The sequence below is a fragment of the Callorhinchus milii genome, unplaced genomic scaffold, assembly GCF_018977255.1.
Source record: "Callorhinchus milii isolate IMCB2004 unplaced genomic scaffold, IMCB_Cmil_1.0 Scaffold81, whole genome shotgun sequence".
NCBI lineage: Eukaryota > Metazoa > Chordata > Chondrichthyes > Chimaeriformes > Callorhinchidae > Callorhinchus > Callorhinchus milii.
Window position 1 is genome coordinate 20,369 of NW_024704822.1, and position 111,601 is coordinate 131,969.

A 111,601-nucleotide genomic window follows, 5' to 3' on the forward strand; every position below is an offset into this window, starting at 1 on the left:
CTTCAAATAATAATACTAATAATTTGGTCACTTCAATCCATGACTGTTTGTGGGACACTGCTGTGCGCATTTGGCTGCCGTGTTTCGTCCACAATATATTCAGTCACTACACTTTACAGTATATTCTGTGAAGCGCTTTGAGACGTCTCGAAGACGTGATAAGGCACTGTATCAAATACAAGGATGATTATAGTATCATGATCTGTTTGCCACATACCCAAGGACTGACACAGCGGACCTTTATCAGGAGAATTCTAACCCCATCAGAAGGCATTGCTGGAGTCCATAACACTGTAATCTGCCTCATAGCGCAGTGTGATCAGCAGTGGCTGCTCGTCAGTGATGACATGACGGTGACTGCTTGGATTCCTGAACCACAAACAGCCCAACTTCAGGGTCACCACTTCAGTTTGCATCAGCTGCTGTACATGTTTGTTATGTGCGAAGCCTTCCTTTCTTGTGCTGAAGAAAATCCATATCTTGGAAGTAAATTCTACATTATAACAGGACCCCCTTAAAGAGAGTTCCATGTTTCCGTGTCATGTTTTCCTTCATTGGTATCAGTCCTTTTCACTTTGCTGTAATAATCAATAACCACATTCAGCGAACTGACCGTCCCGAATACTGATCCAAGAATAATACTGAAGGAACTAATAGTGACTCAACCCTTAGACTAATAATAATAATCAGTGCATTTGATATAGAGCTTTTCACATCTTCCAGACATCTCAAAGCTCTTCACAGAATACACTGTAAAGTGAATTGACTGTATATTTGTGGGCGAAACGAGGCAACCAGTATATTCTGTGAAGCGCTTTTAGACATCTCAAAGACATGATAAGGCACTATATCAAATGCAATGATTATTATTATTATGTCTCAGAACATTACAGAGGAGAGGTCAGACACTGAGCAGAGAGGATGTTTATCATTTATTGCCAACTCTCTTTTGATCAAATAAAATCATTGATATTGATATCAATTCCAGCTCTGAAGTGGTCAAAGCAGTTAAATGTCTAATGTGAGCACATGTCTTTCACACAAGATGGAAAATTGAGCTTCTTTTATGCAAATCAGTTAACCAGGGTTGGTAATAAATAATAATTAGCAACAAAGAAAATGGAAGCTGTTAATCAGCACTTACAGTTAAAATTGAATAAGAATCACTTGTCTTTCCATTCATTACGTTGAACCCAAAACACATATATTCTCCTGTGTCAGACCTTAAAATTCCAGGTATAGTGAGAGTTCTATTGCCATCACTTAGCGCAATCCTTGTGTCAACATAGATACCATCATTGTCCTTAAACCACAGATATGAGACGGCAGTGCCCACTGCAGTGCAGGTCAGAGCCACACTGTCATTATGTTCTACCGGAATAGTGACATTGGAGGTAACAACAGCTTCGAAAACGATCCATCAAAACACAGGAGATTGGTTTAACATGAAATATAATAATAGTCCCTACACTGTGACAGGACCTTTCATGTCAGGACGACGTCTCCCAACGTGAAAGGTGCAACACAAATGTAATTTTGTATTGTACAGTGGGATCTTTATGGTCCACCTGAACAGGCAGATGGGACCTTGTTTTAACATCTCATCTGAAGGAGAACCGTACAGTACACCTCCAGCACTTCACTGGAATGTCGGCATAAAGTATATAAGTTCCAAGTCCTGATATGGGGCTTAAATCTACAATCTTCTGATTCATGGGTGAGAGTGACAGTGCTACTGATTGAGGCAGAATATTGACACACTATATTGTTCAGGGACACAAACAAATTCAGTGAGCATGTAATACAAGTTGTCGTTGGCATTATCTTTCTGTAGGTTTTGTATAGAACAAGTCTGTTCAGAGAAATTAATGCTTCAACACACTCGCTCACTGAATCACCAAAATGCCAATGTACAAATCCAGTTTTCGGTCATCTTTCCCCCTTCCCCCCCTCCTCAGTTCCATGTTCAGCCAGTTTTTGGGACATCCTTCTGACGTGAAAGTAACTGTATAAGTGTAAATTGTATTGTAAATTGTACTATGATTGTAAATTGGCAATTTGGTAATTTAGTGAGTCCTGTAGCTGAGTGGTTAGAGCACTCGCCTCGCAAGCGATAGACCTGGGTTTGATTCCCGGGCAGTGTGAAACGTTGGGCAAGTCTCCTTGCTCCACATGTCTCTGTTTACTCAGCAGTAAATAGGAACCCGGTTGTTAGCCGATAGGCAGATCGGTTTTCCGGGGGTAATAATTCCTTAAAAAAATCATAAATTGGTCACATCAATCCACGACTGCTTGTGGGACATTGTTGTGTGCTATTGTCTGCCACATTTCACCCACAAATTATACATTCAATTCACTTCACAGTGTATCCTGTGAAGTACTTTGAGTTGTCTCGAAGACGTGATATGGCGATATATCAAATACAAGGATTAATATTATTATTAAATCCCAACGAGCGCTATCATGGGATCCAGTCACTAGTCAGTGCTTATTCATTGTGTATTGTGCATTCATTGCACATGAACACAGAAGAGAAAATGACAGTTAGTTTGTGGCGAAGCAAAACTGCCTACTTCTGGGTCTCAGTCAATGTCACTTCTTGCATTCGCTCCCCTCACCCTCACCATTTCCCCCAATGCTCGGGTCCTGACCCAACTGTCCAGCGCTTTGGGACGTCCTCTCGACGTGAAAGGCGCTCTATAAATGGAATCTTGTTGTTGTTGTTGTTGTTACCCACCACTGTTGGATCCTCTCAAGCGCTGATGGAGCTTTGGTTTCCACATTCCTTCTCATTTTATCTCAGATTGCAATCTTTGTCATCTTGTTTCAGTCGTACAGCACACGCCAGGCCACTTACAGATGTTTTTAGTTAAAAGATAAAGTATAGAAAGGCTTTTACGTCAGGTAACAATACTATTTTACGTACCTATGACAAGGATTCTGATGTTTGCTGCACTATCCCTTTGGGTTACACTGTTAAAGGCTGACACGTGTAATTCCCAACGTTCTTTAGGGTAATATTGGGAATGAGAAGGTCCGAGTCGTTTTGTAGAAAAGAGGAAGTGTTGAAATACCATTGAAATTCACAAGGTGGGTTTGATTCCGCAGAACACGAGAGATTAACAGTTGATGCTGAACTAATTAATTGTAAATGTGGATTGATTGATACGTTGGGATATTCTGGTCCATCTAAAATAGATTCACAGGTTGGTTCAAACACAATCTCTACAGCGTTTTATACAACATCAACGGAGCCGATCACCATGGATCTAAAACTACCCATTGTAAACAGTCAGTGCTACGGGTGGAGGTATCTGTTGGGAGAAACTAAGGTTAAAAGTAAATAAGTATAAAACGTTTGCTTCAATAGAAAGGCCACTATTCTTGTAATTATCAACTTGGCATAACAGAACCCAAAGTGTTGAACATTGTAACGTATTAAATCGAGAAGCGATATGAATCTATCGTTTTATGTGTTACTGAATTTCGAATTGGCCGAATGCTTTCATAATTTGTAACAAACTTCCCCCCCGGCAAGTTTACTCCAGAAAGGGATTTCTCCATATGTTTCTGTTGTAGATATGGAATAAAATAAGAAGCTGATATCCGAAAATGTGATTTCTATACTTATTACTTTAAGACCTCATTAATATCAACCACAAACAGACTGAGAAGATTATAATAAAGAGTTGTCCGTGTGCACCCACTCACCCTATAAAAGATTGATGCTAAGACCAGGTGCCCATTTAACACCACTTGACAAAAGGTCACTTTGTGCTGTTGCCTATGGGCTCCAGTGTTACAACACGTCAAAGTGACCATTAGTCAAGTATCAATGTATTGCCACCTCTATCTCAATCAAAGTACAAGTCGTGATGGTAATATCTATTTTAAACATTGACTGCACAGCAAAGCAGCTAAAGTGCCAATCGTATTCAGCGTATGTGTGTGTGAGCAGAACTTTTTCACAATTTAGTCAGGCGGGTTGGCAATTAATTGATGAAGATTAGAAACCACAAATAGTGTTTGATCGGGTCACTTACAGTTAACATTGAGTAGATAAGAATCACTTGTCTTTCCATTCATTACGTTGTACGCAAAACACGTATATTTTCCTGTGTCAGACCTTAAAATTCCAGGTATAGTGAGAGTTCTATTGCCATCACTTAGCGCAATCCTTGTGTCAACATAGATACCATCATTGTCCTTATACCACAGATATGAGACGGCAGTGCCCACTGCAGTGCAGGTCAGAGCCACACTGTCATTATGTTCTACCGGAATAGTGACATTGGATGAAATAGTGGGCTTGGAAATTGGATCTAACGAAACAGGACATTTATTTAGTGTGTAATATATTTGTTAGAGGACACAAACCACAGTGACCAAGAATCAGGCGAAATTGGACTATTCATTCATTCAACAACAACAACTTGGATTTATATAGCGCCCTCCACGCCGGACGGCGACTCAGAGTGCTTTACAGTGGCGGAGCCTGACTCCAAGCCGGGGGGAGAGAGGGTTTATAATTCATTCATTATTCAAACTGTAGTTTCCATTACCTTCATGTTAATAAAACACATATTTAATTGTTGCTCACAGTTGCACTGAGGCTCCGATTCAGTTCCTCACTCTCTTTGTTCCTGAATAAATCTTGAGCCACCAGCACAAAAATGTCAGGTCCTTTTGGGTTTGGTCGCCTGGTGGTTGAGTATCCAAACCAAACTGAGAACTCCGTGCATCCCACCTAACACATGGGAATTCCCTGTGTCTGGAATGGAATGCGCTCTCTCCCTGGAGCGCTGCACTCTGCTCACCTCATTCCGCAGAGTATTGGTGCAGACTGGGCTGAGACCTGGAGACCCAGAGTGTGTGTTGGGGTATTTCCTGGAGTTTAATGAGCTAAAACCGCTGCCACGTTTATACTATCTCGGTGGGTCTTGGGGCAAAGACTCACCTCTGTGGGACCCCATGAAATACCTCTCTCAGTTAATAATTAAGGTCCATGACTGGCTCTAGTAAGAAGGTTATGATTTTAGTGAGTTATATAAAACACTGGTTAGGCCTCAGCTCGAGAACCGAGTTCAATTCTGGGCAACAATCTTTAGAGAGGATGGTACCAGGAATGGGGGACTTCAGTTATGAGGAGAGGTAGAGAAGCTAAGATTATTCTCCTTAGAGCAGAGAAGGTTAAGGGGAGATTTAATAGCGGTGTTCAAAATTATGAGGGGATTTGACAGAATGACCAGAGAGAAACTGTTTCCACTGGCGGGTGGGTCAGTAATCAGAGGACATAGATTTAAGATAGTTATCAAAAGAATCAGAGGGGAGACGGGGAGAAATGTTCTCACACAGTGAGCTGTTCAGATCTGGAATACACTGCCTGAAAAGAGAGAAGTGTTGATTCTTTCAAACACAGATTAGATGTTTTTAAGAAATAACATGGGATATAGTACGTAGGTAGTTCGGGACATATGTGCAAGCGAACACCAGGAAGATGGAAGGCAAACTGGATGGACCTCTGTCTTTTTTCATCCACCATTTCTCATGTTCTTATGTTCTTAAGTGGATACGTATATGGAGAGGAAAAATTTCCAGGGCTATCGGGAGAGAGTGGGGGAGTGTGACTGATTGGGCAGCTCTTCCAAAGAGCTGTCACAGGCACGAGAGCCGAATGGCCTCATTCTGTACTGTAATATTCTATGATTCTATGACTTCACATATTAGTCGTTCTATGCGATTGGGTTCCTAAAAGGTCTTATTTAGCAATAGATTATTTCTGTTCTCAGTTGCCTTTATCCTACAGCAGTGTAACAGTTATTATTAAGTTATATCTCAATTTCATTTGTGAACATTTAAATGTCTCAATTTTGTACACATACAAACACGGTTTCAATTATTAAAGTGCTAAGAATTAGACCAACTTTTTTGAAGTTGTTGAAAGTAACACCAACAAATGACATTTACACAGAGCCTTTGACATGAGTCGACTATCCCAAGGCCACGGACTGTCAAAGGTGTGCACCCGAACTGGGGTTGGGATCAGGAGGGGTGGAGGGCAAGTGGGGGGGGGGTAGGAGGGTGACTGAAGGCGCGGTCGAAGGGGAGGGTCTTGAGACGTGTTTTGAAGGAGGTAAGGGAGGGGATAGGGCGGAGGGATTTGGGGATGGAGGTTCACAAGGTGGGGGCAGAGAGGCTGAAGGCCTAACTGCAGATGGTGGGGAGGGCAGGGCCGGGGAACATGGATATATTCATGATCTGAGGAGTTCTATCTACGTTCACCTGCAAACATTGATTGGACTTTGCGGTAACAATATCATAATGACATTACTTTTACAGATGGTGGTAAACCGTAAGCGTTTCCGGTACATCATGTCAGCACTTTGCTTTAGAAGTTCTAAGAGAATAGTTTTGTAATTCAAAGTTTGCCCATCACAGCAAACAATTACCGGCTACTGAAACCCATGGATAAAGTCATATCATTCACATAAAATAATATATATGTTAGCTGTTCAATTTCTGAAAAGAAAACACAGTTTTACCTTTCAAAATTAGGAGTGAAAATGATATAAAAAGTAATTACTATTTAATAAATTATCGTTACATACCTATAACTTGGATTTCCCTGCTTGCTTCATTGTACCTTAGTGTTATATTGTTATGTGCCTGACAAGTGTAATTTCCAGTGGCGTTCATAGAAATATTATTAATGATTATTTGTTGACCGTTTTGTTGAAGAGAGGCACCATTGTGAAACCACTGAAATTCAGAGGCTGGATTTGAGTCCGCGGAGCACAAGAACTTAACAGTTGTTCCTGAACTGTACAATGTTTTATCCGGGATGATGGACACATTGGGTAATCCTGGTCCATCTCGAACAAATGCACATCATTTGTAACATCATATAAATCACAAGTCTAAAACTATCTAACGTACAGCCCATCACCAGCACTAAAGGTCACGATGAGCCTGAACACCAAAACTGTGCAAACAAAAGGAGACAGTTATTAATAAAACCTGTCTGTTATAATGTGTAATAATAATAATAGTTGTTTAATATATAAAATCAATTCTGTCCCCTGAAATTCCACTGAGGTATTATTTAGCATTTCAGAGCCAGCAGAAACTTTCCCAGTTTCTGTAGTTCAATGGACACAATTTAAGAATTTAATTCTATTTGCTGTGAAATAATATTACAATAGACAAGTCCAGACCCAAGGGGGGATTTCTACTCCTATATTTTAATTGAGTACCAATTTAGTAGGACTTTTTTCATTGTTCATCAATTCAATTATTATGGTATTTATTTCAGGAGTGGACCAGTGCTTTCACCTGTTGGTACAAATGAAAGTTTGTAGTGATTCAAACAGAATTCAAATCTAATACTTTTATAATGGTTTAGATTGAAATTCGTAATAAAAATAGTTTCATTTCAGAGTTTAATGCTGGATATTCTTTTACATTTTGGTGCTTTTATAAATTTTTGTTAAATCTGATCAAATTCAGTGTTTGTTAAAGGAATTGATTATTTGGTGTCCAAAATGGATACGGAGCGTATAATGTTTGCGGAAACAAATATTGCATAACATTAACTAAGATTATAAAAATCATTTACAAAAATATAACATTGAAGCTGCTTTTACTGTGACACTTACAGTTGACATTGAGATAAAATGGATGGCTTGTGTCGTTACTAACGGTGTTGTAGGCCCAGTGCGTGTAATTCCCACTGTCAGCCCTCAGTACTCCAGCTATAGTCAGGGGTTTGTTATCCAGACTTAGGACAGTCCTGTTGTCAGAGCTGATAGTTTTATTGTCTTTCAACCATTGATATGACACGTCTGTCCCTGATGCAGTGCACGTCAGCCCCACAGTGTCATTATATTCTACTGACTGCGTGACATTGGGGTAACAGCAATATTGGAAACAGATTCTGTCAAAACACAGGAGAGTATTTACATTCTGTGCATCACATTCTGTGTAAAATACAACAGTTTGTTGGAAACTCCAATCACTTAAAACATCAGCAACAACAACTTGCATTTATACAGAGACTTTCCTGTGGGGCAGTGTCTCAGCGTTGGCAGAGTTTGGGCTGAGACGGGGAGAAAGGGGAGTGGACCGTAGGCACCGTCAAAGAGGAAAGCCTTCAGGTGGGATTTGAAGACGATTAACAACAACAACAACTTGCATTGATACAGCGCTCCTCACGTGGGGAAGCGTCCCGGAGCGCTTGGTGTAAAGAGGAAAGAGGAACAAGGGGCGGAGAGGGTGAGGCCGGGAGTTCCAGGGGCTCAGGGCAAAGTGGCTGAAGGTGGAGCAGAGGGTCAGGGGATGTGCACAAGGCCTGAGCAAACCAAGCGAAAGGGCTGGGAAGAGGTGTGAGGTGTGAGCAAGTTGGAGAGGTCTCAGGCCATCAAGTGATTTGGCCATGAAACCTCAGTGATCGGTGTGTTCCTGTCGGCAACAACACGGCTCATCCGAGAGAAAATAGATCTGCTTTTCATCCCAACCAAATGTGTACTTTCTGCATTTACAGCATTTACAATATGATTCTGGTGTCAATCTAAAATATTCCAAAACAGTATTTGTAACTAAATCATAACTGTCCATATTATCTTTATTAATCAGCAAGATCACGAGCAATAACTTTCCTGCTGTGTTCACCAACAAATAATCACAACAACAACAAATTGCATTAAACAGCGCCCTTCCCACAGGATAGCGTTCGGAGTGCTGAACAGCCTGACAAAGCACTTCATGGTCATTTCTAAATGGTTTTCAGTGATGGTCGGCCAGACCAATAACACTGCCATTGATGTTACTTTTGTTTGATGTTTCAACTTCCTAAATTAACTCCCTTTTGCAGCGTTGCTGATATTTTGTTCATCAGGTGCTGTGTTGAGCTATTTTTGAATAGTCTTATTAGTGCTCCAAGTTGCACCGACGATTATAAGAACTATATTTATTTTACATTGTCCCACACATCTGCATTCAATTAGTAGATTGATATATTCCCTAATTTTTTCTAGTTCCTAATCTCTTAGGTTGTATTAATAATAATAATCCTCGCATTTGATATAGCGCTTTTCACGTCGGGAGGACGTCCCAAAGCGCTTCACAGAACACACTGTAAAGTGAATTGACTGTATATTTGTGGGCGAACGCGGCAGCCAATTGCGCACAGCAATGTCCCACAAACAGTCGTGGATTGAAAATGACCAATTTATTATTGTTTTTGGTTTTGGAGGATTATTATTAGGCTCTGTGTGGAGTAAGGAAACTTGCCCGAGGTTTCGCCCTCTGCCGGGAATTGAACTTAGGTCTCTCACTTGCAAAGCGAGTGCTCTAACCACTGAGCTACAGGACTCCACTTGTAATCACTTGGGCTAAACACATCAATAATACTACATTATTAGGTATTATATTATTATTGATAAGTATTGGCACAGTCTTCGTGCATGTACTCGTTTTGATCTTTAGAGTATTTTGAAAGTTTTTCGAAATGGGTCTGACATTACCATCTCAGATCATCTTAAACACGGTGATGGGTTTCCACATGTGTCAGACCCATTCCGTGCAAACTCTGTGCCATGTGGGATCTCCAGGATGGTTCATGTGTTCTGGACAAACACGTGTAGTAAGTGCCTCCGGCTGCTTGAGCTTGAACTCAGGGTCACTGAGCTTAAGGAGAGGCTACAGTCACTACATAGAAAACAGATGGGTATTTGGGGAGGACAGGATTGCGGGGCTATGGAGAGAAAGTGGGCCAGTGGGGTTGAGCTGGATTGCTCTTTTAGGAGCCGGCACAGATGCGATGGGCCGAATGGCTTCTTTCTGTGCTGTATGATTCTATGATACTGTGATAATCAACTCTTGCTCAAGTCCTGTAGCTCAGTGGTTAGAGCATTCGTCTCGCAAGCGAGAGGACCGGGGTTTGATTCTCGGTCAGGACGAAACCGTAGGCAAGTTTCCTTACTCCACACACACACACACACACACACACACGACTCTGTTTATCAGCAGTGAGTAGGAACCCGGTTGTTAGTCGATTGGTGGATCGCTTTTCTGGGGGTAATAATCCCTTCAAAAAATAAATAATAATAATATAGTCACTCAATCCACAAATGTTTGTGGGATGTCGCTCTGCACAATTTTCTGCCGCTTTTCGCCTACAAAACACACAGTCACTACACTTCACAGTATATTCTATAAAGCACTTTGAAATGTCTTGAAGGCATGATAAGGCGCTGTATCAAATGCAAGGATCTTTTTTTATAATAATTTATTCCACATTCATTCCAAATTCATGTCTGTTGAAGTTGATTCTCATAAATTATAACCATAGTTTACGGAAAAACTAAACCCATCAGCAACGATACACTCCACCTGAGTGTAAATGAACATTCTTGGCTCTCGTATTCTTGGTGATGATTCACGATATGAACAAATTGTTGTCCCTCAAAGAGCCCAACATCAGCTCATGGTGTGGGCTGACACTCCACTCCAGTCTGCTCTGTCTGTACAGATGGATGTTAAAGATCCCGTAGCATTGTTTGAAAAGAGAAGGGAATTTCTCCTGATATCGCAGCCAACAAACCTCCAAAAAAATTGGTCACTTGATTCACACTGTTTGTGATGTTACTGTGTCCAAAGTGGCAGCACATGGCCTACAAATACACTTTACAATAATTCCTATGTAGCACTATTTGTTGAGACAACAGCACAGATGTATTTAAGGGGAAGCAAATTGGTATATGAGGGAGAAAGGAATAGAAGGTTCTGCTTGAAGGCTTAGCTGAGGAAGGGCAGAAGAGGCTCATTTGGAGCATAAACACCGGCAAAGACCAGTCCGGCCGAATGGCCTGTTCCTGTGCTGTATATTCTAATGTATTCTAAGCGCTTTGAAATCTCTTAATGATGTGGTAAGACATTATATCAAATGCAAGGATTATTATTATTTAATGTAACATGAGGGCAATGTGGGCCGAATGGTCTCCTGTGCTGTAATATTCTATGATTCCATACTATTCTATGAGCAATAGATTGGGGTCGACAAATACTGTCCTTTGTTTTACCATTTTGCTCATAATAATAATAATAAACCTTGCATTTGATACAGCACCTCATCACATGGTTATGACATCTCAAAGCGCTTCACAGAATATACTGTAAAGTAAATATACTGCGTATTTTGTGGGTTAAACACAGCAGCCAATTGCACGCAACAGTGTCCTACAAACAGTCGTGGATTGAGTGTACAATTTTATTTGGAAAGGGACGGATTATTATTCCTGAAAAGCGATCCACCAATCGACCAACAAGCGGGTTCCTACTTATTGCCAATTAAACAGAGGTGTGTATGTGTGTGGAGTAAGGAAATTTACCTAAGATTTTGCCTCGTATGGAAATCGAACCCAAGTGCTCTCACTTGCGAGTCGAGCGCGCTATGAAATCACGAATAATAGCTACTTATGCGAGTTACAAGTGGCCACGTGTGCCAAAAAACTATATTTCAGTGAATGGTTAAGTGAATTTTAGAGAGAAGAAACAAAAATAGAAATTGAACCATTAGATCAGGAGCACCTCATCCATTTGTCCGGATATAAAACATTTTGCGCGAAGATATTCATTTTAATTGTCTTCTGAAGCTTAGTGACAATAACTGGGGACATGAAAGGTACATAGATAGTTTATTGTTAAATGTACTGTTACTTACCCACCACCTTCAGTGTGATTGTGGCTGTTGCCTGAGTGTCAGAGGGTGAGAACATGGACACAGTGTAATCTCCAGCGTCAGTATAATTCACAGAGTTCAGCTGCAGAGACCCAGAGGTCTTTGTGAACACAATCCGGTCTTTGTAACCAGGGTCGATGCTTTCTCCTCCTGGAAACCAAGTAACAAAAACCACACGGCCGAAACTCCAGCTCCCGGTCTTCACCTCACCAGACGGTTTCACTGTAAACACAGCCGTACCTCCGGCTGCTGCTGTAATGGGATTGTCTGGTACAGTGATGGTGAACTGTGCTGTAACTGGAGAGAGAGAAAATCCCATTAAGGACAGCGAGACATCGGCTGAATACACATCGACACAGTCCGTCCTGACTGACGGCATCTCTTGTAGGGACGCGGTGAGCAAGTTCTCCTGTCTCTATCGTTAGATCATCTTAAATAAACTCCCAACTGAGAGCGAGTGAGAAAGTGAGACTCACCCACACACACACAGCAGCAAAGAGCAACTACCCCGAGTCGTGCTGTCTGCATCCTGACCTCAGCCTATGTCCTGGTCACTCAGTCACTGAGCAGCCTGTGTCCTGGTCACTCAGTCACTGAGCAGCCTGTGTCCTGGTCACTCAGTCACTGAGCAGCCGGTGTCCTGGTCACTCAGTCACTGAGCAGCCGGTGTCCTGGTCACTCAGTCACTGTGCACCCGGTCACTCAGTCACGGAGCAGCCTGTGTCCTGGTCAATCACACTCCTGGTCACTCAGTCACTGAGCAGCCGGTGTCCTGGTCACTCAGTCACTGAGCAGCCGGTGTCCTGGTCACTCAGTCACTGAGCAGCCGGTGCTGGTTACACTCGGTCACTGAGCAGCCGGTGCTGGTTACACTCCGTCAGTCAGTAGAGCTTTCTCTTCTCTCAGCTCTGCACGTATTGAGCAAATAGGAAGTAGGGAGTGGTCGGGAGTCACTGCAGTGTGGTTCCTGGTCGGTGATATGAAATGGTTTGGGCATTTCAAGTCAGAACAGGGTTTGCCCAAAGCCCAGGAGCCGGGACATTGTGAGCTGCCGGACAGCAACACCGCAGCCGTTTGGATCTTTGTTCATTTCATTTTAAAATTAGTTTCCAAAATGCTTATGATAATAATAATTGTAATAATTCTGGCATTTGATACAGCGCTCTCGAGACGTCTCAAAGTACTTCACTGAATATAATGTAAAGTGACTGTTTTGTGGGTGAAACGCTGGAGCCAATTGGGCAAATCAGTGTCTCACAAACAGTGGTGGATAATGTGATCATAAACCTTGCACTTGGCAGCGCCTCTTTCACATGAGGAGAACATCTCAAAGTGCTTCAGAGGATTTGTTACTGTAAAGTGTAGTGACTGTGTATTTAGTAGGCGAACGTGGGAGCTGATTGAGGCTCAGCGACGTCCCACAAACAGCCGTGAAGTGAAGGACCAACACCATGAGGTGAATGACAGCCGCCTGACTGCCCAACAAAGGGCTTCATGTCATTAATCGACATAGAAACTCCGGGTTAGAAATCAAATGTGAATTACTGTTTCCCTGTGATTCCCAATGACACCACTCAATTATTCCATCAACGTTACAGTGAGCAACAGCCCCACCGTCTGTCAGAGCAGCGCTGTTACACAGTGACAATCAGCTGCTTCAAGAGGGAATATTGAAGGGGTAAAAGTCTAAACATTTTGTGCCGATCACAAGATCACAAGATCACAAGATTAGTTTGGATCAACAAAGGCCTTTTGGCCGTCTGATCTCATCCCTTCAGCTCAGGCGCCCAACCAACACTTTGGGATGTCCTCCTGACGTGAAAGGCTCTATATAGACACCAGAGACCCAGAGACATTTTCAGTCACACTGGGCAGAATATGATCACAGCTCAGCCAGAGATTGGCAAATAAAACAGCATCAAGTAAGGCTGTAAGAAGACTGTGCCAGTCCTGCTCGTCACTGGGCGTACAGTGTGGTGGGATATAGGGATTCCCCTTTAATCATTTAGAATAGAACAAGATTTTTAATTAAACATATATGACACGCAGCCTGTCACGTACACACACACACACACGCACACCATCTCTCACGCTCTCGTCCTCTCTTTCTCACCCACTCGCTCTCATAGTGTAGTCCTGTAGCTCAGTGGTTAGAGCACTCGCTTTGCAAGTGAGAGACCTGAGTTCAATTCCAGGCAGAGGGCGAAACCTCGGGCAAGTTTCCTTACTCCACACAGAGCCTAATAATAATCCCTTCAAAACCAAAAACAATAATAAATTGGTCATTTTCAATCGACGACTGTTTGTGGGACATTGCTGTGCGCAATTGGCTGCCGCGTTCACCCACAAACATACAGTCAATTCACTTTACAGTGTGTTCTGTGAAGCGCTTTGGGACGTCCTCCCGACGTGAAAAGCGCTATATCAAATGCAAGGATTATTATTATTATTATTATTATTATCTGAAAAGAATGGATCCGAAATTCTTGTTCTATTCTTAATGATTATAGGGGAATCCCCTGTGGTGGGCACTGCCCAGCCCTGGGCTAACAGTGTGGTGGGCACTCTCCAGCCCTGGGCTAACAGTGTGGTGGGCACTGCCCATCCCTGGGCTAACAGTGTGGTGGGCACTGCCCAGCCCTGGGCTAACTGTGTGGCGGGCACTGCCCAGCCCTGGGCTAACAGTGTGGTGGGCACTGCCCAGCCCTGGGCTAACAGTGTGGCGGGCACTGCCCAGCCCTGGGCTAACAGTGTGGTGGGCACTGCCCAGCCCTGGGCTAACAGTGTGTGGGCACTGCCCAGCCCTGGGCTAACAGTGTGGTGGGCACTGCCCAGCCCTGGGCTAACAGTGTGGTGGGCACTGCCCAGCCCTGGGCTAACAGTGTGGTGGGCACTGCCCAGCCCTGGGCTAACAGTGTGGTGGGCACTGCCCAGCCCTGGGCTAACAGTGTGGTGGGCACTGCCCAGCCCTGGGCTAACAGTGTCCTTTTGCCCTGAGGCTGACAAGCCATTGGCGCTGGGGCTGCAGTAACCTCTCTTGGGGAGCAGCTAAAATTGCCCTTTGTCCTTTCTGATGAAAAGTTCCTTTGCACTGAGCCCAGTGAGTGGCTTTGTTATTTATTCCTTATTTAATGAACTTTGTTCTCAGCCCAAACCAAACTTGACTTGGACCTTTGACACAGGGAGTGAATCTGGGCCCCATATGGACTGTGCAATGCTACGCAGTGGGGGTGGGGGGAGCTGGAGCCAACCCACAGCGGAGTGTGGGGCTACAGGAAGAGTGTGTGGTGTTGGACCAGTGAGATCCCAGTCCTGAGCTCGTAATCTATTTGTTGTGCTTACAACCCATTACCCCACTGGGAGTGTTGCTGGTGTACTTGGAGCAAACTGGGAACACCCTGGGGTGCCAGGAACGCCCTGGGGTGCCGGGAACACCCTGGGGTGCCGGGAACGCCCTGGGGTGCCGGGAACACCCTGGGGTGCCGGGAACACCCTGGGGTGCCGGGAACACCCTGGGTACTGGGAACACCCTGGGGTGCTGGGAACGCGCTGGGGTGCAGGGTACGCGCTGGGGTGCAGGGAACGCGCTGGGGTGCTGGGAACGCGCTGGGGTGCAGGGAACGCGCTGGGGTGCTGGGATCGCGCTGGGGTGCCGGGAACGCCCTGGGGTGCCGGGAACACCCTGGGGTGCCGGGAACACCCTGGGGCGCCGGGAACACCCTGGGGCGCCGGGAACACCCTGGGGTGCCGGGAACACCCTGGGGTGCCGGGAACACCCTGGGGTGCCGGGAACACCCTGGGGTGCCGGGAACACCCTGGGGCACTGGGACATATCCTTTGTGTTTTGCCGTCTTCAACCTTGAGCCCTGTAGCTCAGTGGTGAGAGCGCTCACCTCACACGGGAGAGGACCAGGGTTTGAATCCCGGGCCGGGCAAACACTGTGCAAGTTTCCTTACTCCACAGACCTCTGTTTATCAGCAGTAAGTATGAAGCCGGTCCTTAGTCCATTGGCGGATCACTTTTCTGGGGTTAATAATTTCTTCAAAAAAACAATAACTTTGGTCATTTAAACTACGACTGTTTGCTGAGAGGCTGAAGGCCACCGATGGTCGGGCGGTTGGGGCGGGGGATGTGGAGCAGACCGGAGCCAGAGGGACGGAGGGTATGGGCAGGTACATCAGGGGATAGTAGGTCGGAGAGATAATAATAATAATAATAATCCTTGCATTTGATATAGCGCTTTTCACGTCGGGAGGACGTCCCAAAGCGCTTCACAGAACACACTGTAAAGTGAATTGACTGTATATTTGTGGGAGAACGCGGCAGCCAATTGCGCACAGCAATGTCCCACAAACAGTCGTAGATTGAAAATGACCAATTTTGGTTTTGGAGGGTTTATTATTAGGCTCTATGTGGAGTAAGGAAACTTGCCCGAGGTTTCGCCCTCTGCCTCAGTGGTTAGAGCACTCGCTTTGCCCTCACTTGCAAAGCGAGTGCTCTAACCACTGAGCTACAGGACTCCACGAAGGAGGGAGCGAGGCCGGGAATGGCCTTGTAGGTGAGGATGAGGATCTTGAATTCGATCCTCTGGGGGATGGGGAGCAGTGGAGGCGAGCGAGGGCGAGGGTGGGAGTGAGGGTGGGAGTGAGGGTGAGGGCGAGGGCGAGGGTGAGGGTGGGAGTGAGGGTGAGGGCGAGGGCGAGGGTGAGGGTGAGGGCGAGGGCGAGGGTGAGGGCGAGGGCGAGGGCGAGGGCGAGGGTGGGAGTGAGGGTGAGGGCGAGGGCGAGGGCGAGGGTGAGGGTGAGGGTGGGAGTGATGTGGTCGCGGTGTCTGGTGTGGGACAGTACAGGAGCTGCAGAGTTCTGAATGACCTGCAGTGTGGAGGGAGGGCCGGGAAGGCCGGAGAGGAGAGAGTTCCCATAGTCCGGCCTTGAGGTGACAAAGGTGTGGACCAGAGTTTCAGTCGCGTGAGGGGTGAGGTAGTGGCCATTTTCCGGAGGTGATGGAAGGCGGTGCCGGTTGTGGTGCGGATATGAGGGAGAATGGACAGCTCAGGGTCGAGGGGAACCCCGAGGTTCCTGATGGCTTTGAGAGGTGGAGAGTGCAGCCTTCGATGCTGATGCTGTCAGCGCCTGAGGTGCGGAGGCGCTGACGTGAGCCAATCAGGAGGGCCTCAGTTTTTCGCACGTTGAGCTGAAGAAAGTTGTCTCTCGTCCGGGACTCGATGTCGGACAGACAGCTGTCAGGACATCGGGGGTCGTGGAGTTGAGGGTAGAGGAGGAACGGTAGAGTTGGGTGTCATCCGCACACATGTGGGAGTGAACCCCATGTCTGCGGATGATGTCACCACAGGGGGAGCATATAGAGGGTGAAGAGGAGGGGACCGAGGACAGAGCCCTGAGGGACACCGCACGAGACAGTGCGGGGGGTGGAGGAGAAGCCATTCGTGGAAACATAGTGAAGATAGTGGGAGAGGTACGACCTAAACCACTCAAGGACAGGGCCTTGAAGGTTGAGGTGGGAGGACAAGCGGTGGAGGAGGATAGTGTGGTCGACCGTATCGAATGCGGCCGATAGGTCGAGGAGGACGAGGAGGCAGAGGGAGCCCTGGTCACAGATGGTCAGGATGTCATTGGTGACCTTGACCAGGGCAGTTTCTGTGCTATGGGCAGCACCGAAACCCGACTGAAGGGTTTTATTATTGATAATAATGATTGCCTTTGATGTAGCGCCTTAACGGCATTCATCCACCTTTAATAATAACAATAACATTTAATATAGTGCCTCATCACGTTGCAAAGCACTACAAAAGTTATGCACAGTGAAGTGGATTAACTGTGTGTTTTGTGGGCGCACCTTAGGCTCCCACCCAGCTTGGGGGCCCAGACAACAGTGTTAAGAGTTTTTCTTAAGAAATTTTGTTGACCTGGAATTCACTGTGTACATATGAATGATATTGTGCTGTCCATTAAATCACTGGATAAGTGAACACTGTTGTTCTTTTGCTTTACTTACAATTGATCGCATTGGTTCTTTGTCGACTCTTTTGCAACCATCCAAGTTCATCGGTGGCCTTCAGCCTCTCAGCCCCGAGGCTCTGGAACTCCATCCCCAGTGCCTTCGCCGCTTCCTCCCTTTCCTCCTTCAAGGCCGGTCTCAAGGCCTTTCTCTTTGACCATACATTCAGCTCCACTCTCGACTCTCTACCCCCTCCTCGCTCCCTCCCTTCCCTCCCCTCACCCTGACCATTTCCCCCCCTCCTCGCTCCCTCCCTTCCCTCCCCTCACCCTGACCATCTCCCCCCTCCTCGCTCCCTCCCTCCCTCCCCTCACCCTGACCATTTCCCCCCTCCTCGCTCCCTCCCTTCCCTCCCCTCACGTTTAAGAAAGAGCAAACATTAATTCAAGCTCTGTATGTGAATAAGATTCTCCTCAGCTCCCCATTTGCTCATTTGATGCCATTGAGTCACCAGTAGAAAACATTCCTTCCTATCAAACTGTATCAAACTCCTGATACTTTTAAAGAACTTTTATCAGATCATAGAATAATATGGAACTGAAAAAAGAAAGATTATTTACATACTGTATTAATAATACAGTGCATATAAGCCTATTTCATAGCAGATTAAGAACATAAGTGACAGGAGCCGGAATAGGCCATTCGGCACCTCGAGCGTGTCCCGATCTTAATAAGGTCTTTAATAAGATCTTTAATAAGATCACGGCTGATCAGATTGCCAAATGGGGAGATCGAAGATCATAAATGGAACCATGTGCTTCTGCTGAATCGTCTCTGTTGTCGGCTGCTTTGTAATAGTGGCTTTGATGACCTCTAACACGGTTCCTCCATGAGACTCAGATCTCACTGCCGAAGGAGTTGTACAGGTGCTCAATCATTCCAATTCCAGACCAAAATGCAGTGGTCTTGGCATTTATCTATCATCAGGGTTCATATCGTCAAAGCTGAGATGTTGAACTCATGGATTTCAGCTGTGTGTTTGCCTCCTCAATGGGTTGTGAAGGTCCGTTCAGCCAATACATCCAACATTTTCTCAGTGAGTGAGAATGTTGCCCATTGTTACAGAGAAGAGTCACATTACATTTGCTGCAGAGAATATAGATTCTCTGTCTCCATTACCAGCAAAAGGTTGTCCTCAAGCCATGTTGGTACAGTACGAGTCAATTCATATTGAGTTGTGGCCACTTAAGCCATTCAAAAGAAGTGTATTAAAGTGCTTAAAGGAAATAGTCTATCTGCTCTATCATGTCCTTTGATGATCTTATAGGTTTCTGTGAGATCCCCTCTAATTCTTCTATATTCTAGAGAATATAGGCTCAAATTGGTCAGCCTCTCCTCGTAACACATCCCCTTCATCCCTGGTACTAACCGAGTAAATCTACGCTGCACCCCCTCCAAAGTAAGTACATCCTTCCTTAAATAAGGAGACCAAAACTGCACACAGTATTCCAGGGCCCTATACGGTTGCAGCAAGACTTCCCTACTCTAATCCTTTCATAATGAACACTAACATACCGTTCACCTTCCTAATTGGTTGCTGCACCTACAGACTAACTTTCTGTGATTGGTGTACAAGGACACTCAAGTCCTTCTGGACACTAACACATTCCAATTTCTTCCTGGTTTATTATCCTCTGCTCCTGGATGGCTGCTCTCCTCGCTGTGGCTTTATCCCCACTCCGCCCCTCGCTCTCGTGCCGCTGACTGACTGCTCTCCATCTGTGGCTGTGTGCGAAAGACCAGTCACTGGGGGCAGGGAAACCTCCCACTCAGCTCCTGTTAACCCTACAGCCAAAGCCCTAACTAACAGGTAGGGTGGTCCTCGCTGGGCAAGCAGTGGGAAAGTTGCCAGACAGCGCTCTCAATGGCAAGCTATGTTTTTTTAGCAGCTTAGATTCCAACAGTTACCTCAGTGTACACTGGGGGTCCCCAAGCCTTGGCTCTCATCAACCTGCGCTTAATGTTCTCCATAATGAGGTAAGCAGTTGCTTCCCTCCAGGGAGAGAGGGGACATTCCATTCCAATAAATGTCTCAGGAATTTCCATGTTTTGATGGGATGTATGAAACTAAACTCAGTTTTGTTTGGATGCTCTCAAACCAGTGATGGGTTTCCTCATGTGTCAGACAACCGTGTGATGAAAATAAAATAAATGCATCTATACTGTCTACTTTAACCATTCATAGAATCGTACAACACAAAAAGAGGCCATTCGGCCCATCGAGTCTGTGCAGCTCTTTAAATAGAGCAATTAATGTCAGTCCCACTCTCGGCCCTTTCCCCATAACCTGCAAACCTGTCCTCCTCAAATACCCGTCCACCGCGTTTTTAAAAGTAGTTATCGAATCGGCCTCGACCGCCCTTTCAGGCAATGCGTTACAGATTCGAACAACTCGCTGCGTGAAAACACTTCTTCTCACCTCCCCTCGGCTTCTTTTAGAGACTATTTTGAATCTGTGAGTCACCGACACACCCACCAGTGGAAACAGTTTTTCCCTTTCTAACCTATCAAATCCCCTCATGATTTTGAAGACCTCTATTAGGTCCTCTAACCTTCTCTGCTCCAATGAGAATAATCCTCACCTCTCCAGCCTTTCCTCATAATCCGGGTCCTCATTCCTGGTACCATCCTCATCAATCTCCTCTGCACTTTTCCAATGCCTTAACATCCTTCCTACAGTGCGGTGCCCAGAACTGGGGCAGTATTCTCACTGAGGCCTAACCAGTGTTTTATATCGGTTAATCATTACCTCCTGACTCTTGTACTCTATCCCCTATTTATAAAGCCTGGTATCCCATTTGCCCCTTTTACAGCTTTATCTGCCTTTCCTGCCACCTTCAAGGATTCATTTACCTGCACTCCCATATCTCTGTGTTCCTTTACTCCCCTTAAGATTGTATTACCAGTATATTGCTCCTCTCATTCTTTCTACCAAAATACATTACCTCACATTTCTCCACATTGAAACTCATCTGCCGTGTGTCGCCCACTTTACCATTCTGTCTATGTCTTCCTTCTCACTGTTTACCCTCTCCCTAACTTTGTGTCGTCCGCAAACTTGGAAATGGTGTTTGCTGTACCCAAGTCCAGATCATTTATGTATATTAAGAAGAGCAGTGGTCCTAATACCGATCCCTGGGGGACACCACTGTACACTTCGCTCCAGTCAGAAAAGCAGCCGTTCACCACAACTCTCTGCTCTCTGTCTCCCAGTGAGTTCTGGATCCACTGCCACTGTCCCTTTTATACCAACGGCTTCTATCTTTCTTACAAGTCTTTCATGTGGCACTTTGTCAAATGCCTTTTGAAAGTCCATATGACCTACATCAACTGCACTGCCTTTTTCCACCCTCTCCGTTACCTCATCGAACAATTCTATTAGATTTGTTAGACAAGATTTGCCTTTAACAAATCCGTGTTGGCTGTCCCTAATTAACCCATATTCTATAAATGAAGATTTATTCTGTCCCGGATTATAGTCTCCAGGAGTTTCCCCACTACTGATGTCAGGCACTGGCCTGGAGTTCCCAGGTTTGTCCTTCTGCCCCTTTTTGTACAGGGAGTCACATTGGCCACTCTTCAGTCCTCGGGCACCACTCCTGTGTCCAACGAAGAATGAACAATTGTAGCCAAAGCCTCCGCTGTTTGTACCCGTCCCTCCCATAGTAACCTCGGCTGCATCCCGTCCGGACCGGGCGACTTATCACCTTCAGCCCAGTCAACCTTTTCAGTACTTCCTCTCTGTTTATACTTATCCTATCCATTTCCTCTGCCCTCTCCTCCGATACTGCGGCATTTGGTGCATCCACTTCAAAGTACTCATTCAGAACATCAGCCGTGCCCTCTGCCTCCACAATAAGATTTCCCCCTGAGTTGTTAATTGGCCCCACCCTTCCTTTGACGAGCCTTTTTTTCTTGATATGTTTGTAAAATATTTTAGAATTCCCTTTAATGTTACCCACTAACCTTTTTTCGCATAATCTTTTTGCCTCTTATTTCCTTTTTCAAACCTCTTCTGCACTTCCTATATTCTATTTGGTTGTCTTCTGTATCTTGGGTTTGACATTTGTCATACGCCTCCTTTTTCTGCTTCATTCTAGATACAATTACCTTGGTCATCCAGGGAGGTTTTCCCTTTTGTGGAAATGTATTTATTCATTTATTCTGTCCCCGAGTATCTCATCCTTGAAGACTTCCCACAGCTCTTTAGTTGTTTTACCCGCCAATCTTTCTTTCCAGTCCACCTTGGCCAAGTCCCTTTTTAACTCACTGAAATTTGCCCTCTTCCAGTTGAATATCTTCAGCTTAGATGGTTCCTTGTCTCTTTCCATATGCACTCTGTATCTAATGATGTTATGATCAATGATGTTATGATTGTTGTTGAAAGATTCTATATAGACACCAGAGACAGCACAGAAGGAGGCCATTCAGTCAATCTATCTCTGGGAATTTCTATGTGTAGGTGGCCTTGCGCACCTCCCTATGGAGATAGTTGGTACCCAAGGAAAACCTGCCATCGCTCACGGAGATCTGAAATCTAAAAACATTCTGGTAAAGAAGAACGAAACCTGCAGCATTGCGGATTTAGGGCTGGGAGTAAGGCCCGATTCAGCCACAGATACTATCGATATTGCTCCAAACCACAGAGTGGGAACAAAAAGATATGTGGCTCCAGAAGTCCTCGATGATTCCATTAACATGAAACCTTTTGAATCTTTTAAAAGAGCAGATATCTATGCTATGGGTTTGGTATTCTGGAAAATTGGACGGAGGTGTTCAATAGGTGGTATTCATGAAGATTATCAGCTGGATTCTTGTTCTACCTCATCGAGGGGCAGAAGATGGATGACACTGGCTGTACTGCCTGATGAAAACTGCACCATATTTTATACACTGCATAGGAAATGTCCACCATGAGGGCTCCATAATGGACATGATGCTGAGATGGGCTGTGGGCTCCACTCTGGGCCCTGAACACCTCCTTCCCAGGACATTGGTAAGATGTGACGTAGCTCAGTTTTTTTTAACATTTAACCCGATAAAGAAAGTTTTATGATCGGTCTTCACATTAGAAAAGCTGGAACATTTCAGCCTTTACTCTCACCAACCCAGTGTGTTGGAGATATCGAATGGGTGACATTTTAGTGCAAGATACAGTATTACACAATTAAAGGGACTGTTCATCCAAAGGGTTGGTACCAGTTTTACTGCTTGGAAATTCAACTTTGTCAGGTTTTAATTGTGATGCCTCTGTCTCCACTTTGTGTGTTATGACATGGCTTTGAGTCTTAAGCATTTTACTCCAATTGGTGTGAAGGATCTCTGCAAATTGGCCATTTTGACTTGTGGCAACAAACATAACTCTTGTGAGCAAACCCTGAGGCACAGTTGCACATTGGGGTGTAAATGACAGAGATGGCAGCAGTGTTCCTTACGGAAACCGGATGTACATCACAGCAATCTGTGGGAGCTCCCTGTGACTTGGAGTGCTTTCAGAGCTATAGGTCAGTCTGATATACTTCCAATTACCGGCCGGAGCTCCCGAATTAGAATTCCTAATTTAAGGAATTGTTTTTAAAATTGCTGCACTTTAGGCTCCATCGCTGCTAATTTCTGCTTTTGTTGAGAAGGTAATTCTTGTTGTCAGTTCCTCAGACTGGTCCACACGGCTGCCAGTGATTGTCAGCGCCTCTTTAAGGACACATGAGGGAGCTCTGCCTTAGAAATGAGATGAGGGTCAGGGATTGGAGTTAATTGCTGGGTATGACTTCAGTTTTCAGGATTATTCATCTTATTTGCAGTTGTCAGGTTTTTTGTATATCAAATCTCACGATTGGGTTATGCTAAGGAACTACATCATTATTTTGGGGTTGTGCTTACAAACCACTGTAAAGATTTTCCTCCATATAATGCAACATATAATGTTCAGCAGAATAATGAATGTGATGCTGATAAATAACCCTGATGTCCGGAGATAACATTATATGTAGCAACTGGGAGCAATTTCAACATAAGCCATTTTCTTCTCAGTTTTATGTGTAATGTAACATTAATATCCTGATGCATCAATATGGTTCGTGTATTAAGAACATAAGAAGATAAGAACTCTTCCAGATTCTTCCAGGTCATCTTTCAGCCAAATCAAAATACTTCAGTTCCTAAGCCGGTTATGAAGCTATGAATTTAGATTTGGAACAGTAGTTACTGAAACACTTGTGTGTTGAGTCATTAGTTAATTCATTTTAATAGCTTTGAAAAAGATGAGCTAAACGTTGCCTTCAGAAAAATGTTTTATGGGATCAAAATCTCCTAAATATAGACGTCATCAAGTTAAATGTCTTGAGACATCTTTAAAATCATTTATCTGCTTCAGATGGTCGCTGTTCCATTTTTATTCAGCAAAAGTTTCCATGTTCTTTTCTCATTGGCTCTGAGCCTCAGTGCGTTGTTGAGTTGTTGTGTGTGTGTGTGTGTGTGGGGAGAAGATCACGTCAGACAAGACTTGTCAATATTTTCAAAGTGACGATTCGAGTTGAAGGTTTTTATAGATAACTTATTGTGAATTTAATGTTGTAGCTCATTACTGAATCCCAATAGCTTTGTACACTGCGATATTGACCGGCGCTCTTGTTTTATTACCCCAAATTCTGCAGTGTAGACTGTTGCCTCATTTTAATTTGCACAAAAGCCTTGTATTGTAAGAGCTCTAACCCCATTCCCTGCTCTCTCTCTCTCTCTCTCTCTCCCCCCACCGTGTCCGTGTCAATGCTCGCTCCCCCACACTGTCACTTTCAACTCCAACCCCATTCCCTGCTCTCTCTCTCTCTCTCTCTCCCCCCACGAGTCAGTGCTGGTGTTCGCTCAAATAATTATCAAGTTCTCGCTTAACAGTTGTTCTCAAATCGGCTTCCACCACCCCTTCAGGCAATGCATTCCAGGATATTCTATCAAGTGCTTTGAAATGTCCTGTAGCTCAGTGGTTAGAGCACTCGCCTCGTAAGCGAGAGACCTGAGCTCAATTCCAGGCCGGGGGCGAAACCTCGGGCAAGTTTCCTTACTCCATACGCCTGATAATAATCCCTCCAAAACAAAGCAATAATAAATTGGTCATTTTCAATCCACGACTGTTTGTGGGACACACTGTGTGCAATTGGCTGCCGTGTTTCGCCCACAAATATACGGTCAATTCACGATACAGTCTATTCTGTAAAGCGCTTTGAGACGTCGAGAAGACGTGAAAAGCGCTATATCAAATGCGAGGATTATTATTATTATTATCATAGGTGGGATACACGGAATCCTCAGCCTAACACAGAGCCTGGCGAGGGCGGGGGTGATGGGGTACAGGGTTTAGTGTGTGATAGGGACCCAGTGGGGCCTGGCGAGGGCGGGGGTGATGGGGTACAGGGTTTAGTGTGTGATAGGGACCCAGTGGGGCCTGGCGAGGGCGAGGGCGAGGGCGAGGGCCGGGGTGGGTGATGGGGTACAGGGTTTAGTGTGTGATAGAGAGACAGTTTCCTGACTGTGTAAATGAGTGCAGATAAATCTACCAAATGAGGAATCCAAGAAAGCTCCAGCAGTGATCTTTCAGCAGAGAAGCCATGATAGTGATGATCCTGTAGCTCAGTGGGTAGACCCCTCGCCCGGCAAACGAGAGGATCTGGGTTCGATTCCCGGGTGGGACAGAGAGAAACGTTGGGCAAGTTTCCTTACTCCACACGTCACTGTTTGCCTTGTAGTGAGTAGGATCCGGTTGGTAGTCGATTGGCTTTTCCGGGAGTAATAATTCCTTCAAACAAAAATGAATCGGTCACTTCAATCCACGACTGTTTGTGGTGACGTCACTGAGCACAATTGGCTGCCGCGTTTCGCCCACAAAACACATAGTCACTACATTTTACAGTATATTCTGTGAAGCAATCAATATTGCTCAACATTGGGTAAGTTCCCTGGAGGAGGTGTGGGGGGGGAGAGGGGAAGTGTCCTCACAGCTGATGGTAAGTTGCTGGCAATGGGGTGTGGCAATCAATCCCCCCCCCCCCGCCCCCCCCAGTCAGCGGTTAGCACCTCGCTTTGCAATCTGAAACGTTGGGTAAGTTTCCTTACTCCACACATACACACACACAGCAGTAAGTAAGAAGCCGCTTGTTAATAATAATAATAATAATTTGGTCACTCAACCCACGGCTGTTTGTGGGGACGTCGCTGGGCGCGATTGGCTGCCGCGTTTAGCCCCAAAACACACAGTCTCTACACTTTAAGGTGTATCCCGTGAAGCGCTTTGAGACGTGACATGTGTTGTATCAACAATTCTTGTGGATGTATTATTAATGTGACATTCACTTCCTGACTGGGAAATTGCTTTCACAATACCAACTGACAAGGTTATTGGTGTTATAAAAAATTTCCTGTGTGCAATTAGCTGTCGCGTTTCTCGCACAAAACGTAGTCAATTCACTTTATAGCGTATCCTGTGAAGCGCTTTGTGACGTCTCAAAGACCTGATAAGACACTCGGTCAAAGGCAATGTTTTTTATTTTTTATTGAGATGGTGGAAGCAAAAATGTTAATTTTTTCAAAAACAAATAAGATAAATTTCTGTGAGGAATTAATATGTGGAAATATAGTACATAGACCAACACACAGACACACACACACACACACAGAGACACACACAAACACACACAGACACACACAAACACACACAGACACACACAGACAAACAGAGACACACACAAACAAACACACACAGACTCAGAAACACACACACACAAAGACAGAGATACACACACAAACACACACACATAGAGACACACACAGACAAACACACACACATAGAGACACACACAGACACACACAAACAGACTCAGAAACACACACCCACAAAGGCGCACATGCAGACACACACAGACAAAGACACACACACACAGACAAAGACACACACACACAGAGATACACACAGTCAGAGAGAGACACACAGTATACAGTTTGGGACACGACATGTCAAGCGACTGCCGGGATAGTGGAAGCTGAACTGGATGGACCTTTGTCTTCTTTCGTTGAGCAAATTCTTATGTTATAATATTAATAATCCTAACAACAACAACTTGCACTGACACAGCGCCCTCCGCACAGGGCAGCGTCTCAGAGCGATTCATAAACTATCATAAAAATATAAAAATAATACTTATATTTGATAATATATTTAACTCTATTAAAAATTACTTGTGGATATATTATATGTTGGCCATTTGCTGCATTTGTGTGTGTGTCCTCATGTCTCTGTGTGTGAAAGTGTGTGCGGTGTATGTCTGTGCGTGTGTGAATGTGTGTGTATAAGCATGTGTGTGTGTGTAAGCATGTGTGTAACTGCGAGTGTGTGTGTAAGAGTGTGTATGTAAGCGTGTGTGTAAGCATGTGTGTGTGTGTAACCATGTGCGAGTGTGCGTGTGTGTAAGCATGTGTGTGTGTAAGTGTATGTGTGTGTAAGCATGTGTGTTAGCGTGTGTGTAAGTGTGTGTGTGTAAGCATGTGTGTAAGCGTGTGTGCAGTTGATGACTGAAGGCACGATTGAGAAGGCAGCTCTTGAGGCCGGTGGCCAAGGAGGCAGGTGAGGGGCTGAGGTGGAGGGGCTCCTGGATGCAGATCCAGAGGGCGGGGGCCGTGGAGCAGGTCAGTGTGTGCAGAGCAGAGGGAGAGGACATGTTGGTGAAGCTTTAACAGGTGCAGAGCGAGTGAGGAGCGAGGCCATGGAGGGAGGGAGGGGTTAAAGGGAGTGAGAGAGTCACGCCTGGATTTAATGATTGAGTGAATAAGGGCTCAGCAGCCTGAGGGAGAGAGAGTGGTGGAGGCGGCAGTGTTGCGGAGGTGGGACAAGGCCGAATGGGTCATGGCACGGATGTGGGGTTTAAAGGACAGTTGAGGTTGAACAAGACACCGGGTTCTGTACGGCTCGGTGATGGGGAGAGGGCATCCATGGACACTGATGCTGTCAGCGCCTGAGGTCAGGAGGTGCTGACGGGAGCCAAGCAGGAGAGCCTCGGTCTTGTCGACGTTCAACTGGAGAAACTCAGCTCTCATCCAGGACTTGATGCCGGACAGACAATCCGTCAGGACAGCAGTGGGTCCTGGAGTCCAGGGTGGAGGCAGAGAGATAGAGTTTACCCCACACCTGTGGATGATATCACTGAGTGGGACCATGTGAGCACCACATGAGAATTACGCTCCAGAGTTCTTGAACACAGAGAAACAAACTGTGGGTGATACAAACCGCCAGACTCCAGTCCAGCAACTGCACAAAGAGAAGGTGCTGGGAACGGGAGGGGGAGGAGATGGTTTGCTGATCCCGGCCGTGTTGGGGTTGAATAAGCCGCACATCAGCACTTCACGGCTCCAGTCCCCGTCTGTTCAGACAGTTATCCAACCATTTTGCCTCTCAGGTCACTGTACAGGGACTGATCATGTGGCTGTAAAGTCTGGCCAGAGAAGACAGGAAGAGAATGTCACTAATGTCACAGGTGTAACAGTCAGCGGTGCAAATAATAATAATAATAAATAGGAATCCGAGCATTTCATACAGCGCCTGATCACGCCATTAAAACACAAGGAAACCTGTCTAAGGTTTCTCCCTGACCCGCCCGGGAATCGTACTCAGTTCCTCTCGCTTGTGAGGCGAGGGGTCCAACCCCTGAGCTACAGGTCTCCCCTCGTGTCACAAGGTGTGGCAGGTCGCTGGGGGGGAACAGGAATCAGGGAGCCTGGGGTAGAGAGTGTGACGGGGTGACTGTCAGCAGCACGTACACAGTGAGCTGCACTGAGGAGACAGGTGCTGACACACCATGGACACACAGCTGACCACCGCCCCCCACCCACCCACCCACCCACCCCGTGGGCAGCAGCTCTCAGCAGAGGGTTGGCAGAGGTCTGGAGGAGGGTATGTTGCCCTCATGGCCACTGGCACATGGTGCAGGGCTCAGGGCAGAGGCTACAAGAGGACGTTTGGATCCCACACAATGAAATATGAATCATCTCTCACCGTGTAGGTGGCATTGGGATCAGAGGCCTCAGCGAGTTCCTGCAGTAAGAAAGTCAGAGTGAATATAAACAGTCAGGAGATGGGAAGAGTTGTGCTGAAGGGACAGAGAGCAACGGAAACCTGTCTTTGTGTTTCACATCTGATTAACAATATCATCATAGATTGTGTTTACAGCACAGAACGATGTCTGTGTCTGTGCTCGAGCTCTCTCCCCCACTGGGGCTCTCTACTCTAACCCCATTCCCTGCTCTCTCTCTCTCTCTCTCTCTCTCCCCATCGTGTCTGTGCTGGGGCTCACTCCCCCACTGGGGCTCTCTCCTCTAACCCCATTCCCTGCTCTCTCTCTCTCTCTCTCTCCCCATCGTGTCTGTGCTGGGGCTCACTCCCCCACTGGGGCTCTCTCTTCTCACCCCATCCCCTGCTGTGTTCTGTCATGTCTGTGCTGGTGGTCTCCGAGACCGTATCTTAGTGAAAGGCTCTGTGTAAGTTCACCTTATTGTTGCACAGTGTTTGAAACTGGACTGACACATCCACAGAGTATGTGGAGTCGGGGAAAATAGCAGAATGGATAGCAATCTGCTGCAAAACAGACAGCAGAGAGTAGGGGTAAAGGGCAGCGGCTCAGACTGGCAGGGGTGGGCAGTGGGGTTCCACAAGGATGGGGATTGGGACCCACTGTTGTTCACAATATACATTAATGATTTGGACTCGGGACTCAGAAGGACAATTTCAATATTTGTGGACGAGACCAGATCGGGGGGAATAGTATCCAGAGGAGGACGGTCACACATTACAGCAAAACATTAATAAACTTGCTGAGTGGGCACTTAAATGGCAAATGCATTTCAATGCATCATCGAGACGTCTCAAAGCTTCACAGAATATACTGTAAAGCCAATTGACTATATTTTGGGGCGAAACACGGCGCCAATTGCACCAGCGACGTCCCACAAACAGTCTGGATTGATGGACCAAATTATTATTTTAAAAAAGTCATTATTATCCCAGAAAAGCGATCCGCCAATCGACTAACAGCCGGGTTCCTACTTACTGCTGATAAACAATGTGTGTGTGTGGTGTGTGTGTGTGTGTGTAGGTGGTGTCAGGAAAAATTTTCTCCTCGCCCAGGAATCGAACCCGGGTCCTCTCACAGGCAAAGCAAGTGCTCTAACCACTGAGCAACAGGACCATAGACAGATGGTAAATGAGATGAGGAGGAACTGCTGTACACAGAGGGCAGTGGGAATGAGGAAGCTGTGGTCTCGCCCTAACCTCAGGTCTCTGGCTTGCGAGGCGAGTGCTCTAACCACTGAGCTACAAAATAATCCTTGCATTTGATATATCACCTTATCACATCATCGAGACGTCTCAAAGCCCTTCACAGAATATACTGCAAAGTGAATTGACTGTATATTTTGTGGGCGACACACAGCAGCCAATTGCGCACAGTGACGTCCCCACAAACAGCCTGGACTGAGTGACACATTTTTTATTTCTTTTTGAAGGAATTACTTCCCCCAGAAAAGCAATTTGCCAATCGACTAACAGCCGGGTTCCTACTAACTGCTGGTTAAACAGAGGCGCGTGTGTGGAGGAAGGAAACTTGCCCAACATTTAGTCCTACCAGGAATCAAACCCTACTCTAACCGCTGAGCTACAGGACTCCACAGTCCATATACCAGCGATGGAAAGATAACAGCGAAGGTTTACTATGACTGTACCAGTGCTGGTTGGCTACTGGTATTAGGGCAGACGGGAGAGGTTGGGCTGTTTTTTGCCAGAGAAGAATCACTCAAGAGAGGGCCTAATGGAGGTGTTTACAATTATAAAAGGGTTTGATAAAGTCAGCATAAATAGGCAACTGCAACTTGTTGGGGAGTCTGTAACCAGGAGACGGACACAAGTGTATATTAGCGCCAAAGGGATGTCAACCAGAATAGGAGGAACTCCTTCACCCAGAGAACGGTGACAATCTGGAGCACTGCCTGAGTCAGAGGGAGAAGTGGGAGGATTGTGTGTCTACTGTGGGGTATAAACACTGGCACAGACTCGTTGGGCTGAAGGCCCATCTCCACACCGTACAGTCCAGGTAAATCTATGTAAATAACCATTTACTTAACCTTCTGTTTAACTCTCCCCAGTTTATGCCCCCGTTGGGTTCTATTCTATAGTGCAATGAGCTTTTATTATCATTACCGTAGAGTCCTGAAGCTCAGTGGTTAGAGCACTTGTCTCGCAAGCGAGAGACCTGGGTTTGATTCCCAGCAGAGAGAAATGTTGGTCAAGTTTCCTCACTGCACACGTCTCTGTTTACTGAACAGTAAGTAGGAACCCGGTTGTTTGTCGATTGTCGGATCTCCTTTCAGGGGTTAATAAAAACAATCGTTCACTTCAAACCACAATTGTTTGTGGGGACGATGCTGTACGCAATGGGCTGCCACGTTTCGCCCACAGATTATACTGTCAATTCACTTTACCGTATATTCTGTGAAGCGCTTTGGGACGTCCTCCCGACGTGAAAAGCGCTATATCAAATGCAAGGATTATTATTATTATTACTCTGTGAAGCGTTTTGAGATGTTTTCTACGATGTGATGAGGCGCTGTGTCAAATGCAATGATTATTATTATTGCTATCTATCTCAGAGGCCTTTTTTTTAAGATAATTAAAAGTAATCAAAACTGATTTAATGCACATTGTCTGTGGACAGGACTCCGGCCTTAGGGAAGGTCAGAATCGAGCCCCACCTCTATGACGGTCTCTGGTCCGGTTCCTGAGCCAGGAGGGTCCACAGTATCCCAGGGAACCGGTGATGACAGCACAGCCCGGCCTGGCTCATCAGCAGGACCTGGGGCAGACCAGTCACTGGGGGCAGGGAATCCTCCCCCTCAGCTCCTGTTAACACAGCAGCCAAAGCCCTGACTAACGGGGAGGGTGGTCCTCGCTGGACAAGCAGCGGGAAAGCGAGTCAATGGCAAACTATGTGGGTTTAGCTGGTTAGCCTCCAGCAGTTACCCCAACGCACACTCTGGGGTCCACAATGATTATGGAATACAATTAATTTCAGGCATTTGATTATGTAGAATCATAGAATATTACAGCACAGAAGGAGGCCATTCAGCCCATCGGGCCTGTGCCGGCTCTTTGGAAGAGCTTCTCAATCTTTTCCCAACTATCTTAAATCCATGTCCCCTGGTTACTGACCCACCCGCCATGGAAGCACTTTCTCTCTGTTCATCCTATCGAATCCCTTCATTATTTTGATCACCTCTATTAAATCTCTCCTTAACCTTCTCTGCTCCGAGGAGAACAATCCCAGTGACCACCATACAACAACAACAACAACATCATACATGTGTAAAGCGCCTTTCACAAAAGAGGACGTTCCAAGGCGCTGGACAGTCAGTGTTTCAGACCCGAGCTGGGGTCGGGATCGGGGTGGATTGAGGGCGGGGGGGGATCAGGGTGAGGGAAAGCACGATCGAAGACTCGGGTCTTGAGATGGGTCTTGAAGTAGGTGAGGGAGGGGGGGAGGCGGAGGGACTGTGGGATGGAGTTGCAGAGGGTGGGGCAGAGTGGCAGAAGGCAGAGCGCCCGCCAATAGTGGGCAGGAAATCAGGCCATCTATTATATAGAATCATGGAGGCGGGGAACGAGAAGCAGACCACAGCGCACTGAGCGGAGGGAGTGGACAGGATGGTGGGGGATTAGGAGGTGGCAGAGGTCGGGGGGAGCAAGACCATGGGGGGCTGTGAAAGTGAGGACCAGGATCTTCAACTGTCTCCTCTGGGGGAGGGGAAGCCGGTGGGGTCAGTGGATTACAAGTTAATTGGTGAGTTTCAGGAGAGAAAACAGTGTTTCCATCACATGACAAACAGTGAGATCAAAGCTCGAACATTAATAATAATAATAATAATAATAATAATCCTTGCATTTGATATAGCGCTTTTCACGTCGGGAGGACGTCCCAAAGCGCTTCACAGAACATACTGCAAAGTGAATTGACTGTATATTTGTGGGCGAACGCGGCAGCCAATTGCGCACAGCAATGTCCCACAAACAGTCGTAGATTGAAAATGACCAATTAATTATTGTTTTGGGTTTTTGAAGGGATTATTATTAGGCTCTGTGTGGAGTAAGGAAACTTGCCCGAGGTTTGGCCCTCTGCCTGGAATTGAACTCAGGTCTCTCACTTGCAAAGCGAGTGCTCTAACCACTGAGCTACAGGACTCCACGCTCTCCAACAATTGTTTTACTCACTTTGTTCTTTGCTCTTCGCACATTGTTGATGTTCTCATACACGTTGGGAGCAGTAACTGTAAGAATAGGTGTCAAGTCATCCAAACTCTGCAGCTCATGTCCTCCCCCGGACCAGGCTCCGTGACCCCATCACCCCCACCATCGTCCGGCTCCATTGGATCCCCATCACCAAGAGGACAGAGATCAACATCCTCATCCTCACCTTCAAAGCCCTCTATGGCCTTCCCTCTTGCTACCTCTGCCCTGCTAACCCCTTACCAACCTGTCCCCTCCCTCCGCTCAGTGGGCTCCGACCTGCTTCACATCCTCCGCTGACCACCCCACCATCGACGGTCGGGCTCCAGCCTCTCTGCCCCCACCTTCTGGAACTCCATCCCACAGTCCCTCTGTCTCACCCCCTCACTTGCCTCCTTCATGGCCCATCTCAAGTCCCTCTTCTTCAGCCAACCATGACTTTGGGCCGTCCTCCCACCCTCCCTTACCCCAACCCCCACCCACTCCCTGAGCCCAAATCCCTGACTGTCCCGAGTCCTGGGAGGTCCTCGCGATGTGAAATGCCATCGTGTCTAAAAGTCGTGTTGTATGTATCGGGTGGAACAGGAAGCAGTCTCTCTCGTCAGGAAGGGGGTTAGGACTCGGGCTCAGGGATTGGAGAGACAGGACGGTGATCTGATCACAGTGGTTTATCTCACACAGAGCAAAGCTGAACCAGACATCCGTAACACACAGAGAGCTGTGCTTTGTGTTGGGTTGAATGGAGATGCTATTTGCTTTGGGAAATGGATGTTGACTTGAATCAATAGACACTTTTGTTACAAAAGACGGAATTTCTGTCTGTGAATCTTGGCTTTGACCAACAATTATACACCACTTTCTCTCTTCAGTGAGTTCTGGAGAATATTCCTCAAACATACCTGTCAGGTTGCTGTACTCTGAAGATTGTGGTCCTATTCTCTGTTAAAGTCAAGAGAGAACTTGTTTCAATTGCCTTTTCTTAGTAAAAGCTCAGAATCATAGAAAGTACAGCACAGACAATGGGGTACATTGAGGTTTTGTTGGTAATTTTGCCAGTTTTCTGTCCTCATTTCGTGGCCAACAATCCCCCAAATAGAATTGGCTATCTTTACAAATGTAATTTTGTTGTTGTGTCAGTCTGGTTCAGTTTCTAGGTCTTTTGCCTCTGAGTTACGAGATTGTGGATTCAAGCTCCAATCTGGGACTTGTGACCTATATAGTCAAGGACATAATAATAATAATAATATTAATAATATTAATAATAATGATAGACATGCCAGTCCAGTGCCGGGCGTGTGCTGTCCTTTGGATAACAACACAAATGACATTTCCAAGGTGCTGGACAGTCAGGGATCTGCACTCAAGCTGGTTGTTGGGATCAGGAGGGGGAGAGGGTGGGGGTAGGAGGGTGACCGAAGGCGCGGTTGGATGGTCTTGAGACAGGTCTTGAAGGAGCGAGAGAGGGGCGCGGCAGAAGACTGTGGGATGGAGTTCAGGAGGGTGGGGGTAGAGAGGCTGAACCGACTGAGCTAACTATTAAGCAGCTTATCAGAATAATGGGTAAAAAGAAAGAGAATTCATGTGTCTTACCGCTGTGGCTGTATTGGCTCCACTGTTAGATTGATGCGGTGCTGTAAGACAAAAAATACATATTATTGGACAAAGCGGCATTCACAGGAAAGTGTGGGTTAGAGTGAGGACCTGTTTCTTTCAGACGGACATTCTATTTTCTCACAAGAACTAAAGGGTTCATATCACAGAGATTTTCACAGTCAACATTGAGTAAATGACAGACAAACTGTGCTCATGGAGTTCATCTGTGTAAACAAATTGTTTAATGTAGAGTCCAGGCACAGACGATCGGTTGACTACAAACTGGAAACTTCTGTTCTTAGTCCCTCAGTTTCCGATAAAGGGAACATATTAACGGTGAAGGGTAACAGAATATGTGTGAAGATTAAACCAGAAGTCCTATTTTTAAATGGGAGTTAAAATAATCTGAATGTCTGTACCCACTTCAATTTTAAACAATAAGAATAATGTTCTCAATAAAATAGTGCACATAAACATAATTTTTAGTGGACATATAGTAATTATTCCTTATTGTAGACTGGTTATTCCATTTAGCAACCATTGCCCTATTTTGCAGGTCAGATGGTGTCTTAAATCTGTAACGGAGAACAACAGGACCTGCTGGAATCTGTCTTCTCCATGACCAATGTCAACATTACTCCTCGGCAGCTGGTAGGTACAGTTATCCCAGTGAGAGATCTTTTTCTCATTCCCTCCTAAAAATAATGGATTGTTTTTGTGTTTGTATTTTTTTCTGTTGAAATTAGGGGATCGTATTTGAAGTAGTTACAGTTGTTTAGCTGGAAGCACAGCTGGAGGCAAGAGGCATGTGCTGTGGCAGATGATAGCGAGAGATCAATTGTTTGAAACTCTCAATGTGATAAAGAAGAATAGCAACAACACAAAAACATATATGTACAGTAACACCTAAAAGAGAATATACTTCACATTCCTCCGAATGAATGAATGATTTCTTAATTTATAAAAGTTTGACTGAAGGTGCCATTCCCACATCCTTTTTCCAATCTGTTGAAATCATGTAAGTCAGTCACAGTCATTCTGAAGTTGGCTTAGGAAATGCATGAATGTGCAGGAGGATAACAGCGAGGGGAAACATGAGCAAAGTAGAAAGTGATGTTCAGAAACTTTAATTGAGGTCTAATTACATTGAAGGTTCTGCTCTTTCCTTTGCACTGTGGCATATTCTGTTTGTGATGGAGGGACTGTGTCGAAAAATATGATAGAACTTAGACCTACGCACTTTGGGGTGTCTGATTTCTAAAGGGAGGCTCAAGCTTCGTCTTGTTCTCGTAGTAAGTATGCAAGGAGCTTAATTGCAAAGCATGATATGAGGATTACATTAGTTTTGTTAATTCAAAGCTACAGTGGGGTGTAGCAATATATTAAATGGTAAATTAGAGCATTTCAATTAAGCCAAATTACTGAAATGTTGCGTTGGCATAGCAGCTTGTTATACGCTACAACTAGTTTACTTACTGTTTCCTGTTGCAGCCATTGTGACACCATTTTGATGATGTGATCCACTTTTCGCCCTAAATGAATGTTACACAACAGATCGGTTTGTAGATTTCTCAACAAGAGTATTTTACATAGATTTACATATAGATTTACATAGACTGTACAGCAGGGAAAGAGGCCATTTGGCCCACTGTGACCTTGCCGTTTATACTTCCACATGAGGGTCCACCCACTCCTTACTCCCTCCCACAGCCTTCTATTCCCTTCTCCCTCATGTGTATACCCGTCTTCCTTTTAAATGCATTTTAATCCGCGCAGTAAGTTCCTGGTACTTATTAATCAAACTACAAGTGAGGCCCAAAACCCACGCTTGTCAGATGACAACTGGTCACTATCCTCCTGGGGGGGTGGGGTGTTAGGGGATGGGGGAAGGTTGGCTAAACTGGCTCCAAGATGAGATTTTTGGCAATCTAAGTCGTCCAGTTCCTGAGCCAGGGGGGTCCGCAGTACTCCAGGGCACTGCTGATGACAGCACAGCCCACCCTGGCTCATCAACAGGACATGGAAGGAAAGACCAGTCACTGGGGGCAGGGAAACCTCCCACTCAGCTCCTGTTAACCCTGCAGCCAAAGCCCTAACTAACAGGTAGGGTGGTCCTCGCTGGGCAAGCAGTGGGAAAGTTGCCAGACAGCGCTCTCAATGGCCAAGCTATGTTTTTTTAGCAGCTTAGATTCCAACAGTTACCTCAGTGTACACTGGGGGTCCCCAAGCCTTGGCTCTCGCCAACCTGCGCTTAATGCAGTAATGAGGTAAGCAGTTGCTTCCCTCCAGGGAGGGAGTGGACATTCCATTCCAATAAATTTGTCAGGAATTTCGATGGGCTGTAAGAAACTAAACTCTCAGTTTTGTTTGGATGCTCTCAAACCAGTGATGGGTTTCCTCATGTGTCAGACACCCGGCTGACAAAATATAATAAATGCATCTATACTATCAATTTTAACCACTGCTTCAGACAACAAGTTCCATATTCTCTGTGGGAAGAAGTTCCTCCTAAATTCTCTTTTAGATCCCCTTAAAGTGGGAACAGCCAATTTATGAGAACCTTATTGAGTCCTTTTATCATTTTAAACATCTCCTTTAGGTTCCCTGTTAAACGTGTCTTCTCTAGTGATAACCATCTTTCTTCTATTTTGTGAAGGTTGTAGTTTTCTTACTCCTGTTGCAGGCTACAGCATGTACTCGCAAATCCCAAGAGTGCTTTCCATCTGCACACCAGACTGCATTGTCATAATGATAATAATCATTGCATTTGATACAGTGCCTTATCATGTCTTTGAGACGTCTCAAAATGCTTCGCAGAATATACTGTAGAATGAATTGACTGTATATTTTGTGTTCGAAACGGAGCAGCGAATTGCGCTACAGAAGGTCCCATAAAGAGTCATGGATTGAAGTGACCAACTTATTATATTTTTTTGAAGGAATTATTAACCCGGAAAAGTGATGTGCCAATCGACTAACAACCGGGTTCCTACTTACTTTTTAGTAAATGGAGGCATGTGTGTGGAGTAAGGAAACTCCACCCTTCCAGATCTGTCGCTTCTGAGGTGAGTGCTCTGACCAATAAGCTACAGGTCTCCATAGAGCGATGTTGCTATCTTATATTTGTATTCCTGGTGAAATTTGTATTTCGATGATGGGAGAAGATCCAAGATCAAATGGAAGAGTACTATTATAACCCACACTAAACTCTACCCCATCACACCAATCCGCGCCAGGCTCCACTATCACAGAATGGATCGATTTCAAGATCTTCTCACCCGTCTACAAATCCCTTCAGGCCCTGACACCTCCCTACCTCCCCGACCTACTTTCTCCCCAACCCATTACCCACTGCCTCGCTCGGTTGGCTCCGGCTTTCAGACACTACACCCCGAAGCTTTGAAACTCTCTCCCCCTATCCCTCTGCTTTGCCACCTCCTTTCCCTCTTTTAGATCACGCCTGAAGACTTTGTTCTTCGACCACGCTCACGGTCACCTCCTCCCCCCGGCTCGGTGTCAGGCTCCGTCACAGCACTCCGAGACGCTACACCATGTGAGGGACGCTATATAAGCTGTTGTTGTTGAGTGAATCTCCAGTAAGAACTGGTAATCTTAAAATCTTTTATCTCTGAAATAATTTTACGCGAGAGCCACAGACTAAAAGTACTAAAAGTGAATATGCAGTTTAATATGTGTTGCTGTTGAACTACAGGCACAAGGCATCAATATAAATGTAAACAGTATGTCAGCTTCTAGTTTTTTCTCTTTCAACAAATATATCCAAATGGAAATCTTATTCCAGCAGGGCAAGAAAGCAAAATGCATTGCTTGCAATCCCTGGAAACCTAAACTTTTCTTGCAGCAAGGAAATAACATTGCTTTCATAGAATAGCCTGTCCGCGCTCTCCGCTCAGCAGGCTCCGGCCTACTTCACGTCCCCCACCCCACCCACCCCACCATCATCAGCTGGGCCTTCACCTTAGGGAACTCTAACCCACATTCCATTCCCCTCGCTCCCTCCCTTGCTTCCTTCAGGGTGCGTCTCAAAATCCTCTTTGCCTGAGCCTTCGGCCACCCTCCTACCCTCCCTGCCCTCCCCAAACCCGATCCCCAAATCGGGTCCAAGTCTCTGACGAGCAGCACCTCGGGATGTATAGCCCCTTTCCGATTTGAAAGGCTCTATACAAATGTAATATTGCCTAGAATACGAAATACAAAAAGGGAGGCAATCGGCACTATGTAATAATCCTTACATTTGATACAGTGTCTTATCCTGACGTCGAAATTTCTCAAAGCGCTTCATAGGATATGTTGTAAAGTGGTGTGACTGAGTGTGTTTTGTAGGCAAACACGGCAGCCAATTTGCACACAGCTATATCACACGATCAAGTGGTACATAAAGGATATGACATGGAGAATGTATCACAGCAAAAAGAGAGAAACTTGGATATGAAGCAGCAAACAATTATAACAAATACAGACAGTCATAAAGAATGAGGCGTTCTTTACCATCTTCACAATAAAGTAGCATTAAGATTCTTATAGAAGTATTTACCTTCCTTTTACTTTGACGACCCATACGACAAGTGCAGTAATCAGAGCAACGCCAACAATACAGGCAATCACTATTCCTGCTATCGCTCCACCGCTTAAACTGTTAGGAGGACCGCCTTTGGCTGTAAGATAATAAAATCAAATATTCCAGTCAGACGAGACAAAGTACAATTTCAGATAAATAATGTTACCCGAATACAAATATTTAAATGCCGGGGAACAGGTGTGAAATGTAGTTTGATTTCAACAGACTGAGAATTGAATCATCAATGACCTATCTACAGCTTTCCAGCAGAAAGATGAATTAATAATAGCTAATGGTATTCACATGTGTAAGAGAATGGTTCTTGCCATAATGATATGCAACATTATATTTCACTGCCTTCTTTTCCTTGTTCCTTCCTCCATTCATTTAGATCACCCAGAAATCCGTCACAACAACAACAAATTACTCTTGTATAGTGCCCTTCACATTGGAAAAATGTCTCAAAGCGCTGAACAGTCAGGGAGTTTTGGACCCGAGCTGGGCATTGGGGTCGGGAGGGGTGGAGGTGTGGGTGGGAGGGTGGCCGAAGGCACGGTCAGAGAGGAAGGTCTTTAGACGGGGCTTGAAAGAGGTAAGAGAGGCGGTGAGGCTGAGGGATTGCGGGATAGAGTTCCAGAGTGTGGGAGCAGAGATACTGAATCCCCAACCGCCAATGGTGGGGCGGGAAGTGCTGGAGACATGAAGACAGTGTCCACCAGAGGAGGGAGCGGGCAGCCTAATATGGGGTTAGAAGGTCAAAAAGGAGGAGGGAGCAATTCAGTGGAGGGCTTTGAAGGTGAGAATGAGAGTTTTGTACTCTGTTCTCTGAGGGCCAGAATGCTGAAGGGGACACAGACAGAGTTCCACATATGCATCAAAGTTTCCCTTTGTGTGGAATGAAGATAATATTCTCTCCTCAGATGAATGCCTCTCACCCTGGAAAGTATTAGGCACAGGTTGGCAGCAGTCAAGGCTTAGGAGATTGTCTTGGAAGCTTCCCGTTGCTTGTTCTGTGAAACTGTCACTGTCACTTTCACAGTGAGACCTTGGTTTAGATATGGTCAACTGGGCCCAATGTTTTAGTGACAGCGCTATAAGTGAAGTGCGCTATAACGCCCAACTTCTTAACTTCCAATCATCAGGTCTCTGCTGATGTCAATTCCTGCACAAAATGAGCAGGAAACTCCACTTTGAGTGAAGTCAAGGACACTTATTGTGCCGTTCAGTAGCTCAGTGGTTAGAGAGCTTGTATTGCAAGCGAGAGGTCCCGGGTTCAATTCCTGTTCAGGGCGAAATGTAGGCAAATTCCCTTACTCCACACACACACACACAGCTCTGTTTACTGAGCAGTAAATAGGAACCCGCCTGTTAGTCAATTGGCGGATCGCTTTCCAGGGGTAATAATCCCTTCAAAAACATTTAAAAATGAAAAAATGATAATAATTTGGTCACTCAATCCACGACTGTTTGTGGGACAGGGCTGTGCGCAATTAGCTGCCATGTTTGGCCCACAAAACACACAGTCACTGCACTTGACAGTGTATCTTTTCAAGCGCTTTGAAACGTCTCAAAGACATGATAAGACGCTATTATTATTATTAATCTTGGGACGTCCTCCCGAAGTGAAAGGCGCTTTTCAGATGTAATTTTGTTGTTGTTGCTGGTTTCTGCGTAGTGCAAGTCAAAGGCACACACAATGTGCAGGAATTGATGTTAGCATTGCAAGAGAGAGAGAGAGATCGATAGAGAGGGAGGGTGTTTCCTCCTTGTCTTCTCCAGGTCTGTGGTCTGTCTGTCTCTCTCTCTCTCTCTCTCTCAGGCTCCTCATTCTCTCTCTGCCATAGTCCCACTCTCTCTTGTCTGTCCGTCTGTCTATCTCCCCCCTTTCTCTCTGTCTCCCCCTTTCACTGTCCACTCATGAACGCTGCAGTTCATGACTATTTTTGGTAATATTTGGAGGTTATAAACATATAAGGGCACAGAAATGTTTGAGATCCCTAAACTGTTATGAGTTCAGTAGAATTTCTTTGCATTGTTGGGTCAACTTTAAACATTTGCAGTTAACTGCACTTATACAGTTAAAGGAAAAAATACCAGTAATGGTGCATTATTTTTAAGCAAGGTTCAAAATCTTACTGTCAATCACACTGTGATCTGTGAGATCCACTCAATTTTCTTAAGAGTTTAAAGGATTTTGAATCAACCCGATTCTGTAAATGTATGAAAACAGACAAAGGGGAAAACTAAAGGGATGAGAGAGAGAGAGAGAAAGAGAGCGAAAAAAAGAGATGAGAGGGAGAGAGGAAAACAGAGAGATAGACAAGAGAGAGTAAGGGAGATTATATAAGGAGGGTAATAATTCCTTCAAAAAATAATAATAAATTGGTCATTCAATCCACGACTGATTGTGGGACACTGCCATAATTCGCCCACAATATATAGTCCATTCACTTCACAGTAAATTCTGTGAAGCGCTTTGAAACGTCTGAAAGACGTGATAAGGAGCTATATCAAATGCAAGGATTATTATTATCAATTATTATTATAGACAAGAGAGAGTAAGGGAGATTAAGAGAGAGGGAGACCAAGAGGAAAATAGAGAGACAGAGAAAGGTGGTGACAGACCCAAATGGCACGTGGACAGATTTTCGGAGTTTAGCATTCTCCTCCAAGGCACACAATCATCCAACACAATAATTATTAATAATCCTTACATTGGATATAGCACCTTATCATGTTGTCGAGATGTGTCAAAGCGCTGCACAGGATGTAATGTAAAGTGCACTGATATTTTGTGGACAAATGTAGGAACTATTTTATGTTCAACAATATCACATGAACAGTTAATGACCAATTTTATTTGGGGGAAGCGCTCTGAGACGTGACCTGACAGGAGGGGTGCTATATATATGCAAGTTCTTCTTGTTGTTAGCGATGAAACTCAGAGAGAGAAACTCCATTCTGTTGTCAATAGTACTGTGGGATCTTTAATGTCTATATAGACAGTCACAGGACTCTTCAGGTTTAACGTCTCATCCGTTAGTACCTCTAACTCCTCCGGCTCCGGTCTGCTCCACATCCCCCGCCCCAACCGCCCGACCATCCACCTTCAGCCTCTCAGCCCCGAGGCTCTGGAACTCTATCCCCCAATGCCTTCGCCGCTTCCTCCCTTTCCTCCTTCAAGGCCGGTCTCAAGACCTTTCTCTTCGACCGTACCTTCAGCTCCACTCTCGACTCTCTACCCCCTCCTCGCTCCCTCCCTTCCCTCCCCTCACCCTGACCATTTCCCCCCTCCTCGCTCCCTCCCTTCCCTCCCCTCACCCTGACCATTTCCCCCCTCCTCGCTCCCTCCCTTCCCTCCCCTCACCCTGACCATCTCCCCCCTGCTCGGCTCCCGACCCAACTGTCCAGCGCCTTGGGACGTCCTCCCGACGTGAAAAGCGCTCTATAAATGAAATCTTGCTGTTGTTGTAACACATCACACCCCAGCACTGCATTGCAGTGACAGCCTCGACTATACAGGTACCAAGTTCCAATGTGGGGCCTGAACCCACAATCGTCTGATTCAGAGGCAAAAGCGCTGCTAACTGAGCCATACTGACAATGAGGCAATCAAACTCCACCACAGTTAGCAGAACATAAGCACAAGATCAACTCCTAATATTTGTTTCTTCAAGTATGTCAGTATGTTCATGTCAATCAGACAGAGCATCATTGGGCCTGGATAAAAGAGTGGCAATATAAATATAAATTTGCATACGGGGTCTTCTGTGAATCACATGGAAACTACTTTTCAACTTCCACTCTTAATTCTAGATTTTCTGATGTTGATAACTATTCATAACTTATTAAATTACAAAACATCGCTGCATTTGAAACACAAGAGTTGGTGCTGAACATCAATGCAATGCATTTGCTACCACTATACAGAAGAGTATATTGAGCTCCCAACGTAGAAAAGCTAGAAATATCATGACCACATCATGATAGCACATCACAGCACAGTACGTTCACTTACCCTGTAAAGTTACGTTTAATGTTGTCTCATTCACTCTTAAGGTAACGTTGTTACGAGCCTGACAAGTGTAACTCCCAAGGTCAGTCGGGCTTATTTGATGAATGGTGAGCTGTGGAGTTGTGTGTGACAGAACGGTGCCATTAAATATCCATTTATACTGAGCTTCTGGGTTTGACTGAGCAGAACAAGACAATGTTAGAGAGTCTCCAAGTTCTGCTGAGTGTGTCCCAGTGATTGTAAGCTCAGGGGTGTCTGGTCCATCTGCAACAGACGCAAGAACGGCTTCTTTATTACCACTGAACGTAAAGCATAAGATTGAAGCCTTATTCTGAGAGGTGACTGAGTACTTACACGCAATGCTCAGTGTGTGGCTGCCGGACTGAGAGCTAAGGCTGTTCTTTGCCTCACACCGATACGTTCCACCATCATTTCTAGTCACACTGATGATGGTCAGGGTGGCATTATCCTGGGAGATTGTGATCCTGTCATTGCTGTGGAGAGCTCTCTCATCCTTAAACCACAACCGTGACTCAACAGTGCCTTTAACATCACATGTCAGTGTCACAGTGTCATTGTATTCTATCGGGTTGGGAATGTTCTGTGTTACGGTGACGCTGGTGATTTTCTCTGTAAATAGAATGATAATAGAATCATACAATTATAAACCAGTTGTTATGCTGAACTTTTTGACAGTTATTCTTTTGGTTTCTGTTCTGTTTTAATAGTGCTGTAGCTCATTGTGCAATTCTCTTTAAGGGGGTCCTGGGTTATAAAATGTTGGGCAAGTTTCCTGACTCCACACACACTCACACACCTCTGTTTGTCTATCAGTGAGTAGAAACCCGGTTGTTAGTCGATCGGTGGATCAATTTTCCGGGGGTAATAATTCCTTCAAATAATAATACTAATAATTTGGTCACTTCAATCCATGACTGTTTGTGGGACACTGCTGTGCGCATTTGGCTGCCGTATTTCTCCCACAAAATATTCAGTCACTACACTTTATTGGATATTATGTGAAGCACTTTGAGACGTCTCGAAGACGTGATAAGGCACTGTATCAAATACAAGGATGATTATAGTATCATGATCTGTTTGCCACATACCCAAGGACTGACACAGCGGACCTTTATCAGGAGAATTCTAACCCCATCAGAAGGCATTGCTGGAGTCCATAACACTGTAATCTGCCTCATAGCGCAGTGTGATCAGCAGTGGCTGCTCGTCAGTGATGACATGACGGTGACTGCTTGGATTCCTGAACCACAAACAGCCCAACTTCAGGGTCACCACTTCAGTTTGCATCAGCTGCTGTACATGTTTGTTATGTGCGAAGCCTTCCTTTCTTGTGCTGAAGACAATCCATGTCTTGGAAGTAAATTCCATATTATAACAGGACCCCTTAAAGAGAGTTTCACAATGTCATTGGTATCAATCCTTTTCACTTTGCTGTAATAATCAATAACCACATTAAGCGAACTGACCGTCCCGAATACTGATCCAAGAATAATACTGAAGGACTAATAGTGACTCAACCCTAAAACTAATAATAACAATAATCCTTGAATTTGATATAGCGCTTTTCATGTCTTCTAGACATCTGCAGTGCTTCATAGAATATACTGTAAAGTGAATTGACTTGTGGGCGAAACGCGAAAACCAATTTTGCAACGTAGTGTCCCACAAGCAGTCGTGGATTGAGTGACCAAATAATATTTTTTTTCTTGAGGGATTATTATCAGGCATGTGTAGTCAGGAATCTTGCCCAAGGTTTCACCCTGCCAGTCATCGAACCCAGGTCTCTCACTTGCGAGGCGAGTTCTCTAATCACTGAACTCCAGGATTCCATACCGGACTAACCTAAACCTGTCTCTAATACAGACTAGCTTCCGACCCTTATACTGAGATATTGAATCCTGGCTTCTGTCCAGGTGGACATTAATAATAATAATCCTTTGCTCCTTATCATGTCTTCGAGATGTCTCAGAGCACTGGGCGAAATGTGGCAGCCAATGGCGCACAGCAGTGTCCCACAAACAGTTGTGGATTGAGTGATAAATGTATTGTTTGTTTGCGTCCTTGAACAATATAGTGTGTCAGCCCGGCTCAATTAGTGGCACTCTCATCCCCGAATCAGAAGGTTGTAGTTTCAAGCCATTGTAAGGACAATGTAAGGAATTATTACCCCCAGAAAAGCAATCCACCAATTGACTAATAACAGGTTCCTACTTACTGCGAAGGTAAATAGAGGTGTGTGGAGTAACGAAACGTTTCACCTGCCGGGAATCAAACCCCGGTCTCTCACTTGTGAGGCGAGCGCTCTAACCCCTGAGCTACAGGACCCCACTATTCGAAAATAGAATGGAGTTCCTTCTCCTGGTGTCCAGGGTGACAATCCTACAAATAAAATTAACCCCTCACTCTGAGGCAGTTGGCGGGGAGATTGCTGTTTGCAAAGTTGGCTATCATATTTGCCCAGAAAATACACCAAGCGACATCACTTCACAGTATCCTATGAAGTGCTTTGATGTGTCGGTGATGTGATAAAGTGCCATATCAAATGCAAGGATTATTCTCGTTATTATAATGAATTAAGCCCCTTGATAATTCAGAAGAATGGGTCATGGATTATATTATTTTAAACCACCTCTCTGGCTTTCCTCCACCCAATCCCATCCCTCCCCCATGCTCGCGTCCTGACCCCTGACTGTCCAGCGCCTTGGGAGATCCTCCCGACGTGAAAGACTCTCTATAAATGTAATTTTGATGTTGCTTTACTTTGAGATAGACCATCATAGCCTTTCCAGTCCTGCACATTCTTACATACATGGAATTTATAAAAAGAGTATTGAAAGGGAGATAAAGAGAGCATGTGGGGTTGATTCACTCCCTTCTGTTTTAACTTCTTGAGATTGTTAACTATTGTTAACTATCACATGATATTCTTTCTCCTTAAAAATACCTGTTGAACTCTCTAAATATTCACTTTTGACAGTAAAGTTGCAACTTAGTTGGGAAGAAAAATGGCAGAGAAGCAGCACTGCTTGTAGTTTAACTGTAAATTAAAAATGGCATAAATTATAGGTACATTTTATGACGTAAAACAACAAATTTTACGTCACAAGGTCAATCCGGTAGCCAGGAATCTCTGCTCCTGTTATTTTCTTTAAATTTTCACAAAATCAAACGCAAGACTTACCCATCAACACTCAGTACAGTTAAACGTTTGGCAAACTTTAAAATAACACATTTCTCAGCATCAAATGAACAAGTGGTAAACTTACATTTGATAGAGTCTTCATGTCAGGAGGAAGTCTCAAAGTGCTTCATAGGATTTACTGTGTATTTATAGTCAAACGCAGCAGCCAAATTGCTTCTGTCCCACAGACAGTCACAAAACAAATGACTAATTTTATTTGAGGGATTGTCGGCCAGGAATCTCCATATTAGGGTTCCTCTGTTTTCGAATCGTGCAGTGGATGAGCTTTAATGTCCTCCAGAACATGCACACGGGCTGTAGTTTAACATCTCGTCTGAAGGACGGCAGCTCTGAACATAGCAACATAGGAACAGGGATAAGGCATTCAGCCTCTCGAGCCCATCCGCAACAAGAAAATGCCACACTCCCCCGAGCACTGCTTTGGAATGTCATCTTAGACTATGATAGTTCAAGTCCCAACGTGGGCCGAACCAGAATATGGTCATTCACTCCACGGATGTTTGTAGGACATTGCTGTGGACACTGTCTGCCACAGTCACACATACACACAGTCACAGCACTTTACAGTAAATCCTATGAAGCGCTTTGAGATATCTTGACAATGTGATAGTTGCTGTGCCAAAGGCAACGAGATACCAAATGTAAGGATATGATGGATTATATATTACATACCGATGATAATGATTTCTCTTGTGGCTGACCTGTACCTTTGGGTTACACTGTTAAAGGCTGACACGTGTGATTCCCAGCGTTCTTCGGGGTAATATTGGGAATGAGAAGGTCTGAGTCATTTTGTAGAAAAGAGGAAGTATTGAAATACCATTGAAATTCACAAGGTGGGTTTGATTCCGCAGAACACGAGAGATTAGCAGTTGATGCTGAACTAATTAATTGACTGATATGTTGGGATATCCTGGTCCATCCAAAATAGATCACAGGTTGGTTCAAACACAATCTTTGTGTGAGGTAAGTATCATGAGGTGCAAACAATTCCCACGCAGCCTGGCACGTAGAACTAAAACCGCCGACTGTAAAAAGTAATCCATGGATACTGCTGGATATACCTACCACTGTGAAATGACATCTTAAGTACAAAATATTACGTAAATGATTTGTTTCTTCACACAAGTCCCTGTTATCATTTAACATGTGCAGAACAACAACAGTTTGCACGACATAGCATGTTTTAGGGTGTCAGCCTGACTGCTGACAGCTCTCACCCCCACCACCCCTGCCCTGCACCCCTCCTGACCCCAACTCCCAGCTCGGGTCCAAACCCCTGACTGTCCCGGGCACTACACAAGTGTAACTTGTTGCTGTGTGTCAGTACGTTGTGGGTTACACAATAGGACTTTGAACTCACATTATTGAGCGCCACATTTCAGCAAAAATACACACAGTCACAACCACTTTACAGTAAATCCTGTGAGGTGCTTTGAGAATTCTTTTGACACTCCAACACAGGGCTGAGGGTGTACTGGTACGCGACTCTGTGTGTTTAAGTTCCACATAGACTTCTAAATGTTGTTCTCAATCTGAATCCTGGAGTAAAAAGCTATTACCAAACCACACCAGGGTTTACAATAATGAGAAACGCTATGTGAGAAGCTAATTATAATTACTATTTTCACTACTATAACACTTCATTTAATCCACCAACATCAGAGACAGAGGAAACACAGACAACAAAAGCGTAAGGTTAGTAGAGGCGCAGGGACATATTGCACATTAGGTTAGCACTGTTACAGGGGGATCTATATTGCACAGAAGATTGCATTATACAGTGCCTTTCATGTATGATGTTCTCATGTGGAAATCTGTAGCTTAGTGTTCAGAGCACTCGCCTTGTAAGCAGAGACCTGGGTTTGATTCCCGGCCGTGCGAAACGTTGGGCAAGTTTCCTTACTCCACACATCTCTGTTTACCTCTCAGTAAATAGGAACCCGGTTGTCAGTTGATGGACAGATCGCTTTTCTGGGAGTAGTAATTCCTTCAAAAAAAAGGTCACTTTAATCCATGACTGTTTGTGGGAACCCACTGTGAGCAATTAGCTATCACGTTTCACCCACAAAATGTAGTCAATTCACTTTACAGTTTATTCTGTGAAGCGCTTTTAGACATCTCAAAGACATGATAAGGCACTATATCAAATGCAATGATTATTATTATGTCTCAGAACATTACAGAGGAGAGGTCAGACACTGAGCAGAGAGGATGTTTATCATTTATTGCCAACTCTCTTTTGATCAAATAAAATCATTGATATTGATATTAATTCCAGCTCTGAAGTGGTCAAAGCAGTTAAATGCCTAATGTGAGCACATGTCTTTCACACAAGATGGAAAATTGAGCTTCTTTTATGCAAATCAGTTATCCAGGGTTGGTAATAAATAATAATTAGCAACAAAGAAAATGGAAGCTGTTAATCAGCACTTACAGTTAACATTGAGTAGATAAGAATCACTTGTCTTTCCATTCATTATGTTGTACCCAAAACACGTAAATTCTCCAGTGTCAGACCTTAAAATTCCAGGTATAGTGAGGGTTCTATTGCCATCACTTAGCGCAATCCTTGTGTCAACATAGATACCATCATTGTCCTTATACCACAGATATGAGACGGCAGTGCCCACTGCAGTGCAGGTCAGAGCCACACTGTCATTATGTTCTACCGGAATAGTGACATTGGATGAAATAGTGGGCTTGGAAATTGGATCTAACAAAACAGGACATTTATTTAGTGTGTAATATATTTGTTAGAGGACACAAACCACAGTGACCAAGAATCAGACGCAATTGGACTATTCATTCATTCATTCATTCATTCATTCATTCATTCATTCATTCATTCATTCATTCAACAACAACTTGCACTTATATACAACAACTTGGATTTATAAAGTGCCCTCCATGCAGGGTAGCGCCTCAGAGCGTTTAACAGTAGTGGAGCCTGACTCCAGGCCAGAGGAGAGGGGGTTTATAATTCATTCATTATTCAAACTGTAGTTTCCATTACCTTCATGTTAATAAAACACATATTTAATTGTTGCTCACAGTTGCACTGAGGCTACAATTCGGTTCCTCACTCTCTCTGTTCCTGAATAAATCTTGAGCCACCAACACAAAAATGTCAGGTCCTTTTGGGTTTGGTCGCCTGGTGGTTGAGTATCCAAACCAAACTGAGAACTCCGTGCATCCCACCTAACACATGGGAATTCCCTGTGTCTGGAATGGAATGCGCTCTCTCCCTGGAGCGCTGCACTCTGCTCACCTCATTCCGCAGAGTATTGGTGCAGACTGGGCTGAGACCTGGAGACCCAGAGAGTGTGTTGGGGTATTTCCTGGAGTTTAATGAGCTAAAACCGCTGCCACATTTATACTATCTCGGTGGGTCTTGGGGCAAAGACTAACCTCTGTAGGACCCCATGAAATACCTCTCTCAGTTAATAATTAAGGTCCATGACTGTGCTCTTGATACATAATGGAATTATTTTCTAGTAAGAAGGTTATGATTTTAGCGAGTTATATAAAACACTGGTTAGGCCTCAGCTCGAGAACCGAGTTCAATTCTGGGCAACAATCTTCAGGGAGGATGGTACCAGGAATGGGGGACTTCAGTTATGAGGAGAGGTAGAGAATTATTATTAATCTACGATTATTCTCCTTAGAGCAGAGAAGGTTAAGGGGAGATTTAATAGCGGTGTTCAAAATTATGAGGGTATTTGACAGAATGACCAGAGAGAAACTGTTTCCACTGGCGGGTGGGTCAGTAATCAGAGGACATAGATTTAAGATAGTTATCAAAAGAATCAGAGGGGAGACGGGGAGAAATGTTCTCACACAGTGAGCTGTTCAGATCTGGAATACACTGCCTGAAAAGAGAGAAGTGTTGATTCTTTCAAACACAGATTAGATGTTTTTAGGAAATAACATGGGATATAGTACGTAGGTAGTTCGGGACATATGTGCAAGTGAACACCAGGAAGATGGAAGGCAAACTGGATGGACCTCTGTCTTTTTTCATCCACCATTTCTCATGTTCTAATGTTCTTAAGTGGATACGTATATGAAGAGGAAAAATTTCCAGGGAGAGAGTGGGGGAGTGTGACTGATTGGGCAGCTCTTCCAAAGAGCTGTCACAGGCACGAGAGCCGAATGGCCTCATTCTGTACTGTAGTATTCTTTGATTCTATGACTTCACATATTAGTCGTTCTATGCGATTGGGTTCCTAAAAGGTCTTATTCAGCAATAGGTTATTTCTGTTCTCAGTTGCCTTTATCCTACAGCAGTGTAACAGTTATTATTAAGTTATATCTCAATTTCATTAGTGAACATTTAAATGTCTCAATTTTGTACACATACAAACACGGTTTCAATTATTAAAGTGCTAAGAATTAGACCAACTTTTTTGAAGTTGTTGAAAGTAACACCAACAAATGACATTTACACAGAGCCTTTGACATCAGTAGACTATCCCAAGGCCACGGACTGTCAAAGGTGTGCACCCGAACTGGGGTTGGGATCAGGAGGGGTGGAGGGCAAGTGGGGGTGGGGGTAGGAGGGTGACTGAAGGCGCGGTCGAAGGGGAGGGTCTTGAGACGTGTTTTGAAGGAGGTAAGGGAGGGGATAGGGCGGAGGGATTTGGGGATGGAGGTTCACAGGTGGGGGCAGAGAGGCTGAAGGCCTAACTGCAGATGGTGGGGAGGGCAGGGCCGGGGAACATGGATATATTCATGATCTGAGGAGTTCTATCTACGTTCACCTGCAAACATTGATTGGACTTTGCGGTAACAATATCATAATGACATTACTTTTACAGATGGTGGTAAACCGTAAGCGTTTCCGGTACATCATGTCAGCACTTTGCTTTAGAAGTTCTAAGAGAATAGTTTTGTAATTCAAAGTTTGCCCATCACAGCAAACAATTACCGGCTACTGAAACCCATGGATAAAGTCATATCATTCACATAAAATAATGTATATGTTAGCTGTTCAATTTCTGAAAAGAAAACACAGTTTTACCTTTCAAAATTAGGAGTGAAAATGATATAAAAAGTAATTACTATTTCATAAATTATCGTTACATACCTATAACTTGGATTTCCCTGCTTGCTTCATTGTACCTTAGTGTTATATTGTTATGTGCCTGACAAGTGTAATTTCCAGTGGCGTTCATAGAAATATTATTAATGATTATTTGTTGACCGTTTTGTTGAAGAGAGGCACCATTGTGAAACCACTGAAATTCAGAGGCTGGATTTGAGTCCGCGGAGCACAAGAACTTAACAGTTGTTCCTGAACTGTGTAATGTTTTATCCGGGATGATGGACACATTGGGTAATCCTGGTCCATCCAGAACAAATGCACATCATTTGTAACATCATATACATCACAAGTCTAAAACTATCTAACGTACAGCCCATCACCAGCACTAAAGGTCACGATGAGCCTGAACACCAAAACTGTGCAAACAAAAGGAGACGGTTATTAATAAAACCTGTCTGTTATAATGTGTAATAATAATAATAGTTGTTTAATATATAAAATCAATTCTGTCCCCTGAAATTCCACTGAGGTATTATTTAGCATTTCAGAGCCAGCAGAAACTTTCCCAGTTTCTGTAGTTCAATGGACACAATTTAAGAATTTAATTCTATTTGCTGTGAAATAATATTACAATAGACAAGTCCAGACCCAAGGGGGGATTTCTACTCCTATATTTTAATTGAGTACCAGTTTAGTAGGACTTTTTTCATTGTTCATCAATTCAATTATTATGGTATTTATTTCAGGAGTGGACCAGTGCTTTCACCTGTTGGTACAAATGAAAGTTTGTAGTGATTCAAACAGAATTCAAATCTAATACTTTTATAATGGTTTAGATTGAGATTCGTAATAAAAATAGTTTCATTTCAGAGTTTAATGCTGGATATTCTTTTACATTTCGGTGCTTTTATAATTTTTTGTTAAATCTGATCAAATTCAGTGTTTGTTAAAGGAATTAATTATATGGTCCAAAATGGATACGGAGCGAATAATGTTTGCGGAAACAAATATTGCATAACATTAACTAAGATTATAAAAATCATTTACAAAAATATAACATTGAAGCTGCTTTTACTGTGACACTTACAGTTGACATTGAGATAAAATGGATGGCTTGTGTCGTTACTAACGGTGTTGTAGGCCCAGTGCGTGTAATTCCCACTGTCAGCCCTCAGTACTCCAGCTATAGTCAGGGGTTTGTTATCCAGACTTAGGACAGTCCTGTTGTCAGAGCTGATAGTTTTATTGTCTTTCAACCATTGATATGACACGTCTGTCCCTGATGCAGTGCACGTCAGCCCCACAGTGTCATTATATTCTACTGACTGCGTGACATTGGGGGTAACAGCAATATTGGAAACAGATTCTGTCAAAACACAGGAGAGTATTTACATTCTGTGCATCACATTCTGTGTAAAATACAACAGTTTGTTGGAAACTCAAATCACTTAAAACATCAGCAACAACAACTTGCATTTACACAGTGACTTTCCTGTGGGGCAGTGTCTCAGCGTTGGCAGAGTTTGGGGCTGAGACGGGGAGAAAGGGGAGTGGACCGTAGCGCTTGGTGTAAAGAGGAAAGAGGAGCAAGGGGCGGAGAGGGTGAGGCCGGGAGTTCCAGGGGCTCAGGGCAAAGTGGCTGAAGGTGGAGCAGAGGGTCAGGGGATGTGCACAAGGCCTGAGCAAACCAAGCGAAAGGGCTGGGAAGAGGTGTGAGGAAGTTGGAGAGGTGATTTGGCCATGAAACCTCAGTGATCGGTTTGTTCCTGAGTTCAACAACACGGCTCATCATAGAATCATAGAATCGTACAGCACAAAAAGAGGCCATTCAGCCCATCGAGTCTGTGCGGCTCTTTGAATAGAGCAATTAATGTTAATCTCACTCCCGGCCCTTTCCCCATAACCTGCAAATCTGTCCTCCTCAAATACCCGTCCACCGCGTTTTTAAAAGTAGTTATCGAATCGGCCTCGACCACTCTTTCAGGCAATGTGTTCCAGATTCGAACAACTCGATGCGTGAAAACATTTCTTCTCACCTCCCCTCGGCTTCTTTTAGACACTATTTTGAATCTGTGACGTTGAGTCACCGACACACCCACCAGTGGAAACAGTTTTTCCCTTTCTAACCTATCAAATCCCCTCATGATTTTGAAAACGTCATCCAAGAGAAAATATCCTCTTTTCATTCCAACCAAATGGGTACTTTCTGCCGTACATCATTTACAATATGATTCTGGTGTCAATCTAGAATATTCCAAAACAGTATTTGTAACTGGATCATAACTGTCCATATCATCTTTATTAATCAGCAAGAGCGCTTGCAACAACTTTCCTTCTGTGTTCACCAACAAATAGCAACGACAACTTGCATTTAAATAGGGCCCTTCACACAGGGTAGCGTTTCGGAGTGCTTAACACATACCGTCAAGACAAGTTACAGTAAATCCACTTTGAGATAAACTCCTGAAATGAGAGATGCTATATCAAATGTACAGATTATTCATTGGTCTTCTTTATTATTATTAATTATTATTCATTTGCCATCTTGGCTCACACTCGACTCTGAGTCAGAAGGTTGTGGGTTCAAGTCACATTGTCTATGATGACACTGCAGTGCAGTGCTGAGGTTCTGTTGCACTTTCACTAACTCGCACCGAACCTCAAAGACCCTTTCCCATAACTGTCTATACAGTAATCTTTGTAATTTGATATAGTACCGTATCACATCATTGAGGATCTCAAAGTGCTTTGCAGGAGTTTACTGTAAAGTGCAGTGACTGTGTATTTGTCGGCAAACATAAGCCAATTTGCACATTGCGATGTTCCACAAACAGCCATTGAAGTGAATGAGTGATTTTATTTAATGGATTGTTGGCCGGGACACCGGGAGAAACTCCCTTCTGGTTTTGAGTCATGCGATGGGATCTTTGACATCACTTAATTAAACTTGTAATTGAAGGAGAGTACCTCTGACATCACACCCACAGCATTGCATCACAGCAACAACAACTTGGATTTATATAGCACCATCCACGCCGGAAGGCGTCTCAGAGCCCTTTACAGTTTGGGATCCCGGGACCGAGCCGGGGGGCGCGGGCGGTGGGGGGGGGGAAGGTGACCAAAGGCGCGGTCGAAAAGAAAGGTCTTCAGCAGAGACCTGAAAATGTGAAGGGAGGGAGCGAGACGATGGGAGACGAAGGGAGTGAGGAAGGCAGTTCCAGATCCTCGGGGCACAGTGGCTGAAGGCACGGCCGCCGAGGGTGGAGCGGAGGAAAGGTTTTGAAGTTCGGTGATGGAACTTGTTTTAAGAAACGATGTGGGGAAGATAAAGAGCTGATATTCTGAAAGGATTAAACTGGACATTGGCACCACCTCCGTGTTTGGATAGTAAATAGTAAATCGCAGTGTCAGCCTTGACTGTAAATCCTGACGTGAGGATTAATCTCACAACCTTCTGATCACATAGAGATGTTGAATACTCTATGAAGCCATTCAGTCCATTGTTTTTATGTCAGTTTCTTTCTTCTCCAATAAGCCATCCATCCTCATCCCAGTTCTCCTCTCTAACTCTCCAATCCCCTTCCTCTGTGTGTGTTAGTGTAAATCTCTATTGTAAATGCTCCTAATCAACTCGTGCTCAAGTCCTGTAGCTCAGTGGTTAGAGCACTCGCCTCGCGAGCGGGAGGACCCGGGTGGCTGACACATACCGACAAATACACAGTCACCACACTTTACAAGAATTCCTATGAAGCATTTTGAAATGCCTCAATGACGTGATAAGATATTATATTAAATGTAGGGCTTATTATTTTTTAGTATAACATTAGGACAACGTGGGCCAAATGGTCTCCTTATGTGCTGTAATATTCTCTGAGCAGTAGCGGAGGATGGACAAATACTGTGTTTTACTGTTTTGTTCATAATAATAATCCTTGCATTTGATACAGCGCCTTATCATGTCATTGTTCTTGACAGGATACACTGTAAAGTAAATCTACGGGGTATTTTGTGGGTGAAACACAGAAGTCAATTTCCACAACAGTGTCCAACAAACAGTCGTTACCAGTTTTTTGGGAGGGAGAGGGATTAGTAATCTGGAAAGCGATTCGCCAAGCGACCAACAGGCGGGTTCCTACTTACTGCTCAGTAAACAGAGGCGTGTGTGTGTGTGTGTGTGTGTGTGTGTATATGTGGTCAAGTGACCTAAAGTTTTGCCCCGTCAAACAATCAAATCCATGTCCTCCAGTTTTGAATGGAATGTGCTATGAATTCATGAATAATGTTCTACTCGGGTGAGGTACAAGTGACTACAAGTGGTTATGAAACTGTATTCCAGTAGAATAGTTAAGTGCCTTCAGGACACGAGAGAAAATAGGAAAACAGCCCATACTGTATATCTATAGGGTAGAAACACTATTTCTCTGCTTTAAGCAGCTCAGTGACATGAAATGGAACCATCAGATCGGGAGCAGATTGTCCATTTGTCCGGATATAAAACATTTTGTGTGAAGATATTCATTTTAATTTTCTCCCCAAACTGGTGACGAGGTTAGTGGCCAATAACCCGGGACAGGAGTGGTACACAGACAGGTTATTGTTAACTGTAACTGTTACTCACCCTCCACCTTCAGGGTGACTGTCGCTGATTTTGAATCGCCAGAGACTGAGGTCAAAGTCACAGTGTAATTTCCACTGTCGGTCACTGTCACTGATTTCAGCCGAAGAGACACGTCGGGGAGAGATAACTCAGCCCGGCCTTGGTAATTAGAGTTTACAGATACGCTATCCCCGACCCACAGAAGTACTTCACTGCCGCCGAATCGCCAGGTCCCGCTCCCCACCTCACCAGACGGTTTCACTGTAAACACAGCCGTACCTCCGGCTGCTGCTGTAATGGGATTCTCTGGTACAGTGATGGTGAACTGTGCTGTAACTGGAGAGAGAGAAAATCCCATTAAGGACAGCGAGACATCGGCTGAATACACATCGACACAGTCCGTCCTGACTGACGGCATCTCTTGTAGGGACGCGGTGAGCAAGTTCTCCTGTCTCTATCGTTAGATCATCTTAAATAAACTCCCAACTGAGAGCGAGTGAGAAAGTGAGACTCACCCACACACACACAGCAGCAAAGAGCAACTACCCCGAGTCGTGCTGTCTGCATCCTGACCTCAGCCTATGTCCTGGTCACTCAGTCACTGAGCAGCCGGTGTCCTGGTCACTCAGTCACTGAGCAGCCGGTGCTGGTCACTCAGTCACTGAGCAGCCTGTGTCCTGGTCACTCAGTCACTGAGCAGCCGGTGCTGGTCACTCAGTCACTGAGCAGCCGGTGTCCTGGTCACTCAGTCACTGAGCAGCCGGTGTCCTGGTCACTCAGTCACTGAGCAGCCGGTGTCCTGGTCACTCAGTCACTGAGCAGCCTGTGTCCTGGTCACTCAGTCACTGAGCAGCCGGTGTCCTGGTCACTCAGTCACTGAGCAGCCTGTGTCCTGGTCACTCAGTCACTGAGCAGCCGGTGTCCTGGTCACTCAGTCACTGAGCAGCCGGTGCTGGTTACACTCCGTCAGTCAGTAGAGCTTTCTCTTCTCTCAGCTCTGCACTTATTGAGCAAATAGGAAGTAGGGAGTGGTCGGGAGTCACTGCAGTGTGGTTCCTGGTCGGTGATATGAAATGGTTTGAGCATTTCAAGTCAGAACAGGGTTTGCCCAAAGCCCAGGAGCCGGGACATTGTGAGCTGCCGGACAGCAACACGGCAGCCGTTTGGATCTTTGTTCGTCTCGTTTTAAAATATAAAATACACAGAATAATAACAATAATAACCTGACATTCGATACAGTGCCTTATCACGTCTTCAAGACGACTCAAAGTGCTGCAGAACCCAACCCCATGTGAAGGCGCAATCATAGAATCATAGAATCATGGCTTTATACAGCCATTCAGCCCATCGCGTCTGTGACCGTTCTTTGAAAGAGCTTCAAAGTCAACCCCACTCCCCTCTCCCCACAGCCCTGATCAACCCCACTCCCTCGCTCTCTCCCTTTCGTCCTGCAAATTTGTCCTCCCCAAATACCGATCTACTTGTCTCTTGAAAGTTGTTATCGGATCGGTTTCCATCGGCCTTTCAGGAAACGCTTTCAGATCCCAGCAACTATAGACACAAATTATCGTTGTACTGTTTTGTGGGCGAAAAACGGCAGTCAATTGGGGAACTCAGTGTCCCACAAACAGTGGTGGATAATGTGATCATAAACCTTGCATTTGGCACAGCCTTTCATGTCAGGAGAACATCTCAAAGTGTTTCACAGGATTTGTCACTGTAAAGTGTAGTGACTGTGTATTTAGTAGGCGAACGTGGGAGCTGATTGAGACTCAGCGACGTCCCACAAACAGCCGTGAAGTGAAGGACCAACACCATGAGGTGAATGACAGCCGCCTGACTGCCCAACAAAGGGCTTCATGTCATTAATCGACATAGAAACTCCGGGTTAGAAATCAAATGTGAATTACTGTTTCCCTGTGATTCCCAATGACACCACTCAATTATTCCATCAACGTTACAGTGAGCAACAGCCCCACCGTCTGTCAGAGCAGCGCTGTTACACAGTGACTATCAGCTGCTTCAAGAGGGAATATTGAGGGGTAAAAGTCTAAACATTTTGTGCCGATCACAAGATCACAAGATCACAAGATTAGTTTGGATCAACAAAGGCCTTTTGGCCGTCTGATCTCATCCCTTCAGCTCAGGCGCCCAACCAACACTTTGGGATGTCCTCCTGATGTGAAAGGCTCTATATAGACACCAGAGACCCAGAGACATTTACAGCACAGAAGGAGGCCATTCAGTCAATCTATCTCTGGGAATTTCCATGTGTAGGTGGGATGCACGGAATTCTCAGCCTGACACGGAGCCTGGAGAGGGCCGGAGTGATGGGTACAGGGTTTAGTGTGTGATAGGGACCCAGTGGGGCCTGGCGAGGGCGGGGGTGGGTGATGGGGTACAGGGTTTAGTGTGTGATAGGGAGCCACTGGGGCCTGGCGAGGGCGGGGGTGATGGGGTACAGAGTTTAGTGTGTGATAGGGAGCCAGTGGGGCCTGGCGAGGGCGGGGGTGGGTGATGGGGTACAGGGTTTAGTGTGTGATAGGGAGCCACTGGGGCCTGGCGAGGGCGAGGGCGAGGGCGAGGGCCGGGGTGGGTGATGGGGTACAGGGTTTAGTGTGTGATAGGCACCCAGTGGGGCCTCACGAGGGCGGGGGCGAGGGCCGGGGTGGGTGATGGGGTACAGACTTTAGTGTGTGATAGAGAGACAGTTTCCTGACTGTGTAAATGAGTGCAGATAAATCTACCAAATAAGGAATCCAAGAAAGCTCCAGCAGTGATCTTTCAGCAGAGAAGCCATGATAGTGATGATCCTGTAGCTCAGTGGGTAGACCCCTCGCCCGGCAAACGAGAGGATCTGGGTTCGATTCCCGGGTGGGACAGGGAGAAACGTTGGGCAAGTTTCCTTACTCCACACGTCACTGTTTGCCTTGTAGTGAGTAGGATCCGGTTGGTAGTCGATTGACGGATCACTTTTCTGGGGGTAATAGTAATAATTCCTTCAAAAAAGAATAAGAATTGGTCACTTTAATCGACGAATGTTTGTGGGGAAGTCGCTGAGCGTAATATCTGCCGCAATTCGTCCACAAAACACACAGTCATTACACTTTATAGTGTATTGTGTGAAGCGCTTTGTGATGTCTTGAAGATGTGATGATTTTCAGTCACACTGAGCAGAATATGATCACAGCTCAGCCAGAGATTGGCAAATAAAACAGCATCAAGTAAAGCTGTAAGAAGACTGTGCCAGTCCTGCTCGTCACTGGGCGTACAGTGTGGTGGGCACTGCCCAGCCCTGGGCTAACAGTGTGGTGGGCACTGCCCAGCCCTGGGCTAACAGTGTGGTGGGATATAGCGATGCCCCTATAATCATTTAGAATAGAACAAGATTTTTAATTAAACATATCTTAATTATGTTTAATTTTAATTAAACATATCCAAAACAATGGATCTGAAAATCTTGTTCTATTCTTAATGATTATAGGGGAATCCCCTGTGGTGGGCACTGCCCAGCACTGGGCTAACAGTGTGGTGGGCACTGCCCAGCACTGGGCTAACAGTGTGGTGGGCACTGCCCAGCCCTGGGCTAACAGTGTGGTGGGCACTGCCCAGCCCTGGGCTAACAGTGTGGTGGGCACTGCCCAGCCCTGGGCTAACAGTGTGGTGGGCACTGCCCAGCCCTGGGCTAACAGTGTGGTGGGCACTGCCCAGCCCTGGGCTAACAGTGTCCTTTTGCCCTGAGGCTGACAAGCCATTGGCGCTGGGGCTGCAGTAACCTCTCTTGGGGAGCAGCTAAAATTGCCCTTTGTCCTTTCTGATGAAAAGTTCCTTTGCACTGAGCCCAGTGAGTGGCTTTGTTATTTATTCCTTATTTAATGAACTTTGTTCTCAGCCCAAACCAAACTTGACTTGGACCTTTGACACAGGGAGTGAATCTGGGCCCCATATGGACTGTGCAATGCTACGCAGTGGGGGTGGGGGGAGCTGGAGCCAACCCACAGCGGAGTGTGGGGCTACAGGAAGAGTGTGTGGTGTTGGACCAGTGAGATCCCAGTCCTGAGCTCGTAATCTCTTTGTTGTGCTTACAACCCATTACCCCACTGGGAGTGTTGCTGGTGTACTTGGAGCAAACTGGGAACACCCTGGGGTGCCGGGAACACCCTGGGGTGCCGGGAACACCCTGGGGTGCCGGGAACACCCTGGGGTGCCGGGAACACCCTGGGTACTGGGAACACCCTGGGGTGCCGGGAACACCCTGGGGTGCCGGGAATACCCTGGGGTGCCGGGAACGCCCTGGGGTGCCGGGAACGCCCTGGGGTGCTGGGAACACCCTGGGTGCCGGGAACACCCTGGGGTGCCGGGAATACCCTGGGGTGCCGGGAACGCCCTGGGGTGCCGGGAACGCCCTGGGGTGCCGGGAACACCCTGGGGTGCCGGGAACACCCTGGGGTGCCGGGAACACCCTGGGGTGCCGGGAACACCCTGGGGTGCCGGGAACACCCTGGGGTGCCGGTAACGCCCTGAGGTGCTGGGACATATCCTTTGTGTTTTGCCGTCTTCAACCTTGAGCCCTGTAGCTCAGTGGTGAGAGCGCTCACCTCACACGGGAGAGGACCAGGGTTTGAATCCCGGGCCGGGCAAACACTGTGCAAGTTTCCTTACTCCACACACCTCTGTTTATCAGCAGTAAGTATGAAGCCGGTCCTTAGTCCATTGGCGGATCACTTTTCTGGGGTTAATAATTTCTTCAAAAAAACAATAGCTTTGGTCACTTAAATTACGACTGTTTGTGGGACGTCGCTGTGCGCAATTGGCTGCTGTGTTTCACCCACAAATACACTTTACAGTATATTCTGTGAAGCGCTTTGAGACATCGAGAAGACGTGATAAGGCGCTATATCAACTGCAAGGATTATTATCATTATTATTATTAACAAATGACATTTACACAGCGAGTTTCACGGCGGGAGGACGTCCCAAGGCGCTGGACAGTCAGGGATTTGGACCCGAGTGGGGGTGGGGAGGAGGGTTTGGGATCAGGAGGGGGTGGAGGTGGGGAGGGTGGGGGTAGGAGGGTGACTGAAGGTGCGGTTGGTTGAAGAGGAGGGATTTGAGCCGAGTCTTGAAGAAGGTACAGGAGAGGGTGAGGGGGAGGGACTGTGGGATGGAGTGCCATAGGGTGGCGGCAGAGGCTGAAGGCAGGTTGAAGGCCCGATGGAGGGGCGGACAGGGTGTGGACGTGAAGCACCCGGACCCCACTGAGCGGAGGGAAGGGACAGGTTGGTAGGGGGTTAGGAGGTCCCAGAGGGAGGGAGGAGCAATGCCGTGGAGGGTTTAGAAGGTGAGCTACAGCTCTTCCAAAACTGTGACACTTCAGTGCTGATCACCGGTCAATACCGGAACATCTATTGGACATTTAAATGCTGTGAAATAAGAGTTTTGTTATCTGGAGACTCAAAGTCAAGAAACCCACGACATTCACTATCAATGTTGTATTTTATGAGTCAGATTTACATCACTAACCACATGATCTGAATAAACAAAGCCAAACCTCCTCTAAATAAAGCTATTGGTGAGATTATAGTGTATTTAGCATTGCACTGGACTTTATTACTAATCACTAAGAAGTCTCAAGCGATAGAATCAATAGTCCCAAGTGAGGGGCAACAGTGTCCGTCTGTCTCAGTTGGTGACACTCTCAGCTCCGAGTCACAAGGTTGTGGGTTCAAACTCCACATCAGGATTCACTTCAAAAATTCCTTAAATTTAATAATGATAAATTGGCCATTTCAATCCACGACTGTTTGTGGGACGTCGCTGTGCACAATTGGCTGCCGTGTTTCACCACAAAATATAGTCAATTCACTTTATTCTGTGAAGCGCTTTGAGAAGTCTTGAAGATATGATACGGCGCTGTATCAAATGCAGGAATTATTATTATTATTATTATAACACACACAGTCGAGGCTGACACCCCAGTGCAGTGCTGCATTGTTGGAGGTGTTGTCCTTCAGATGAGTGTTTGTGTTTGTATTTGAGTGATCGAAAGGCAATGGAAGGTTTATTTATGGCTTTTGGATTCTCTTTCCCTGAGACATTCTGTGGACATTTGTTTGCAGGAAGAAGTGATTATTTAAGCTGTTGGTTAATGCTATTCAAGGAGCTACACATTGTACCCGAGCGACTGTTGAACCTTTTTATATCACTCGCCCTTTACTCAGCCGGCAACATGCAATCACACTGTGATAAGGTTTGGAGTTTAAATCACAATTAAAATATATCGTGGACAGTCTGCAGTCCTCACTCAGCAGCACGGCTTGTGTGACAGCCTCTGACTGGTTAGACAGACGGGATAAGCAAAGCTCTTAACGCACCGTCTTCTGTTTTTGCTCTTGTAGTTCAAGTCCACACAGAGGAACTATCTCCTCTGGTGAGTGGGGAATCCAGAACAAGAGGGACATCATCTTATAATCAGAGACAGGACATTCAGGAGTGAAATCGGGGCAGTTTTTGTCCAAAGTGGAGTGGGAATCTGGAACTCTCTCTCTCTCCCCAAAAGGCTGTGGATTACGGCTGTGGATTCGTTCACATTGTCAACACTGAGATGGAGAGATGTTTGTCAGGTCAGGAGATCAAGGGATATGGGCAAAGGCAGTTGGAGTTGAGGTACAGATCAGCCTTGAGCTTATAGAATGGTAGAACAGTCTCGAGGGGCTGAATGGCCTCCTGTGTTCCTACAATGAATATTCATTGACGTATAGCATCTGTAGAAACAACAGAAACAGTCAATTCTAAGATAAAAATCAGCATTTACAACTACTTGCATCTGTACAGCAATAGTTACATGTTACACCTACAATACACAGTCACAGTAAACTCCTGCCATTCAGCCTGGCTCAGGAACAGGACCAGAGAGCGTCACAGAGGGGGACTCCATTCCCACATTGCGTTGCCAAACACGTCCCCTTGGAGCCCGTTCAGCTCATGATAGGATATAAGATGTGAAAGAGCAGAAATCAGGGCGTGTTTCTCCTGAGACCCCACACGCAGACTGTGTGCACTGTAAATATCTTGTTGATAAGCTGGTGAGTGAGGGCAGATATCACCTCAGTGTCTGTCATTGACGTGGTCAGACGGTACAAGGTGCAAAGCCAAGAGCTGAGGGAACAGTGCGGTCCATTCACTCAATGTTGTCGCATTGACTTTTAAGGTAACGCTGTTCCGAGCCTGACAAGTGTAACTCCCACGGTCAGTCGGGCTTATTTGATCAATGGTGAGCTGTGGAGTTGTGTGTGACAGAACGGTGCCATTAAATATCCATTTATACTGAGCTTCTGGGTTTGACTGAGCAGAACAAGACAATGTTAGAGAGTCTCCAAGTTCTGCTGAGTGTGTCCCAGTGATTGTAAGCTCAGGGGTGTCTGGTCCATCTGCAACAGACGCAAGAACGGCTTTTTTATTACCACTGAACGTAAAGCATAAGATTGAAGCCTTATTCTGAGAGGTGACTGAGTACTTACACGCAATGCTCAGTGTACGGCTGCCGGACTGAGAGCTAAGGCTGTTCTTTGCCTCACACCGATACGTTCCACCATCATTTCTAGTCACACTGATGATGGTCAGGGTGGCATTATCCTGGGAGATTGTGATCCTGTCATTGCTGTGGAGAGTTCGCTCATCCTTAAACCACAACCGTGACTCAACAGTGCCTTTAACATCACATGTCAGTGTCACAGTGTCAGTGTATTCTATCGGGTTGGGAGTGTTCTGTGTTACGGTGACGCTGGTGATTTTCGCTGTAAATAGAATGATAATAGAATCATACAATTATAAACCAGTGGTTACGCTGAACTCGGGAACTCCACTCCCAGGTCACTGTGACTCGCTGCCTCCATTCCCTCTTTCGAGGTCACCTCTACACTAACTCTCTGACAAGGCTTCCCCCCTCCCAGCCTCTCAGCTCACACCCTCATCCCCAGTACCAGGCGGCTTATCCTGGGAAACTCTTTGGGACGTCCTCCTGACGTGAAAGGCGCTAAACCAAATGCAAGGATTATTATTATTCATAGTAATATTTGTGGCTGCAACGTGGCAGCCAATTGTGCACATTCGTGTCCCCCAATTTTTTTTTGGTGGGGAGGTATTATTATTACTATTCCCTCCGCTCAGCCGCTCCGGCTGCTCCACATCCGCTGACCCACCCACCCCACCATTGGCGGGAGAGCCTTCAGCCCCTCTGCTCCCAACCTCTGGAATTCCATCCCCCAGTCACTCCGCCTCGTCCCCTCCTTCAAGTCCCGCCTCAAGACCCTCCTCTTTGACCAGGCCATCGGCCACCCCTCTTCCCACCCACAGACCCCAGCTCGGGTTTGAAATGCTGTCACTGTCCAGTGCCTTGGGATGTCCTCCTGATGTGAAAGGCGCTGCTCAAATGTCATCTTGTTGTTGTATTACCCCCAGAAACCAATCAGATAATCAACAAGTGGGTTCCAACTTACTGCTGAGTAAACAGAGTGTGTGTGTTTGTGGAGTAAGGAAACCTGTAAGATTTCGCCCTGACCTGAACCGCCTGGGAATCAAACCCAGGTCCTCGCGCTTGCGAGGCGAGTGTGCTATCAAATCACGATTAATGGCTAATTATTCAAGATACAAGTGGCCACATGTGGTTATGAAACTATATTCCAGTAGAATTGTTAGATCCGCGAATTATGTGTCTGTATTTGGAGAGAAAAAATCTGATACAAGTAAACTTAAGAAACAAAGAATGGGTTTTTATTTCTACTTGTATACAGGAGCACACAATTGTTCCCGTATACAAATAGGATCTAATGTCTCCGTCAGACAAAAGGTCCTCTTCATCGGTACAATTAAGTTTTATACAGGAGTACACAAAAATACACAGAAGGGGTGTTTTTCCTTACAGACCAATCACGTTTTCCCACATTTCTTGCTTTAGTTAGTTTCAACTGCACTAATCTTACGGTTTTGCTGGAAGGCCATTTCTATGTTATCAGCGCCGTTCCTTAGACTGTGGCCTTCAGATAACGGAATTCTACAATAACAAGTCTAACCTACTTACTTATATCTGCTTAAAAGCGTTTACACAGCGATAGGCCGGGGCACAAGCTACGATATAGTTTTTTAAACATACCATAACATCTTTTTCCTCTATCAGAATGGTAAATGCCTTCAGGACACGAGAGAGAAAATAGGAAAACAGCCCATACTGTATATCTATAGGGTAGAAACACTATTTCTCTGCTTTAAGCAGCTCAGTGACATGAAATGGAACCATCAGATCGGGAGCAGATTGTCCATTTGTCCGGATATAAAACACTTTGTGTGAAGATATTCATTTTAATTTTCTCCCTAAACTGGTGACGAGGTTAGTGGCCAATAACCCGGGACAGGAGTGGTACACAGACAGGTTATTGTTAACTGTAACTGTTACTTACCCTTCACCTTCAGGGTGACTGTCGCTGATTTTGAATCGCCAGAAACTGGGGTCAGATTCACAGTGTAATTTCCACTGTCGGTCACTGTCACTGATTTTAACCGAAGAGACACGTCGGGGAGAGATACCTCAGCCCGGCCTTCGTAATGAGTGTTTACAGATACTATATCCCCGATCCACAGAAGTACAGTCTCGGTGCCAAAACGCCAACTCCCGCTCCTCACCTCACCAGACGGTTTCACTGTAAACACAGCCGTACCTCCGGCTGCTGCTGTAATGGGATTGTCTGGTACAGTGATGGTGAACTGTGCTGTAACTGGAGAGAGAGAAAATCCCATTAAGGACAGCGAGACATCGGCTGAATACACATCGACACAGTCCGTCCTGACTGACGGCATCTCTTGTAGGGACGCGGTGAGCAAGTTCTCCTGTCTCTATCGTTAGATCATCTTAAATAAACTCCCAACTGAGAGCGAGTGAGAAAGTGAGACTCACCCACACACACACAGCAGCAAAGAGCAACTACCCCGAGTCGTGCTGTCTGCATCCTGACCTCAGCCTATGTCCTGGTCACTCAGTCACTGAGCAGCCGGTGTCCTGGTCACTCAGTCACTGAGCAGCCGGTGTCCTGGTCACTCAGTCACTGAGCAGCCGGTGCTGGTCACTCAGTCACTGAGCAGCCGGTGTCCTGGTCACTCAGTCACTGAGCAGCCGGTGCTGGTTACACTCCGTCAGTCAGTAGAGCTTTCTCTTCTCTCAGCTCTGCACTTATTGAGCAAATAGGAAGTAGGGAGTGGTCGGGAGTCACTGCAGTGTGGTTCCTGGTCGGTGATATGAAATGATTTGGGCATTTTAAGGCAGAACAGGGTTTGCCCAAAGCCCAGGAGCCGGGACATTGTGAGCTGCCGGACAACAAGGCAGCAGTTTGTCTCGTTTTAAAATATAAAGTACACAGAATAATAACAAGACGACTCAAAGTGCTGCGGAACCCCACCCCACGTGATGGCGCTGTATAGAATCATACAGCACAGAAAGAGGCCATTCGGCCCATCGTGTCCGTGAAAGAGCTTCCAAATTGACCCAACTGCCCCGCCCTCTCTCCTCATAGCCCTGATCAACCCCACTCCCCCACTCTCTCCCCATAGTCCTGATTAACCCCACTCCCCCACTCTCCCCATAGTCCTGATGAGCCCCACTACCCCACTCTCTTCCCATAGCCCTGATCAACTCAACTTCCCCCGCTCTCTCCCCATAGCCCTGCAAATTTGTCTATCCCAAATATCCATCCAACACTCTCTTGAAAGTTGTGATTGAGTCGGCTTCCACCAGCCTTTCAGGCAACACATTCCAGATCCCAAAAACTATAAATATAAGTTATTGCTGTATATTTTTGTGGATAAAACACGGCAACCAATTGGGGAAATCAGTGTCCCATGAACAGTCGTGGATAACTGTAAAGTGTAGTGACTGTGTACTTAGTAGGCGAACGTGGGAGCTGATTGAGGCTCAGCGACGTCCCACAAACAGCCGTGAAGTGAAGGACCAACACCATGAGGTGAATGACAGCCGCCTGACTGCCCAACAAAGGGCTTCATGTCATTAATCGACATAGAAACTCCGGGTTAGAAATCAAATGTGAATTACTGTTTCCCTGTGATTCCCAATGACACCACTCAATTATTCCATCAACGTTACAGTGAGCAACAGCCCCACCGTCTGTCAGAGCAGCGCTGTTACACAGTGACAATCAGCTGCTTCAAGAGGGAATATTGAGGGGTAAAAGTCTAAACATTTTGTGCCGATCACAAGATCACAAGATCACAAGATCACAAGATTAGTTTGGATCAACAAAGACCTTTTGGCCGTCTGATCTCATCCCTTCAGCTCAGGCGCCCAACCAACACTTTGGGATGTCCTCCTGACGTGAAAGGCTCTATATAGACACCAGAGACCCAGAGACATTTACAGCACAGAAGGAGGCCATTCAGTCAATCTATCTCTGGGAATTTCCATGTGTAGGTGGGATGCACGGAATTCTCAGCCTAACACGGAGCCTGGAGAGGGCCGGAGTGATGGGTACAGGGTTTAGTGTGTGATAGGGACCCAGTGGGGCCTGGCGAGGGCGGGGGTGGGTGATGGGGTACAGAGTTTAGTGTGTGATAGGGACCCAGTGGGGCCTGGCGAGGGCGAGGGCGAGGGCCGGGGTGGGTGATGGGGTACAGGGTTTAGTGTGTGATAGAGAGACAGTTTCCTGACTGTGTAAATGAGTGCAGATAAATCTACCAAATAAGGAATCCAAGAAAGCTCCAGCAGTGATCTTTCAGCAGAGAAGCCATGATAGTGATGATCCTGTAGCTCAGTGGGTAGACCCCTCGCCCGGCAAACGAGAGGATCTGGGTTCGATTCCCGGGTGGGACAGAGAGAAACGTTGGGCAAGTTTCCTTACTCCACACGTCACTGTTTGCCTTGTAGTGAGTAGGATCCGGTTGGTAGTCGATTCACGGATCACTTTTCTGGGTGTAATAATAATAATTCCTTCAAAAAAGAGTAAGAATTGGTCACTTTAATCTACGAATGTTTGTGGGGAAGTCGCTGAGCGTAATATCTTCCGCATTTCGTCCACAAAACAGACAGTCATTGCACTTTATACTATATTGTGTGAAGCGCTTTGTGTCATCTTGAAGATGTGATGAGGCGCTATATCAAAGGCCAGGATTATTATTATTATTCAGGTATAAGTCTTTGCTCCTGGTCAAATTCTATAGACTTTTCAGTCACACTGACCAGAATATGATCACAGCTCAGCCAGAGATTGGCAAATAAAACACCATCAAGTAAGGCTGTAAGAAGACTGTGCCAGTCCTGCTCGTCACTGGGCGTACAGTGTGGGATATAGGGATTCCCCTTTAATCATTTAGAATAGAACAAGATTTTTAATTGAACATATATGACACGCAGCCTGTCACGTACACACACACACACACGCACACCATCTCTCACGCTCTCGTCCTCTCTTTCTCACCCACTCGCTCTCATTGTGGAGTCCTGTAGCTCAGTGGTTAGAGCACTCGCTTTGCAAGTGAGAGACCTGAGTTCAATTCCAGGCAGAGGGCGAAACCTTGGGCAAGTTTCCTTACTCCACACAGAGCCTAATAATAATCCTCCAAAACTAAAAACAATAATAAATTGGTCATTTTCAATCGACGACTGTTTGGGGGACATTGCTCTGCGCAATTGGCTGCCGCGTTCACCCACAAACATACAGTCAATTCACTTTACAGTGTGTTCTGTGAAGCGCTTTGGGACGTCCGCCCGACATGAAAAGCGCTATATCAAATGCGAGGATTATTATTATTATTATTATTATTATTATTATTATTATTATTATTATCTTAAAAGAATGGATCCGAAAATCTTGTTCTATTCTTAATGATTATATATCCCAACAAACTCCTCATACTTTTAAAGAACTCTTATCAGATCATAGAATAATATGGAACTGAAAAAAGAAAGATTATTTACATACTGTATTAATAATACAGTGCATATAAGCCTATTTCATAGCAGATTAAGAACATAAGTGACAGGAGCCGGAATAGGCCATTCGGCACCTCGAGCGTGTCCCGATCTTAATAAGGTCTTTAATAAGATCTTTAATAAGATCACGGCTGATCAGATTGCCAAATGGGGAGATCGAAGATCATAAATGGAACCATGTGCTTCTGCTGAATCGTCTCTGTTGTCGGCTGCTTTGTAATAGTGGCTTTGATGACCTCTAACACGGTTCCTCCATGAGACTCAGATCTCACTGCCGAAGGAGTTGTAGAGGTGCTCAATCATTCCAATTCCAGGCCAAAATGCAGTGGTCTTGGCATTTATCTATCATCAGGGTTCATATCGTCAAAGCTGAGATGTTTAACTCATGGATTTCAGCTGTGTGTTTGCCTCCTCAATGGGTTGTGAAGGTCCGTTCAGCCAATACATCCAACATTTTCTCAGTGAGTGAGAATGTTGCCCATTGTTACAGAGAAGAGTCACATTACATTTGCTGCAGAGAATATAGATTCTCTGTCTCCATTACCAGCAAAAGGTTGTCCTCAAGCCATGTTGGTACAGTGCGAGTCAATTCATATTGAGTTGTGGCCACTTAAGCCATTCAAAAGAAGTGTATTAAAGTGCTTAAAGGAAATAGTCTATCTACTCTATCATGTCCTTTGATGATCTTATAGGTTTCTGTGAGATCCCCTCTAATTCTTCTATATTCTAGAGAATATAGGCTCAAATTGGTCAGCCTCTCCTCGTAACACATCCCCTTCATCCCTGGTACTAACCGAGTAAATCTACGCTGCACCCCCTCCAAAGTAAGTACATCCTTCCTTAAATAAGGAGACCAAAACTGCACACAGTATTCCAGGGCCCTATACGGTAGCAGCAAGACTTCCCTACTCTAATCCTTTCATAATGAACACTAACATACCGTTCACCTTCCTAATTGGTTGCTGCACCTACAGACTAACTTTCTGTGATCGGTGTACAAGGACACTCAAGTCCTTCTGGACACTCACACATTCCAATTTCTCGCTGGTTTATTATCCTCTGCTCCTGGATGGCTGCTCTCCTCGCTGTGGCTTTATCCCCACTCCGCCCCTCGCTCTCGTGCCGCTGACTGACTGCTCTCCATCTGTGGCTGTGTGCGAAAGACCAGTCACTGGGGCAGGGAAACCTCCCACTCAGCTCCTGTTAACCCTACAGCCAAAGCCCTAACTAACAGGTAGGGTGGTCCTCGCTGGGCAAGCAGTGGGAAAGTTGCCAGACAGCGCTCTCAATTCAAGCTATGTTTTTTTAGCAGCTTAGATTCCAACAGTTACCTCAGTGTACACTGGGGGTCCCCAAGCCTTGGCTCTCGCCAACCTGCGCTTAATGTTCTCCATAATGAGGTAAGCAGTTGCTTCCCTCCAGGGAGAGAGGGGACATTCCATTCCAATAAATGTCTCAGGAATTTCCATGTTTTGATGGGATGTATGAAACTAAACTCAGTTTTGTTTGGATGCTCTCAAACCAGTGATGGGTTTCCTCATGTGTCAGACACCCGCCTGACGAAAATAAAATAAATGCATCAATACTGTCTACTTTAACCATTCATAGAATCATAGAATCGTACAGCACAAAAGGAGGCCATTCGGCCCATCGAGTCTGTGCGGCTCTTTAAATAGAGCAATTAATGTCAGTCCCACTCTCGGCCCTTTCCCCATAACCTGCAAACCTGTCCTCCTCAAATACCCGTCCACCGCGTTTTTAAAAGTAGTTATCGAATCGGCCTCGACCGCCCTTTCAGGCAATGCATTCCAGATTCGAACAACTCGCTGCGTGAAAACACTTCTTCTCACCTCCCCTCGGCTTCTTTTAGAGACTATTTTGAATCTGTGACCTCGAGTCACCGACACACCCACCAGTGGAAACAGTTTTTCCCTTTCTAACCTATCAAATCCCCTCATGATTTTGAAGACCTCTATTAGGTCCTCTAACCTTCTCTGCTCCAATGAGAATAATCCTCACCTCTCCAGCCTTTCCTCATAATCCTGGTCCTCATTCCTGGTACCATCCTCATCAATCTCCTCTGCACTTTTCCAATGCCTTAACATCCTTCCTACAGTGCGGTGCCCAGAACTGGGGCAGTATTCTCACTGAGGCCTAACCAGTGTTTTATATCGGTTAATCATTACCTCCTGACTCTTGTACTCTATCCCCTATTTATAAAGCCTGGTATCCCATTTGCCCCTTTTACAGCTTTATCTGCCTTTCCTGCCACCTTCAAGGATTCATTTACCTGCACTCCCATATCTCTGTGTTCCTTTACTCCCCTTAAGATTGTATTACCAGTATATTGCTCCTCTCATTCTTTCTACCAAAATACATTACCTCACATTTCTCCACATTGAAACTCATCTGCCGTGTGTCGCCCACTTTACCATTCTGTCTATGTCTTCCTGCAGTCGGCTCCTATCCTTCTCACTGTTTACCCTCTCCCTAACTTTGTGTCGTCCGCAAACTTGGAAATGGTGTTTGCTGTACCCAAGTCCAGATCATTTATGTATATTAAGAAGAGCAGTGGTCCTAATACCGATCCCTGGGGGACACCACTGTACACTTCGCTCCAGTCAGAAAAGCAGCCGTTCACCACAACTCTCTGCTCTCTGTCTCCCAGTGAGTTCTGGATCCACTGCCACTGTCCCTTTTATACCAACAGCTTCTATCTTTCTTACAAGTCTTTCATGTGGCACTTTGTCAAATGCCTTTTGAAAGTCCATATGACCTACATCAACTGCACTGCCTTTATCCACCCTCTCCGTTACCTCATCGAACAATTCTATTAGATTTGTTAGACAAGATTTGCCTTTAACAAATCCGTGTTGGCTGTCCCTAATTAACCCATATTCTATAAATGAAGATTTATTCTGTCCCGGATTATAGTCTCCAGGAGTTTCCCCACTACTGATGTCAGGCACTGGCCTGGAGTTCCCAGGTTTGTCCTTCTGCCCCTTTTTGTACAGGGAGTCACATTGGCCACTCTTCAGTCCTCGGGCACCACTCCTGTGTCCAACGAAGAATGAACAATTGTAGCCAAAGCCTCCGCTGTTTGTACCCGTCCCTCCCATAGTAACCTCGGCTGCATCCCGTCCGGACCGGGCGACTTATCACCTTCAGCCCAGTCAACCTTTTCAGTACTTCCTCTCTGTTTATACTTATCCTATCCATTTCCTCTGCCCTCTCCTCCGATACTGCGGCATTTGGTGCATCCACTTCAAAGTACTCATTCAGAACATCAGCCGTGCCCTCTGCCTCCACAATAAGATTTCCCCCTGAGTTGTTAATTGGCCCCACCCTTCCTTTGACGAGCCTTTTTTTCTTGATATGTTTGTAAAATATTTTAGAATTCCCTTTAATGTTACCCACTAACCTTTTTTCGCATAATCTTTTTGCCTCTTATTTCCTTTTTCAAACCTCTTCTGCACTTCCTATATTCTATTTGGTTGTCTTCTGTATCTTGGGTTTGACATTTGTCATACGCCTCCTTTTTCTGCTTCATTCTAGATACAATTACCTTGGTCATCCAGGGAGGTTTTCCCTTTTCTGGAAATGTATTTATTCATTTATTCTGTCCCCGAGTATCTCATCCTTGAAGACTTCCCACAGCTCTTTAGTTGTTTTACCCGCCAATCTTTCTTTCCAGTCCACCTTGGCCAAGTCCCTTTTTAACTCACTGAAATTTGCCCTCTTCCAGTTGAATATCTTCAGCTTAGATGGTTCCTTGTCTCTTTCCATATGCACTCTGTATCTAATGATGTTATGATCAATGATGTTATGATTGTTGTTGAAAGATTCTATATAGACACCAGAGACAGCACAGAAGGAGGCCATTCAGTCAATCTATCTCTGGGAATTTCTATGTGTAGGTGGCCTTGCGCACCTCCCTATGGAGATAGTTGGTACCCAAGGAAAACCTGCCATCGCTCACGGAGATCTGAAATCTAAAAACATTCTGGTAAAGAAGAACGAAACCTGCAGCATTGCGGATTTAGGGCTGGGAGTAAGGCCCGATTCAGCCACAGATACTATCGATATTGCTCCAAACCACAGAGTGGGAACAAAAAGATATGTGGCTCCAGAAGTCCTCGATGATTCCATTAACATGAAACCTTTTGAATCTTTTAAAAGAGCAGATATCTATGCTATGGGTTTGGTATTCTGGAAAATTGGACGGAGGTGTTCAATAGGTGGTATTCATGAAGATTATCAGCTGGATTCTTGTTCTACCTCATCGAGGGGCAGAAGATGGATGACACTGGCTGTACTGCCTGATGAAAACTGCACCATATTTTATACACTGCATAGGAAATGTCCACCATGAGGGCTCCATAATGGACATGATGCTGAGATGGGCTGTGGGCTCCACTCTGGGCCCTGAACACCTCCTTCCCAGGACATTGGTAAGATGTGACGTAGCTCAGTTTTTTTTAACATTTAACCCGATAAAGAAAGTTTTATGATCGGTCTTCACATTAGAAAAGCTGGAACATTTCAGCCTTTACTCTCACCAACCCAGTGTGTTGGAGATATCGAATGGGTGACATTTTAGTGCAAGATACAGTATTACACAATTAAAGGGACTGTTCATCCAAAGGGTTGGTACCAGTTTTACTGCTTGGAAATTCAACTTTGTCAGGTTTTAATTGTGATGCCTCTGTCTCCACTTTGTGTGTTATGACATGGCTTTGAGTCTTAAGCATTTTACTCCAATTGGTGTGAAGGATCTCTGCAAATTGGCCATTTTGACTTGTGGCAACAAACATAACTCTTGTGAGCAAACTCCTGAGGCACAGTTGCACATTGGGGTGTAAATGACAGAGATGGCAGCAGTGTTCCTTACGGAAACCGGATGTACATCACAGCAATCTGTGGGAGCTCCCTGTGACTTGGAGTGCTTTCAGAGCTATAGGTCAGTCTGATATACTTCCAATTACCGGCCGGAGCTCCCGAATTAGAATTCCTAATTTAAGGAATTGTTTTTAAAATTGCTGCACTTTAGGCTCCATCGCTGCTAATTTCTGCTTTTGTTGAGAAGGTAATTCTTGTTGTCAGTTCCTCAGACTGGTCCACACGGCTGCCAGTGATTGTCAGCGCCTCTTTAAGGACACATGAGGGAGCTCTGCCTTAGAAATGAGATGAGGGTCAGGGATTGGAGTTAATTGCTGGGTATGACTTCAGTTTTCAGGATTATTCATCTTATTTGCAGTTGTCAGGTTTTTTGTATATCAAATCTCACGATTGGGTAATGCTAAGGAACTACATCATTATTTTGGGTTGTGCTTACAAACCACTGTAAAGATTTTCCTCCATATAATGCAACATATAATGTTCAGCAGAATAATGAATGTGATGCTGATAAATAACCCTGATGTCCGGAGATAACATTATATGTAGCAACTGGGAGCCATTTCAACATAAGCCATTTTCTTCTCAGTTTTATGTGTAATGTAACATTAATATCCTGATGCATCAATATGGTTCGTGTATTAAGAACATAAGAACATAAGAACTCTTCCAGATTCTTCCAGGTCATCTTTCAGCCAAATCAAAATACTTCAGTTCCTAAGCCGGTTATGAAGCTATGAATTTAGATTTGGAACAGTAGTTACTGAAACACTTGTGTGTTGAGTCATTAGTTAATTCATTTTAATAGCTTTGAAAAAGATGAGCTAAACGTTGCCTTCAGAAAAATGTTTTATGGGATCAAAATCTCCTAAATATAGACGTCATCAAGTTAAATGTCTTGAGACATCTTTAAAATCATTTATCTGGTTCAGATGGTCGCTGTTCCATTTTTATTCAGCAAAAGTTTCCATGTTCTTTTCTCATTGGCTCTGAGCCTCAGTGCGTTGTTGAGTTGTTGTGTGTGTGTGTGTGTGTGGGGAGAAGATCACGTCAGACAAGACTTGTCAATATTTTCAAAGTGACGATCCGAGTTGAAGGTTTTTATAGATAACGTATTGTGAATTTAATGTTGTAGCTCATTACTGAATCCCAATAGCTTTGTACACTGCAATATTGACCGGCGCTCTTGTTTTATTACCCCAAATTCTGCAGTGTAGACTGTTGCCTCATTTTAATTTGCACAAAAGCCTTGTATTGTAAGAGCTCTTACCCCATTCCCTGCTCTCTCTCTCTCTCTCTCCCCCTACGTGTCCGTGTCAATGCTCGCTCCCCCACACTGTCACTTTCAACTCCAACCCCATTCCCTGCTCTCTCTCTCTCTCTCTCTCTCCCCCCACCGTGTCCGTGTCAATGGTCGCTCCCCCACACTGTCACTTTCAACTCCAACTCCATTTCCCTGCTCTCTCTCTCTCTCTCTCTCTCTCTCTCTCTCTCTCTCTCCCCCCACGAGTCCGTGTGGTGTTCGCTCAAATAATGATCAAGTTCTCGCTTAACAGTTGTTCTCAAATCGGCTTCCACCACCCCTTCAGGCAATGCATTCCAGGATATTCTATCAAGTGCTTTGAAATGTCCTGTAGCTCAGTGGTTAGAGCACTCGCCTCGTAAGCGAGAGACCTGAGCTCAATTCCAGGCCGGGGGCGAAACCTCGGGCAAGTTTCCTTACTCCATACGCCTGATAATAATCCCTCCAAAACAAAGCAATAATAAATTGGTCATTTTCAATCCACGACTGTTTGTGGGACACACTGTGTGCAATTGGCTGCCGTGTTTCGCCCACAAATATACGGTCAATTCACTTTACAGTCTATTCTGTGAAGCGCTTTGAGACATCGAGAAGACGTGAAAAGCGCTATGTCAAATGCGAGGATTATTATTATTATTATTATAGGTGGGATACACGGAATCCTCAGCCTAACACAGAGCCTGGCGAGGGCGGGGGTGATGGGGTACAGGGTTTAGTGTGTGATAGAGACCCAGTGGGGCCTGGCGAGGGCAGGGGCGAGGGCGGGGGTGGGTGATGGGGTACAGGGTTTAGTGTGTGATAGGGACCCAGTGGGGCTTGGCGAGGGCGGGGGTGGGTGATGGGATACAGGGTTCAGTGTGTGATAGGGACCCAGTGGGGCTTGGCGAGGGCGAGGGTGATGGGGTACAGGGTTTAGTGTGTGATAGGGACCCAGTGGGGCCTGGCGAGGGCGAGGGTGATGGGGTACAGGGTTTAGTGTGTGATAGGGACCCAGTGGGGCCGGGCGAGGGCGAGGGCGGGGGCGAGGGCGGGTGGGGGTGATGGGGTACAGAGTTTAGTGTGTGATAGAGAGACAGTTTCTTGACTGTGTAAATGAGTGCAGATAAATCTACCAAATAAGGAATCCAAGAAAGCTCCAGCAGTGATCTTTCAGCAGAGAAGCCATGATAGTGATGATCCTGTAGCTCAGTGGGTAGACCCCTCGCCCGGCAAACGAGAGGATCTGGGTTCGATTCCCGGGTGGGACAGGGAGAAACGTTGGGCAAGTTTCCTTACTCCACACGTCACTGTTTGCCTTGTAGTGAGTAGGATCCGGTTGGTAGTCGATTTCCGTGAGTAATAATTCCTTCAAACAAAAATGAATCGGTCACTTCAATCCACGACTGTTTGTGGTGACGTCACTGAGCACAATTGGCTTCCGCGTTTCGCCCACAAAACACATAGTCACTACATTTTACAGTATATTCTGTGAAGCAATCAATATTGCTCAACACCGGGTTAGTTCCCTGGAGGAGGTGTGGGGGGGGAGAGGGGAAGTGTCCTCACAGCTGATGGTAAGGTACTGGCAATGGGGTGTGGCAATCAATCCCCCCCCCCCCCCCCCCCCAGTCAGCGGTTAGCACCTCGCTTTGCAATCTGAAACGTTGGGTAAGTTTCCTTACTCCACACATACACACACACAGCAGTAAGTAAGAAGCCGCTTGTTAATAATAATAATAATAATTTGGTCACTCAACCCACGGCTGTTTGTGGGGACGTCGCCGGGCGCGATTGGCTGCCGCGTTTAGCCCCAAAACACACAGTCTCTACACTTTAAGGTGTATCCCGTGAAGCGCTTTGAGACGTGACATGTGTTGTATCAACAATTCTTGTGGATGTATTATTAATGTGACATTCACTTCCTGACTGGGAAATTGCTTTCACAATACCAACTGACAAGGTTATTGGTGTTATAAAAAATTTCCTGTGTGCAATTAGCTGTCGCGTTTCTCGCACAAAACGTACAGTCAATTCACTTTACAGCGTATCCTGTGAAGCGCTTTGTGACGTCTCAAAGACCTGATAAGACACTCGGTCAAAGGCAATGATTTTTATTTTTTATTAAGATGGTGGAAGCAAAAATGTTAATTTTTTCAAAAACAAATAAGATAAATTTCTGTGAGGAATTAATATGTGGAAATATAGTACATAGACCCACACACAGACACACACACAGAGACACACACACAGACAAACAGAGACACACACACACAGACACACACAGACAAACAGAGACACACACGAACAAACACACACAGACTCAGAAACACACACACACAAAGTGAGAGATACACACACACAAACACACACACATAGAGACACACACAGACAAACACGCACACACAGACTCAGAAACACACACCCACAAAGACGCACATACAGACACACACAGACAAAGACACACACACACAGACACACAGACAAAGACACACACACACACACAGAGAGACACACAGACAGAGAGAGAGACACACAGTGTACAGTTTGGGACAAGACATGTCAAGCGACTGCCGGGATAGTGGAAGCTGAACTGGATGGACCTTTGTCTTCTTTCGTTGAGCAAATTCTTATGTTATAATATTAATAATCCTAACAACAACAACTTGCACTGACACAGCGCCCTCCGCACAGGGCAGCGTCTCAGAGCGATTCATAAACTATTATAAAAATATAAAAATAATACTTATATTTAATAATATATTTAACTCTATTAAAAATTACTTGTGGATATATTAGATGTTGGCCATTTGCTGCATTTGTGTGTGTGTCCTCATGTCTCTGTGTGTGTAAGTGTGTGCGGTGTATGTCTGTGCGTGTGTGAATGTGTGTGTATAAGCATGTGTGTGTGTGTAAGCATGTGTGTAAGTGCGAGTGTGTGTGTAAGAGTGTGTATGTAAGCATGTGTGTAAGCATGTGTGTGTGTGTAAGTGTATGTGTGTGCAAGCATGTGTGTCAGCGTGTATGTAAGCGTGTGTGTAAGCATGTGTGTGTCAGCGTGTATGTAAGCGTGTGTGTAAGCGTGTGTGTTAGCGTGTATGTAAGGTGTGTGCAGTTGATGACTGAAGGCACGATTGAGAAGGCAGCTCTTGAGGCCGGTGGCCAAGGAGGCAGGTGAGGGGCTGAGGTGGAGGGGCTCCTGGATGCAGATCCAGAGGGCGGGGGCCGTGGAGCAGGTCAGTGTGTGCAGAGCAGAGGGAGAGGACATGTTGGTGAAGCTTTAACAGGTGCAGAGCGAGTGAGGAGCGAGGCCATGGAGGGAGGGAGGGGTTAAAGGGAGTGAGAGAGTCACGCCTGGATTTAATGATTGAGTGAATAAGGGCTCAGCAGCCTGAGGGAGAGAGAGTGGTGGAGGCGGCAGTGTTGCGGAGGTGGGACAAGGCCGAATGGGTCATGGCACGGATGTGGGGTTTAAAGGACAGTTGAGGTTGAACAAGACACCGGGTTCTGTACGGCTCGGTGATGGGGAGAGGGCATCCATGGACACTGATGCTGTCAGCGCCTGAGGTCAGGAGGTGCTGACGGGAGCCAAGCAGGAGAGCCTCGGTCTTGTCGACGTTCAACTGGAGAAACTCAGCTCTCATCCAGGACTTGATGCCGGACAGACAATCCGTCAGGACAGCAGTGGGTCCTGGAGTCCAGGGTGGAGGCAGAGAGATAGAGTTTACCCCACACCTGTGGATGATATCACTGAGTGGGACCATGTGAGCACCACATGAGAATTACGCTCCAGAGTTCTTGAACACAGAGAAACAAACTGTGGGTGATACAAACCGCCAGACTCCAGTCCAGCAACTGCACAAAGAGAAGGTGCTGGGAACGGGAGGGGGAGGAGATGGTTTGCTGATCCCGGCCGTGTTGGGGTTGAATAAGCCGCACATCAGCACTTCACGGCTCCAGTCCCCGTCTGTTCAGACAGTTATCCAACCATTTTGCCTCTCAGGTCACTGTACAGGGACTGATCATGTGGCTGTAAAGTCTGGCCAGAGAAGACAGGAAGAGAATGTCACTAATGTCACAGGTGTAACAGTCAGCGGTGCAAATAATAATAATAATAAATAGTAATCCGAGCATTTCATACAGCGCCTGATCACGCCATTAAAACATAAGGAAACCTGTCTAAGGTTTCTCCCTGACCCGCCCGGGAATCGTACTCAGTTCCTCTCGCTTGTGAGGCGAGGGGTCCAACCCCTGAGCTACAGGTCTCCACTCGTGTCACAAGGTGTGGCAGGTCGCTGGGGGGAACAGGAATCAGGGAGCCTGGGGTAGAGAGTGTGACGGGGTGACTGTCAGCAGCACGTACACAGTGAGCTGCACTGAGGAGACAGGTGCTGACACACCATGGACACACAGCTGACCACCGCCCCCCACCCACCCACCCACCCACCACCCCGTGGGCAGCAGCTCTCAGCAGAGGGTTGGCAGAGGTCTGGAGGAGGGTATGTTGCCCTCATGGCCACTGGCACATGGTGCAGGGCTCAGGGCAGAGGCTACAAGAGGACGTTTGGATCCCACACAATGAAATATGAATCATCTCTCACCGTGTAGGTGGCATTGGGATCAGAGGCCTCAGCGAGTTCCTGCAGTAAGAAAGTCAGAGTGAATATAAACAGTCAGGAGATGGGAAGAGTTGTGCTGAAGGGACAGAGAGCAACGGAAACCTGTCTTTGTGTTTCACATCTGATCAACAATATCATCATAGATTGTGTTTACAGCACAGAACGATGTCTGTGTCTGTGCTCGAGCTCTCTCCCCCACTGTGGCTCTCTCCTCCAACCCCATTCCCTGCTCTCTCTCTCTCTCTCTCTCTCTCTCCCCATCGTGTCTGTGCTCGAGCTCTCTCCCCCACTGTGGCTCTCTACTCTAACCCCATTCCCTGCTCTCTCTCTCTCTCTCCCCATCGTGTCTGTGCTGGGGCTCACTCCCCCACTGGGGCTCTCTACTCTAACCCCATTCCCTGCTCTCTCTCTCTCTCCCCATCGTGTCTGTGCTGGAGCTCATTCCCCCACTGGGGCTCTCTCCTCTAACCACATTCCCTGCTCTCTCTCTCTCTCTCCCCATCGTGTCTGTGCTGGGGCTCACTCCCCCACTGGGGCTCTCTACTCTAACCCCATTCCCTGCTCTCTCACTCTCTCTCTCTCTCTCTCTCCCCATCGTGTCTGTGCTGGGGCTCACTCCCCCACTGGGGCTCTCTCCTCTAACCCCATTCCCTGCTCTCTCTCTCTCCCCATCGTGTCTGTACTGGGGCTCTCTCCCCCACTGTGGCTCTCTCCTCTAACCCCATTCCCTGCTCTCTCTCTCTCTCTCTCTCTCTCCCCATCGTGTCTGTGCTGGGGCTCACTCCCTCACTGGGGCTCTCTCCTCTAACCCCATTCCCTGCTCTCTCTCTCTCCCCATCGTGTCTGTGCTGGGGCTCACTCCCCCACTGGGCTCTCTACTCTAACCCCATTCCCTGCTCTCTCTCTCTCTCTCTCTCCCCCCATCATGTCTTTGCTGGGGCTCACTCCCCCACTGGGGCTCTCTCCTCTAACCCCATTCCCTGCTCTCTCTCTCTCTCTCTTCCCATCGTGTCTGTGCTGGAGCTCTCTCCCCCACTGGGGCTCTCTACTCTAACCCCATTCCCTGCTCTCTCTCTCTCCCCATCGTGTCTGTGCTGGAGCTCACTCCCCCACTGGGGCTCTCTCCTCTAACCCCATTCCCTGCTCTCTCTCTCTCCCCATCGTGTCTGTGCTGGGGCTCACTCCCCCACTGGAGCTCTCTCTTCTCACCCCATCCCCTGCTCTCTCTCTCTCTCTCTCTCTCTCTCTCCCCATCGTGTCTGTGCTCGAGCTCTCTCCCCCACTGGGGCTCTCTCCTCTAACCCCATTCCCTGCTCTCTCTCTTTCTCTCTCCCCATCGTGTCTGTGCTCGAGCTCTCTCCCCCACTGGAGCTCTCTACTCTAACCCCATTCCCTGCTCTCTCTCTCTCTCTCTCCCCATCGTGTCTGTGCTGGGACTCACTCCCCCACTGGGGCTCTCTCCTCTCCTCTAACCCCATCCCCTGCTGTGTTCTGTCATGTCTGTGCTGGTGGTCTCCGAGACCGTATCTTAGTGAAAGGCTCTGTAAGTTCACCTTATTGTTGCACAGTGTTTGAAACTGGACTGACACATCCACAGAGTATGTGGAGTCGGGGAAAATAGCAGAATGGATAGCAATCTGCTGCAAAACAGACAGCAGAGAGTAGGGGTAAAGGGCAGCGGCTCAGACTGGCAGGGGGTGGGCAGTGGGGTTCCACAAGGATGGGGATTGGGACCCACTGTTGTTCACAATATACATTAATGATTTGGACTCGGGACTCAGAAGGACAATTTCAATATTTGTGGACGAGACCAGATCGGGGGGAATAGTATCCAGAGGAGGACGGTCACACATTACAGCAAAACATTAATAAACTTGCTGAGTGGGCACTTAAATGGCAAATGCATTTCAATGCATCATCGAGACGTCTCAAAGCTTCACAGAATATACTGTAAAGCCAATTGACTATATTTTGGGGCGAAACACGGCGCCAATTGCACCAGCGACGTCCCACAAACAGTCTGGATTGATGGACCAAATTATTATTTTAAAAAAGGTATTATTACCCCAGAAAAGCAATCCGCCAATCGACTAACAGCCGGGTTCCTCCTTACCGCTGGTAAACAATGTGTGTGTGTGTGTGTGTGTGTGTGTGGGTGGAGTCAGGAAAAATGTTCTCCTCGCCCAGGAATCGAACCCGGGTCCTCTCGCAGGCAAAGCAAGTGCTCTAACCACTGAGCAACAGGACCATAGACAGATGGTAAATGAGATGAGGAGGAAGTGCTGTACACAGAGGGCAGTGGGAATGAGGAAGCTGTGGTCTCGCCCTAACCTCAGGTCTCTGGCTTGCGAGGCGAGTGCTCTAACCACTGAGCTACAAAAATAATCCTTGCATTTGATATATCACCTTATCACATCATCGAGACGTCTCAAAGCCCTTCACAGAATATACTGCAAAGTGAATTGACTGTATATTTTGTGGGCGACACACAGCAGCCAATTGCGCACAGTGACGTCCCCACAAACAGCCTGGACTGAGTGACACATTTTTTATTTCTTTTTGAAGGAATTACTTCCCCCAGAAAAGCAATTTGCCAATCGACTAACAGCCGGGTTCCTACTAACTGCTGGTTAAACAGAGGCGCGTGTGTGGAGGAAGGAAACTTGCCCAACATTTAGTCCTACCAGGAATCAAACCCTACTCTAACCGCTGAGCTACAGGACTCCACAGTCCATATACCAGCGATGGAAAGATAACAGCGAAGGTTTACTATGACTGTACCAGTGCTGGTTGGCTACTGGTATTAGGGCAGACGGGAGAGGTTGGGCTGTTTTTTGCCAGAGAAGAATCACTCAAGAGAGGGCCTAATGGAGGTGTTTACAATTATAAAAGGGTTTGATAAAGTCAGCATAAATAGGCAACTGCAACTTGTTGGGGAGTCTGTAACCAGGAGACGGACACAAGTGTATATTAGCGCCAAAGGGATGTCAACCAGAATAGGAGGAACTCCTTCACCCAGAGAACGGTGACAATCTGGAGCACTGCCTGAGTCAGAGGGAGAAGTGGGAGGATTGTGTGTCTACTGTGGGGTATAAACACTGGCACAGACTCGTTGGGCTGAAGGCCCATCTCCACACCTACAGTCCAGGTAAATCTATGTAAATAACCATTTACTTAACCTTCTGTTTAACTCTCCCCCAGTTTATGCCCCCGTTGGGTTCTATTCTATAGTGCAATGAGCTTTTATTATCATTACCGTAGAGTCCTGAAGCTCAGTGGTTAGAGCACTTGTCTCGCAAGCGAGAGACCGGGGTTTGATTCCCAGCAGAGAGAAATGTTGGTCAAGTTTCCTCACTCCACACGTCTCTGTTTACTGAACAGTAAGTAGGAACCCGGTTGTTAGTCGAATGTCGGATCTCTTTTCAGGGGTTAATAAAACAATCGTTCACTTCAATCCACGACTGTTTGTGGGGACGATGCTGTACGCAATGGGCTGCCACGTTTCACCCACAGATTATACTGTGAGCTTTGAGATGTTTTCATGATAAGGCACTATATCAAATGCAAAGATTATTATTATCTCTGTCCTTGGGCTTCTTTTAAGGTAATTCAAAGTAATCAAAACTGATTTAATGTACATTGTCTGTGGACAGGACTCCGGCCTTAGGGAATGTCAGAATCGAGCCCCCCCTCTATGACGGTCTCTGGTCCGGTTCCTGAGCCAGGAGGGTCCACAGTATCCCAGGGAACCGGTGATGACAGCACAGCCCGGCCTGGCTCATCAGCAGGACCTGGGGCAGACCAGTCACTGGGGGCAGGGAATCCTCCCCCTCAGCTCCTGTTAACACAGCAGCCAAAGCCCTGACTAACGGGGAGGGTGGTCCTCGCTGGACAAGCAGCGGGAAAGCGAGTCAATGGCAAACTATGTGGGTTTAGCTGGTTAGCCTCCAGCAGTTACCCCAACGCACACTCTGGGGTCCACAATGATTATGGAATATAATTAATTTCAGGCATTCGATTATATAGAATCATAGAATATGGGGGAGGGGAAGCCGGTGGGGTCAGTGGAGTACAAGTTAATTGGTGAGTTTCAGGAGAGAAAACAGTGTTTCCATCACATGACAAACAGTGCGATCAAAGCTCGAACATTAATGCTCTCCAACAATTGTTTTACTCACTTTGTTCTTTGCTCTTTGCACATTGTTGATGTTCTCATACACTTTGGGAGCAGCAACTGTAAGAATAGGTGTCAAGTCATCCAAACTCTGCAGCTCATGTCCTCCCCCGGACCAGGCTCCGTGACCCCATCACCCCCACCCTCGTCCGGCTCCACTGGATCCCCATCACCGAGAGGACAGAGATCAACATCCTCATCCTCACCTTCAAAGCCCTCCATGGCCTTCCCTCTTGCTACCTCTGCCCTGCTAACCCCTTACCAACCTGTCCCCTCCCTCCGCTCAGTGGGCTCCGACCTGCTTCACATCCTCCGCTGACCACCCCACCATCGACGGTCGGGCTCCAGCCTCTCTGCCCCCACCTTCTGGAACTCCATCCCACAGTCCCTCTGTCTCACCCCCTCACTTGCCTCCTTCATGGCCCGTCTCAAGTCCCTCTTCTTCAGCCGACCATGACTTTGGGCCGTCCTCCCACCCTCCCTTACCCCAACCCCCACCCACTCCCTGAGCCCAAATCCCTGACTGTCCCGAGTCCTGGGAGGTCCTCGCGATGTGAAATGCCATCGTGTGTAAATGTCGTGTTGTATGTATCGGGTGGAACAGGAAGCAGTCTCTCTCGTCAGGAAGGGGGTTAGGACTCGGGCCCAGGGATTGGAGAGACAGGACGGTGATCTGATCACAGTGGTTTATCTCACACAGAGCAAAGCTGAACCAGACATCCGTAACACACAGAGAGCTGTGCTTTGTGTTGGGTTGAATGGAGATGCTATTTGCTTTGGGAAATGGATGTTGACTTGAATCAATAGACACTTTTGTTACAAAAGACGGAATTTCTGGCTGTGAATCTTGGCTTTGACCAACAATTATACACCACTTTCTCTCTTCAGTGAGTTCTGGAGAATATTCCTCAAACATACCTGTCAGGTTGCTGTCCTCTGAAGATTGTGGTCCTATTCTCTGTTAAAGTCAAGAGAGAACTTGTTTCAATTGCCTTTTCTTAGTAAAAGCTCAGAATCATAGAAAGTACAGCACAGACAATGGGGCACATTGAGGTTTTGTTGGTAATTTTGCCAGTTTTTCTGTCCTCATTTCCTGATCAACAATCCCCCAAATAGAATTGGTCCTTCACTTTGTGGCTGTGTGTGAGACATTGCTGATTTATTATTATGTCTCAAGGAATGAAATAAACCGTCTCACCTCATATGGACGATCTGGGACCTCATTATCCTGTAAGAACATGAAATATAAAGTTTTTAGAACATAATTATTTTCAGGCAGTTGATTATCCAGTCAATAATTTGAGTCAGTTGGCGAGATTCAGGGGAGTTAACAGCTGCTCACTTCATGCCACAGACAGTGAGATGGAACCATGTTGACCAGAGGTTGTTTTAGTAACTATCCTGACCTGGTTCCCCATATGGATGGACTCATTCTGGTAGATTGTTCGTGCCTCATTGCGTGTTGAAGAGATTCCTGTTGTGAGAATGACACCATTATCTAATTTACCCTCTCATCACAGGTTCATATATTTTTCATACCCGGTATCATCCATTGACATTGCCTCTCCAGGTCGAGGATATTCTTTCCTCAATGGGGAGTTGAAAACCCCATCAGATGGATCACCTTGGGACCGAGATCTCGTTTGTGCTCTCTGAGCCTCTGAGCACTTCGAATAGTCCTTATATTTGATATAATAATAATCCTTGTATTTGATATAATAATAGTCCTTGTATTTGATATAATAATAGTCCTTGTATTTGATATAATAATAATCCTTGTATTTGATATAATAATAATCCTTGTATTTGATATAATAATAATCCTTGTATTTGATATTGCGCCTTATCGAGTCTTCGAGACGTCTCAAAGCGCTTCACAGGATATACTATAAAGTGAATTAACTGTATATTTTGTGGGTGAAACACAGCAGCCAATTGCGCACAGCGACGTCTCACAAACAAGTCTTAGGTTGAGCGACCAATTTATTATTATTTTTGAAGGAATTATTACCCCCAGAAAAGCGATCCACCAATCGAGTAACGACCGGGTTCCTCACTGCTGGTAAACAGAGGCGGGTGTGTGGAGTAAGGAAACTGACTCACCTGGGAATCGAACCCAGGTTTAGTGCCCAACCACTGAGCTACAGGACTCCACTTCTACCCATTATGTAGAAACCCATTCAACCAACTGTGCTCAAAAGATGACGTGTGTTGATCAGATATAATAATAATAATAATAATCCTTGCATTTGATGTAGCGCTTTTCACGTCGGGAGGACGTCTCAAAGCGCTTCACAGAACACACTGTAAAGTGAATTGACTGTATATTTGTGGGCGAATGTGACAGCCAATTGCGCACAGCAATGTCCCCCAAACAGTCGTGGATTGAAAATGACCAATTTATTATTGTTTTTGGTTTTGGAGGGATTATTATTAGGCTCTGTGTGGAGTCAGGAAACTTGCCCGAGGTTTGGCCCTGACTGACCCCCCGGGGATTGAACTCAGGTCTCTCACTTGCAAAGTGAGTGCTTTAACCACTGAGCTACAGAACTCCGTGAGATACGCTTACAATGGAGTGTACACCTGTACAACAACAACAACTTACACTTACACAGCGCCTTTCATGCAGGGTAGTGCCCAGAGTGTTTCAGAGAGTTTCACATTGCAACACAGGCTGACAACGAGCCAAGGGCAGGGGTGGGGGGGGGGGGGGGGTGACTGTAAACATGATCAAAATGGAAGGTCTTTAGGTGGGGAGAGAGGGAGGGGGCAAGACAGAGGGAAGGTGGGGAGAGAGGGAGGGGGCAAGGCAGAGGGAAGGAGGGGAGAGAGGGAGGGGGTAAGGCGGAGGGAAGGTGGGAGAGAGGGAGGGGCAAGGCAGAGGGAAGGAGGGGAGAGAGGGAGGGGGCAAGGCAGAGGGAAGGAGGGGAGAGAGGAAGGGGGTAAGGCGGAGGGAAGGTGGGGAGAGAGGGAGGGGGCAAGGCAGAGGGAAGGAGGGGAGAGAGGGAGGGGGTAAGGCGGAGGGAAGGTGGGGAGAGAGGGAGGGGGCAAGGCAGAGGGACCCTGCTCTCTCTCTCTCCCCATCGTGTCTGTGCTGGGGCTCACTCCCCCACTGGAGCTCTCTACTCTAACCCCATTCCCTGCTCTCTCTCTCTCTCTCTCCCATCGTGTCTGTGCTGGGGCTCACTCCCCCACTGGGCTCTCTCCTCTAACCCCATTCCCTGCTCTCTCTCTCTCTCTCTCCCCATCGTGTCTGTGCTGGAGCTCACTCCCCACTGGGGCTCTCTCCTCTAACCCATTCCCTCTCTCTCTCTCTCTCTCTCTCCATCGTGTCTGTGCTGGGGCTCACTCCCCCACTGGGGCTCTCTCCTCTAACCCCATTCCCAGCTCTCTCTCTCTCTCTCTCTCTCTTTCCCCATCGTGTCTGTGCTGGGGCTCTCTCCCCCACTGGGGCTCTCTCCTCTAACCCCATTCCCTGCTCTCTCTCTCTCTCTCTCCCATCGTGTCTGTGCTGGGGCTCACTCCCCACTGGGGCTCTCTCTTCTCACCCATCCCTGCTGTGTTCTGTCATGTCTGTGCTGGTGGTCTCCGAGACCGTATCTTAGTGAAAGGCTCTGTAAGTTCACCTTATTGTTGCACAGTGTTTGAAACTGGACTGACACATCCACAGAGCATGTGGAGTCGGGGAAAATAGCAGAATGGATAGCAATCTGCTGCAAAACAGACAGCAGAGAGTAGGGGTAAGGGCAGCGGCTCAGACTGGCAGGGGGTGGGCAGTGGGGTTCCACAAGGATGGGGATTGGGATCCACTGTTGTTCACAATATACATTAATGATTTGGACTCGTGAATCAGAAGGACAATTTCAATATTTGCGGACGAGACCAGATCGGGGGGAATAGTATCCAGAGGAGGACGGTCACACATTACAGCAAAACATTAATAAACTTGCTGAGTGGGCACTTAAATGGCAAATGCATTTCAATGCATCATCGAGACGTCTCAAAGCTTCACAGAATATACTGTAAAGCCAATTGACTATATTTTGGGGCGAAACACGGCGCCAATTGCACCAGCGACGTCCCACAAACAGTCTGGATTGATGGACCAAATTATTATTTTAAAAAAGGTATTATTACCCCAGAAAAGCGATCTGCCAATCGACTAACAGCCGGGTTCCTACTTACTGCTGGTAAACAATGTGTGTGTGTGTGTGTGTGTGTGTGTGTGTGTGTGTGGGTGGTGTCAGGAAAAATGTTCTCCTCGCCCAGGAATCGAACCCGAATCCTCTCGCATGCAAAGCAAGTGCTCTAACCACTGAGCAACAGGACCATAGACAGATGATTTGGGAGATTAGGAGGAACTGCTGTACACAGAGGGCAGTGGGAATGAGGAAGCTGTGGTCTCGCCCTAACCTCAGGTCTCTGACTTGCGAGGCGAGTGCTCTCACCACTGAGCTTCAGGACTCCACAAACAAAAATAATCCTTGCATTTGATATATCACGAAACCTCGGGCAAGTTTCCTTACTCCACACAGAGCCTAATAATAATCCTCCAAAACCAAAACCAATAATAAATTGGTCATTTTCAATCCGCGACTGTTTGTGGGACATTGCTGTGCGCAATTGGCCGCCGCGTTCGCCCACAAATATACAGTCAATTCACTTTACAGTGTGTTCTGTGAAGCGCTTTGGGACGTCCTCCCGACGTGAAAAGCGCTATATCAAATGCAAGGATTATTATTATTATTATTATTATTATCACCTTATCACATCATCGAGACGTCTCAAAGCCCTTCACAGATTGTACTGCAAAGTGAATTGACTGTATATTTTGTGGGCGACACACAGCAGCCAATTGCACACAGTGACGTCCCCACAAACAGCCTGGACTGAGTGACACATTTTTTATTTCTTTTTGAAGGAATTACTTCCCCCAGAAAAGCAATTTGCCAATCGACTAACAGCCGGGTTCCTACTAACTGCTGGTTAAACAGAGGCGCGTGTGTGGAGGAAGGAAACTTGCCCAACATTTAGTCCTACCAGGAATCAAACCCTACTCTAACCGCTGAGCTACAGGACTCCACAGTCCATATACCAGCGATGGAAAGATAACAGCGAAGGTTTACTCCGATTGTACCAGTGCTGGTTGGCGACTGGTATTAGGGCAGACGGGAGAGGTTGGGCTGTTTTTTGCCAGAGAAGAATCACTCAAGAGAGGGCCTAATGGAGGTGTTTACAATTATAAAAGGGTTTGATAAAGTCAGCATAAATAGGCAACTGCAACTTGTTGGGGAGTCTGTAACCAGGAGACGGACACAAGTGTATATTAGCGCCAAAGGGATGTCAACCAGAATAGGAGGAACTCCTTCACCCAGAGAACGGTGACAATCTGGAGCACTGCCTGAGTCAGAGGGAGAAGTGGGAGGATTGTGTGTCTACTGTGGGGTATAAACACTGGCACAGACTCGTTGGGCTGAAGGCCCATCTCCACACCGTACAGTCCAGTAAATCTATGTAAATAACCATTTACTTAACCTTCTGTTTAACTCTCCCCCAGTTTATGCCCCCGTTGGGTTCTATTCTATAGTGCAATGAGCTTTTATTATCATTAGCGTAGAGTCCTGTAGCTCAGTGGTTAGAGCACTTGTCTCGCAAGCGAGAGACCTGGGTTTGATTCCCAGCAGAGAGAAATGTTGGTCAAGTTTCCTCACTCCACACGTCTCTGTTTACCGAACAGTAAGTAGGAACCCGGTTGTTAGTCGAATGTCGGATCTCTTTTCAGGGGTTAATAAAACAATCGTTCACTTCAAGCCACGTCTGTTTGTGGGGACGATGCTGTACGCAATGGGCTGCCACGTTTCGCCCACAGATTATACTGTCAATTCACTTTACCGTATATTCTGTGAAGCGTTTTGAGATGTTTTCTATGACGTGATAAGGCGCTGTGTCAAACGCAATGATTATTATTATTGCTATCTATCTCAGAGGCCTTTTTTTTAAGATAATTAAAAGTAATCAAAACTGATTTAATGCTCATTGTCTGTGGACAGGACTCCGGCCTTAGGGAATGTCAGAATCGAGCCCCCCCTCTATGACGGTCTCTGGTCCGGTCCCTGAGCCAGGAGGGTCCACAGTATCCCAGGGAACCGGTGATGACAGCACAGCCCGGCCTGGCTCATCAGCAGGACCTGGGGCAGACCAGTCACTGGGGGCAGGGAATCCTCCCCCTCAGCTCCTGTTAACACAGCAGCCAAAGCCCTGACTAACGGGGAGGGTGGTCCTCGCTGGACAAGGGAGGGGGGGGGAGGCGGAGGGACTGTGGGATGGAGTTGCAGAGGGTGGGGCAGAGTGGCAGAAGGCAGAGCGCCCGCCAACAGTGGGCAGGAAATCAGGCCATCTATTATATAGAATCATGGAGGCGGGGAACGAGAAGCAGACCACAGCGCACTGAGCGGAGGGAGTGGACAGGATGGTGGGGGATTAGGAGGTGGCAGAGGTCGGGGGGAGCAAGACCATGGGGGGCTGTGAAAGTGAGGACCAGGATCTTCAACTGTCTCCTCTGGGGGAGGGGAAGCCGGTGGGGTCAGTGGATTACAAGTTAATTGGTGAGTTTCAGGAGAGAAAACAGTGTTTCCATCACATGACAAACAGTGCGATCAAAGCTCGAACATTAATGCTCTCCAACAATTGTTTTACTCACTTTGTTCTTTGCTCTTTGCACATTGTTCCTGTTCTCATACACGTTGGGAGCAGCAACTGTAAGAATAGGTGTCAAGTCATCCAAACTCTGCAGCTCATGTCCTCCCCCGGACCAGGCTCCGTGACCCCATCACCCCCACCCTCGTCCGGCTCCACTGGATCCCCATCACTGAGAGGACAGAGATCAACATCCTCATCCTCACCTTCAAAGCCCTCCATGGCCTTCCCTCTTGCTACCTCTGCCCTGCTAACCCCTTACCAACCTGTCCCCTCCCTCCGCTCAGTGGGCTCCGACCTGCTTCACATCCTCCGCTGACCACCCCACCATCGACGGTCGGGCTCCAGCCTCTCTGCCCCCACCTTCTGGAACTCCATCCCACAGTCCCTCTGTCTCACCCCCTCACTTGCCTCCTTCATGGCCCGTCTCAAGTCCCTCTTCTTCAGCCGACCATGACTTTGGGCCGTCCTCCCACCCTCCCTTACCCCAACCCCCACCCACTCCCTGAGTCCAAATCCCTGACTGTCCCGAGTCCTGGGAGGTCCTCGCGATGTGAAGTGCCATCGTGTGTAAATGTTGTGTTGTATGTATCGGGTGGAACAGGAAGCAGTCTCTCTCGTCAGGAAGGGGGTTAGGACTCGGGCCCAGGGATTGGAGAGACAGGAGGGTGATCTGATCACAGTGGTTTATCTCACACAGAGCAAAGCTGAACCAGACATCCGTAACACACAGAGAGCTGTGCTTTGTGTTGGGTTGAATGGAGATGCTATTTGCTTTGGGAAATGGATGTTGACTTGAATCAATAGACACTTTTGTTACAAAAGACGGAATTTCTGTCTGTGAATCTTGGCTTTGACCAACAATTATACACCACTTTCTCTCTTCAGTGAGTTCTGGAGAATATTCCTCAAACATACCTGTCAGGTTGCTGTCCTCTGAAGATTGTGGTCCTATACTCTGTTAAAGTCAAGAGAGAACTTGTTTCAATTGCCTTTTTTTAGTATAAGCTCAGAATCATAGAAAGTACAGCACAGACAATGGGGCACATTGAGGTTTTGTTGGTAATTTTGCCAGTTTTTCTGTCCTCATTTCGTGGCCAACAATCCCCCAAATAGAATTGGTCCTTCACTTCGTGGCTGTGTGTGAGACATTGCTGATTTATTATTATGTCTCAAGGAATGAAATAAACCGTCTCACCTCATATGGACGATCTGGGACCTCATTATCCTGTAAGAACATGAAATATAAAGTTTTTAGAACATAATTATGTTCAGGCAGTTGATTATCCAGTCAATAATTTGAGTCAGTTGGCGAGTTTCAGGGGAGTTAACAGCTGCTCACTTCATGCCACAGACAGTGAGATGGAACCATGTTGACCAGAGGTTGTTTTAGTAACTATCCTGACCTGGTTCCCCATATGGCTGGACTCATTCTGGTAGATTGTTCGTGCCTCATTGCGTGTTGAAGAGATTCCTGTTGTGAGAATGACACCATTATCTAATTTACCCTCTCATCACAGGTTCATATATTTTTCATACCCGGTATCATCCATTGACATTGCCTCTCCAGGTCGAGGATATTCTTTCCTCAATGGGGAGCGGAAAACCCCATCAGATGGATCACCTTAGGACCGAGATCTCGTTTGTGCTCTCTGAGCCTCTGAGCACTTCGAATAGTCCTTATATTTGATATAATAATAATCCTTGTATTTGATATAATAATAGTCCTTGTATTTGATATAATAATAGTCCTTGTATTTGATATAATAATAGTCCTTGTATTTGATATAATAATAGTCCTTGTATTTGATATAATAATAGTCCTTGTATTTGATATAATAATAGTCCTTGTATCTGATATAATCATATCATAGAATCATAGAATCGTACAGCACAAAAAGAGGCCATTCGGCCCATCGAGTCTGTGCGGCTCTTTGAATAGAGCAATTAATGTCAATCCCACTTCCCGGCCCTTTCCCCATAACCTGCAAACCCGTTCTCCTCAAATACCCGTCCACCGCGTTTTTAAAAGTAGTTATTGAATCGCATATAATAATCCTTGGATTTGATACACTTATATGTCACCGCAAATAAAAGTGATGTAGTTACCGGGATCTCCAGCAGAATGCCTACGCTTTCTATAGACAACAGCAATCAGGAGAATGATGATCACAAACAATATAACCCCGAGAGTGATGGCTGCGATGGTGGCGCTCTGATCCTGAGCACCAACAGAATCTGGAGGGGAAAGTCAACAGATGTTAATGTTCATACAATGCCCTTCACATGGGTTATCATAATAATCGTTAATAATCCTTAATACAGCGCCTTATCAAATCTTCGAGAGTCTCAAAGCGCTTCACAGAATACCCTGTAAAGTGTAGTGACTGTATATTTTGTGGGAAAAACGCAGCAGCCAATTACGCACAGCAACGTCCCACAAACAGTCGTGGATTGAGTGACCAATTTTTATTTTCTTTTGGAGACATTATTATCCACGGAAAAACGATCTACCAATCGACTAACAACCGACTTCCTACTTACTGCTGCTATCAAAGGTGTGTGTGTTCTGCCTAATGTTTCACCCTGACCCGCCCGGGAATCGAACCCAGTTCCTCTCGCTTGCGAGGCGAGAGCTCTAACTGCTGAGCTACAGGGCTCCAAGTGTAACTCCCACGGTCAGTCGGGCTTATTTGATCAATGGTGAGCTGTGGAGTTGTGTGTGACAGAACGGTGCCATTAAATATCCATTTATACTGAGCTTCTGGGTTTGACTGAGCAGAACAAGACAATGTTAGAGAGTCTCCAAGTTCTGCTGAGTGTGTCCCAGTGATTGTAAGCTCAGGGGTGTCTGGTCCATCTGCAACAGACGCAAGAACGGCTTCTTTATTACCACTGAATGTAAAGCATAAGATTGAAGCCTTATTCTGAGAGGTGACTGAGTACTTACACGCAATGCTCAGTGTGTGGCTGCCGGACACAGAGCTAAAGCTGTTCTTTGCCTCACACCGATACGTTCCACCATCATTTCTAGTCACACTGATGATGGTCAGGGTGGCATTATCCTGGGAGATTGTGATCCTGTCATTGCTGTGGAGAGCTCTCTCATCCTTAAACCACAACCGTGACTCAACAGTGCCTTTAACATCACATGTCAGTGTCACAGTGTCAGTGTATTCTATCGGGTTGGGAATGTTCTGTGTTACGGTGACGCTGGTGATTTTTTCTGCAAATAAAATGATAATAGAATCATACAATTATAAACCAGTGGTTGCGCTGAACTTTTTGACAAAGTTATTCTTTTGGTTTCTGTTTTAATAGTACTGTAGCTCAGTGGTTAGAGCACTCGCCTCACAAGTGAGAGACCTGGGTTCGATTCCTGGGCAGAGCGAAATGTTGGGCAGTTTCCTGACTCCACACACACTCACACACACCTCTGTTTATCCATCAGTGAGTAGAAACCCGGTTGTTAGTCGATCGGTGGATCAATTTTCCGGGGGTAATAATTCCTTCAAATAATAATACAATAATTTGGTCACTTCAATCCATGACTGTTTGTGGGACACTGCTGTGCGCATTTGGCTGCCGTGTTTCGTCCACAATATATTCAGTCACTACACTTTACAGTATATTCTGTGAAGCGCTTTGAGACGTCTCGAAGACGTGATAAGGCACTGTATCAAATACAAGGATGATTATAGTATCATGATCTGTTTGCCACATACCCAAGGACTGACACAGCGGACCTTTATCAGGAGAATTCTAACCCCATCAGAAGGCATTGCTGGAGTCCATAACACTGTAATCTGCCTCATAGCGCAGTGTGATCAGCAGTGGCTGCTCGTCAGTGATGACATGACGGTGACTGCTTGGATTCCTGAACCACAAACAGCCCAACTTCAGGGTCACCACTTCAGTTTGCATCAGCTGCTGTACATGTTTGTTATGTGCGAAGCCTTCCTTTCTTGTGCTGAAGACAATCCATGTCTTGGAAGTAAATTCCATATTATAACAGGACTCCCTTAAAGAGAGTTCCACAATGTCATTGGTATCAATCCTTTTCACTTTGCTGTAATAATCAATAACCACATTCAGCGAACTGACCGTCCCGAATACTGATCCAAGAATAATACTGAAGGAACTAATAGTGACTCAACCCTTAGACTAATAATAATAATCAGTGCATTTGAAATAGAGCTTTTCACGTCTTCCAGACATCTCAAAGCTCTTCACAGAATACACTGTAAAGTGAATTGACTGTATATTTGTGGGCGAAACGAGGCAACCAATTTTGCACAGCAGTGTCCCACAAACATTGAATCACCAAATAATATATTTTTTTCTTGAGGGATTATTGTCAGGCGTGTGGAGTAAGGACACTTTCACCCTTCCAGGAATCAAACCCCGGTCTCTCACTTGCAAGGCGAGTGCTCTAATCACTGAGCTCCAGGATTCCCTGCAGGACTGACCTAAAACTGACCTGTCTCTAATACTGACCAGCGTCCGACCCTTATACTGAACAACATAAGGTTCGGATGAGACATTAAATCCTGCCTTCTGTCCAGATGGACGTTAATAATAATCCTTGCATTTGATATAGCTCCTTATCATGAATTCGAGACGTCTCAGAGCACTGGGCGAAACGTGGCAACCAATTGCACACAGCAGTGTCCCACAAACAGTCATGGATTGAATGATAAATGTATTATTTGTTTGTGTCCCTGAACAATATAGTGTGTCAGCCCGGCTCAATTAGTGGCACTCTCACACATGAATCAGAAGGTTGTAGTTTCAAGCCATTGTAAGGACAATGTAAGGAATTATTACCCCCAGAAAAGCAATCCGCCAATTGACTAATAACCAGGTTCCTACTTACTGCGAAGGTAAATAGAGGTGTGTGGAGTAACGAAACGTTTCACCTGCCGGGAATCAAACCCCGGTCTCTCACTTGCGAGGCGAGCGCTCTAACCCCTGAGCTACAGGACCCCACTATCCTGGTGTCCAGGGTGACAATCCTACAAATAAAATTAACCCCTCACTCTGAGGCAGTTGGCGGGGAGATTGCTGTTTGCAAAGTTGACTATCATATTTGCCCAGAAAATACACCAAGCGACATCACTTCACAGTATCCTATGAAGTGCTTTGATGGGTCGGTGATGTGATAAAGTGCCATATCAAATGCAAGGATTATTCTCGTTATTATAATGAATTAAGCCCCTTGATAATTCAGAAGAATGGGTCATGGATTATATTATTTTAAACCACCTCTCTGGCTTTCCTCCACCCAATCCCATCTCTCCCCCATGCTCGCGTCCTGACCCCTGACTGTCCAGCGCCTTGGGAGATCCTCCCGACGTGAAAGGCTCTCTATAAATGTAATTTTGATGTTGCTTTACTTTGAGATAGACCATCATAGCCTTTCCAGTCCTGCACATTCTTACATACATGGAATTTATAAAAAGAGTATTGAAAGGGAGATAAAGAGAGCATGTGGGGTTGATTCACTCCCTTCTGTTTTAACTTCTTGAGATTGTTAACTATTGTTAACTATCACATAATATTCTTTCTCCTTAAAAATACCTGTTGAACTCTCTAAATATTCACTTTTGACAGTAAAGTTGCAACTTAGTTGGGAAGAAAAATGGCAGAGAAGCAGCACTGCTTGTAGTTTAACTGTAAATTAAAAATGGCATAAAATTATAGGTACATTTTATGACGTAAAACAACAAATTTTACGTCACAAGGTCAATCCGGTAGCCAGGAATCTCTGCTCCTGTTATTTTCTTTAAATTTTCACAAAATCAAACGCAAGACTTACCCATCAACACTCAGTACAGTTAAACGTTTGGCAAACTTTAAAATAACACATTTCTCAGCATCAAATGAACAAGTGGTAATCTTACATTTGATATAGTCTTTCATGTCAGGAGGAAGTCTCAAAGTGCTTCATAGGATTTACTGTGTATTTATAGTCAAACGCAGCAGCCAAATTGCTGCTGTCCCACAAACAGTCACAAAACTATTTTATTTGAGGGATTGTTGGTCAGGAAATCCACATTAGGGTTCCATGTTCAGCCAGTTTTTGGGACATCCTTCTGACGTGAAAGTAACTGTATAAGTGTAAATTGTATTGTAAATTGTACTATGATTGTAAATTGGCAATTTGGTAATTTAGTGAGTCCTGTAGCTGAGTGGTTAGAGCACTCGCCTCGCAAGCGATAGACCTGGGTTTGATTCCCGGGCAGTGTGAAACGTTGGGCAAGTCTCCTTGCTCCACATGTCTCTGTTTACTCAGCAGTAAATAGGAACCCGGTTGTTAGCCGAGAGGCAGATCGTTTTTCCGGGGGTAATAATTCCTTAAAAAAAATCATAAATTGGTCACATCAATCCACGACTGTTTGTGGGACATTGTTGTGTGCAATTGTCTGCCACATCAACCACAAAATATACATTCAATTCACTTCACAGTGTATCCTGTGAAGTGCTTTGAGTTGTCTCGAAGACGTGATATGGCGATATATCAAATACAAGGATTAATATTATTATTAAATCCCAACGAGCGCTATCATGGGATCCAGTCACTAGTCAGTGCTTATTCATTGTGTATTGTGCATTCATTGCACATGAACACAGAAGAGAAAATGACAGTTAGTTTGTGGCGAAGCAAAACTGCCTACTTCTGGGTCTCAGTCAATGTCACTTCTTGCATTCGCTCCCCTCACCATTTTCCCCCCAATGCTCGGGTCCTGACCCAACTGTCCAGCGCTTTGGGACGTCCTCTCAACGTGAAAGGCGCTCTATAAATGGAATCTTGTTGTTGTTGTTGTTGTTACCCACCACTGTTGGATCCTCTCAAGTGCTGACGGAGCTTTGGTTTCCACATTCCTTCTCATTTTATCTCAGATTGCAATCTTTGTCATCTTGTTTCAGTCGTACAGCACACGCCAGGCCACTTACAGATGTTTTTAGTTAAAAGATAAAGTATAGGAAGGCTTTTACGTCAGGTAACAATACTATTTTACGTACCTATGACAAGGATTCTGATGTTTGCTGCACTATACCTTTGGGTTACACTGTTAAAGGCCTGACACGTGTAATTCCCAGCGTTCTTCAGGGTAATATTGGGAATGAGAAGGTCCGAGTCGTTTTGTAGAAAAGAGGAAGTATTGAAATACCATTGAAATTCACAAGGTGGGTTTGATTCCGCAGAACACGAGAGATTAACAGTTGATGCTGAACTAATTAATTGTAAATGTGGATTGATTGATACGTTGGGATATTCTGGTCCATCTAAAATAGATTCACAGGTTGGTTCAAACACAATCTCTACAGCGTTTTATACAACATCAACGGAGCCGATCACCATGGATCTAAAACTACCCATTGTAAACAGTCAGTGCTACGGGTGGAGGTATCTATTGGGAGAAACTAAGGTTAAAAGTAAATAAGTATAAAACGTTTGCTTCAATAGAAAGGCCACTATTCTTGTAATTATCAACTTGGCATAACAGAACCCAAAGTGTTGAACACTGTAACGTATTAAATCGAGAAGCGATATGAATCTATCGTTTTATGTGTTACTGAATTTCGAATTGGCCGAATGCTTTCATAATTTGTAACAAACTTCCCCCCGGCAAGTTTACTCCAGAAAGGGATTTCTCCATATGTTTTGTTGTAGATATGGAATAAAATAAGAAGCTGATATCCGAAAATGTGATTTCTATACTTATTACTTTAAGACCTCATTAATATCAACCACAAACAGACTGAGAAGATTATAATAAAGAGTTGTCCGTGTGCACCCACTCACCCTATAAAAGATTGATGCTAAGACCAGGTGCCCATTTAACACCACTTGACAAAAGGTCACTTTGTGCTGTTGCCTATGGGCTCCAGTGTTACAACACGTCAAAGTGACCATTAGTCAAGTATCAATGTATTGCCACCTCTATCTCAATCAAAGTACAAGTCGTGATGGTAATATCTATTTTAAACATTGACTGCACAGCAAAGCAGCTAAAGTGCCAATCGTATTCAGCGTATGTGTGTGTGAGCAGAACTTTTTCACAATTTAGTCAGGCGGGTTGGCAATTAATTGATGAAGATTAGAAACCACAAATAGTGTTTGATCGGGTGACTTACAGTTAACATTGAGTAGATAAGAATCACTTGTCTTTCCATTCATTACGTTGTACCCAAAACACGTATATTCTCCTGTGTCAGACCTTAAAATTCCAGGTATAGTGAGGGTTCTATTGCCATCACTTAGCGCAATCCTTGTGTCAACATAGATACCATCATTGTCCTTATACCACAGATATGAGACGGCAGTGCCCACTGCAGTGCAGGTCAGAGCCACACTGTCATTATGTTCTACCGGAATAGTGACATTGGATGAAATAGTGGGCTTGGAAATTGGATCTAACAAAACAGGACATTTATTTAGTGTGTAATATATTTGTTAGAGGACACAAACCACAGTGACCAAGAATCAGGCGAAATTGGACTATTCATTCATTCAACAACAACAACTTGCACTTATATACAACAACAACAACTTGGATTTATATAGCGCCCTCCACGCCGGACGGCGACTCAGAGTGCTTTACAGTGGCGGAGCCTGACTCCAAGCCGGGGGAGAGAGGGTTTATAATTCATTCATTATTCAAACTGTAGTTTCCATTACCTTCATGTTAATAAAACACATATTTAATTGTTGCTCACAGTTGCACTGAGGCTCCGATTCAGTTCCTCACTCTCTTTGTTCCTGAATAAATCTTGAGCCACCAGCACAAAAATGTCAGGTCCTTTTGGGTTTGGTCGCCTGGTGGTTGAGTATCCAAACCAAACTGAGAACTCCGTGCATCCCACCTAACACATGGGAATTCCCTGTGTCTGGAATGGAATGCGCTCTCTCCCTGGAGCGCTGCACTCTGCTCACCTCATTCCGCAGAGTATTGGTGCAGACTGGGCTGAGACCTGGAGACCCAGAGTGTGTGTTGGGGTATTTCCTGGAGTTTAATGAGCTAAAACCGCTGCCACATTTATACTATCTCGGTGGGTCTTGGGGCAAAGACTCACCTCTGTGGGACCCCATGAAATACCTCTCTCAGTTAATAATTAAGGTCCATGACTGGCTCTTGATACATAGTGGAATTATTTTCTAGAAGGAGGTTATGATTTTAGCGAGTTATACAAAACACTGGTTAGGCCTCAGCTCGAGAACCGAGTTCAATTCTGGGCAACAATCTGAAGGGAGGATGGTACCAGGAATGGGGGACTTCAGTTATGAGGAGAGGTAGAGAAGCTAAGATTATTCTCCTTAGAGCAGAGAAGGTTAAGGGGAGATTTAATAGCGGTGTTCAAAATTATGAGGGGATTTGACAGAATGACCAGAGAGAAACTGTTTCCACTGGCGGGTGGGTCAGTAATCAGAGGACATAGATTTAAGATAGTTATCAAAAGAATCAGAGGGGAGACGGGGAGAAATGTTCTCACACAGTGAGCTGTTCAGATCTGGAATACACTGCCTGAAAAGAGAGAAGTGTTGATTCTTTCAAACACAGATTAGATGTTTTTAGGAAATAACATGGGATATAGTACGTAGGTAGTTCGGGACATATGTGCAAGCGAACACCAGGAAGATGGAAGGCAAACTGGATGGACCTCTGTCTTTTTTCATCCACCATTTCTCATGTTCTTATGTTCTTAAGTGGATACGTATATGGAGAGGAAAAATTTCCAGGGCTATCGGGAGAGAGTGGGGGAGTGTGACTGATTGGGCAGCTCTTCCAAAGAGCTGTCACAGGCACGAGAGCCGAATGGCCTCATTCTGTGCTGTAATATTCTATGATTCTATGACTTCACATATTAGTCGTTCTATGCGATTGGGTTCCTAAAAGGTCTTATTTAGCAATAGGTTATTTCTGTTCTCAGTTGCCTTTATCCTACAGCAGTGTAACAGTTATTATTAAGTTATATCTCAATTTCTTTAGTGAACATTTAAATGTCTCAATTTTGTACACATACAAAAACGGTTTCAATTATTAAAGTGCTAAGAATTAGACCAACTTTTTTGAAGTTGTTGAAAGTAACACCAACAAATGACATTTACACAGAGCCTTTGACATGAGTCGACTATCCCAAGGCCACGGACTGTCAAAGGTGTGCACCCGAACTGGGGTTGGGATCAGGAGGGGTGGAGGGCAAGTGGGGGTGGGGGTAGGAGGGTGACTGAAGGCGCGGTCGAAGGGGAGGGTCTTGAGACGTGTTTTGAAGGAGGTAAGGGAGGGGATAGGGCGGAGGGATTTGGGGATGGAGGTTCACAAGGTGGGGGCAGAGAGGCTGAAGGCCTAACTGCAGATGGTGGGGAGGGCAGGGCCGGGGAACATGGATATATTCATGATCTGAGGAGTTCTATCTACGTTCACCTGCAAACATTGATTGGACTTTGCGGTAACAATATCATAATGACATTACTTTTACAGATGGTGGTAAACCGTAAGCGTTTCCGGTACATCATGTCAGCACTTTGCTTTAGAAGTTCTAAGAGAATAGTTTTGTAATTCAAAGTTTGCCCATCACAGCAAACAATTACCGGCTACTGAAACCCATGGATAAAGTCATATCATTCACATAAAATAATATATATGTTAGCTGTTCAATTTCTGAAAAGAAAACACAGTTTTACCTTTCAAAATTAGGAGTGAAAATGATATAAAAAGTAATTACTATTTAATAAATTATCGTTACATACCTATAACTTGGATTTCCCTGCTTGCTTCATTGTACCTTAGTGTTACATTGTTATGTGCCTGACAAGTGTAATTTCCAGTGGCGTTCATAGAAATATTATTAATGATTATTTGTTGACCGTTTTGTTGAAGAGAGGCACCATTGTGAAACCACTGAAATTCAGAGGCTGGATTTGAGTCCGCGGAGCACAAGAACTTAACAGTTGTTCCTGAACTGTGTAATGTTTTATCCGGGATGATGGACACATTGGGTAATCCTGGTCCATCCAGAACAAATGCACATCATTTGTAACATCATATAAATCACAAGTCTAAAACTATCTAACGTACAGCCCATCACCAGCACTAAAGGTCACGATGAGCCTGAACACCAAAACTGTGCAAACAAAAGGAGACAGTTATTAATAAAACCTGTCTGTTATAATGTGTAATAATAATAATAGTTGTTTAATATATAAAATCAATTCTGTCCCCTGAAATTCCACTGAGGTATTATTTAGCATTTCAGAGCCAGCAGAAACTTTCCCAGTTTCTGTAGTTCAATGGACACAATTTAAGAATTTAATTCTATTTGCTGTGAAATAATATTACAATAGACAAGTCCAGACCCAAGGGGGGATTTCTACTCCTATATTTTAATTGAGTACCAATTTAGTAGGACTTTTTTCATTGTTCATCAATTCAATTATTATGGTATTTATTTCAGGAGTGGACCAGTGCTTTCACCTGTTGGTACAAATGAAAGTTTGTAGTGATTCAAACAGAATTCAAATCTAATACTTTTATAATGGTTTAGATTGAAATTCGTAATAAAAATAGTTTCATTTCAGAGTTTAATGCTGGATATTCTTTTACATTTTGGTGCTTTTATAAATTTTTGTTAAATCTGATCAAATTCAGTGTTTGTTAAAGGAATTGATTATTTGGTGTCCAAAATGGATACGGAGCGTATAATGTTTGCGGAAACAAATATTGCATAACATTAACTAAGATTATACAAATCATTTACAAAAATATAACATTGAAGCTGCTTTTACTGTGACACTTACAGTTGACATTGAGATAAAATGGATGGCTTGTGTCGTTACTAACGGTGTTGTAGGCCCAGTGCGTGTAATTCCCACTGTCAGCCCTCAGTACTCCAGCTATAGTCAGGGGTTTGTTATCCAGACTTAGGACAGTCCTGTTGTCAGAGCTGATAGTTTTATTGTCTTTCAACCATTGATATGACACGTCTGTCCCTGATGCAGTGCACGTCAGCCCCACAGTGTCATTATATTCTACTGACTGCGTGACATTGGGGGTAACAGTAATATTGGAAACAGATTCTGTCAAAACACAGGAGAGTATTTACATTCTGTGCATCACATTCTGTGTAAAATACAACAGTTTGTTGGAAACTCAAGTCACTTAAAACATTAGCAACAACAACTTGCATTTATACAGAGACTTTCCTGTGGGGCAGCGTCTCAGCGTTGGCAGAGTTTGAGGCTGAGACGGGGAGAAAGAGGAGGTGACCGTAGCACCGTCAAAGAGGAAAGCCTTCAGGTGGGATTTGAAGACGATTAACAACAACAACAACTTGCGCTCCTCACGTGGGGAAGCGTCCCGGAGCGCTTGGTGTAAAGAGGAAAGAGGAGCAAGGGGCGGAGAGGGTGAGGCCGGGAGTTCCAGGGGCTCAGGGCAAAGTGGCTGAAGGTGGAGCAGAGGGTCAGGGGATGTGCACAAGGCCTGAGCAAACCAAGCGAAAGGGCTGGGAAGAGGTGTGAGGTGTGAGCAAGTTGGAGAGGTCTCAGGCCATCAAGTGATTTGGCCATGAAACCTCAGTGATCGGTGTGTTCCTGTCGGCAACAACACGGCTCATCATAGAATCATAGAATCGTACAGCACAAAAAGAGGCCATTCAGCCCATCGAGTCTGTGCAGCTATTTGAAAAGAGCAATTAATGCCAATCCCACTCCCGGCCCTTTCCCCATAACCTTCAAACCTGTCCTCCTCAAATACCCGTCCACCGCGTTTTTAAAAGTAGTTATCGAATCGGCCTCGACCGCCCTTTCAGGCAATGTGTTCCAGATTCAAACAACTCGCTGTGTGAAAACATTTCTTCTCACCTCCCCTCGGCTTCTTTTAGAGACTATTTTGAATCTGTGACCTTGAGTCACCAACACACCCACCAGTGGAAACAGTTTTTCCCTTTCTAACCTATCAAATCCCCTCATGATTTTGAAAACGTCATCTAAAGGAAATAGATTCTTGTTTTTCATCCCAACCAAATGTGTACTTTCTGCATTTACAGCATTACAATATGATTCTGGTGTCAATATAAAATATTCCAAAACGGTACTTGTAACCAATTATTGTAGCCAATAACTGTCCATATCATCTTTATTAATCAGCAAGACCGCGAGCAACAACTTTCCTGCTGTGTTCACCAACAAATACCAACAACTTGCATTTAAATAGCGCCCTTCACACAGGGTAGCGTTTCGGAGTGCTTAACACATACCGTCAAAACAAGTTACAGTAAATCCACTTTGAGATAAACTCCTGAAATGAGAGATGCTGTATCAAATGTACAGATTATTCATTCTTCTTCTTTATTATTATTAATTATTATTATTCATTCGCCATCTTGGCTCACACTCGACTCTGAGTCAGAAGGTTGTGGGTTCAAGTCACATTGTCTATGATGACACTGCAATGCAGTGCTGAGGTTCTGTTGCACTTTCACTAACTCGCACCGAACCTCAAAGACCTTTTCCCATAACTGTCTATACAGTAATCTTTGTAATTTGATATAGTACCGTATCACATCATTGAGGATCTCAAAGTGCTTTGCAGGAGTTTACTGTAAAGTGCAGTGACTGTGTATTTGTCGGCAAACATAAGCCAATTTGCACATTGCGATGTTCCACAAACAGCCATTGAAGTGAATGAGTGATTTTATTAATGGATTGTTGGCCGGGACACCGGGAGAAACTCCCTTCTGGTTTTGAATCATGCGATGGGATCTTTGACATCACTTTATTAAACTTGTAATTGAAGGACAGTATCTCTGACATTAGAAGGACAGTACCCCATCATTGCATCACAGCAACAACAACTTGGATTTATATAGCACCATCCACGCCGGAAGGCGTCTCAGAGCCCTTTACAGTTTTGGATCCCGGGACCGAGCCGGGGGGCGCGGGCGGTGGGGGGGGGGGAAGGTGACCAAAGGCGCGGTCGAAAAGAAACGTCTTCAGAAGAGAGCTGAAAATGGGAAGGAAAGGAACGAGACGAAGGGAGACGAAGGGAGTGAGGAAGGCAGTTCCAGATCCTCGGGGCACAGTGGCTGAAGGCACGGCCGCCGAGGGTGGAGCGGAGGAAAGGTTTTGAAGTTCGGTGATGGGATTGTTTTAAGAAACGATGTGGGGAAGATAAAGAGCTGATATTCTGAAAGGATTAAACTGGACATTGGCACCACCTCCGTGTTTGGATAGTAAATAGTAAATCGCAGTGTCAGCCTCGACTGCAAATCCTGACGTGAGGATTAATCTCACAACCTTCTGATCACATAGAGATGTTGAATACTCTATGAAGCCATTCAGTCCATTGTTTTTATGTCAGTTTCTTTCTTCTCCAAGAAGCCATCCATCCTCATCCCAGTTCTCCTCCCTAACTCTCCAATCCCCTTTCCTCTGTGTGTGTTAGTGTAAATCTTTATTGTAAATACTCCTAATCAACTCGTGCTCAAGTCCTGTAGCTCAGTGGTTAGAGCACTCCCCTCGCGAGCGAGAGGACCCGGGTGGCTGACACATACCGACAAATACACAGTCACCACACTTTACAAGAATTCCTATGAAGCATTTTGAAATGCCTCAATGATGTGTTAAGACGTTATATTAAATGTAGTGGTTATTATTTTTTAGTATAACATCAGAACAACGTGGGCTGAATGGTCTCCTTATGTGCTGTAATATTCTCTGAGCAGTAGTGGAGGATGGACAAACACTGTGTTTTACTGTTTTGTTCACAATAATAATCCTTGCATTTGATACAGCGCCTTATCATGTCATTGTTCTTGACAGGATACCCTGTAAAATAAATATACGGGGTATTTTGTGGGTGAAACACAGAAGTCAATTTCCACAACAGTGTCCAACAAACAGTCGTTACCAGTTTTTTGGGAGGGAGAGGGATTAGTAATCTGGAAAGCGATCCGACAATCGACCAACAGGCGGGTTCCTACTTACTGCTCAGTAAACAGAGTGTGTGTGTGTGTGTGTGTGTGTGTGTGTATATGTGGTCAAGTGACCTAAAGTTTTGCCCCGTCAAACAATCAAATCCAGGTCCTCCAGTTTTGAGGGGAATGTGCTATGAATTCATGAATAATGTTCTTCTCGGGTGAGGTACAAGTGATCACAAGTGGTTATGAAACTGTATTCCAGTAGAATAGTTAAGTGCCTTCAGGACACGAGAGAAAATAGGAAAACAGCCCATACTGTATATCTATAGGGTAGAAACACTATTTCTCTGCTTTAAGCAGCTCAGTGACATGAAATGGAACCATCAGATCGGGAGCAGATTGTCCATTTGTCCGGATATAAAACATTTTGTGTGAAGATATTCATTTTAATTTTCTCCCCAAACTGGTGACGAGGTTAGTGGCCAATAACCCGGGACAGGAGTGGTACATAGACAGGTTATTGTTAACTGTAACTGTTACTTACCCTTCACCTTCAGGGTGACTGTCGCTGATTTTGAATCGCCAGAGACTGAGGTCAAACTCACAGTGTAATTTCCACTGTCGGTCACTGTCACTGATTTCAGCCGAAGAGACACGTCGGGGAGAGATAACTCAGCCCGGCCTTGGTAATTAGGGTTTACAGATACTGTATCCCCGATCCACTGAAGTTTTTCACTGCCGCCGATAACCCAGCTCCCGCTCCTCACCACACCAGACGGTGTCACTGTAAACACAGCCGTACCTCCGGCTGCTGCTGTAATGGGATTCTCTGGTACAGTGATGGTGAACTGTGCTGTAACTGGAGAGAGAGAAAATCCCATTAAGGACAGCGAGACATCGGCTGAATACACATCGACACAGTCCGTCCTGACTGACGGCATCTCTTGTAGGGACGCGGTGAGCAAGTTCTCCTGTCTCTATCGTTAGATCATCTTAAATAAACTCCCAACTGAGAGCGAGTGAGAAAGTGAGACTCACCCACACACACACAGCAGCAAAGAGCGACTACTCCGAGTCGTGCTGTCTGCATCCTGACCTCAGCCTATGTCCTGGTCACTCAGTCACTGAGCAGCCGGTGTCCTGGTCACTCAGTCACTGAGCAGCCGGTGTCCTGGTCACTCAGTCACTGAGCAGCCTGTGTCCTGGTCACTCAGTCACTGAGCAGCCGGTGTCCTGGTCACTCAGTCACTGAGCAGCCGGTGCTGGTTACACTCAGTCACTGAGCAGCCGGTGCTGGTTACACTCCGTCAGTCAGTAGAGCTTTCTCTTCTCTCAGCTCTGCACTTATTGAGCAAATAGGAAGTAGGGAGTGGTCGGGAGTCACTGCAGTGTGGTTCCTGGTCGGTGATATGAAATGGTTTGGGCATTTCAAGTCAGAACAGGGTTTGCCCAAAGCCCAGGAGCCGGGACATTGTGAGCTGCCGGACAGCAACACCGCAGCCGTTTGGATCTTTGTTCGTCTCGTTTTAAAATATAAAATACACAGAATAATAACAATAATAACCTGACATTCGATACAGTGCCTTATCACGTCTTCAAGACGACTCAAAGTGCGGCAGAACCCAACCCCATGTGAAGGCGCAATCATAGAATCATAGAATCATGGCTTTATACAGCCATTCAGCCCATCGCGTCTGTGACCGTTCTTTGAAAGAGCTTCAAAGTCAACCCCACTCCCCTCTCCCCACAGCCCTGATCAACCCCACTCCCCCACTCTCCCCACAGCCCTGATCAACCCCACTCCCCCTCTCCCCACAGCCCTGATCAACCCCACTCCCCCACTCTCCCCACAGCCCTGATCAACCCCACTCCCCCACTCTCCCCACAGCCCTGATCAACCCCACTCCCCTCTCCCCACAGCCCTGATCAACCCCACTCCCCTCTCCCCACAGCCCTGATCAACCCCACTCCCCCCTTCTCCCCACAGCCCTGATCAACCCCACTCCCTCGCTCTCTCCCTTTCGTCCTGCAAATTTGTCCTCCCCAAATACCGATCTACTTGTCTCTTGAAAGTTGTTATCGGATCGGTTTCCATCGGCCTTTCAGGAAACGCTTTCAGATCCCAGCAACTATAGACACAAATTATCGTTGTACTGTTTTGTGGGCGAAAAGCGGCAGTCAATTGGGGAACTCAGTGTCCCACAAACAGTGGTGGATAATGTGATCATAAACCTTTCACTTGGCACAGCCTTTCATGTCAGGAGAACATCTCAAAGTGTTTCACAGGATTTGTCACTGTAAAGTGTAGTGACTGTGTATTTAGTAGGCGAACGTGGGAGCTAATTGAGACTCAGCGACGTCCCACAAACAGCCGTGAAGTGAAGGACCAACACCATGAGGTGAATGACAGCCGCCTGACTGCCCAACAAAGGGCTTCATGTCATTAATCGACATAGAAACTCCGGGTTAGAAATCAAATGTGAATTACTGTTTCCCTGTGATTCCCAATAACACCACTCAATTATTCCATCAACGTTACAGTGAGCAACAGCCCCACCGTCTGTCAGAGCAGCGCTGTTACACAGTGACAATCAGCTGCTTCAAGAGGGAATATTAAGGGGTAAAAGTCTAAACATTTTGTGCCGATCACAAGATCACAAGATCACAAGATTAGTTTGGATCAACAAAGGCCTTTTGGCCGTCTGATCTCATCCCTTCAGCTCAGGCGCCCAACCAACACTTTGGGATGTCCTCCTGACGTGAAAGGCTCTATATAGACACCAGAGACCCAGAGACATTTACAGCACAGAAGGAGGCCATTCAGTCAATCTATCTCTGGGAATTTCCATGTGTAGGTGGGATGCACAGAATTCTCAGCCTGACACGGAGCCTGGAGAGGGCCGGAGTGATGGGTACAGGGTTTAGTGTGTGATAGGGACCCAGTGGGGCCTGGCGAGTGCGAGGGCGGGGGCGAGGGCGGGGGTGATGGGGTACAGGGTTTAGCGTGTGATAGGGAGCCAGTGGGGCCTGGCGAGGGCGAGGGCGAGGGCGGGGGTGGGTGATGGGGTACAGGGTTTAGTGTGTGATAGGGACCCAGTGGGGCCTGGCGAGGGCGAGGGCGAGGGCGAGGGCCGGGGTGGGTGATGGGGTACAGGGTTTAGTGTGTGATAGAGAGACAGTTTCCTGACTGTGTAAATGAGTGCAGATAAATCTACCAAATAAGGAATCCAAGAAAGCTCCAGCAGTGATCTTTCAGCAGAGAAGCCATGATAGTGATGATCCTGTAGCTCAGTGGGTAGACCCCTCGCCCGGCAAACGAGAGGATCTGGGTTCGATTCCCGGGTGGGACAGGGAGAAACGTTGGGCAAGTTTCCTTACTCCACACGTCACTGTTTGCCTTGTAGTGAGTAGGATCCGGTTGGTAGTCGATTGACGGATCGCTTTTCTGGGGGTAATAGTAATAATTCCTTCAAAAAAGAATAAGAATTGGTCACTTTAATCGACGAATGTTTGTGGGGAAGTCGCTGAGCGTAATATCTGCCGCAATTCGTCCACAAAACACACAGTCATTACACTTTATAGTGTATTGTGTGAAGCGCTTTGTGATGTCTTGAAGATGTGAGATTTTCAGTCACACTGACCAGAATATGATCACAGCTCAGCCAGAGATTGGCAAATAAAACAGCATCAAGTAAAGCTGTAAGAAGACTGTGCCAGTCCTGCTCATCACTGGGCGGACAGTGTGGTGGGCACTGCCCAGCCCTGGGCTAACAGTGTGGTGGGCACTGCCCAGCCCTGGGCTAACAGTGTGGTGGGCACTGCCCAGCCCTGGGCTAACAGTGTGGTGGGCACTGCCCAGCCCTGGGCTAACATGTGGTGGGCACTGCCCAGCCCTGGGCTAACAGTGTGGTGGGCACTGCCCAGCCCTGGGCTAACAGTGTGGTGGGCACTGCCCAGCCCTGGGCTAACAGTGTGGTGGGCACTGCCCAGCCCTGGGCTGACAGTGTCCTTTTGCCCTGAGGCTGACAAGCCATTGGCGCTGGGGCTGCAGTAACCTCTCTTGGGGAGCAGCTAAAATTGCCCTTTGTCCTTTCTGATGAAAAGTTCCTTTGCACTGAGCCCAGTGAGTGGCTTTGTTATTTATTCCTTATTTAATGAACTTTGTTCTCAGCCCAAACCAAACTTGACTTGGACCTTTGACACAGGGAGTGAATCTGGGCCCCATATGGACTGTGCAATGCTACGCAGTGGGGGTGGGGGGAGCTGGAGCCAACCCACAGCGGAGTGTGGGGCTACAGGAAGAGTGTGTGGTGTTGGACCAGTGAGATCCCAGTCCTGAGCTCGTAATCTATTTGTTGTGCTTACAACCCATTACCCCACTGGGAGTGTTGCTGGTGTACTTGGAGCAAACTGGGAACACCCTGGGTGCCGGGAACACCCTGGGGTGCCGGGAACGCCCTGGGGTGCCGGGAACGCCCTGGGGTGCCGGGAACGCCCCGGGGTGCCGGGAACGCCCTGGGGTGCCGGGAACGCCCCGGGGTGCCGGGAACGCCCTGGGGTGCCGGGAACACCCTGGGGTGCCGGGAACGCCCTGGGGTGCCGGGAACGCCCTGGGGTGCTGGGAACACTCTGGGGTGCCGGGAACACCCTGGGGTGCCGGGAACGCCCTGGGGTGCCGGGAACACCCTGGGGTGCCGGGAACACCCTGGGGTGCCGGGAACGCCCTGGGGTGCCGGGAACACCCTGGGGTGCCGGGAACACCCTGGGGCACTGGGACATATCCTTTGTGTTTTGCCGTCTTCAACCTTGAGCCCTGTAGCTCAGTGGTGAGAGCGCTCACCTCACACGGGAGAGGACCAGGGTTTGAATCCCGGGCCGGGCAAACACTGTGCAAGTTTCCTTACTCCACAGACCTCTGTTTATCAGCAGTAAGTATGAAGCCGGTCCTTAGTCCATTGGCGGATCACTTTTCTGGCGTCAATAATTTCTTCAAAATAATAATAACTTTGATCACTTAAACTACGACTGTTTGTGGGACGTCGCTGTGCGCAATTGGCTGCCGTGTTTCACCCACAAATACACTTTACAGTATATTCTGTGAAGCGCTTTGAGACGTCGAGAAGACGTGATAAGGCGCTATATCAACTGCAAGGATTATTATTATTATTATTATCATCAACAAATGACATTTACACAGCGAGTTTCACGGCGGGAGGACGTCCCGAGGCGCTGGACAGTCAGGGATTTGGACCCGAGTGGGGGTGGGGAGGAGGGTTTGGGATCAGGAGGGGGTGGAGGTGGGGAGGGTGGGGGTAGGAGGGTGACTGAAGGTACGATTGGTTGAAGAGGAGGGATTTGAGCCGAGTCTTGAAGGAGGTAAAGGAGAGGGTGAGGGGGAGGGACTGTGGGATGGAGAGCCATACACCAACAACAACAAGAAGATTCCATTTATAGAGCGCCTTTCACGTCGGGAGGACGTCCCAAAGCGCTTTACAGTTGGGTCATGACCCGAGCATTGGGGAAATGGTCAGGGTGAGGGGAGGGAAGGGAGGGAGCGAGGAGGGGGGAAATGGTCAGGGTGAGGGGAGGGAGCGAGGAGGGGGGAGTCGAGAGTGGAGCTGAAGGTACGGTCAAACAGAAAGGTATTGAGACCGGCCTTGAAGGAGGAAAGGGAGGAAGCGGCGAAGGCACTGGGGATAGAGTTCTAGAGCCTCGGGGCTGAGAGGCTGAAGGCCACCGATGGTCGGGCGGTTGGGGCGGGGGATGTGGAGCAGACCAGAGCCAGAGGAACGGAGGATACGGGCAGGTACATGGGGGGATAGGAGGTCAGAGAGGTAGGAGGGAGCGAGGCCGGGAATGGCCTTGTAGGTGAGGATGAGGATCTTGAATTCGGTCCTCTGGGGG

General features: G+C 45.9%; 3 protein-coding genes and 1 long non-coding RNA gene across 4 annotated transcripts in view; all 4 read right to left on the reverse strand.

The window, feature by feature from the left end:
• Positions 1 to 11,861, reverse strand: part of LOC121851644 (carcinoembryonic antigen-related cell adhesion molecule 1-like) — a 21,208-nt gene extending 9,347 nt beyond the window's left edge. Inside the window, exon 1 of the mRNA XM_042345714.1 lies at positions 11,720 to 11,861. Within this exon, the coding sequence (XP_042201648.1) occupies positions 11,720 to 11,774 (55 nt within the window). The 5' untranslated portion in view covers positions 11,775 to 11,861. The remainder of the gene's footprint in view (positions 1 to 11,719) is intronic.
• A 21,151-nt stretch (positions 11,862 to 33,012) lies between these two features.
• Positions 33,013 to 66,160, reverse strand: LOC103172726 (carcinoembryonic antigen-related cell adhesion molecule 4-like). Its single transcript, XM_042345713.1, has 7 exons — positions 66,070 to 66,160; positions 65,576 to 65,890; positions 39,215 to 39,335; positions 36,136 to 36,191; positions 34,657 to 34,697; positions 33,966 to 34,005; positions 33,013 to 33,107 (listed from the first exon to the last, which is right to left on the reverse strand). Exons 1-7 carry the CDS (start codon positions 66,119 to 66,121, stop codon positions 33,013 to 33,015), a joined length of 720 nt encoding a protein of 239 aa, XP_042201647.1. The 5' UTR covers positions 66,122 to 66,160.
• LOC103173375 lies at positions 43,841 to 56,726 on the reverse strand. The gene is made up of 3 exons (XR_006085940.1): positions 56,636 to 56,726; positions 56,365 to 56,456; positions 43,841 to 43,883 (listed from the first exon to the last, which is right to left on the reverse strand). It is a non-coding gene; the product is annotated as an uncharacterized LOC103173375 (long non-coding RNA).
• Positions 66,161 to 90,749: 24,589 nt separating the features above from the next.
• LOC121851645 (carcinoembryonic antigen-related cell adhesion molecule 1-like) lies at positions 90,750 to 106,446 on the reverse strand (the record flags this gene model as incomplete). Its single annotated transcript, XM_042345715.1, has 7 exons — positions 90,750 to 90,835; positions 91,457 to 91,733; positions 91,974 to 92,003; positions 92,182 to 92,249; positions 92,885 to 93,013; positions 93,726 to 94,001; positions 106,242 to 106,446. Coding segments are annotated over 7 exons (1,071 nt in total), but the record flags the coding sequence as incomplete, so codon positions are not given.
• Positions 106,447 to 111,601: the final 5,155 nt, after the last annotated feature.

What these genes read in the sequence shown, in the direction of transcription:
- LOC103172726 (XM_042345713.1), bottom strand. Translation starts at nt 66,121, where the DNA reads ATGCAGACAGCACGACTCGGGGTAGTTGCTCTTTGCTGCTGTGTGTGT. An exon ending in TTGCTGCTGTGTGTGTGTGG is followed by an intron (nt 65,891 to 66,069) that starts GTGAGTCTCACT and finishes CTCTCTCTCCAG; the next exon opens with TTACAGCACAGTTCACCATC. An exon ending in GAGCCAATACAGCCACAGCG is followed by an intron (nt 34,006 to 34,656) that starts GTAAGACACATG and finishes TGACTTTAACAG; the next exon opens with AGAATAGGACCACAATCTTC.